The sequence below is a fragment of the Periophthalmus magnuspinnatus genome, chromosome 4 (genome assembly GCF_009829125.3).
Source record: "Periophthalmus magnuspinnatus isolate fPerMag1 chromosome 4, fPerMag1.2.pri, whole genome shotgun sequence".
Classification (NCBI taxonomy): domain Eukaryota; kingdom Metazoa; phylum Chordata; class Actinopteri; order Gobiiformes; family Gobiidae; genus Periophthalmus; species Periophthalmus magnuspinnatus.
Window position 1 is genome coordinate 2,404,254 of NC_047129.1, and position 144,179 is coordinate 2,548,432.

At 40.2% G+C, this 144,179-nt stretch overlaps 5 protein-coding genes across 7 annotated transcripts; 2 read left to right on the forward strand and 3 right to left on the reverse strand.

Moving 5' to 3' along the window:
- Window positions 1-4,196: 4,196 nt before the first annotated feature.
- On the reverse strand, window positions 4,197-26,185 carry LOC117394107 (kynurenine--oxoglutarate transaminase 3-like). Its single transcript, XM_033992134.1, has 15 exons — window positions 26,130-26,185; window positions 25,903-26,047; window positions 22,635-22,784; window positions 22,483-22,569; window positions 22,269-22,391; window positions 20,321-20,441; window positions 11,173-11,249; window positions 10,634-10,723; window positions 9,944-10,130; window positions 9,395-9,465; window positions 9,146-9,232; window positions 8,984-9,051; window positions 5,851-5,991; window positions 5,443-5,512; window positions 4,197-5,102 (listed from the first exon to the last, which is right to left on the reverse strand). The coding sequence occupies exons 1-15, from the start codon at window positions 26,183-26,185 to the stop codon at window positions 4,197-4,199; spliced, it is 2,379 nt and encodes a 792-aa protein (XP_033848025.1).
- Window positions 26,186-29,675: 3,490 nt separating this feature from the next.
- Window positions 29,676-33,978, reverse strand: LOC117369672 (kynurenine--oxoglutarate transaminase 3-like). The gene is made up of 13 exons (XM_055221331.1): window positions 33,930-33,978; window positions 33,810-33,870; window positions 33,583-33,727; window positions 32,722-32,871; window positions 32,565-32,651; window positions 32,353-32,475; window positions 32,051-32,171; window positions 31,698-31,774; window positions 31,395-31,484; window positions 30,647-30,833; window positions 30,115-30,185; window positions 29,842-29,928; window positions 29,676-29,744 (listed from the first exon to the last, which is right to left on the reverse strand). The coding sequence occupies exons 1-13, from the start codon at window positions 33,976-33,978 to the stop codon at window positions 29,682-29,684; spliced, it is 1,311 nt and encodes a 436-aa protein (XP_055077306.1). The 3' UTR covers window positions 29,676-29,681.
- Window positions 33,979-40,068: 6,090 nt separating this feature from the next.
- Window positions 40,069-49,486, reverse strand: LOC117369671 (kynurenine--oxoglutarate transaminase 3-like). Of its 2 annotated transcripts, none has more exons than XM_055221162.1 (14): window positions 49,419-49,472; window positions 48,525-48,615; window positions 45,631-45,692; window positions 45,412-45,556; window positions 44,678-44,827; window positions 44,520-44,606; window positions 44,308-44,430; window positions 44,007-44,127; window positions 43,773-43,849; window positions 43,474-43,563; window positions 42,764-42,950; window positions 42,232-42,302; window positions 41,958-42,044; window positions 40,069-41,860 (listed from the first exon to the last, which is right to left on the reverse strand). In XM_055221162.1, exons 2-14 carry the CDS (start codon window positions 48,612-48,614, stop codon window positions 41,798-41,800), a joined length of 1,353 nt encoding a protein of 450 aa, XP_055077137.1. In that variant the 5' UTR covers window position 48,615; window positions 49,419-49,472; the 3' UTR covers window positions 40,069-41,797. The 2 variants fall into 2 exon arrangements, with proteins under 2 accessions (XP_055077137.1, XP_033820870.2); XM_033964979.2 differs by having other exon boundaries at window positions 40,074-41,860; window positions 49,462-49,486.
- Window positions 49,487-52,645: 3,159 nt separating this feature from the next.
- Window positions 52,646-66,987, forward strand: lrrc8c (leucine rich repeat containing 8 VRAC subunit C). The gene is made up of 3 exons (XM_033965619.2): window positions 52,646-52,789; window positions 57,869-58,011; window positions 63,132-66,987. The coding sequence occupies exons 2-3, from the start codon at window positions 57,874-57,876 to the stop codon at window positions 65,364-65,366; spliced, it is 2,373 nt and encodes a 790-aa protein (XP_033821510.1). The 5' UTR covers window positions 52,646-52,789; window positions 57,869-57,873; the 3' UTR covers window positions 65,367-66,987.
- A 628-nt stretch (window positions 66,988-67,615) lies between these two features.
- lrrc8db (leucine rich repeat containing 8 VRAC subunit Db) lies at window positions 67,616-72,988 on the forward strand. 2 transcript variants are annotated; one of them, XM_033965659.2, is made up of 2 exons: window positions 67,616-68,038; window positions 70,449-72,988. In XM_033965659.2, exon 2 carries the CDS (start codon window positions 70,451-70,453, stop codon window positions 72,986-72,988), a length of 2,538 nt encoding a protein of 845 aa, XP_033821550.1. In that variant the 5' UTR covers window positions 67,616-68,038; window positions 70,449-70,450. The 2 variants fall into 2 exon arrangements, with proteins under 2 accessions (XP_033821550.1, XP_033821551.1); XM_033965660.2 differs by lacking the exon at window positions 67,616-68,038 and adding an exon at window positions 68,319-68,392.
- Window positions 72,989-144,179: the final 71,191 nt, after the last annotated feature.

Here is a 144,179-nt window from a genome sequence, read left to right on the forward strand (position 1 = left end):
AATATTTTATTATGTTATTCAGCTTCCTCAGGTTTTTACAAATTATACTTAAAATACAGATTTTCATTAAAGTTATAGTATGTAACTTTCTGGGGGGGTGGAAAGTCAACAACATAATACCATGGAAATAGAAATTTAAAACCATACTTTGGCACATATACGTTTCATTCCATACTATGGAAGAGCAACATTTCAATGAAAACAAACAGGAGGAGACCCTCCTTCAGGCCAAATAAGAGTCAGGTTTGTGGAGATGCAAGCCCGCTCACAGTAATGACACATTTTTCAGTGCAAACAAAAACATCCATACAAAAAAAAAAAAAAAACACAAAAAAAACAGTACTTTCTTACTTTAAAAATGTTGTAAAAGTATTAGTATAAATTAGTATTAGTATTTGATCTTGAGTTTGCTGTAGTACCATCTGCATAATCTGTATAAACAGCTGTTGTGATAAGTGAATTTCTCCACTGCAAGTTCAGTCGTTTTATTTCTCATGAATATTGAGAATTGATTGAATGGCATACATATTTTGTTCTCTCTTTGAACTTTTTAGACTCAAAACTTCGGACTCAGCTACCGTCTACAAGGTCTTTTAATGCAGAATGTGGTAAATAGCGCCATCTAGAGGCCGTTGTGAAAAACACAGACATATGGTGGGATTTGATGCCAATAACCTAATTCCCCGTGAATACCAGGCTGAGGACATGCAGTCACATTAAAAATAATGAATATTCATTTAAATGCATTGTCGAAATCCTAATCCTTTGTTTATGATGTATTTTACTAAACAATCCTGATAACTGCATTTTTACTGTAATCCTAATCAGATGGAACACAGTTGTCATATTCCCAGGGACTAGTTCTCACACTGTATAAAAGCACTAATGACACAGCCCTTGGCTAAGTTACAGGTCAGATCTGTGGAAAGGTGACCCTAGAATGCATGTCATTGAAGGTATTCTGTTGCAACAACAATACCAATAATTGAATAATTTGTAGCAAAGATTAATGTCATACTGTGGTAGCAGGTGGTTGCACCTCTGCAGTTACATTGTGCACCCTTAAAGAAGGGGTACTATGCAAAATTGAGTAATTTAGTTTTTATGCACAAGTACTAACTGCACTATTTCTCCTGTTTAAAATAATTCAATATCTGATCACATTTGACTTAACCCCAAGACTGTCCACATCTGACACACGTCTTTATTTTTTATTTATTTATTTTATTTTTTTTAGACATGATGCCAAAACATGCTAGTTATAATGCTGTAATGGTTGCCAAGTTCTTACATCAGGTGTACATTGTCTCCCTCAAGTGGTTGAATAATGAAATGTCGACAATGGGAACAATTAAATTTATGTGTCAAAAGAGATATAAAAGATAATAAAACACACCTGAAATAAGAGGACTATTGGTTATTGAATATAAGTTGGAATGACTAATGATCATTTCTGATTTTGACCACAAAGTACAACCATTTTCAGTAATGTTCTCACACAGTCAATACACAAGTCCCTTTTCAGACAGAACACATTTAGTCACACAGGTTTGAAGTGTAAGGTTAAGGTTTTAAATGACTATCCAACCTGTTCTCATGTGCATATATATTTAGGCCACAAGCAAAAACATAAAAAAAACATAAAAACATATACCACAGACCAAGTGGACCACATAAAACACATTTCTGATGTTTTTTTCAGAATACCAATTTTTATACCAAAGATCTGTGTTGTTACATATATGTTACTTTATATATATATATATATATATATATATATATATATATATATATATATATATATATATATATATATATATATATATATATATATATATATATATATATATATATATATATATATATATATATATATAAAGTAACATATATGTAACAACACAGATCTTTGGTATAAAAATTGGTATTCTGAAAAAAACATCAGAAATGTGTTTTATGTGGTCCACTTGGTCTGTGGTATATCCCATATATATATATATATATATATATATATATATATATATATATATATATATGTATATATATATATATATATTATATATATATATTATATATATATATATATATATATATATATATATATATATATATATATATATATATATATATATATATATATATATACGCTCACCTGATGATGATGATTGTTAGGAACACCATACTAATACGGTGTTTAACCCCCTTTCGCCTTCAGAACTGCCTTAATTCTACGTGGCATTGATTCAACAAGGTGCTGATTGATTCTTTAGAAATGTTGGCCCATATTGATAGGAGCATCTTGCAGTTGATGGAGATTTGTGGGATGCACATCCAGGGCACAAAGCTCCCGTTCCACCACATCCCAAAGATGCTCCATCGGGTTGAGATCTGGTGACTGTGGGGGCCACTTTAATACAGTGAACTCATTGTCATGTTCAAGAAACCAATCTGAAATGATTGGAGCTTTATGACATGGTGCATTATCTCCTGGAAGTAGCCATCAGAGGATGGGTACATGGTGGTCATGAAGGGATGGACATGGTCAGAAACAATGTTCAGGTAGCCCGTGGCATTTAAACGATGCCCAATTGGCACTAAGGGACCTAAAGTGTGCCAAGAAAACATCCCCCACACCATTACACCACCACCACCAGCCTGCACAGTGGTAACAAGGCATGATGGATCCATGTTCTCATTCTGTTTACGCCAAATTCTGACTCTACCATTTGAATGTCTCAACAGAAATCGAGACTCATCAGACCAGGCAACATTTTTCCAGTCTTCAACTGTCCAATTTTGGTGAGCTCGTGCAAATTGTAGCCTCTTTTTCCTATTTGTAGTGGAGATGAGTGGTACCCGGTGGGGTCTTCTGCTCTTGTAGCCCATCCGCCTCAAGGTTGTGCGTGTTGTGGCTTCACAAATGCTTCCTCGGTTGTAACGAGTGGTTATTTCAGTCAACGTTGCTCTTCTATCAGCTTGAATCACTCGGCCCATTCTCCTCTGACCTCTAGCATCAACAAGGCATTTTCGCCCACAGGACTGCCGCATACTGGATGTTTTTCCCTTTTTACACCATTCTTTGTAAACCCTAGAAATGGTTGTGCGTGAAAATCCCAGTAACTGAGCAGATTGTGAAATACTCAGACCGGCCCGTCTGGCACCAACAACCATGCCACGCTCAAAATTGCTTAAATCACCTTTTTTTTTTTTTTTTTTTTCCCATTCTGACATTCAGTTTGAAGTTCAGGAGATTGTCTTGACCAGGACCACACCCCTAAATGCAATGAAGTAACTGCCATGTGATTGGTTGATTAGATAATTGCATTAAGGAGAAATATATATATATATATATATATATATATATATATATATATATATATATATATATATATCCCGTAAGAATTCAGACCCATTTTTCCAAATTATGTGGGATATACCACAGACCAAGTGGACCACATAGAACACATTTCTGATGTTTTTTTTCAGAATACCAATTTTTATACCAAAGATCTGTGTTGTTACATATATGTTACTTTGGGCGTTATTGGTAAGCATATTTCTTATTTGAAAATAAATGTCAGTACATCTGACAGTTTTTACTGCTTGGTAACATAATTAACATAAGTAACATTTTATTTGCATTTCCACAACATTTATCAAAACTGTGACTTTGATAGCAAGGTTTAACATAACTTCTTCAGTTTTGCTTTGCGTCTCATGCCAACTACATCAACATAAATAACATTGCCTACTTGGGGGTATTCGAAACAAGCTACCATAGGTACAGAGAACTGAACAACAGACCTAAAAACATAAATTATGCAAAAAAAAAAAAAAAGTTAAATGCTGAAGAGAAATAGAACCCTTGTATCATCAGCACCATGTCTGAAACATTTTCTCAGTTCTTTTGTCTGTTAAGTATCTTTAGCCTTTTAGCCTAAACCATATGGTAAAACTTGAAACAGTTTCATTCCTCAGTGAAGCAGAGACGCACATCACATTTCTCACAGAGAGTGGTGGTTGCATTGATTTTGCAGAGTTTACAGCAGCCACGCTTATCACATTTCACAGGCCAATGTGCAACTTGGTCAGTGCGAACATCATCTGGAACTCCACCACGAACCCTCTTGGGCAGTGGTGGTGGTGGAGATGGGGCACTGAGTGATGGGCAGCCTCTTTGTGCCTGGCAAAGAATGAAGCTAGTGGCAACCTCTGCTTGGAAGCTCTTTTGTTTCAGTGTGGACACCAAGTAGTTTACCGTCACGGCGGTAGATCAACCATGCATTAACCAGACCTAACATGACGGTGTGCCAGAACAAGTAGATGTACCACCTCCGTGACGTCATGTGGTACTTGCACCTTGCAATGCATACATCAAGAAGGTCTACTCCTTCCATGAATGTGTTGTATTCCTTCACATTGTGTGGCCTCCTGACCTCCACAAATGCCTTGTCTGCTTTGCTCCAGCGTCGAGCGTTATCTTGAGGCTCAACTGCACAGTAGGATGAGATCAGGGTAACAGATTTGTTGTCATACCACTTGACAATGACCATCCTTTCTTCTTTTTCCACCCTGGCATCAACAGATCCTCTGCCTCTTTTGGCAAGACTTTTCTCATCTTCAAGCTGACACCCAGCCAAGCGATTGCCACGCAGAGTTCCCACAAAGTAGATCTTTTGTTGAAGAAGGTTGAGCACCAGTGGTGCTGAAGAAAAAAGATTGTCGGCAAATACTTTGCAGTTTTGGTCTGATGGAAGAGTTTCACAAAGCTTGACCACAACATCACCTCCCATACCAAGTAAAGATTTTTTCCCAGTGCCACCTTCATAGATTGCAAAATTACAAAGGATTCCTGAGGAAGAACAGCGGCTCCAAATTTTCAAACCCCAAGGGTGGGGCTTGCCCTTCACATACTGTCTAATTGGGCTGTGTGTCCCTCTGAAGGGCAGAATTTGCTCATCAATAGAGTTGTACTCTTCCGGGGTGATATCCAGGCATTGTTTAGGAAACATATCCAACCATGGCCGGATCTTCCAACACTTATCTTCAGCTTGCCTGTTTGATGCATCAGTGCTGTCAGTGAAATGCAAAGTTGCCAGCAGGTTCTGAAAACGATTACATCACATGTTATCAGCCACCATGGGACACCTTGTGTCATTTTCCCAGTATGCACGATTTCCTGTCAATTGGCAAAGACCCATGCGCAGGTAAAGGCCAATCAATATTTCCAGTTCTTTTAGCGTGGTGTTAACATTGTTGTGATTTGCAGATTTTTGTACACTGTACAAATTTGTTCCTTCAGTAACTCAAGCATTTCTGGTGTTATGAACTTTCTGAAGTACTCCAGAGGACTAAGAAGATCGAGTGGAGGTGTGACATGTTGTCCTTTGAATGTGCACTCAGGGGTTTCAAAAGATTTCTTCCTCCAAGAAAGCTGTTTTTTACCTTGGACAGTTCCTTCTTCAGTTCCTTGTTTTTGTCCATGGAGAGTTTCTTGTGTTTGGCAGCACGGTGGCTGAGTGGCAACACTCATGCCTCACAGCAAGAAGGTTTGGTTCGATCCCCGGGTCGCCCAGGCCTTTCTGTGTGAAGTTTTGCATGTTTCTCCCCGTGTCTGGATGGGTTTCCTCTGGGTACTCCGGTTTCCCCCATCAACCAAAACATGAACGCCCTTCGAGACAACTGTTGTTGTGATTTTGGGCGTTACAAAAATAAAATGAATTGAATTGAAATCAATTGTTTTTCCTAGGACGCATGTATTTTGCTGCCCTAAATTCACATTTGGTTGTGGTACATCATTTGATGTACTTGATTCACTACTGTCTGAATCACCACACTCACTTGACTCGTCACTCTGCCTGTCTTGGCATGGGATTGTAAAGAGGGTCATCAGGGTCTTCATCTGAGCTATCGTCACATCCCTCAAACTCACTATCATCTCCCACAATGGCCTCTAGTGCATCCTGAAGAGTGTAGCGCTTGTTCTTTTGCATACTACAAATTAAATAGAAATAAAAGAATATAGATTATTTAAAGGATAGTCAAATTTGGTCAATATTATGTACAGATTTGCAAAAAGTGTTTTGTAATATAAACCAAATACTTCCACATCATTTTGTGTTTCTATTTGTTTAGTACACTTTTAGTTGACCAGCAGAACATATTTCAACTTAATATAACTGCTAAAGCATGTGTGTGTGTGTGTTGGTCTATTTTTTTCACACATATACCCACTTTGATATTATGGCTTTAAGTGTCTGCCGATACCCGATATCAACCAATACTAGTGGAGAAACTGAAAACAGAAATAAAATAAGACAAAACTGATCCAAATGTGTTATGTAGCTGTTATTTATTGCTCAAGTAACTACAAAACAACTTTGTATAGATAAAAGTTCAAACATTTCTGGGCCAACTAAAACCAGCAAATGGACATTAATTTACACGACCAGTCAAAAGTTTGACACAACCTCTAATTCAATGTTTTAGTTTTCTTTATTTTGACTACTTTCTACATTTTATACACTTACAGAAGACATCAAATCTATGAAAGTAAATATATGACAAAAGTTGAAATAAAAAAAACAAAAACAAAACACTGAATGAGATGGTGTGTCCAAACTTTTGACTGGTAGTGTATATGTCTACCCAAGATATCGTCTGCAGCATTTTTTGAAAACCAATATCCAATCCAACAAAATTTTCAGTATTGGCATCAATATCCAATACCAGTATCAGATTAGTACATCCAGGGATGTGCAAAGATAGAGCCCAGGTGGCGCTCTATTTGCTCCATGAAGCAGATGTGTAAAAATTGTTTTAAGCACTTCACATAAATAGAATTTTGCTGTCTCATATTGGCAATGTTATGAGCAAAACAGCACATGAAATAATACGTCTATCGATTCATTAGTATGCATTTCTCAAAAACTATCAGCTGAATTCTACATAAAAAAGAACATAGCATGTATGTCAAGGTGTGTAGACAAAGGTTTTAGACTGGACTGTGTCTGGAGCTCTATCCACATCCTGGTGTGAGGTTGCAGCTCACACTCAGAGAGCTGAAGAGCATGGGCGGAGCACAGGGAGGGAGCAGAGGACAGGGGCTCTTGTTACAGTCTAATAAACAATTGCATGTTTTCAGTCTTGGAGAGAAGTAGGCTACAACGATGGTCTTATAACCCATTTTTCTGTATCAGACTGAAGATTTAATTTATTTTACCAAAAGTTCCACACCCCTCACATGTTTTTTGTTTTTCTTTTTTTTAATCACTTTTGTAATATACTTATTGGTCCCTCAGCTCATACACCTGCACATGTGGACAAAATTGTTGGTACCCTTCGGTTAATGAAAGAAATACTCACAATGGTCACAGAAATAATTTGAATCTGACAAAAGTAATAATAAATAAAATTCTATGGAATTTAACCAATGAAAGTCAGACATTGCTTTACAATCATGCTTCAACAGAAAATAAACTCATGAAACAGGCCTGGACAAAAAAGATTGTACCCCTAGAAAAGACATTTTAATCCAAGGTGTGTCTATTAATTAGCATCACAGGTGTCTATAATCTTGTAATCAGTCAGTGGGCCTATATATAGGGCTACAGGTCGTCACTGTGCTGTTTGGGACATGGTGTGTACCACACTCAACATGGACCAGAGGACGCAAAGGAAAGAGTTGTCTCAGGAGATTAGAAATAAAATTATAGACAAGCCTGTTAAAGGTAAAGGCTATAAGACCATCTCCAAGCAGCTTGATGTTCCTATGACTACAGTTGCACATATTATTCAGAAATTTAAGATCTATGGGGCTGTAGCTAACCTTCCTGGACGTGGCCGCAGTGTCAGATCATACCATCTGTCGTTGTTGGAGCCAAAGTGGACTTAATGAGAGACGACCAAGGAGGACACCATTGTTGAAAACAAATCATAAAAAAACCCAGATTGGAATTTGCCAAACTATATGTTGACAAGCCACAAAGCTTCTGGGAGAATGTCCTATGGACAGATGAGACAAAAATTGAACTTTTTGCCAAGGTACATCAGGTCTATGTTCAACGATGGAAAAATGAAGCATATCAAGAAAAGAACACTGTCCCTACTGTGAAACATGGAGGAGGCTCTGTTATGTTCTGAGGCTGTTTTGCTGCATCTGGCACAGGGTGTCTTGAATCTGTGCAGGGTATAATGAAATCTCAAGACTATCAAGGGATTCTAGAGAGAAATGTGCTGGCCAGTGTCAGAAAGCTTGGTCTCAGTCACAGGTCATGGGACAAAGACCCAAAACACACAATTAAAAACACCCAAGAATGGCTAAGAGGAAAACATTGGACTATTCTAAAGTGGCCTTCTATGAGCCCTGACCTAAATCCTATTGAGCATCTTTGGAAGGAGCTGAAACATGCCATCTGGAAAAGGCATCCTTCAAACCAGAGACAACTGGAGCAGTTTGCTCATGAAGAGTGGGCCAAAATACCTGCTGAGAGGTGCAGAAGTCTCATTGATGGTTTTAGGAATCGTTTGATTGCAGTGATTGTCTCAGAAGGTTGTGCAACAAAATATTAAGTTAAGGGCACCATCATTTTTCTCCAGGCCTGTTTCATGAGTTTATTTTTTTAAGTAATTCTGTTGAAGCATGGTTGAAAAGCAATGTCTGACTTTCATTGGTTAAATTTCAAAGAACTTTTATTTATTATTACTTTTGTCAGATTCAAGTTGTTTCTGTGACCACTGTGACTTTTTCTTTCATTAATCAACGGGTACCAACAATTTTGTTCATGTGTGCAGAAATCACAGATGAGTTTATTTTAAACAATATGGAAAAGTGATATTTTTTCTTGGTTTAGCACCTGTCCTTGAAAATATATGCATGTTGCTGAGAACATCCCTAATCTTTACCAAACCTCTCCACCTCCATCACACTCAGAATAAAAGTGATGTCTATTTAAAAAGCAGTTTGTGCATTATATTAAGACTTCACAGTTTTGTTTTGTTTGTCTTGTTCAAGTCTTTGAGAATGACTTCTACAGCATCTATAGTGCTGTCGTGCTGCAATTACAAAAAACAAATAAGAGTTTGAAAAACATTTGAAAATGTAGACAAACATTCACTCAATGTGAGACACAAGATGTAGAAGTTGTACCTTGATAAAGCAGAGACGAATGTATTTCTCAAAATCTTTTTTCGATTCATTCCCCACAAATGCAGTTACTGGAAATGCTTCCAGTTTCTAAAAAAAAGACAGTACAGAGCGTTTGTTTTTTTTTTTTAACCAGAATTAGTCATAGTTTTAATTCATCACTATAAACACTAGCATTGTCACAATATGAAATTTCAAACTTGATTTCAATTCCAAGAAAAAGGCCCCAGCCTCCCTGAAGTAAAAACTTACCTTTTCTTTGACCATCCATTTCGTAAATTTGTAGTCGTAAGCTTCATTCTCCATATGAGATAGGTCCACGTCTGCATTTAACCACAACAGAGTACATGGCAGGATGGATACTTCATAGTACTTCCTTACTGATTCTTAAAGATCCTGGCTTATAATGCTTTAAGTGGCAACACATCAAAATTTCATACACATATGTACAACATTTACATGAGTACCTCAGCTTTACCCTGATAATGTGATTAATGGGCGGCACTGGACAATGCATTTTTTTGTTCTAGCACCCAAAACATAATATTAAAATTTGAAAGCTTGCAAAGAACTAATCAGCTATATGGTAACTAATGACATCAAAACCGCTAACTGTATGTAAAATGTGTCTCTGAACTTTATTAACTGCTAAGTTACAAAACATTTCTAATACCTTATTTCATGCATAACTTTCAATATATAATATTTCAGGTTTACTACTATTACTTATCACCAAGATACATTCCTATTTTATAAATTTTGTTCACTGGCCATGGCAATAAAGCTTTGTGCTAAACTCACTGAGAGGAGAGACATCCACAAGCATGAAATACCCTCCTTCTGGCAGGACTGGAGTCAGCCCTGCAGCCTGTAGAATGGACGCCATGCGGTCCCTCTTGTGCTGGAGCTCCTCTGTCAGAGAGCTGAAGTAACAGTCAGGCTGCCCCATCAGAGCACAGTCTCTCAGCAGACCCTGAGCCACAGCCTCCTGAACACAACAGATCAATACAGTGTGAATCAGAGAAACTCAAGATGTATGATTGAAAGCAATGAGGAACTGATGGTACACTATTCATGTTTGGTTGTTGTTGGGACCTACAGTGACTTTGTTTCAAACTCCCACAAGTGAAGGCTATCATTGTGTCCTTAAGCAAGACACTTCACACCACTTTTCCCTAGTGTCTGCGTACACTGGTGTATGAGCAAGTGTGTGTGTGTGAATGGGTGACTGGTTCCTTGATGTAAAGCGCTTTGAGTGAACATTGTTTAGCGATGCAACTAGAAGATGGTTTTGCCAAAAATTACAGCAACTACAAACATTTTATTGAAACTGAAGGTGGCACTTATTTTGTGTTGTTTGTCTAAAATACTTAGTAACTTAACCACTACATGTACTTAGTAGACAGATTGGACACAGATCCAAACTTTAATTCATGTCATTGCCGATGTAGACACAGACATAGATAAAATGTTAAATAGAAGTTGTATTACCTGTAGAGGAGTAGGACAGGTGTACAATGAGTTCTGCATCACAGTCTGCAGGTGCTTGACCAAGTGCTCTGGGCCAATGGACCAACCAATCTACAAGTGCAAATACACTAAATAACACATATATATTTAAAGAGGAGGTATTTTAATTCTACAAGATATTCATTGCCCACACATATGTGTGGGCAATGAATACCCTCAGATCAGTCAGATCACCATGTTACCTTTTATAGTTTTTTTTAATTTTTTTATTGCTATGCTATCACATTACATTCGGTGCACATTCTGCTAATGAAACTACTGCACATCACATCAGGTTTTTGAAGTTGTATTTTCATGCTTTTGTATACTCTGAAAATTGTTATGGGGGAGCACAAATGGGGCCTAGGAGACAGATTACTCGATTACTCAAATACGTATGGATGACATCTAAAACTACTTGTGGAATGTTTTTGATGGTGGAAAGTTATGGCATAGTACAAAGCTCCAAAAAATAGATTTTGCATCATAACCCCTGTTGAAAGACCATTCGGTTTCCTCACCTTCCACCCTGTGATGCAAAACGTTTTCCCAGCACTGCCAAGAGTTACGGTTCTTTCCCACATCCCTGGTAACGTGGCTGTGAAAATATGTTTCATTATTATTGAAAAACAATAATTTAATTCTCCCCTCCCCGAACCGCCACCTTAACGTGGTGGAGGGGTTTGAGCACCCGAATGATCCTGGGAGCTATGTTGTCGGGGGCTTCATGCCCCTGCTAGGGTCACCCATGGCAAACAGGTCCTCGGAGACGGGTCTGACTAAGAGCGGTTCAGAAGCCCATCATGAATAGAGAAACAACGAGGCCAGTTACGTCGCCCGGACTGGCGTTACCGGGGCCCCACCCTGGAGCCAGGCCTGGGGTGGGTGCTCGGCAGCGAGCGCCTGGTGGCCGGGCCTTTCCCCACGGGGCCCGGTCGGGCCCAGCCCGAAGGAACGACGTGGGGCCGTCCTCCCGTGGACCCACCACCTGCGGGAGGAGCCATGAGGGGCGGGTGCGGAGAGATCCGGGCGGCAGTCGAAGGCGGGGACCTCGACGACTGGATCTCCGGACATGGAGACTAGCTCTGGGGACATGGAATGTCACCTCGCTTGGGGGGAAGGAGCCTGAGCTTGTGCGGGAGGTTGAGCTTTACCGGCTAGATATAGTCGGCCTCACCTCCACGCACAGCTTGGGCTCTGGAACCCAACTTCTTGAGAGGGGTTGGACTCTCCATTTCTCTGGCGTTGCCCGCGGGGAGCGGCGGCGAGCTGGTGTGGGCTTGCTCATTGCCCCACAGCTCAGCCGCTGCGTGTTGGGGTTCACTCCGGTGAACGAGAGGGTCGCGTCCCTGCGCCTTCGGGTCGGGGACAGGTCTCTCACTGTTGTGTCGGCCTACGGGCCAAACAGCAGTGCAGAGTACCCGGCCTTCTTGGAGTCCCTGGGAGGGGTACTAGATAGTGCACCAACCGGGGACTCCGTTGTTCTCCTGGGGGACTTCAACGCCCATGTGGGTAATGACAGTGACACTTGGAGGGGCGTGATTGGGAGGAACGGCCTCCCCGATCTGAACCCGAGCGGTGTTTTGTTATTGGACTTCTGTGCTAGTCACAGCTTGTCCATAACGAACACCATGTTCGAGCACAAGGGTGTCCATCGGTGCACGTGGCACCAGGACACTCTAGGTCGGAGGTCGATGATCGACTTTGTTGTCGTGTCATCTGACCTCCGACCGCGTGTCTTGGACACTCGGGTGAAGAGAGGGACTGAGCTGTCAACTGATCACCACCTGGTGGTGAGTTGGATCCGCTGGCGGAGGAGGAAGCCGGACAGACCTGGCAGGCCCAAGCGCATTGTGAGGGTCTGCTGGGAACGTCTGGCGGAGCCCTCTGTCAGAGGGGTCTTCAACTCCCACCTCCGGGAGAGCTTCTCCCTGATCCCGGGGGAGGTTGGAGACATGGACTCCGAGTGGGCCATGTTCTCCACCTCTATTGTCGATGCGGCTGCTCGTAGCTGTGGTCGTAAGGTCTGTGGTGCTTGTCGCGGCAGCAATCCCCGAACCCGGTGGTGGACACCGGAAGTAAGGGATGCCGTCAAGCTGAAGAAGGAGTCCTATCGAGCCTTGTTGGCTCGTGGGACTCCTGAGGCAGCTGATGAGTACCGGCGGGCCAAGCGTGCCGCGGCTCGGGCAGTCACAGAGGCAAAAACTCGGGGTTGGGAGGAGTTCGGGGAGGCCATGGAGGAGGACTATCGGACGGCCTCAAAGAGATTCTGGCAAACCGTCCGACGCCTCAAGAGGGGGAAGCAGTGCTTCACCAACACTGTTTACAGTGCGGGTGGAGAGCTGCTGACTTCGACTGGGGATGTTGTCGGGCGGTGGAAGGAATACTTTGAAGATCTCCTCAATCCCACTGTCACGTCTTCCGAGGAGGAAGCAGAAACTGGGGACCCAGAGGCGGACTCGTCCATCACCCTGGCTGAAGTCACTGAGGTGGTTGGCAAGCTCCTCGGTGGCAAGGCTCCGGGGGTGGATGAGATCCGTCCTGAGTACCTCAAGTCTCTGGATGTTGTGGGGCTGTCTTGGCTGACACGTCTCTGCAACATCGCGTGGCGGTCGGGGACAGTGCCTGTGGAATGGCAGACCAGGGTGGTGGTCCCTCTGTATAAGAAGGGGGACCGGAGGGTGTGTTCCAATTACAGGGGAATCACACTCCTCAGCCTTCCCGGTAAGGTCTATTCCAGGGTACTGGAGAGGAGAATTCGACCGATAGTCGAACCTCGGATTCAGGAGGAGCAGTGTGGTTTTCGTCCTGGTCGTGGAACACTGGACCAGCTCTATACTCTCCATTGGGTCCTCGAGGGCTCATGGGAGTATGCCCAACCAGTCCACATGTGTTTTGTGGATCTGGAGAAGGCATTCAACCGTGTCGCTCGTGGTGTCCTTTGGGGGGTGCTCTGGGAGTATGGGGTCCGGGGCTCTTTGCTAAGGGCTGTCCGGTCCCTGTATGACCGGAGCAGGAGCTGTGTTCGCATTGCCGGCAGTAAGTCAGACCTGTTCCCAGTGCATGTTGGACTCCGCCAGGGCTGCCCTTTGTCACCGGTTCTGTTCATTATATTTATGGACAGAATTTCTAGGCTCATCCAGGGGCCGGAGGGGGCCTGGTTTGGGAACCACAGGATTTCATCTCTGCTGTTTGCAGATGATGTTGTCCTGATGGCTTCTTCGAGCCAGGACCTGGATTATTGAAAAACAACACTGTACGTGTGTGTGTGTGTATATATCCATCCATCCATCCATTTTCTTCCGCTTATCCGGGGCCGGGGCGCGGGGGCAGCAGTCTAAGCAGGGACTCCCAGACTTCCCTCACCTCGGACACGTCCTCCAGCTCCTCCGATGGGATCCCAAGGCGTTCCCAGGCCAGCCGAGAGACATTGTCCCTCCAGCGTGTCCTGGGTCTTCCCCGGGGCCTTCTCCCGGTGGGACATGCCCAGAACACCTCTCTAGGCAGGCGTCCAGGAGGCATCCTGAGCAGATGTCCGAGCCACCTCAACTGGTTCCTCTCAATGTGTAGGAGCAGCAGCTCTACTCCGAGCTCCTCCCGTGTGACCGAGCTCCTCACCCTATCCCTAAGGGTGCGCCCGGCCACCCTGCGGAGGAAACCCATTTCAGCCGCTTGTATCCGCGACCTTGTCCTTTCAGTCATTACCCAGAGTTCGTGACCATAGGTGAGGGTAGGAACGTGGATTGACCGGTAAATCGAGAGCTTCGCCTTTGGGCTCAGCTCCTTCTTTACCACAACGGACCGATACAGCGACCGCATCACTGCAGACGCTGCACCGATCCGCCTGTCAATCTCACGCTCCATCCTTCCCTCACTCGTGAACAAGACCCCGAGATACTTGAACTCCTCCACTTGGGGCAGAGACTCTCCACCCACCCGGAGAGGGCAAACCACCTTTTTCCGGTCGAGAGCCATGGCCTCGGATTTGGAGGAGCTGATTCTCATCCCAGCCACTTCACACTCGGCTGCAAACCGCCCCAGTGCCTGCTCCAGGTCCTGGCTCGAAGAAGCCATCAGGACAACATCATCTGCAAACAGCAGAGATGAAATCCTGTGGTTCCCAAACCAGACCCCCTCTGGCCCCTGGCTGCACCTAGAAATTCTGTCCATAAATATAATGAACAGAACCGGTGACAAAGCGCAGCCCTGGCGGAGTCCAACATGCACTGGGAACAGGTTTGACTTACTGCCAGCAATGCGAACACAGCTCCTGCTCCGGTCATACAGGGACCGGACAGCCCTTAGCAAAGAGCCCCGGACCCCATACTCCCAGAGCACCCCCCAAAGGACACCACGAGGGACATGGTCCCATGAACCCTCCAGGACCCAATGGAGAGTATAGACCTGGTCCAGTGTTCCGCGACCAGGACGAAAACCATACTGCTCCTCCTGAATCCGAGGTTCGACTATCAGTCGGATTCTCCTCTCCAGTACCCTGGAATAGACCTTACCGGGAAGGCTGAGGAATGTGATTCCCCTGTAATTGGAACACACCCTCCGGTCCCCCTTCTTATACAGAAGGACCACCACCCTGGTCTGCCATTCCACAGGTACTGTCCCCGACCGCCACGCGATGTTGCAGAGACGTGTCAGCCAAGCCAGCCCCACATCATCCAGAGACTTGAGGTACCCCCGGAGCCTTGCCACTGAGGAGCTTGCTCAACCACCTCAGTGACTTCAGCCAGGGTGATGGACGAGTCCGCCTCTGCGTCCCCAGTTTCTACTTCCTACTCAGAAGACGTGACAGTGGGATTGAGGAGATCCTCAAAGTATTCCTTCCACCGCCCGACAACATCCCCAGTCGAGGTCAGCAGCTCTCCACCTGCACTGTAAACAGTGTTGGTGAAGCACTGCTTCCCCCTCCTGAGGCATCGGACGGTTTGCCAGAATCTCTTTGGGGCCATTCGATAGTCCTCCTCCATGGCCTCCCCGAACTCCTCCCAACCCCGAGTTTTTGCCTCTGTGACTGCCCGAGCCGCGGCACGCTTGGCCCGCCGGTACTCATCAGCTGCCTCAGGAGTCCCACGAGCCAACAAGGCTCGATAGGACTCCTTCTTCAGCTTGACGGCATCCCTTACTTCCGGTGTCCACCACCGGGTTCGGGGATTGCCGCTGCGACAAGCACCGCAGACCTTACGACCACAACTACAAGCAGCCACATTGATAATAGAGGTGGAGAACATGGCCCACTCAGAGTCCATGTCCCCAGCCTCCCCCGGGATCAGGGAGAAGCTCTCCCGGAGGTAGGAGTTGAAGACCCCTCTGACAGAGGGCTCTGCCAGATGTTCCCAGCAGACCCTCACGATGCGCTTGGGCCTGCCAGGTCTGTCCGGCTTAGTCCTCTGCCAGCGGATCCAACTCACCACCAGGTGGTGATCAGTTGACAGCTCAGCCCCTCTCTTCACTCGAGTGTCCAAGACACGTGGTCGGAGGTCAGATGACACGACAACAAAGTCGATCATCGACCTCCGACCTAGAGTGTCCTGGTGCCACGTGCACCGATGGACACCCTTGTGCTCGAACATGGTGTTTGTTATGGACAAACTGTGACTAGCACAGAAGTCCAATAACAAAACACCACTCGGGTTCAGATCGGGGAGGCCATTCCTCCCAATCACGCCCCTCTAAGTGTCACGTTACCCACATGGGCATTGAAGTCCCCCAGGAGAACAACAGAGTCCCTGGTTGGTACACTGTCTAATACCCCTCCCAGGGACTCCAAGAAGGCCGGGTACTCCGCACTGTTGTTTGGCCCATAAGCCGACACAACAGTGAGAGACCTGTCCCCGACCCAAAGGCGCAGGGACGCAACCCTCTCGTTTACCGGGGTGAACTCCAAAACCTGGCGGCTGAGCTGTGGGGCAATGAGCAAGCCCACAGCCCACAGCTGGTGTTGCCCGCTCCCCGCGGGCAACGCCAGAGAAATGGAAAGTCCAACCCCTCTCAAGAAGTTGGGTTCCAGAGCCCAAGCTATGCGTGGAGGTGAGGCCGACTATATCTAGACGGTAGTGCTCAACCTCCCGCACAAGCTCAGGCTCCTTCCTCCCCAGCGAGGTGACATTCCATGTCCCCAGAGCTAGTCTCCATGTCCGGAGATCCAGTCGTCGAGTTCCCCGCCTTCGACTGCCGTCCAGATCTCTCTGCACCCACCCGTCATGGCTCCTCCCGCAGGTGGTGGGTCCACGGGAGGATGGCCCCACGTCATTCCTTCGGGCTGGGCCTGGCCGGGCCCCGTGGGGAAAGGCCCGGCCACCAGGCGCTCGCTGCCGAGCACCCACCCCAGGCCTGGTTCCAGGGTAGGGCCCCGGTAACGCCAGTCCGGGCGACGTAAACGGCCTTGTTGTTTTTCTCTTTATGATGGGCTTCTGAACCGCTCTTAGTCAGACCCGTCCCCCTGGACCTGTTTGCCATGGGTGACCCTACCAGGGGCATGAAGCCCCCGACAACATAGCTCCCAGGATCATTCGGGTGCTCAAACCCCTCCACCACGTTAAGGTGGCGGTTCGGGGAGGTGTGTATATATATATATATATATATATATATATATATATATATATATATATATATATATATATATATATATATAGCCACTCCTCCAGTTTGGGGGTCACTGCCTCAAGTGCTCTGATGACCACGTTCACCACTGATGCCTTCACGTTCCAGGCCTTCTCCAGCTCTTCTTTGAGCCCCTGGTATTTCTCTAGTTTCTCATGTTCCTTTTTCCTGATGTTCCTATCACTTGGTACTGCAACGTCCACCACAATGACTTTGCTCCGTTGTTTATCCACCACCACAATGTCCGGTTGGTTCGCCATCACCATCCTGTCAGTCTGTATCTGGAAATTCCACAGGATCTTGGCTCGATCATTCTCCACTACCTTTGGAGGTGTTTCCTACCTTGATCTTGGGGTTTCCAGTCCGTACTCTGTGCAGATGTTTCTGTACACTATGCCTGCCACTTGGATATGCCGCTCCATGTATGCTTTCCCTGCCAGCATCTTACATGCTGCAGTTATGTGTTGGATTTTCTCAGGGGCCTCTTTGCACAGCCGACACCATGGGTCTTGTCTGATGTGGTAGATCTGGGCCTCTATCGCTCTGGTGCTCAAGACCTGCTCATGTGCAGCCAGGATGAGTGCCTCTGTGCTGTCCTTTAGTCCAGCTTTCTCAAGCCATTGGTAGGATTTCTTGATATCAGCCACTTCAGTTATGTTTTGGTGGTACATCCTGTGCAGGGGCTTATCCTTCCATGATGGTTCTTCCAGCACCTCTTCCACTGCACTCCACTGTCTGAGACATTCGCTGAGCACGTCATCTGTTGGGGCCTTGTCCTTGATGTACTAATGGATCTTGGATGTTTCATCCTGGACTGTGGCTCTTACACTCACTAGTCCTCGGCCTTCTTCCTTACGGCTCGCGTACAGTCTCAGGGTGCTATATTTGGGATGGAACCCACCATATATGGTCAGGAGCTTTCGGGTCTTAACGTCTGTGGTCTGTATTTCTTCCTTTAGCCAGCTTATGATTCTTGCTGGGTATCTAATTACTGGAAAGGTATAGCTGTTTATTACCTGGGTCTTGTTCTTGTCAGTGAGCTGACTCCTTAGGACTTGCGTTACTCGTCTGAGGTATTTGGCTGTGGCTGCTTTCCTTGTTTCGTCTTCAAGGTTGCCATTTGCTTGTGGGATACCAAGGTACTTGTAACTGTCCTCAATGTCTGCTATTGTCCCTTCTGGGAGGGAGACCCCTTCTGTGTGGATTACCTTCCCTCTCTTTGTCACCATCCGCCTACACTTCTCAAGCCCGAATGACATTCCAATGTCTGTGCTGTAGATCTTGGTGGTGTGGATCAGTGAGTCGATGTCTCACTCATTCTTAGCAACAGCTTGATGTCGTCCATGTAGAGGAGGTGACTGATGGTAGCCTCATTCCTGAGTCGGTATCCATCCCGGGCCACTGTTCGTTCAACCAGGAGCTGGTGTTTGGCTCCCCCGGTATCTTTGCCGATGTCCTTCTGCGCTGTGCTCATGTATTGATCCGTGTGCCCACTTATCTTAGCCGCGATGATGCCTGACATGAGCTTCCATGTTGTGAAGAGACAGGTTATTGGCCGATAGTTGGATGAGGTTGTACCCTTTGAGGGATCTTTCTGGATCAGGATTGTGCGGCCTTCGGTTAGCCATTCAGGGTGAGTTCCATCCATTAGCAGCTGGTTCATTTGTGCTGCCAGATGCTCATGGAGAGCAGTGAGCTTTTTTAGCCAGTAGGTGTGGATTATGTCAGGGCCAGGTGTGGTCCAGTTTTTCATGCCTGAGACTCTTTCCTGGACGTCTGCCACTGTGATGGAGACTGGATTTTGTTCAGGAAGGTTGCTGTGGACTTCTTTCAGAGCCACCAGCGACTGTGCATCTCTGTTATGTGATGCCTCCTTCTCCCATATACCTTTCCAGTACTGCTCAGTTTCCAGCCTTGGTGGGTCTGCTCTGGTGTCTGGGTCTGCTCTACCCTGCCATTGAGCATATACTTTTGCCAGTTTATTAGTCTGGCTTCATTATTTCGTGTGTACCTTTTTAGGCAGCTGGCCAAGGCTTGGAGCCTTTTTTTGGGCAGTTTCCAGTGCTTCATTGCACCCCTCTGGGCCTCTGACAGTTGGCTCACTTTTCTCTGCGCTGCCTTGATTTTAGCCTAGTCATTTCCATGCTGGGCAGTGTTTCTTATGGCTCCCATGGTTGCTCTTAGAGCCAAGCATCTCTACGATCATTGCTGCTGAAGTGTATTTCATCTCATTGGTTTCTGTGATGGCCGAAGGTAGGGATCCCTCTCAGTGCTGCATTCACAGGAGACTTTCAAATGGTACTTCATTTAGTCTCTGTAACTGGCATCAAGGTTGCCTTGTGTTCATTTGAGCCATGATCTTATCTTTCAGGTCAGTCTCTGCCTCGCTCAGCGTGATACTTATTGGGGCTTCATACCCAATCTCTGGTTGGGGAGTTGATGTTAACTCCCATCTGACCTGGCGTCCTGGCTCCTCCTTGCCGTAGCATTTGTGTTGTATCTCGTCAACACAAGTTGTACCTCAAGTTGTGATAGTAGTTGTTGTTTGCGGATGTGGGAATACTGAGTTACAAGTTGCTTAGCCATAAACTTGGCCTGTGGGTTTCGAAGTAACCATTTTTCCCACATCCAGCTCATGTAACCCCTCTGACGCGGGTCACTAGAGTAGTAGCATTCCAAAAGTGCCTTGTTCTCAGCCATTTCTGTCTTGTTCCAATAGCCCATTTCTCATCAAGGTGCTCTAGTTCCCTAACACCTGACGCAAACCGTGTTTGCCGGGCAACGTCCGAGCTAGCATCTCGTGAGTTTCATTTGCACTTGTCATTGTATGAGGTCGTCAGTAGATTAAAGGTTCTTGCTTAAGGACCCACACTGGCTGTTGGCAATTGCTTATTGCGCCTATGTATGTGTGCGTGTGTGTGTATATATATATATATATATATATATATATATATATATATATATATATATATATATATATATATATATATATATATATATATATATATATATATATATATATATACAGCATGTTCTTGATTCACATTGGATTACCAATTTTGATGTGCTGGTGTCCTTTGTAGATGAGCCACTCATAAACCTCATCACTGAAGCACAGTGTGTCATGTTTGATACAGAGGTCAGCGATTATCTGCAGCTCCTCTCTGGTGAACACCTGGAGAAGTGGAGAGGCAGTATACATTAAAGATAATAATAAATAAATTAATGACAAGCACGGATATTTGTTTTAGAATCTGAAATAGGACTTCACCAGACGCTCCCTGTGACTTCCAGTGATAAGCAACCCACAGTTACTTTCAGAGAAGAGGGTGAAAAAACTACTACTTTCAACTTAAATCTGAGTGATACGGTGTCTTTTCCATAACTTTGTAGACAAGAATGCCAAGCCAACGCAACAAGTGACAAAAGACTATGATAATATAGTTAAATCACCCAAAATACAGCTTACAAACAGATTTTTACCACTGACACAGACTGATGTTGATGTTAACATACAAATAGAAAATGGATTTTTGTCACAAAACAAGAGCAATGACGTTGGCAAAAGAGCGGCAGCAGACAGACATCTGTGTCACATGTCAAGGTCAGCGATACGCTGCTGTTAGGGGACGGTGCTATCAGAGATGTGAGCCATAGAGGAATTCCAACTTGCTCTTATCCCAGTGACACTGTTTCTGAGATCACAAAACTCCTGTCAAAAGCTTTGTCAACATACCAAGGAGCTAAACAGCTGATTGTGCATGTGGGTGCAGTTGACACTGAAAATGAACAGACCGAAATCTTGAAAAAATATTTCATTAAATTATTCAAGCATAATAAAGTGGAGGTTAAGACATTCATCAATGGACCTCTTCCTAGCATAGACAGAAGGAAGATGAACAAATTTACCCGGCTGTTTTAGCTGAACACATGGCTGTTCAACGAATGTGTAGCCAGAGGACTGCACTACATTGAGAACTTTGATCTATTCTGGAAACGAGAGGACCTGTTCAAGGGAAATGGCCCACACCAAAGCAGAGGTGGAGTGAGAGTGCTGACTGATAACCTCCTTGACACTCTGAGGCACCGGCCTGGACAGGTTCCTGGCCCAGTGAGAGAAAAAAGGATTGAGAGAAGTATTCCTGCTGCGCCAACCAGAGAGCGAGCCAATGTGTCAACACCACCAGCAGCACCACAACTACCACCACCACCTCCCTCAGGTTTTCTTGTGAATTGCCCGTGAGTCCAGTTTTTCACCAGCGTGACACTTTCAGTCATATGCACTGACTTTGATAGTTTAGTCATTACAGGTGATTCTAATGTACATGTGGATAATGTGTTTGATAGAAACGCTAACGAGCTGAGTTCTGTCCTTGAAACCTTTTGGTCTGACCCAGCATGTCAACGAGCCACAACAGAGGACACACTCTAGACCTGCTCATTACAAAAGGAGTAAATATTTCAAATGTCAATGTGGTGGATGTTGCTCTCTCTGATCATTTCTGTGTCTTCTTTGACCCGTCTGTTATTTTTCTGACATTACTGGAAGCTGTAGGAACAACTATCGTGTCCTGTTTGCAACAGTTGACAGATTAACAAACCCTCCAGCTCCACTGCCGTTAGAACTAATTTCCACACCTAAGTGCAATGATTTTGCAGTATTCTTTAATGACAAGGTTCAGGGCATTAAAAATACCATCAATTCCACGACGCAAGTAACAACCCAGCACCCACCTAGACACTTAGAGCTGACTCACGCACCTGTAACTAACAAAACTGTCCAAGAGATTGTCACCACTCTGAGTTCATCTACATCCTTAGCTGTGCATACGACTGAAAGGTTTTTTATCCTACACTCTTCTGTTTTAAAGTTAATTTTATGATGATTTTTTATGATTATTTATGTTTTGATTTGTGTGATTTTAATGTCCTTATTGTGTAAAACACTTTAAATTAATTTGTGTATGAATTGTGCTATACAAATAAACTTGCCTTGCCTTACCTTTCCAGTAGGATTGTGGGGCGTGTTTACTATAATGGCCTTTGTCTTTGAGTTAAATTTACTAGAAAGCTCCTCAGGATCCAGATACCAGTCAGCACTAGTGATGTTCTTCTTTCCAGGTTTCTAGAGGGGAAAAAAAATATATATAATTTGATCCGTTTTTCATCAACTCAAATCACAGCTAAAACTAGTGGTAAAAAAGTGGAAAACTCACAAGACGCAGTGGTATCATGACAGGCTTAGCACCTGCCATCCTGATCATTGGATCGTAGAGGATAAAGAAAGGTTCTATTATAATTACCTGAACAGAAGATAAAAATTATTTATCTATAATCTATATTTAATTCTTTGCATTCATATTTTTACCTCATCTCCCTCATCCACCAGACCCTGTAGTGCACAGAATAAGGAGCCTTGGCCTCCCACAGAGATCAGGATGTCTTTGAAAGGATCAATAGCTCTCCCACAGACTTTCTCATACACCTTAGAGAGGGCCTTCACCAGAGGAGGATGGCCCTACACAAGTGGGAACAAGGATGATCAGGGATGCAAAGATTTAAGCCAATATCCATCCATCCATCCATTTTCTTCCGCTTATCCGGAGCCGGGTCGCGGGGGCAGCAGTCTAAGCAGGGACTCCCAGACTTCCCTCACCCCGGACACGTCCTCCAGCTCCTCCGGTGGGACCCCAAGGCGTTCCCAGGCCAGCCGAGAGACATAGTCCCTCCAGCGTGTCCTGGGTCTTCCCCGGGGCCTCCTCCCGGTGGGACATGCCCAAAACACCTCCCTAGGGAGGCGTCCAGGAGGCATCCTGAGCAGATGCCCGAGCCACCTCAACTGGTTCCTCTCAACGTGTAGGAGCAGCGGCTCTACTCCGAGCTCCTCCCGTGTGACCGAGCTCCTCACCCTATCCCTAAGGGTGCGCCCGGCCACTCTGCGGAGGAAACCCATTTCAGCCGCTTGTATCCGCGATCTTGTCCTTTCGGTCATTACCCAGAGCTCATGACCATAGGTGAGGGTAGGAACGTAGATTGACCGGTAAATAGAGAGCTTCGCCTTCCGGCTCAGCTCCTTCTTTACCACAACGGACCGATACAGCGACCGCATCACTGCAGACGCTGCACCGATCCGCCTGTCAATCTCCCGCTCCATCCTTCCCTCACTCGTGAACAAGACCCCGAGATACTTGAACTCCTCCACTTGGGGCAGAGACTCACCACCCACCCGGAGAGAGCAAACCACCTTTTTCCGGTCGAGAACCATGGCCTCGGATTTGGAGGAGCTGATTCTCATCCCAGCCGCTTCACACTCGGCTGCAAACCGCCCCAGTGCCTGCTGCAGGTCCTAGCTCGAAGAAGCCATCAGGACAACATCATCCGCAAACAGCAGAGATGAAATCCTGTGGTTCCCAAACCAGGCCCCCTCCGGCCCCTGGCTGCGCCTAGAAATTCTGTCCATAAATATAATGAACAGAACAGGTGACAAAGGGCAGCCCTGGCGGAGTCCAACATGCACCGGGAACAGGTCTGACTTACTGCCGGCAATGCGAACACAGCTCCTGCTCCGGTCATACAGGGACCGGACAGCCCTTAGCAAAGAGCCCCGGACCCCATACTCCCAGAGCACCCCCCCAAAGGACACCACGAGGGACACGGTCGAATGCCTTCTCCAGATCCACAAAACACATGTGGACTGGTTGGGCATACTCCCATGAGCCCTCGAGGACCCGATGGAGAGTATAGAGCTGGTCCAGTGTTCCACGACCAGGACGAAAACCACACTGCTCCTCCTGAATCCGAGGTTCGACTATCGGTCGGATTCTCCTCTCCAGTACCCTGGAATAGACCTTACCGGGAAGGCTGAGGAGTGTGATTCCCCTGTAATTGGAACACACCCTCCGGTCCCCCTTCTTATACAGAGGGACCACCACCCCGGTCTGCCATTCCACAGGTACTGTCCCCGACCGCCACGCGATGTTGCAGAGACGTGTCAGCCAAGACAGCCCCACAACATCCAGAGACTTGAGGTACTCAGGACGGATCTCGTCCACCCCTGGAGCCTTGCCACCGAGGAGCTTGCCAACCACCTCAGTGACTTCAGCCAGGGTGATGGACGAGTCCGCATCTGGGTCCCCAGTTTCTGCTTCCTCCTCGGAAGACGTGACAGTGGGATTGAGGAGATCCTCAAAGTATTCCTTCCACCGCCCGACAACATCCCCAGTCGAGGTCAGCAGCTCTCCACCCGCACTGTATACAGTGTTGGTGAAGCACTGCTTCCCCCTCCTGAGGCGTCGGACGGTTTGCCAGAATCTCTTTGAGGCCGTCCGATAGTCCTTCTCCATGGCCTCCCCGAACTCCTCCCAACCCCGAGTTTTTGCCTCTGTGACTGCCCGAGCCGCGGCACGCTTGGCCCGCCGGTACTCATCAGCTGCCTCAGGAGTCCCACGAGCCAACAAGGCTCGATAGGACTCCTTCTTCAGCTTGACGGCATCCCTTACTTCCGGTGTCCACCACCGGGTTCGGGGATTGCCGCCGCGACAAGCACCACAGACCTTACGACCACAGCTACGAGCAGCCGCATCGACAATAGAGGTGGAGAACATGGCCCACTCGGAGTCCATGTCTCCAACCTCCCCCGGAATCAGGGAGAAGCTCTCCCGGAGGTGGGAGTTGAAGACCCCCCTGACAGAGGGCTCCGCCAGACGTTCCCAGCAGACCCTCACAATGCGCTTGGGTCTGCCAGGTCTGTCCGGCTTCCTCCTCCGCCAGCCAATAAATTTAAATAAATAAATAAATTTAAGCCAATAAATCTGTATAAATCTTGTCACATAAGTGTATCAAAGATTAATCAGAAATAAAGGCACATTATGTAACATTAGTGGGGGGGTTCACCACCTATTTGTCTCTCTGAAGATGTTATTAATTAGCCTTGAATTTTCCACATTTAATGTGTATTGTGTATTGAATAAAAAAAATAAATAATAATAATAATATTACTCCTACTTGTAGCTATAGAGATGGGTAAGCCAAAATGCGATACTGTTGAACACTCCAGGGAAAACCAACATCATCTTAAGAGACAAGCATGTGTTTGACACTCCCTTTACACATACATTTGAGCTAAAAATGGCAACCAAAACATGTATTATTGCAATATTGTGATAAAAATCTCCATCCCCTGCTTCTTTACTATGTTTATGTTCAAACTGGAGTCTGTTGTGGAATTTCTAATAGTAAAAACCTTAAAAATGTAAAATCAACAGAGAAGTTGTCTTGAATCAAAGTCTAAATTGTGCACAATGGTCAAAGAGCTTGTTGTCTCCAATAGTGTCGTCTCACCCTCATCTGACAAATGATCATACCCCGAACAATCATACCCGTTGACCTGGAGACCACTAGATGCACAACAGATACACCCGTGCATAACAACAGATGGTATTAAGAAGGATAGGTCAAAAAGATCCATAAGTAAAGATTTAAGGCAAAGAAAGCCATAACATGTCTCAATTTATATAAAGAAAATAAGATGTTATAATCCATAGATGTCTATTGGTAACACAACAGTATACAGATTTCAATTAAAGTGGCAGTGTTTATAAAAAAAAAATAAAAAACTAAATCATGATGTTTCTTACAAATCCTCTGGTGTACTGGTTGAGTTGGTCCACAGTCGATGCTTTGGCCAGAGCCTCTTTGACATAGTGAGGAGGAGGCATGTCTGGAAATCCTGGTCCCAAGTTCACTATAGAGGGGTCTGCTGTCAGTGAAGAAAAGGACACCCTGAAATAATGCACAGTGGATCAGACAGGAGCAAAGGGTTGTGAATTTATACAATCTACATAAAATGGTATAAACTACTTACCCAATACTTTTGTCCAATCCCTCGATTCTTTTAGCATTTGTGTGTCTTATTGCCATTTTTTTACTGCAACATATAATGATTAAATTGCTGCAACAGTAGGTAACTACACTAGTTCACTGCTCCTGACTAAAATCCTATTGAGATCTGGGTTCTCTGGGCGCTGCATGGCAGGCTACCAGTTATTGCTGGGTTTCGAATGACATCACAACATTCTATTGGCCAATAAAATTTAGTACTGATTGGGTGGGAGGGGGGTAAAAGTGAAATTGTTGAAATGCAGATCACTGATAATGCAATGTAATCAATAGGGAAAACTGGCACCCGCTCCCAAACTACTCAATACTCAATTAGGTCAAACTGTTATTTATTTATTTATTATTTCTAACCATCACTGTAAAACTACTAGTTGCAGAAAGAAGAATAACTCGACTGATTAAAATTAAATATATAAGTATTAAGCAGTGGTAGTAGTATTAAGGACTCACCTGTGAAGAAGGATACCTTCTGCAGAATGTGGTTTGGAATAAGCTGAATATTTAACTTCAAGGTTTGTCCCACCACTCCCACTCCCTTGTATAAATGTTAAGACTTGAGTTTTATATTTACTTTGAACATCCTAATCTTGCTTAGTAAGTTATATCAATAGAACAAAGGTGGTCCCTGAACTGCTACCTTAACATAGTGGAGGAGTTTGAGCACCCGAATGATCCTGGGAGCTATGTTGTCGGAGGCTCCATGTCCCTGGTAGGGTCACCCATGGCAAACAGGTCCTGGGGGACGGATAAGACTAAGAGCGGTTCAGAAGCCCTTTATGATGAGTGTAACAGCAAGGTTCACTGACCATGGCAACAAAGTGCTAAACTCACTGAGAGGAGAGCTCCTCTGTCAGAGAGCTGAAGTAACAGTCAGGCTGCCCCATCAGAGCACAGTCTCTCAGCAGACCCTGAGCCACAGCCTCCTGAACACAACAGATCAATACAGTGCGAATCAGTGAAACTCAAGAGGTATGATTGAAAGCAATGAGGAACTGATGGTACACTGTTCATGTTTGGTTGTTGTTGGGACCTACAGTGACTTTGTTCCAAACTCCCACAAGTGAATGCTGTTATTGTGTCCTTAAGCAAGACACTTCACACCACTTTTCCCTAGTGTCTGCGTACACTGGTGTATGAGCGCGCACGTGTGTGGGGGTGTGTGTGTGTGTGTGTGAATGGCTGACTGGTTCCTTGATGTAAAGCACTTTTAGTGAACATTGTTTAGCGATGCAACTAGAAGATGGTTTTGTCAAAAACTACAGCAACTACAAACATTTTATTGAAACTGAAGGGTGCACTTATTTTGTGTTGTCTGTCTAAAGTACTTTGTAACTTAACCACTACATGTACTTAGTAGGCAGATTAGACACAGATCCAAACTTTATTTCATGTCATTGCCGATGTAGACACAGACAGAAGGATTTTGTAGTACCGTAATAGATAAAATGTTAAATAGAAGTTGTATTACCTGTAGAGGAGTAGGACAGGTGTACAATGAGTTCTGCATCACAGTCTGCAGGTGTTTGACCAAGTGCTCCGGGCCAATGGACCAACCAAGCTACAAGTGCAAATACACTAAATAACATGTACAGTACATGAAGAAAAATATATTTAAACAGGGGTATTTTACTTCTCGGGTATTCATTGTTCAAACATTATACAGTTAGATCACCATGTTACCTTTATTGTTTTGAAAAGGCTATATTTGCCATATTAACATGTTTAAAATAGTTTCTCAATGTAGTGCAATCCTCAGGGCGCACATGCGTTGAACAGCCATGTGTTCAGATGAAACATCAAACGTTGATCATGGGATCCTCTTACAGAGTCTAGAGGACTGGGTGAGCACCTCTGGTACGGCACTAAACTGGTTCAAGTCCTATCTAGAAGACAGGGAGTACTTTGTTGAAATTGGAAAATGTGTTTCAGACAAAATGTCCCTGACCTGTGGGGTGCCCCAGGGGTCAGTCCTGGGACCCCTGTTGTTCAATCTCTACATGCTGCTGTTAGGCCACGTAATACACAGCAATAATGTGTCCTACCACAACTATGCAGATGACACTCAGATCTATGTCTCACTGGTAGCAGGTGAATATGAACTAGTGGATTCACTCTGCCACTGCATCCAACAGATCAGTGTGCAGGTGCAAAACAACTTTCTCCAGTTAAACGTAGACAAGACTGAAGTCAGTTTTTGGCCCACAGAAACATAGAGAAAGTGTTAACAGTGACTTCCACTCTCTATAAAACTATCAAATCAGGCTAGAAATCAAGGTGTAATAATGAACTCAGACTTAAATTTTTAACAATCAACAACATCTGCAGCTTTTTACCATCTAAAAACATTGCAATAATCAAAGGTATAATGTCAAAACCAGACTTGGAGAGACTTATCCATGTATTTGTTTCCAGTAGGCTAGACTACTGTAATGGCCTGCTCACTGGCCTCTCCAAACGAGCATTAAGACAGCTGCAGTGCATCCAGAACACTGCTGCTCGGGTCCTGACTAGAACTAGGAAGTACGAGCACATGCGTCGTGTGCTCAGGTCTCTGCACTGGCTCCTGTGGCTCAAAGAATAGACTTTAAAGCAGCTCTGCTCGTGAACAAGTCTCTCCATGGCTTAGCACCAAAGTACAACTCCCACGTGTTAGAGCCATAAGAACCCTCTCGAACTCTGAGGTCTTCAGGGACCAGCCTCCAGATGGTGCCCAGTGTCAAGACTTATGTTTAAATCCAGACCTAAAACAGTTCTGGTTAGCTCTGTGTATGACTGAAAGGTTTTTATTCTGCACTCTTCTCTTTTAAAGGTAATTTTATGATTATTTGTGATTATTTATGTTTTGTTGTATTGTGATTTTAATGTCTTTTTTATTCTGTAAAGCACTTTGAATTACTTTGTGTACGAACTGTACTATACAAATAAACTTGCCTTGCGGACCTCAAATGGCTATCGAACATGTTCTCGCATGTATATTTTGGCCTCAAGCAGAAAAAAATCAAGTCAACAGATTAAATAAGACAATATTTTTAATAATCTTGACAATTAAACAGCAAATAGAAAATGGTCAATACTTTGAAAACCTCGAAATATATTCATATATTTGATGTCTTCCATATGTGTCTAAAATACAGAAAGAAGTAAAAAATGAACAAAAAAAACGTTGAATGAGTGTGTGTGTCTAAATGTTTGAATAGTAGTGTTTAAACATTTTGGACACACCCTCTTACTTCAGATTTTTAAAAATACTTTCTACATTTTATATATGTACAGAGGACATTGAATATAAGAATATATATTATATTTAAATCAAAATAAAAAACACAAAAAATTGAATGAACTTTTGACTCCAGCAAATTCAATATTGGCGTCAATATCCAATACCAGTATCGGCTCATTACATCCCTAGTCTTTACCAAACCTCTCCACTTCCATCATGCTCAGAATAAAAGTTATGTCTAGTTTGTGCATTATATTAAGTCTTCACAGCTTGTGTCAAGTTTAGAAGAGTTTGTCTTCATGAGTGTGTTTTGTTCCAGTTTTTGAGAATGACTTCTGCAGCATCTATAGTGCTGTCTTTCTGCAATCACAAAAAACAAATAAAAAGAGTTTGAAAATCATCTGAAAATGTAGACAAAAATGCACTCAATGCGAGACACAAGATGTAGAAGTTGTACCTTGATAAAGCAGAGACGAATGTATTTCTCAAAATCTTTTTTTGATTCGTTCCCCACAAATGCTGTTACTGGTATTGCTGCCAGTTTCTAAAAAAAGACAGTACAGAGCGTTTGGGTTTATAACTAAAAGAGTGGAAAATCTGGCATATAACTTCAGCATTAGTCATAGTTTTAATTCATCACTATAAACACTAGGGTTGTCACAATACGAGAATTTCAAACTTGATTTCAATTCCAAGAAAAAGGCCCCAGCCTCCCTGAAGTAAAACTTACCTTTTCTTTGATCATCCATTTCACAAATTTGTAGTCGTAAGCTTCATTCTCCATATGAGATAGGTCCACGTCTGCATTTAACCACAACAGAGTACATGGCAGGATGGATACTTCATAGTACTTCCTTACTGATTCCTAAAGATTCTTAAAGTATAGCTTCTAATGATTTAAGTGGCAACACATAAAAATTTCATACACATATATACACAATGTACATTTTGAGTACCTTGGTTTTGCCCTGATAATATGATTAACAGTGCTGAACAATGGATTTTTTGTTATGGAGCTCAATGGTGACCGCCCAACCCCTGATTCTGGAATTTATTTTCCCCATACACTTAAAAACATAATATTAAAACTTTGAAATTATAGGTCTTGTGGTCATTAGTTACCACATACCTGGTTAGTCCTGAGCAAGCTTTCAGTTTTTGACCTTTGCTTGTCTTCTATTGCACCATTATCACTAAGATACATTCCTATTTTGTAAATTTTGTTCACTGGCCATGGCAATAAAGCTTTGTGCTAAACTCACTGAGAGGAGAGACATCCACAAGCATGAAGTACCCGCCTTCTGGCAGGACTGGAGTCAGCCCTGCAGCCTGTAGAATGGACGCCATGCGGTCCCTCTTGTGCTGGAGCTCCTCTGCCAGAGAGCTGAAGTAACAGTCAGGCTGCCCCATCAGAGCACAGTCTCTCAGCAGACCCTGAGCCACAGCCTCCTGAACACAACAGATCAATACAGTGTGAATCAGAGAAACTCAAGATGTATTATTGAAAGCAATGAGGAACTGATGGTACACTATTCATGTTTGGTTGTTGTTGGGACCTACAGTGACTTTGTTTCAAACTCCCACAAGTGAATGCTGTCATTGTGTCCTTAAGCAAGACACTTCACACCACTTTTCCCTAGTGTCTGCGTACACTGGTGTATGAGCGAGTGTGTGTGTGTGTGCGTGTGGGAGTGTGTGTGCGTGTGTGTGTGTGTGAATGGCTGACTGGTTCCTTGATGTAAAGCGCTTTGAGTGAACATTGTTTAGCGATGCAACTAGAAGATGGTTTTGTCAAAAACTACAGCAACTACAAACATTTTATTGAAACTGAAGGTGGCACTTATTTTGTGTTGTTTGTCAAAAATACTTTGTAACTTAACCACTACATGTACTTAGTAGGCAGATTAGACACAGATCCAAACTTTATTTCATGTCATTGCCGATGTAGACACAGACAGAAGGATTTTGTAGTACCGTAATAGATAAAATGTTAAATAGAAGTTGTATTACCTGTAGAGGAGTAGGACAGGTGTACAATGAGTTCTGCATCACAGTCTGCAGGTGTTTGACCAAGTGCTCCGGGCCAATGGACCAACCAATCTACAAGTGCAAATACAATACACCAAATAAGAAGTACAGTACATGAAGAAATATATTAATATTTTTGTGAGGGAGCACAATTGGGGCAAGGGGGACATTACTCAAACATGGATGACACCTAAAACCACTTTAGGAATGTTTGGCAAGGTAGAAAGCTCAAAAAAGTAGATTTTGCATCATAACCCCTCTTTAAAGACGATTCAGTTTCCTCACCTTCCACCCTGTGACGCTAAACGTTTTCCCAGCACTGCCAACAGTTATGGTTCTTTCCCACATCCCTGGTAATGTGGCTGTGAAAATATGTTTTATTATTATTGAAAAAAAAAACACTGTATATATGTGTGTTTAAATATTAAAACACATATATACAGCGTTTTATATATATACACACACACACATATATATACATACATATATATACATATACACACACACATTATATATATATATATATATATATATACATACATATATATACATATACACACACACATTATATATATATATATATATATATATATATATATATATATATATATATATATATATATATATATATATATTACCAATTTTGATGTGCTGGTGTCCTTTGTAGATGAGCCACTCATAAACCTCATCACTGAAGCACAGTGTGTCATGTTTGATACAGAGGTCAGCGATTATCTGCAGCTCCTCTCTGGTGAACACCTGGAGAAGTGGAGAGGCAGTACACAGTAAAGAGGATAATGACATGGTAAAAGAATAATGGCATTATTCATTATCTCTCAATATGGTTAATTGTCAATATTTGTGATAATATGAATGGAAAAAAAAAACATTTTATTTATTCTAGCAATACATGATTGACTTCATAAGATTTGCACTGTACCTTCCCAGTGGGATTGTGGGGCGTGTTTATTATAATGGCCTTTGTCTTTGAGTTAAATTTACTAGAAAGCTCCTCAGGATCCAGATACCAGTCGGCACTAGTGTTGCTCTTCTTTCCAGGTTTCTAGAAGAAAAAAAATCTAATCAAATTCATCCATTTTTCATCAACTCAAATCACAGCTAAAACTGGTGGTAAAAAAGTGGAAAACTCACAAGACGCAGTGGTATCAGGACAGGCTTAGCACCTGCCATCCTGACCATTGGCTCGTAGCAGTCAAAGAAAGGTTCTATTATAATGACCTGACCAGAAGATAAAAATTATGAATCTATAATAAAAAAGATATTTAATGAATTGCATTCATATTTTTACCTCATCGCCCTCATCCACCAGACCCTGTATCGTACAGAATAAGGAGCCCTGGCCTCCAACAGTGACCAGGATGTCTTTGAAAGGATCTATAGCTCTCCCACAGACTCTCTCATACACCTTAGAGAGGGCCTTCACCAGAGGAGGATGGCCCTACACAAGTGGGAACAAGGATAATCAGGGATACAAATATTTAAAACAAATCATCACTTAAGATACATCTGAATATTTTAAAGATTGCATTTAATAACATTACAGGGGGGTGAGGTAGAAGTACACGAGCCAGATGGGAAAGTACCCATTTGCAGGTGTAGCAAATGGGTATTTTCCAAATAAGTGTGTCAAAGATCAATCAGAAATAAAGGTGCACTATGTAACTTTCCTGGTGGAAGGTTTACTACCTACTTGTCTCTCAGAGGATGTTATTGATTAGCCTTGATTTTTTTTAATTAAATGTGAGAATCTGAAATCTTCATTTAAAACCTTACTCCTTCTTGCAGCTCTAGAGTTAGGTAGCACAAATGCCATTCTGAGGAACATTCCAGGCAAATCAACATCATCTTAATGGAGACAAGCACTTGGTGGAACCCCCATTTTTTCTGTGAAAAATTACACAGACATTTTGTATCTTTCACAAAGTTAAAAGCGTCACCCAAAATATGTATTATTGGAAAAATGTGACAAAAATCTCCATCCCCTGCTTCTTTACTATGTTTATGTTCAAACTGGAGTCCAAACTAATATGAAGAAAATAAGATGTTATAATCCATAGGTGTCTATTGGTAACACAACATTATACAGATTTCAATTAAAGTTGCAGTGTTTATAAAAAAAAATGTCAAATTAAATCATGATGTTTTTTACAAATCCTCTGGTGTACTGGTTGAGTTGGTCCACAGTCGATGCTTTGGCCAGAGCCTCTTTGACATAGTGAGGAGGAGGCATGTCTGAAAATCCCTGTCCCAAGTTCACTATAGAGGGGTCTGCTGCCAGTGAAGAAAAGGACACCCTGAAATAATGCACAGTGGATCAGACAGAACCAAAGGGTTGTGAATTTATACAATCTACATTAAATGGTATAAACTACTTACCACACATTTTTTTCCAGTCCCTCAATTCTTTTAGTATTTGTGTGCCTTATTGCCATTTTTGCTGTAACACATAATCACATTAAATTGCTACAACAGTAGGTAACTACACTAGTTACCTACTGCTCCTGACTAAGATCCTTATAAGATCTGGGTTCTCTGGGCGCTGCATTGCAGATGGGCACCCACTTCTACTGACCAAAGACCCAGTGGTATTAAAGGATTGGTCTAATTCAGAGAACAATATCCTAAGAGGTTAACAGTTATTGTTGGGATTCAGAAGACATCACATTTTATAGGCCAATAACACTTAGTGCAGATGGGGTGGGGCTAAAATTGATATTGTTAAAATGCAGATTTTCACTGATAATGCAACTTAATCAATAGGGAAAACTGGCACCAGCTCCTAAATTGAGAACAGTATGACACACAATCTGAAAACCACCGATACTATGTTGCTGTTGACCTAAAAGCATGTTAACAATTTCCTACATCCAGCTTAACTTTGATCAGTGAAAGTAATTAAAAGTTGTCAGTTAGTCTTTAAGTCAAAATCTAGTTTGATGTTTTAAAACATAAAAAAATAAAAATAAAATAAAAACTGTAAAACTAGTACTTCCACAAAGAAGAAACATATATATGTAAGTATTAAGCAGTGGTAGTAGTAGTAAGGACTCACCTGTGAAGAAAGAAGCTTTCTGCAGAATGTGGTTTGAAATAAGATGGATGTTTAATCTCAAGATTTGTCTCACCACACCCACTCCCTTGTACAAATGTTAAGACCTGACCTTTATATTTACTTTAACCATCTGACCATCCTGATCCTGCTTGGTAAGTAGCACAAAGGTCTAACCTAAACGAAGATGATGTTACAAACGTGATGCTATACAAAGATTGTGCTTCATCTTAATAAACTCATGTGTGAATGTCCCTGTGGAATGGAAAATGTCCTTATGCCATTTATTATTTTACATCATAGTTATTACCCCTTACACTGTATGACCTCTCAATACAAAATACTATTGCAATTACATGCATTTTAGAACATATTCCTATGAGTTTAAACGTCACAGATATGTTGTTCATTGCAGCCATTTGATTTGTTTAGCAATTTTTGATCCAATTATGAATTTGTGATTACTCTTGCATTCCTTGGTGGGATAAAAAAAAAAAAAAAAATCCAAGAGGTAAACTTGATTCAGCTTTGCATGCATTGACTAGTGTCATTTAGTCAGCTCTTAGCAGCATGCAATTAACCAATTACCAAGGAAGTATTCAATTTGAACTACACAATATATCACAATTGAAGCAAAATCGTTTTTTGCTTAGGTGCAAATATGAAATAGTAAAGACTACAATTATTTAACAAGGTAATAGAATGGCCACTGTAAACAACAAAATATTACTTTTTAGACCTTTGCATATATTCTAGCATGCATGGAATGGTTTAATTAGTTTATCACTCCAGAATCCTACATTTTAAACATCACAAATTTAATTGCAATACTTGTCAGAAAGTATTGATGTTCCCCTGGTGGAGCATTGTGCTTAGCCAAGTCTGCTAACAATCACTAACGACAGCTAACTCCACATACTATAGCTAGCTTCTAGAAATCATTGTGTATTGTCCACTTTACTATTCTTGTGCACTTGGATAATCAAGCAAAAAATGATGAGGAGGAGGCAGGACTTCCTCCTACTATAAGAGCACTTCAGTCTTTCATCTCTTCTCACTCCGAGAAGCCTATACCCACAGTCGGTAAGTGGCTAACTGGTAACTTAAACTGTTCACAGGGGGGTAATCACTCTGCCGCTGAACACTTACCTATTGCCGCTTTGCTATTTTGGAGCTAGCAGCTCTTCCCCCAAACAACTGCTGTCTTACTAGCTACTTCTTTTAACATGGAGCTAATACTACGGGTAAATTCTCTTGACCGTGGAGAAGGATGCGCTTCTGCAAGGCTTGCAAGGACAGTGCGAAAATTGCTGGGGCAATCACATTATCTTCGCATCAAGCCTCGGGCTGCAACACGATGTCACACTGTGCCCGCTTTTCGTTGAAGACCCGCTGTCTCATACACACCCACCAAGTAGACCCGCACGAGGGAAATCCCTGGGGACACATCCCTGTTGAACCCTCTTTGAGCAACCAGCACGACCAAGTGGACTCCATTGTTCTACTCAGGGACTTGAACATCCACTTGGGCAATGACACCTGGAAGGGGTGATCGGGAAAATCAGCCTCCTCATTCTGAACCCGAACGGTGTTTTCTTATTAGACTTCTGTGTTAGTCACAGTTTCTCCATAACAAACACCATGTGCAAGCACAAGGGTGTCAATGCATGTGGCAACAGGATATCCTAGGATATCCTGCAGATTACCTTAACGGAGCTCGGCCTTTGCACAGACAGCTGTTTCTTTCAAAGCCATGAAAGAATGGAACAAACTGCCACAAAGTCTGAAACTTTCCTCTGACATGAAAAACTTTTGATTTAATGTTAAGAAATTATTATTAGAGAATCAGCAGTGTCAGCATTAAGAATGGTAATTGGTATGATATAGTTTTAGTGACATTTTATTGTAAAATTAATAATTTTTATTGTGTCATTTGTAGTGTGTGAATGTGTATTGATTATATTGCTTACATTTTATATTGTATTTCTCACCTGCTCAGGGACTACTGATAGAAACTAGCTTCAGCTATAATCTGGTGTAAAGCATCTTTTATGTTTTTGCACATTGCCCCTGTCAAATAAACTAATAAAGAAAGAAAGGATGGAGGTTAATGATAGATTGTTCTCGTGTCATCTTTGACAGTGTGTCTTGGACAGTTGGGTGAAGAGAGGGGCAGAGCTGTCAACTGATCACCACCCGGTGGTGAGTTGAATCCTCTGGCAGTGGAGGAAGCCGGACAGACCTGGAAGATCCAAGTGTATCTGTTGGGAATGTCTGGTGGAGCAACTCACACCTTCCTCCTAGAGCCTGGAGAAGGCTGGGGACATGACGTCCGAGTGGGCCATGTTCTCTGCCTCTATTGTCGACACGGCCACTCGTAGCTGTTATCGTAAGGTCTGTGTTGCTGGTCATGGCAGCAACTTCCAAACTCTGCAGTGAAGGAAGGAAGCAATGCCGTCAGGCTGAAAGAGTCCTATCGAGCCTTGTTGGCTTGTGGGACTCTTGATGCAGTTGCACTAATGTGGACAGAGGCAAAAACTTGGGGTTGGGAGGAGTTTGGGGAGTCCATGGGGGAGGACTATCGGCCGGTCTCAAAGAAATTAAGGCAAACTCAGGATTCACCAACATAGGTTACAGTGCCGGTAGAGGGCTGTTGACCTTGACTGGGGATGTCGCTGGATGGTGGAAGGAGTACTTTGAGGATCTTCTCAATCCTACCATCACGTCTTCTGAGCAAGCAGAGTCTGAGGACTTGGAGGTGGACTCCATCCCCCAGGCTTAAGTCACTGCGGTAGTTCGCAAGCTCCTCGGTGGCAAGGCTTCGGAGGTGGATGACATCCATTCTGACATGCCGCAGAACACGCTATACTTTCTATTGTGTGACCGAGGGTTCAAGGAAATTTGTCTAACTTGTCCATATGTGCTTTGTGGATCTAGAGAAGGTATTTGACCATCACTCATGGAGGGTGCTCCGTAAGTATGGGGTCCGGGGCCCTTTGCTAAGGGCTGTGGTGCTGAGTTGTTTGCATTGCCAGCAGTAGTTCAGACCTGTTTCCAGTGCATGCTAGTCTCTGCCACGGCTGCACTTTGTCAGTGGTTCTATCCATTGTCTTAATGGACAGAATTTCTAGGCTCTCGATTTATGCGCCATTTTACTTTCCTGCCCTCACCAATGGTCATGAGCTTTGGGCAATAACTAAAAGGAGAAGGATACTGTACAAGATACATGGATACATGTCGAAATGAGCATCCTCCGCAGGGTGGCTGGCTGCTCCCTTAGAGATAACATTAAGAGCTGTTGCTCCTCCATGTTGAGAGGAGCAAGCTGAGGTGGCTCGGGCATCTGTTTAGGATGCCTCTTGGAGGCCTCCCGGGGGAGGTGTTCTGGGCTTGTCCCAGCAGAGATAGGACCCAGGGAAGACCCAGGACATGCATGAGTCTCAGATGGCCTGGAGGAGCTGGAGGAAGTGTCTTGGGTGAGGGAAATTTGGGAGTAGCTGCCTAAACTGCTGCCCCAGATAAGAGGAAGAAAATGGATGGAAACTGAAGTGTCCTCAGTTTTTACAACTTATACTTAAGCAATATATTTTATATTAAGTGACAGTACAATGCCACCTGGATTTAACTAAGCAAATTGAGATAAGCCTCCTCCAGTTGGTCAGGTCTAGGTTCAGCAACAGCATGTGGTCAAAGAATAAGGTCAGCTGACAACCTGAATATACTGAATGACCAGGTTATTCCATCAATGTATTTTTTCTTCCCTGATGGCACGGGCATATTCCAAGATGACAATGCCGGGATTCATCGGGCTCAAATTGTGAGAGTGGTTCAGGAGCATGAGACATCATTTTCACACATGGATTGGCTACCAGAGTCCAGACTTTAACCCCATTGAGAATCGTTGGGATGTGCTGAAGAAGGCTTTGTGCAGCGGTCAGACTCTACCATCATTAATGCAAGATCTTGGTGAAAAATTAATGCACTGGATAGAAATAAATCTTTTGACATTGCAGAAGCTTATCGAAACAATGCCACAGCGAATGTGTGCCGTAATCAAAGCTAAAGACGGAACAACCAAATATTAGAGTGTGTGACCTTTTTGTTTTGGCCAGGCAGTGTACGTTCCTTTATAAGGGTGGAATGTGAACTGCATAAAGTTAAAATTAGACTTTGGAACAGATACATGTTATGTCATACTATGGAAGATTATAGCCACATGAACATTTCAATGGAAACGTGCACGAGTCAGGTTTGTGGATATGCAAGCCCACTCACAGTAAACAGTGAATGCTGCTGACTATTTCTCTTTGGAAGGTGGAATCCTTTGCTCCCAGCAAGCCATTTCCTTTGAAAAGATCCTCTCCTTTCCAAAACAGATCAAAGTTCTCAATGTAGTGCAATCCTCAGGGCGCACATGCGTTGAACAGCCATGTGTTCAGATGAAACATCAAACGTCGATCATGGGATCCTCTTACAGAGACTAGAGGACTGGGTGGGCATCTCTGGTTTCAGACAAAATGTCCCTGACCTGTGGGGTGCCCCAGGGGTCAATCCTGGGACCCCTGTTGTTCAATCTCTACATGCTGCCGTTAGGCCACTTAATACACAGCAATAATGTGTCCTACCACAACTATGCAGATGACACTCAGATCTATGTCTCACTGGTAGCAGGTGAATATGAACTAGTGGATTTACTCTACCACTGCATCCAACAGATCAGTGTGTGGATGCAAAACAACTTTCTCCAGTTAAACCTAGACAAGACTGAAGTCAGTTTTTGGCCCACAGAAACATAGAGAAAGTGTTAACAGTGACTTCCACTCTCTATAAAACTATCAAATCAGGCTAGAAATCAAGGTGTAATAATTGACTAAGACTTAAACTTTTAACAGCCACATCAAATCAACAACATCTGCAGCTTTTTACCATCTAAAAACATTGCAATAATCAAAGGTATAATGTCAAAACCAGACTTGAAGAGACTTATCCATGTATTTGTTTCCAGTAGGCTAGACTACTGTAATGGCCTGCTCACTGGCCTCTCCAAACGAGCATTAAGACAGCTGCAGTGCATCCAGAACACTGTTGCTCGGGTCCTGACTAGAACTAGGAAGTACGAGCACATGTGTCCTGTGCTCAGGTCTCTGCACTGGGTCCTGTGGCTCAAAGAATAGACTTTAAAGCAGCTCTGCTCGTGAACAAGTCTCTCCATGGCTTAGCACCAAAGTACAACTCCCACATGTTAGAGCCATATGAACCCTCTCGAACTCTAAGGTCTTCAGGGACCAGCCTCCAGATGGTGCCCAGAGTCAAGACTTATGTTTAAATCCAGACCTAAAACAGTTCTGGTTAGCTCTGTGTATGACTGAAAGGTTTTTATTCTGCACTCTTTTCTTTTAAAAGGTAATTTTATGATTATTTATGTTTTTTTTATGTCTTTCTTATTCTGTAAAGCACTTTGAATTACTTTGTGTACGAACTGTACTATACAAATAAACTTGCCTTGCGGACCTCAATGGCTATCGAACATGTTCTCACATGCATGTATATTTTGGTCTCAAGCAGAAAAAAATCAAGTAAACAGATTAAATAAGACAATATTTTTTAATAATCTTGACAATTAAACAGCAAATAGAAAATGGTCAATACTTTGAAAACCTCTAAATATCTTCATACATTTGATGTCTTCCATATGTGCCTAAAATACAGAAAGAAGTAAAAATGAACAAAACAAAAAAAACGTTGAATGAGTGTGTGTGTCTAGTATGTTTGAATAGTAGTGTTTAAACATTTTGGACACACCCTCTTACTTCAGATTTTTTAAAATACTTTCTACATTTTATATACACTCACCAGAAGGATTATTAGGAACACCATACTAATACGGTGTTTAACCCCCTTTCGCCTTCAGAACTGCCTTAATTCTACGTGGCATTGATTCAACAAGGTGCTGATTCATTCTTTAGAAATGTTGGCCCATATTGATAGGAGCATCTTGCAGTTGATGGAGATTTGTGGGATGCACATCCAGGGCACGAAGCTCCCGTTCCACCACATCCCAAAGATGCTCTATTGGGTTAAGATCTGGTGACTGTGGGGGCCATTGTAGTACAGTGAACTCATTGTCATGTTCAAGAAACCAATCTGAAATGATTCAAGCTTTATGACATGGTGCATTATCCTGCTGGAAGTAGCCATCAGAGGATGGGTACATGGTGGTCATGAAGGGATGGACATGGTCAGAAACAATGTTCAGGTAGCCTGTGGCATTTAAATGATGCCCAATTGGCACTAAGGGACCTAAAGTGTGCCAAGAAAACATCCCCCACACCATTACACCACCACCACCAGCCTGCACAGTGGTAACAAGGCATGATGGATCCATGTTCTCATTCTGTTTACACCAAATTCTGACTCTACCATTTGAATGTCTCAACAGAAATCGAGACTCATCAGACCAGGTAACATTTTTCCAGTCTTCAACTGTCCAATTTTGGTGAGCTCGTACAAATTGTAGCCTCTTTTTCCTATCTGTAGTGGAGATGAGTGGTACCCAGTGGGGTCTTCTGCTGTTGTAGCCTCAAGGTTGTGCGTGTTGTGGCTTCACAAATGCTTTGCTGCATTCCTCGGTTGTAACGAGAGGTTATTTCAGTCAACATTGCTCCTCTATCAGCTTGAATCACTCGGCCCATTCTCCCCTGACCTCTAGCATCAACAAGGCATTTTCGCCCACAGGACTGCCGCATACTGGATGTTTTTCCCTTTTCACACCATTCTTTGTAAACCCTAGAAATGGTTGTGCGCGAAAATCCCAGTAACTGAGTAGATTGTGAAATACTCAGACCGGCCCGTCTGGCACCAACAACCATGCCACGCTCAAAATTGCTTAAATTACCTTTCTTTCCCATTCTGACATTCAGTTTGGAGTTCAGGAGATTGTCTTGACAAGGACCACACCCCTAAATGCACTGAAGCAACTGCCATGTGATTGGTTGATTACATAATTGCATTAAGGAGAAAATGAACAGGTGTTCCTAATAATCGTTTAGGTGAGTGTATGTACAGAGGGCATTGAATATAAGAATATATATTATATTTAAATCAAAATAAAACAAAACACAAAAAATTGAATGAACTTTTGACTCCAGCAAATTATTCAATATTGGCATCAATATCCAATACCAGTATCGGCTCATTACATCCCTAGTCTTTACCAAACCTCTCCACTTCCATCACGCTCAGAATAAAAGTTATGTCTAGTTTGTGCATTATATTAAGTCTTCACAGCTTGTGTCAAGTTTAGAAGAGTTTGTCTTCAGGAGTGTGTTTTGTTCCAGTTTTTGAGAATGACTTCTGCAGCATCTATAGTGCTGTCGTGCTGCAATCACAAAAAACAAATAAAAAGAGTTTGAAAATCATCTGAAAATGTAGACAATAATGCACTCAATGCGAGGCACAAGATGTAGAAGTTGTACCTTAATAAAGCAGAGACGAATGTATTTCTCAAAATCTTTTTTCGATTCGTTCCCCACAAATGCTGTTACTGGTATTGCTGCCAGTTTCTAAAAAAAGACAGTACAGAGCGTTTGGGTTTATAACTAAAAGAGTGGAAAATCTGGCATATAACTTCAGCATTAGTCATAGTTTTAATTCATCACTATAAACACTAGGGTTGTCACAATATGAGAATTTCAAACTCGATTTCAATTCCAAGAAAAAGGCCCCAGCCTCCCTGAAGTAAAAACTTACCTTTTCTTTGATCATCCATTTCACAAATTTGTAGTCGTAAGCTTCATTCTCCATATGAGATAGGTCCACGTCTGCATTTAACCACAACAGAGTACATGGCAGGATGGATACTTCATAGTACTTCCTTACTGATTCCTAAAGATTCTTAAAGTATAGCTTCTAATGATTTAAGTGGCAACACATAAAAATTTCATACACATATATACACAATGTACATTTTGAGTACCTTGGTTTTGCCCTGATAATATGATTAACAGTGCTGAACAATGGATTTTTTGTTATGGAGCTCAATGGTGACCGCCCAACCCCTGATTCTGGAATTTATTTTCCCCATACACTTAAAAACATAATATTAAAACTTTGAAATTATAGGTCTTGTGGTCATTAGTTACCACATACCTGGTTAGTCCTGAGCAAGCTTTCAGTTTTTGACCTTTGCTTGTCTTCTATTGCACCATTATCACTAAGATACATTCCTATTTTGTAAATTCTGTTCACTGGCCATGGCAATAAAGCTTTGTGCTAAACTCACTGAGAGGAGAGACATCCACAAGCATGAAGTACCCGCCTTCTGGCAGGACTGGAGTCAGCCCTGCAGCCTGTAGAATGGACGCCATGCGGTCCCTCTTGTGCTGGAGCTCCTCTGCCAGAGAGCTGAAGTAACAGTCAGGCTGCCCCATCAGAGCACAGTCTCTCAGCAGACCCTGAGCCACAGCCTCCTGAACACAACAGATCAATACAGTGTGAATCAGAGAAACTCAAGATGTATTATTGAAAGCAATGAGGAACTGATGGTACACTGTTCATGTTTGGTTGTTGTTGGGACCTACAGTGACTTTGTTCCAAACTCCCACAAGTGAATGCTGTCATTGTGTCCTTAAGCAAGACACTTCACACCACTTTTCCCTAGTGTCTGCGTACACTGGTGTATGAGCGAGTGTGTGTGTGAATGGGTGACTGGTTCCTTGATGTAAAGCGCTTTGAGTGAACATAGTTTAGCGATGCAACTAGAAGATGGTTTTGCCAAAAATTACAGCAACTACAAACATTTTATTGAAACTGAAGGTGGCAATTATTTTGTGTTGTCTGTCTAAAATACTTTGTAACTGAACCACTACCTGTACTTAGTAGACAGATTAGACACAGATCCAAACTTTATTTCATGTCATTGCCGATGTAGACACAGACAGAAGGATTTTGTAGTACCGTAATAGATAAAATGTTAAATAGAAGTTGTATTACCTGTAGAGGAGTAGGACAGGTGTACAATGAGTTCTGCATCACAGTCTGCAGGTGTTTGACCAAGTGCTCCGGGCCAATGGACCAACCAAGCTACAAGTGCAAATACACTAAATAACAAGTACAGTACATAAAGAAATATATTTATATTTTTGTGGGGGAGCACAATTGGGGCAAGGGGGACATTACTCAAACATGGATGACACCTAAAACCACTTTAGGAATGTTTTGGCAAGGTAGAAAGCTCAAAAAAGTAGATTTTGCATCATAACCCCTCTTTAAAGACGATTCAGTTTCCTCACCTTCCACCCTGTGACGCTAAACGTTTTCCCAGCACTGCCAACAGTTATGGTTCTTTCCCACATCCCTGGTAATGTGGCTGTGAAAATATATTTTACTATTATTGAAAAACAACACTGTATGTATATGTGTGTTTAAATATTAAAACACATATATACAGAGTTTATACATATATATATATATATATATATATATATATATATACACACACACACACACACATACATATATATTACCAATTTTGATGTGCTGGTGTCCTTTGTAGATGAGCCACTCATAAACCTCATCACTGAAGCACAGTGTGTCATGTTTGATACAGAGGTCAGCGATTATCTGCAGCTCCTCTCTGGTGAACACCTGGAGAAGTGGAGAGGCAGTACACAGTAAAGAGGATAATGACATGGTAAAAGAATAATGGCATTATTCATTATCTCTCAATATGGTTAATTGTCAATATTTGTGATAATATGAATGGAAAAAATATCATTTTCTTTATTATGGCAATACATGATTGACTTCCTATGATTTGCACTGTACCTTCCCAGTGGGATTGTTGGGCGTGTTTATTATAATGGCCTTTGTCTTTGAGTTAAATTTACTAGAAAGCTCCTCAGGATCCAGATACCAGTCAGCACTAGTGTTGCTCTTCTTTCCAGGTTTCTAGAGGAAAAAAATAAAATAAAATTCATCCATTTTTCATCAACTCAAATCACAGCTAAAACTGGTGGTAAAAAAAGTGGAAAACTCACAAGACGCAGTGGTATCAGGACAGGCTTAGCACCTGCCATCCTGATCATTGGCTCATAGCAGTCAAAGAAAGGTTCTATTATAATGACCTGACCAGAAGATAAAAATTATGAATCTATAATTAAAAAATATATTTAATGAATTGCATTCATATTTTTACCTCATCTCCCTCATCCACCAGACCCTGTATCGTACAGAATAAGGAACCGTAGCCCCCCACAGTGACCAGGATGTCTTTGAAAGGATCTATAGCTCTCCCACAGACTTTCCCATACAACTTAGAGAGGGCCTTCACCAGAGGAGGATGGCCCTACACAAGTGGGAACAAGGATGATCAGGGATGCAAAGATTTAAACCAATAAATCTGTATAGAGGTAGATGTGCATAAAACAGGAGTAGCAAATGGCTACTTGCTAAAGAAGTGTGTCCAATATCAATCAAAAATACAATGCACAATGTAACTTTTCTAATCTCTCTGAAGATGTTATTGGTTAGCCTTGAATCTAAAAAAAAAAATACAATAAAATAAAATAGAATTCTTACTCCTACTTGTAGCAAAAGACAGATAAGCCAAATGCCATACTGTGGAAGGAACATCACAGTCAAACCAACTCATCAACTTAATGGAGACAAGCACATGGTATACACTACCTTTTTCCTGTACCATACATTTGATACCATTCACAATCAAAATATGAATTGTTGCAATATTACGATAAAAATCTCCATCCCCTGCTTCTTTACTATGTTCATGTTCAAACTGGAGTGAAAATGAATACAAAGAATGCATAGATGTCTAGGTAACACAACAGTATAACCATTTCAATTAAAGTTTCTGTGTGTATAAAAATAAATAAATAAAATAATTAAAAATTAAATCATGATGTTTCCTACAAATCCTCTGGTGTACTGGTTGAGTCGGTCCTCAGTGGATGCTTTGGCCAGAGCCTCTTTGACATAGGAAGGAGGGGGCAGGTCTGGAAGTCCCTGTCCCAAGTTCACTATAGAGGGGTCTGCTGCCACTGAAGAAAAAGCCACCCTGAAACAGTGTGCAGTGGATCAGATGGGAGCAAAGGGTTGTGAATTGAATACAATCTACATAAAATGGCTTACCACACATTTTTGTCCAGTCCCTCAATTCTTTTAGCATTTGTGTGTCTTATTGCCATTTTTTGCTGTAACACATAATCATATTAAATTGCTTCAACAGTAGGTAACTACACTAGTTCACTGCTCCTGACTAAGATCCTATTAAGACTTGGGTTCTCTGGGCGCTGCATTGCAGATGGGCACCCACTTCTATTGACCAAAGACCCAGTGGTATTCAAGGATTGGCCTAATGCAGAGATTCAGAAGAAATCAAAACATTCTATAGGCCAATAACACTTAGTACAGATGGGGTGGGGCTAAAAGTGATACTGTGAAAACGCAGATTTTCACTGATAATGCAACGTAATCAATCGGGAAAACTGGCACCAGCTCCCAAATTGAGAGGAGTATGACATCATCACAATCTACAATCTGAAAACCACCAACACTGTGTTACACATTGCTGTTGGCCTAAAAGCATGTTAACACTTTTCTACGTACAGCTCAGCTTTTAGCAGTGAAAGTGAAAGTCATTCAATCGCTTATGCATTCATGTTGCTACTGAGAAAACATTAAAATTCTTTGTTTTTAATACCTGATCCTCTGTATGGAATTACTTAACTCTATTCATTTTCACTGACTTCTGCATATTAAACTCAATATTTTATCAAACACGTGATTTAAAAAAAAAAAAAAAAAGTTTTCTTTCCAAACATCACTGTAACACTAAAAGCAATAAAAAAGTATATAAGTATTAAGCATTAAGAAGTCCAGGAGATTTGAGGAATTTTAACAGCTCAAAACTCCTTGACTGTTTAAAAATAGTTAAAAACTGGTTGGCTAGCAACTAACTCATGTTCAGAGACTCCAAAACCAAATTAATCCTTTTTGGTCCTCCATCTTTTAGCCATCTTGACTTAGTGCTTTGTAATTTTAAAGACCAAGTTAATAATGTACTCCAGTCCTGCTTTTATCAACTGAAATAAATGTATAAGATTAAACAGTTTTTAACTTACGCTTATCCTATCTTGAGAAAGTTATGTATGCTTTTATTTATTTACCTTTGGACTATTGTAATGCATTATATACTGGCCTCAACAAGTCTCTACAACACAGACATCAACTAGTCCAAAACACTGCTGCCAGGCTTTTGACTGGTACAAGGGAGGTATGAGGGCATCACACCAGTCCTGACTTCTCTTCACTGGCTACCCATTACGTTTCGTATTGATTTTAAGATTTTATGTTTAACTTTTATATTTTTAAATGTGAAATGGGCACATAGCTATCTGAGTGACCTCCTACACACGTGGACAAAATTGTTGGTACCCGTCTGTTAATGAAAGAAAAACTCACAATGGTCACAGAAATAACTTGAATCTGACAAAAGTAATAATAAATAAAAATTCTATGAAATTTAACCAATGAAAGTCAGACATTGCTGATTTAGGCCAGGGCTCATAGAAGGCCACTTTAGAATAGTCCAATGTTTTCCTCTTAGCCATTCTTGGGTGTTTTTAGCTGTGTGTTTTGGGTCATTGTCCTGTTGCTAGACCCATGACCTGCAACTGAGACCAAGCTTTCTGACACTGGCCAGCACATTTCTCTCTAGAATCCCTTGATAGTCTTGAGATTTCATTATACCCTGCACAGATTCAAGACACCCTGTGTCAGATGCAGCAAAGCAGCCCCAGAACATAACAGAGCCTCCTCCATGTTTCACAGTAGGGACAGTGTTCTTTTCTTGATATGCTTCATTTTTCCATCGTTGAACATAGACCTGATGTACCTTGGCAAAAAGTTCAATTTTTGTCTCATCTGGCCATAGGACATTCTCCCAGAAGCTTTGTGGCTTGTCAACATGTAGTTTAGCAAATTCCAATCTGTTTTTTTATGATTTGTTTTCGACAATGGTGTCCTCTTGATCGTCTCCCATTAAGTCCACTTTGGCTCAAACAATGACATATGGTGCGACACTGATGTTCCTTGAGATAGAAGTTCACCTTTAATCTCTTTAGGAGTTTTTCTGGGCTCTTTTGTTACCATTCGTATTATCCATCTCTTTGATTTGTCATCAATTTTCCTCCTGCGGCCACGTCCAGGGAGGTTAGCTACAGTCCCAGTGATCTTAAATTTCTGAATAATATGTGCAACTGTAGTCACAGGAACATCAAACTGCTTGGAGATGGTCTTATAGCCTTTACCTTTAACATGCTTCTCTATAATTTTCTTTCTAATCTCCTGAGATTCCTCTGGTCCATGTTGAGTGTGGTACACACCATGTCCCAAACAGCACAGTGACGACCTGTAGCCCTATATATAGGCCCACTGACTGATTACAAGATTATAGACACCTGTGATGCTCATTAATAGACACACCTTGGATTAAAATGTCCCTTTGGTCACATTATGTTCAGTCTTTTCTAGGGGTACAATCATTTTTGTCCAGGCCTGTTTCATGAGTTTATTTTTTAAGTAATTCTGTTGAAGCATGGTTGAAAAGCAATGTCTGACTTTCATTGTTTAAATTTCATAGAATTTGTATTTATTATTACTTTTGTCAGATTCAAGTTATTTCTGTGACCATTGTGAGTGTTTCTTTCATTAACAAAAGGGTACCATCAATTTTGTCCACGTGTGTACACCCATACATCCCACTGCGAGTCCTGAGGTCCAGCAGAGAATCTCTGCTTAGAGTTACACCAGGTCAAGAACCACCACCAATCATTCATGCATACACCACTTTCATAATAGGTCATGAGGGTGAAGTGTCTTGCCTAAGGACACGAGAGAACTTGGTCCGAGCCGGAATTAATCCTCCGACTTTTGGGTTGGGGGACCACAGCTCTAACCACTGAGCCCCTGCTGCCCTTTTGGGGCAAATAAACAAATAAAATGTATTATTATTAAAAACTTACCTGTGAAGAACAAAGCCTCCTGCTGAATGTGGTTTGGACTAAGCTGGACATAAATTTGGTGAGGTTCAGGGCTTGGCTCACCACTCCCATCCTGTACAAATGTTAAGAACTGAGTTTTTTAAAAATATATCTGACATCATTATCCTGCCATGACAATAGCACAAATAATAGTACCAAGGTGGTGACTGTCCCTCTGGATTGTAAAATACCCTCAGGCTGTTTCATTATTTTACAATATAGTTACAATCCTTCACACTGTGACACTTTGACTACATCATTTTGCTGTTAGAAGAGAACATCTCCAGTTATTAGTTCATTGCATCCATTTGATTTGATCAGCAATACTTAATCCAATTATGAATTTGTGATTACTCTTACATTCCTTGATAGAATACAAAACGTGATTCATCTTGGCATGAGTAGACTAGTGTCACTTATTCAGCACTCCAGAGCACACAATTAACAACGTCATTTAGTAGAACTGCACAATACATCACAATCGAATTCAAATCGTTTTTTTGCTTAGGTGCAAATATGAAATGGTAAAGACTACAATTATTTAACAAGGTAATAGAATAGCCACTGTAAACAACAAAATATTACTTTTTAGACCTCTGCATATATTCTAGCATGCATGGAATGTCAAGTTTATCGCTCCAGAATCCTACTTTTTAAACATCGCAAATCTAATCGCAATACTTGTACCTGCGTGCACTGGTGACCCCTTGGAGCAGCACAGTTGTTAGCCACGTCGGCTAACAACCACTAACGAGCTAACTCCACATGTATTACATTACATTACTGCTACTACGGCTAATCTATGGGCTAGCCTCTCAGTATTATTAGAGTATTGTCCGCCATACTATCGAAACATGATTAAAAATGACATCGTACCATGCACTGTTAAACTATCAGAGGGCGACCCGGAGGAACTTACTTGAAATAACCAAAAAGCAACGGTCCTGTGGAGTTTTGGTTGGTCTGACGTTCCCGTGTAGGAGGCGTGCGCGACGTCAACCAATGAGAGGGCGCGCTGCGTTCGCTGTCATTGGATTAAATACACTGCTTTGTTCGTTGTGCGCTTTTATTTTAACAAAATTTTAATGTAGCCTATTACTGTCAATTTTACTGTCAAAAAAGTAGGGTATGCAAATTACAAGCTTATAGTGTATCGTAATTTTGAATGAACGATTTTTATAAATTTTTTCGAAGAAGAAGAAAAAAAAACGTTTAGGAATTTACATTTGACACAAGCTACACATGAATATAGCATCTTTCATTCAATCTGCTGCACTGAAATAAATAGGTTAGTAATAGGACCAGGGGTGGAAAATAAGTAATTATATATACTCATGTTACTGTAATTGAGATTTTTTGAGTACTTGTACCTGTAAGTAAATATAATTCTGGCCATGTAATTGTAATTAGTTACATCTGCAGTCATTAGTAGTAGTTACTTTGTATTGTACAAATCCCAGTTATCCCAATCCAGCCCTGTCTCTCCTCCTTTCTATACCCACAAACTGCAACAGCACTGCATAGCTTGCTCTGAAAAAAAATTGTGGTTTTAAATGACTAAAATGCGGTTTAAAAAGACTCAATTACATTTTTTCACTTCTTGATTAACCAAGTTTTCTATAAAAAAAATATGATCTAAAATGTTACTAAAATTGCATTAAACAGTAAGTAGTAACTTTAATTTTATCAGCGATACTTGCATTTATAATTGAGGACATTATTAGTCAAGTAACCAGCCTACTTTAACTTACTTTACAAAACTTTTCAGTACCCTTTCCAGCACTGCCAGGACTACAATTTAATATAGGCTAAAAAGTGTAGGGTTGATTGTGTAACTACAGAAATAAAGAAATGTCCTTTATAAACAAATAAAGAAATGCATTTTATAAACAATTTTCTATATAAACAAAAAGAAAACAAATGCCCTTAACTGACATCATTCACATGACTTTTATGACCATTACAGACCATTAGTGTAAAGCTTGAGCCTATGGTTAACAGGCACATTTGGACAAGTCACATTTATTTAATCATCAATCAGCCTTACATTTTAAAAATAATTGACTCAGGAACAGATTGTAGGCTTTTAGGCACTAAAATAACTTGTGTATTAGCTAAAAGCTGATGTACGTTCATGTTAAAATGTTTTACCTTGTGCCACTGCCATATTCCAGATCAAACAATGACTATTGATCCACAGGATATATACAGCAGAGGTTCAGAAGATTAATCTTTAATCTTTATCATAAATACAATATAAGTATTCTGTTATTTTATGTTATTAGATAGTAGATACACAGTTAAAATAGGAACCTGATTTTGTTGGTTCAGACATAAGGGGATAGGCAAAAACATTATATGTGAATCAAGTAAGGCTTTGGGAAATACTACTCAAAGCATTTTCAATGAGAGTATGCCGTCCACCAGAAAGTATGCAGAGCACCAAACAAACGTGACATTGTTGACTGACAGTGACATGAACCTACAGCGCCCTCCAGGGGACGTAGTGAGTTTTTTTAAAAAGAGAATTTTAAAAATATATTATTTCCAAGGGAATGCAATATTTTTGCTAGAGAAAGCAACTTCGAGACAGCTGTTGTTGTGATTTTGGGTGTTACAAAAATAAATGAATTGAATTGAACTATAAATGCAATGTGTCCAAATGTCCCCACTTTCCCCTCCTTAAAGCACTAGCCTATTTATCTATTTTATGAGATAGTATAACTTTATCATTCTTATAGCGCGCTACAATAACATATGGTGTCTGGGTGTTGGTACAGTAACCAGCCACATTCCCTTCTGTTTCCTAACAGCTCGCTCCTTGGCATGCTGGGCACATGATCCCCGTGGTATCCCTGTACCCTGCCCTCCACAGAACCAAGCTAAACATACAGTATGTGAAACCCAAGCTGCTCCAACCCCACGCATCAGAAACGCACTGCTTTTGTGCTCAAGCATGTATCCCAACAGCCTTTGGTGCCACAAGGAAAGAAGCCATGGTACCATGTCGCTGCGTGTGGCATAGTTGGAAACATACCTGTGTGCCTAAACACTCCATAGGGCATACTTTTCTCTAGTCTAATGTAAAACCAACATGCTTCTGACATGTGGGGTTGGAGCATCTTGGGTTCAGCATGTGTTCAGCTGAGGAGGGTTATACAGGGAGCATGTGCACAGAACACCGGAACGCACCACGCCAAGTAGCAAGCCAGCCACGGTTCCCACAAGAGAAGCTCAATTTTCCACACAGCATTATTTCTGTTTTGATTTGTTGTATTGTGATGTTAATGTTTTTCTTATTCTATAAAGCCCTTTGAATTGCCTTGTGTATGAATTGTGCTACACAAATAAACTTGCCTTGCCTATTTGCGTTCCCTCACAAAAAATATTGCATTTCCCTATATTGCAGTTACCAGATGTTGTGCATAATTTAAAGTTCAATCCTTCCAAATGATCTGATGTTTATAAATCGGATGTCATATCCTGATATCATATCCTGTTTCTCTTCTGGAGAAACAGGATATGATCACTGCTTAGTACTTCTTGAGTAAAATGATTTGGAAGTGGGTGTTGCTTAAGTACATCTTTTGGCATCTCTGTCAAATTCTGCATTTTATGACATAAAGAACTGAGAAATGTATGCCCACAATAGTCAACTGGAACACATTAAAATACAGCCTTTCCTTACTGTTATATTTGTAGCTGTTGCTGTTGTGAGCCTCTGGGATTTTTTGTCTTTTTACAACTGTATGAGATGATGCCTTAATTTATTCAAATAAGAATAGGCCTTTCTGGCACTGAAGCGGTAAGGGCCCCCTAAAGGCTAAGGCCCCCTAAAGGCTAGGGCCGGCCCTGTACTCTAAACAGTAATGTAATAAGTTATGACACAGAGGCCCTATTTATCATTAAAGCTATAAGAGCAATAGGGCCCCCTAACAGCCCCACAGAGCTACCATCGGCCCTGTACATTGGCATTAGGCTAGAATCTGCTCACCCACATGGAGCAGTAGCTTGGTCTCTCCCTCTACCCTTCATAAACAACATTACTCAGCCTCCTGCTTCATCCCAAACACAAGGCACGCCCCCGTGACGTAAGGTCCGACGTGCCTGTACAGTGTGTGGCAGAGGCTCCGTGGAAGAGGAGCGGAGCGCGTGGAAAATGTACCCGGGAATCAGCGCCTGAAAGCCCACACCGTGAGACTGACGGTCCATCGATTCTCTCTGGATCTGGCACATCTCAAAACAAGGTAAAATGAATCAAGCACGACGTTGCTATATTTATTTAAAAATGGATCGGGTTTTGTGTCCAGCTAATTTAGATTGTCCGACTTCTTGGAGTCTTGTGCCCACCTGGTTTGACCCATCCACGCTGGCCCAAATGTCTGTATCTTAGATGTTGAAGAAGAGGGTCCACTTTCATTTATCTTTAGTTCTTTTATGAGGGAAACTCTACCTCTTAGTGAATGATGTGGCGGTGTAAAGTTGCAACAAAAATACTTGCTTTGATTTAGCCTACTTTCCGTTGCCAACATTGTGAGCGCGTATTTTTTTCTTTCCTGCACTGCGGTCTGTTCTTTTCCACTTAGTGCTTTCAGAGGGCTGAGACAGGACTTTTGTCTCCTAAAGGCTGGGTGTGTTCCAAACAATTCTGTTTTTGGAAATCAGGGATTCAGACAAATTTCCTGTCAGGAAGAGCCAAGGATACGACCCGGCTCCTCCATGGCTGACTCATCCAGAGGAAACGCTGGACCTGGGTAATAGTCTTTGAGCAGTCTGCGTGTCTATGGGAAAGACGCACTGTGGTGTTCATGCTCAAACGATTCCAGATATATGGGTTAGATTGTGTCAAGCCATAAAAAAATTACGCTATAACATAGCCTACGGCAAGTCCTTGAATCAACTGGTGGTAAATATTCTTGGATCACCCACAACATTAAGGTAAATAAGAAATAAGGGGATAACATGTATTAGCCTATGTCACATCGGCCATGTCGATTACATTCAAGATGAAATAATATATTTTTTATTGTCTGAAGTAACAAAAAAATAAATAAATAAAATTTATATGTATATAATCAGTAATTGTAAATAGAGTAAATTTAATGGAGTGCAGATACACGAATAAGTAAAAACTTTCATATAAACGCAGCAACAAGAAACAAGGGTAAGAGTGTAACCAAGATGTTATTTAGCTGCCTGTTATGTCCATAGGAAAGACACTTCACCCAATGTGCCTAGTATGTATTTCGTGTGTGCGTGAACAGTTGGTTGTGATTTGGAGGAGCCAATGCCACAAATTGGCAGCCTCACTGTCTACCCCAGGGCAGCTGAGGCTATTATGGCTACCATTGTAGTTTACCACATATGGAGTGAATGAATCATGCACTGTAAAGCACTATGAGTGTATTGAAAGGTGCTATATAAAAACAATATGTTATAATTCTGGGTCACAATTATGACAGGGGTGATGGAGTAGAGCACGTACAGGCTATAGCTGATTACATGACATTTTGAAAATAGTCACTCACAAATTTGTGATTTTCAACATTAAATGGTAGTACTTTATTTCATATTACTATTCACTGAAATAATAAGAGGTCAGACATGGGCTAATTAACTAAGTATTTTGACAAGAGATCATACATGCATTCATCATGCATTGAATCTGAAGGCTGAATGGTAAAACACAGTTAGGCTTAACAAAAACATGAATCATTTTGTAAATCACATTGACAGTGTCCTCAGAATCAGTGCTGTACACACAACACTGTACTTTTGTCTGGTGGCATCTCTGTTAGCCTGTATGAATCTACACTGTGTGATATTTTATCTGCCCCATAAAACAGCCTTAATGTGATCTCCAAGCATTAGCAAACTGCTCCGTAAACATCAGTAAATGGCCTCTTCCTGTCACTGATGTGGAACAAATGTGAAGGTATAATTAGAGCCATGATTGCACCAAATATTTTCACTAAAAGCTCTGTGCAATAAGGGTAAAGTCATTAATAATGGAGTACATCCTGTAGTATTACATTCACTTTAATACACTGGGCTAAGTGTTTATGGGGAAACAAGAATGACATGTGTCCAGTTTAGTGGCTCCTAAATCTTGCTCTAAAAGCATGACTAAAACTGATTTTAACAATGACTAAACAGCAGCCATTATTTTAGCTGTTATTATTCCGATTAGTCGACGAGTCAAAGGTTTATTTATTTGAACATTGAAACTTTTATCACACAAATAAATGTTGAAATATGGGGACAGAAGACTTCTAAATAGAGAATATTTACATCTACAAGACTACACCTGCATGGGAGTTCATACCAAAAGCATTTTTTATACAGAAATGTATTAGGAAATTGCATTTATAAATAAATTTTTTTATTAAACTCACTCCTTTCTGCTGTTGTTATAAATCTTTAGAAACTAGATAAAATGATTAGTCGACTAATACAATTTTTGCTTAAATAAGACTTAAGAGACTGATTTATTACTGTCTGTCTTTGTTACAAAAATAACTTTTCATATGTGTTTTATAGTCTGTACCATCCAAATCACAATTATGATTTTCATGTGCCATAACACTACAATTATTTTCTTATAGTTGACTAGTCTAGACTAGTATTAGTTGATTGCAGCCCTACTAAACAGCAAAAGACTTAACCTTAACTCAACCAGGTCAGGACAAGTTATACATCACTAAACCTGAAGATGGATTGAGGAAAAAAAAAAAAATCACAATTTTTTACCTCATATTAACAAATCCTGATTTTCAATTTGACTTTTATTTTGCAAACAAATACCAATGCTTTTCAATATATATATTTTTTGCCTTAAACAATACAGACTTTTAATTATTGCCATTTGTGGCGCAAACCACATGCTTTTACTGAGACCTCTAGATCAGAGGTGGGCAAATGTTTTGACACACGGGCCACAATGGGTTCTAAAATTTGACGGAGGGGCCAGGCCAGGAAATATATATTTATATATTACATTAAAGATTTGGCCTGTAACATGTAGCAGAGCATGAATATGCAACGCTCATTGTACAAACTGTTTTCCAAATGCATTAATTACATTCATAATTTATTACATTTCAGTCAAATAAAGACAGCAGAAAAACTTTGAAAACGTTTGACCTTACCTATTTTAATATAATTTGGTCAGGTTCGGTGGGCCGGATTAATAAGCCCAAAGGGCCGTGTGCGGCCCCCGGGCCGTAGTTTGCCCATGTCTGCTCTAGATTGTAAAGGCCCCACCATATCATTGACGATTACCTGAAACTCAATCTCAGTTTAAATTTGATTAATTGCACAGCAGACCCAATTTGAAGAATATTACAACTAAAACATATTATTAAAGGTGCTATACCCAATTTTTACTGTCTTAAAAATGTGAAATGAGTTCATTTTAAATGGTTTGGCCCAAAGTTATTTCTTACCTTATGCATTCTGAGCATCCTAAATATTCACCACAATGAGTTTATGAGCACTTTTCACAACTTTTAGGGACCAGAGCAAAGTTTTGCTATGGCGGTAAAGATACATGGCCTCTAATTAGGAATAGACTTGGACTTAAACAAGTTCAGGAATGAAACAACACAACTTGAGAAATGCTGTTCACAAACAAATTCCACAGTGCTAAATGAGAGTGCCAAGAGTAACAGGACACTAGAGTGAATAAGCAGCTGGCACAAGGAGACAACAGAGAGGGCAAACACAAAGCTTAGTCATCAGACAGTAGTGAAAATGCTACAATAGTCAAAGCAATAAGAGTTTAGGTTTATAAGGGCAATTCAGTGTGGTCATTAAGACTCTGAAGTTTCTAAGAAAACCAGCCCCATGTTCCAACACAACCTATTTAGTTATCTTCTTGTGGTAAACAAAGTACGGGTCTTAGTGTCCAGTTGTGGTGACATTTGGAGGACTTTTTACCATTCAAATTAGGGATGAACAATTTCGTAAAAAAAATATTTAATTGTGATCTTTCTGACAAGCACTGCAATTGTGATTAAATTTGTGATTTATATTTTAGAAATAGGATTCTGTTCAAATTTCACATTATAAACATGTCCAGGAGAATTGACAAAAAGACTAAAATATGAACTAACAAATTAACACAAAAATCACATTTCAGAACATGTTTGTACAGATCTAAGCTGCAGAATAACCATGTGTCTTGTCGTGGAAATAAGACTCCTTTTGCAGGCTCTGGTGAATGTTGAAGCATAGACAAGAGTTTATTTCTTGCAAGAAATAGGTCCGACAGCATCTCCCCCTTATGTCAGACCCCGAATGCTGGAAAGCACCCAGTTTATATAGGTTGAGATGACCAGAGGACATACATTTCAAAGTAAGCATGTGACACTCCCATTGAGGGGTGGTCAGTCCAGCTCCTGTAGAACTTTAGGAGCCGGTTCCCCTCAGGAGGTAACATTTGGAGTAGAGACAATATAAGGTGTGAAGTAGCATGTGGAGTAGAAACAATACTAGATGTGGAACACTTCAGGGGAGAGAGTGTGGTACTTCTGCTGAGGTGTGGTCAGACTGGCTCCTGGACATATTCATGAGCTGGGTCCCCTCAGGGGGTCAATAGGGAGGGATTGAAGGCCGACTGTATGGTCTGGTTGCATCTACTTTCACTTGCATTACAACACATCTTAACAAGTCTAGCCACCAAGAGGGAACAAAAGGGTTGACATGAAAGGTTTTTCTAACACTGTCTTTGATGACCAAACCAAATTAGTTTTAGTTACGAGACCATGTGATTTCTAAAAGGTAAAATAATGACACAATATTTAAATTTCCATTACATGTCTATTCAAATAGAAATTTTGATTCAATTACAATTAATTATGCATCCCTAATTCAAAAATATAATATTTTGCTTTTAATTGTTAATTGCTATCTTGTATGCTATGCTATGAGGACTGTTTGAAATCCCATTAGGCATGGGGAGATAATGAAAAAAAAAAAAATCTAACAATTTTGTTTTCATCAAGATTCACGTTCACTTTATATTTTTCTGTCACCGTTAAGAGGTAAATAAAGTCATCTGCTTTTGCTGAAAGTTCACACTTCACTGTGATTAGTTAAACCGACCTGCCACTCACTCAGAGTATAGCAAAGGCTGACCAATTAGAGAAGTGGGTGGGAAAAAATATCTGTGTTTGAGCAATTTTTGTCACCATATCCCTCAGCCCTAATAGCCATCCAAAAGATCAGAATTCAAACTTAAAATATCCTAACTCGACTCCATTTGAGTGGCTGTTTTCGTTTGATTGTGTGTGTCATTGACTGCAGTCGTGTGTGTCTATGTGCAGCCATCATGATTCCTGTGATGGAGTTTCGGCAGTTCTCAGAGCAGCAGCCGGCGTTCCGGGTCCTGAAGCCGTGGTGGGACGTGTTCACAGACTACCTGTCAGTCATCATGCTCATGATCGGGGTGTTCGGCTGTACCCTGCAGGTGACAATATCAAGCTTTCTAACACAGAGCAAAATGTGACATTCAATATATTTTCAGGATATTTAGATGCTATATAAGCTAAGTTCAATTAAATAAATAAATAAAAAAAAAAAAATTATATATTTTTTTATATAACAATATCTGACAGCACAGTAGCTTACAAATTATAATATAACAATAGTTCTTAGTAACAATGAGCAAATAAGGTGAGGAGATATATATATATATGTTAAGCAGCAGCAGATGAAATGCATTTGACATTTTGTGCAGCAGCTGTAAAAGGGTAAACAATTATGTCAGCTGCACTCTCCATTCCCCCCTTGTGCATCCACAAGCAAGTAAAAATAACTTGTGCAAATACTTTCATTTAGCATGCACTATAGAGATGTTTGAACAGAGCATGAACATGAACATGGAATTGTTCAGTGCATCACAGCTTTAGTCAAGTGATAGATTTTGTGCGTAGATTTAAAGAGAGGTTGTACACTTCTATGGGGTATTAACTGCTAACGCATAATGTATTAGAGAGACTGAGAGAGAGACGGAGAGAGAGAGAAAGACAGAGACAGACAGAGAGAGGGAGACAGAGAGAGGGAGACAGAGAGAGAAAGACAGAGAGACACAGAGAGAGGGAGACAGAGAGAGAGAAAGAAAGACAGAGAGAAAAAGAGGCTGAGAGAGACAGAGTGAGAGAGACAGAGAAGGATAGAGAGAGAGAGAACGAGACAGAAAGAGACAGAAAGAGAGACAGAGAGAGGCACAGTGAGAGAGAGGGAGACACAGCGAGAGAGAGACAGAGAGAAAGAGAGATAGAGAAGGAAAGAGAGAGGCAGGAGAGATGGACAGAGAGAAAGAGAGAGACACACAGAGTTAGAGACAGAGAGAGAGAGACACACACACAGAGAAAGAGAGAGAGAGAAGGACAGAGAGAGAGGCTTATGGGCTGGGTCTTGGACAGGATTGTACTGCTAACTGTATGGAGGGTTTGCACACAGTGATAATCGAACAACATTATAAACATGGTACAAAGCTCCAAAAAAAAATTTATTTTCTTTTTTTTTTATAATACCCCCTCTTTATTGGGTGAGCTTAAAAATAGATATAGAAATCTATTGTATTATGATGAAATGCTGGAGAAATAAAATCAAAGCAGGTTTGGTAGCGATACTTAAAATAGTAACTGAAGATACAATTTCTATTAATTTACAAATATAGTGTTAGCCATATCATGATAACAAGTAAACATTTGTAACTGACATCCCTTTATATCTGTGTTAGAAATAAATGAAGTCATTAAATAGTTGTTGCATAAAATAGTTTTAAACATCCAGCTTCTAGTTAGTCCCTTCTCATACATCAAAACAGGGTTAAGGACAGCAGTTGTAAGTGTAGTGAGTGTCTTTGATCACGTTTTGATATCTATAATGAATCTAATTTGTCAAAAACAACTTAACTTAAATACTGCATGCTTGTTAAACTTTTAGTAAGTAAACAAGCATTACTAAACACAGAAATTACATAGGCTGTACATACGCAAACTAGTTAATGAACCACACCACTTTTTTAACTACTTGGCTCTAAAAATAAGGCAATTTGAGTCGCTGGAGTTTAACTACAGTTTCAGTATATATAGATATAACAGCTATGCCCTTACGCACTGGAACTGCTCCGAGCCACAAATTCTCTGCTTTTACAACCTCGGGTCTGTGCGAGGTAAAAAGAGAAGCATTCAGAGGGGAGTGCTCCAACGGAAACTATGACCCACCCGCCAGGGACAGCCCTCAGTAAACACCAGCCTCCAAACTCTGGCTTGTTGGTCTGTACTGACGAACACGGCTGTCATTTGGCTGCTGAAGCATAAATACAGGAAGAAAGCAGCATCATGCAAATGTAATCAAAGTAATGCGATTGAATAAGCTGGGATGTTGATGATTTAATGTATGTAGAGTACTTGGTTGGGTTGGTTTATTCATTATTAATTTCAGTTGGATTTTGCCTTGTTAGTCATAGTTTGACCATTTTTGGATATGGAAAAGTCTTAAGTCTTATAGTTCAGTAGTTTTGATGTAGTTTAGTGTGGATTGGTCCCTCTTTAGTCCTGGTTTTAATCTGGATCAGTCGTCCTTGTGTAGGATGTTTATTTATTTTTTTATTTATTTTTTTATCAAATATTGTATATTGTAATCAGTGGCATTGGTGATATTGGAGGACTTCTCCAGATATCGTATCGGTCCAATATTAAAAATGTATCCAATATTTGTTCTGTAGTGCCCTAGTCTATTTGACACACTGGGACAAACTGGGACATGGACAGACTCTTTTGGAGCAGACTAAATTTGTGAAAATATGAATTTATGTCCCAGAAAAAAATGCTGCCAGCCAACAGCAAGACAAGTATCAGTATCAGCTCACAAGCTCAATATCGGCCCATCTATAGTTTTCATCTATGAAATATGGCAAATATGGGTATTAGAGTTAGCAATAATTAGCTGTAACTAAGAAATGGGAGAATGAAAAACTCATAGAAGTTAGTCTCCAAACTCATAGTTGCTGAGTAATACTGACAAATAGGGCAGTGATTTGGCGGGAGTAGCATTAATGCAATTAGAAAGCTTAATAATTAAGTGCTAATGTAATGCGTTGAAATGCATTTGTTTTCTGGGAGTCTTATTGATGTGTAAAGCACTTAGGTTCTGTTCTGGTTTAGTCATTATGAAATTGCCTGGTTTCCACTAGATATTGCATAGATTCAGACCTGGTATAGTCATAATTTTCCGCCACATTATTCACAGCTTTGACCTTTGTGGATATGGAAAAGTCTAGTCTAGAGACAGAATAAAGAGGTTTGGTGGGGTTCACTGCGGATTTCTCTCTGTTTACTCATGGTTTTAATGTGGATATGTTCAGCTCTGGTGAAGTCATAATTTGGGATAGTTTTTATGTGTCAAGGATGGCACATGAAAAGTAATTAAATCAGCACTATTCCTTAAAGATGGGCTATTATGCAAAATCAATTTTTTGGAGCTCTCTACCATGTTGTAATGCTCCCTCATCAAAAACATACTTGAAGAGGTTTAGATGTCATCCATGCATGTTGGAGTAATTTAGTGATCTCTGAGGGCACTATTCAAAACCTCCTTATGGGTAACTGTAAGATTTGTCCAATTCTCAGCCCACAAGCCTACATCACCCATGCTCCCACATGGCAATTTTCTATGAATATATAAAAGCATGATACAAAACAATGCACTACAGCTTTACAAACCCTTTTCTAAATGTACATTATCATGAAAAACCTGAGATGCAACAAATAACACTAAAGTAGTCAGTTAGTGTCTATAATGAGTCAAAGGAGTTACTTACAAAAATAAGTAAGTAACTCAGCATATATTGACCCCCCCCAAAACTAATATTCCATTTATCATTAAGTAACAAGGGCCGTGTCTCAACAATGGTATAAAAAAAATATATATTGATGATGTGAAAAGATGTTGAGGCTGGGTAGAGAGTGTAGATGGTGAGATCTTCAGACTGAAAGATGAACAAGAGACACAGGATAGGAGGGAGGGGTTGTGAGAGCGGAGACAGACGGTGTTGTATGAATAAGGCTTCTGGGTAACTAGAGAGGAGCAGAAGGAGGTGGAGGTTGAATGATGAGCCATTGGTGTATAATGTATAATGTATTGCTACTGAGAAAATAAACTATAAATTATATAAACTAAGATTTCAACTTCCTGGATCCTGTAGCAACCACCATCAAAGCCCACATGCTTCTATTATTTTCTATTGCTGTACTCAGACCGATTTTCTAAACAAATTAGGACTGAAGTGCTGACTAATCACAGCAAATATTTCATAGTAGCAGCTTTATGAAAAGATGCTTTTACTGAATATAAGGAGCAAATGGTTGCACTTTAGGAATGCCATAAAAGCTACAGTAAGTACCCATTTCCTGTGCTCTGCATCTGTCATTATTGATTGTCTTACTGGCCTGTATTAGAGCTGTTACATGGGCTTCTTCTGATGGGACTCAGAAACCATTTATGAGTTTTTGTTTTGCTTACTTGAATACTCAGTTTGAATATAGCCCACTGTTTAGTCTGGCCCAGTCTTGGATAAGTACTTATTTAATCCTGGTTGATATCTGCTTGTGCTTTGTCTGCACTTGACCTGACCTGACCTGACTGCACTTGATCAGTGACCTGATTTAGCATCATCTTGATAGCAAATCTAAAGCTGCTTTATGTCACTTTTTTATTCTGCTTTTCCAGATGGAAATGTTATTATTTTACCTGAAATGTTCCACAATATATGCCATTAAAGTAATTTATCTTAAATCTACTCAGTTGCATATTTTTTAACCCACTAATTACACATTTTGACTTTATTTTGGTTAATCTTGCAGCCCTAGGTGGCGGCCCTCTACCAGAAAAGTTACATAGTACACCTTTAATTTTAACGTTTTAATATCAGATCCACAAAAAAAATAAACAAATTTTTTGCACTTGTGTATAGTATACACTGCCTGGCCAAAAAAAAATGTTGCTACCTGGATTTAACTAAGCAAATAGGTACAAGCCTCCTGCAGTTGGTCAGGTCTAGGTTCAGCAACAGTTTGTGCTCAAAGAATGAGGTCAGCTGACACCTGAATATACTGAATGAGGTGATTCCATCAATGTATTTTTTCTTCCCTGATGGCACGGGCATATTCCAAGATGACAATGCCAGGATTCATTGGGCTCAAATTGTGAAAGAGTGGTTCAGGAGCATGAGACATCATTTTCACACATGGATTGTCCACCACAGAGTCCAGACCTTAACCCTATTGAGAATCATTGGGATGTGCTGGAGAAGGCTTTGTGCAGCAGTCAGACTCTACCATCATCAATGCAACATCTTGGTGAAAAATAAATGCAACACTGGATGGAAATAAATCTGACACTGCAGAAGCAAAATCAAAACAATGCCACAGCGACTGTGTGCTGTAATCAAAGCTAAAGGAGGTCCAACCAGATATTAGTGTGTGACGTTTTTGTTTTGTGTTTTTGTTTTTTTGGCCAGGCAGTGTTTTACCAACCTAATTTGTACCTAAATCTATCTTGTTTTGTGTATCATTTCAGGTCATGCAGGACAAAATCATCTGCCTTCCTCGGAGAGTCACTTCAGAAAACACAAGTGAGATCGAGGTGTTACATTTTGAGTCTAATGTTTCTACTGTGCTGAGAGAAATGAAAGGCCTGAAAACCAATCTGGACCTCCAACAATACAGCTTCATCAATCAAATGTGTTATGAAAAGGCTCTCCACTGGTACGCCAAATATTTCCCATATTTGGTCATCATCCACACTGTCATTTTTATGGTGTGTAGTAATTTCTGGTTCAAATTTCCTGGATCAAGCTCCAAAATAGAGCATTTTATCTCCATGCTCGGAAAGTGTTTTGATTCACCGTGGACGACCCGAGCTTTGTCCGAGGTGTCCGGAGAAAACCCTGAAGATAACGAGAACCAAAAGAGCTGCATTACCAAATCTAATATTGCCATGTCTCCAGGAGAGGGCAGCCTGGAGAAGACCCAATCTCTTCGGTCGATACCTGAAAAGATTGTAGTCGACAAGGCATCGGCTAGCGTACTGGACAAAAAGGAGGGCGAACAAGCCAAAGCACTGTTTGAGAAAGTAAAAAAATTCCGACTGCATGTTGAAGAAGGAGATATTCTCTACCTCATGTATGTGAGACAAACTGTTTTCAAAGTGATCAAATTTTTACTAATCATCGCGTACAACAGCACTCTTGTGAATAAAGTGCAAAATAGAGTTCGTTGTGAGGTTGAGATACAAGACATGACTGGCTACAAGCAGTTTCAGTGCAATCATACAATGGCACACTTATTTTCAAAGCTATCCTATTGCTATCTGTGCCTTGTTGCTGTCTACGGATTAACAAGCCTCTACACATCTTATTGGTTGTTTTATCGATCTCTGAAAGAATACTCATTTGAATACGTACGCCAGGAAACAGGAATCAGTGACATTCCGGACGTTAAAAATGACTTTGCTTTTATGCTGCACATGATCGACCAGTATGACCCGCTATATTCGAAAAGATTTGCAGTGTTTCTGTCAGAAGTGAGCGAAAACAAATTGAAACAGTTGAACTTGAACCATGAATGGACCACGGAGAAGTTGCGGCAGCGGCTTCAGACCAACCCGAATAACAGGTTAGAACTTCAGCTTTTCATGCTACCTGGTCTACCTGACACCGTTTTCGAGTTGACGGAGTTGCAGTCGCTCAAACTGGAAATCATCAACAACGTCACGATATCCGCGTCAGTCTCGCAACTGGAAGATCTTCAGGAGCTGTCTCTTTACCAATGCTCTTTAAAGATGCACACGACAGCTGTCTCTTTCCTCAAAGACAACCTCAAAGTGTTGCGCGTCAAGTTCGACGACAACAGAGAGTTTCCGAACTGGATGTATTGTCTGCGCAACTTGGAGGAACTTTACCTTAACGGACCTTTGAGCACAGATGCATCAAAAAATATCGTCTTGGAATCTTTGCGAGAAATGAAATGTCTGAAAATCCTCTCCATAAAAAGTAACTTGACCAAAATACCCCAATCAATCGTAGATGTTTCAAGCCATTTGTTAAGGCTCTACTTGCACAATGATGGTACCAAGTTGGTCATGCTCAATAACTTGAAGAAAATGACAAACCTGACAGAGCTGGAAATTGTGCGATGTGATTTAGAAAGAATTCCACATGCAATATTCAGCCTTACGAACCTGCAAGAAATAGATCTGAAAGAAAACAACCTTCGCTCCATTGAAGAAATCATCAGTTTTCAGCATCTACGCAAGCTAACTTGCCTTAAACTTTGGTATAACAGCATCATGTATATTCCAGAGCATATCAAGAAGCTAAGTAGCCTTGAACGCCTCAACTTCAGCCATAATAAGATTGAGATTTTGCCTTCACACTTGTTCCTATGCAACAAGCTTCGCTGCCTGGATTTATCCAACAACGATATCCGATTCATCCCTCCAGAAGTCGGCGTGCTACAGAGTCTACAGTACTTCTCAGTCACGTGTAACAAAATTGAAAATCTGCCTGACGAACTATTTTTTTGCAAGAAACTCAAAACGTTAAAGTTAGGGAAAAACTCACTATCAATATTATCACCAAAGATTTCGTACCTATCAGCACTGGCCTACCTGGATTTAAAAGGGAACCATTTTGAGGTGTTGCCACAGGACCTGGGGTACTGCCGGGCTTTGAAACGCAGTGGACTCATTGTGGAAGAGACTCTTTTTGAAACTTTGCCCTCAGATGTTAGAGACCAAATGAAGGCGGAGTGAAGCGCCTAATTGTAGTTTTAGTGTAGCCATAGTGCCTGCTGCCTTCAATGCCTCCTCAGTATTCGTTTTACTGCATAGACACTACTGCTCTTTCTAATTAAAATATAGTGTTATTTTAGTATAAAGTATTACTAATTGGTTTAGTCAGTTTTTTATTTATTTGTTAATTATGAAATGTAAAGTCAGAAATAACAGTTGTACAATGCCCTACAATATATTGACATCCCAGATAGATATGAGCAAATTATGAACTTGTGAAACTTAAAAAAAAAAAAAAAAAGGTTTTATAATTTAAAAATAACTTAAAAAATAGAAATGTGATATTTTTATAAACAAAATGCTGTATGTCCATTCGTACTTCACATGCGTTCACATTTTTTATTATTATTAATTTTTTCAGTACAGAGGATACAGAAAAAAAGGATGCGTTATGTGTGTCTATATAGGTTTCACAATGTTGAAAATCTAGCATTGTTGCCATAGCATTTAACAATTCAAAACAAAGATCCTCAAATATCACCTATCAGCAGTAAGCCAAAACCCATGAGTATTGTTCTATTCTTCTAGGGCTGTAGTCAACAGAAATCTATGGTTGATTAATGACATGTGGACATGACATGTGCCGATCGAGTAGTTGACTAAAACGCGGTGTGGAATTAGCTCTCAAAACTATGTATTTCTATACAAAATAATCTATTTATGCAGAAAGGTTACTTGGACACAATGCATTTCAATAAAGACATTAAACATCAGAGAATCATAAGGTTAATCCGCCATTTTACTAAATACCAAAAAATTCAAAATATTCAGCTAACTCACTCACTAACTTCTCTCTGCTGCTGTCGCATGTAAATCCTTATTATCTAAATAAAATGATTAGTTGACTTATACGCATTTTAGTCAACTAAGACACCATCGATCAATTGCCAAAAGACTAAAGTCCTACAGTTATGCAAGGATGATTTGAGAGTTCCAAAAATCTTCTTTTTTTTTTGTTTGAAATAGTTCAGCAAAATTATTTGAGGGCACTGTAAAACTAATTTCAGTATCTTATCAAAGTTCAAAATGTACTGTAAATGCACAGTAATAAGAGAGTTGTTACAATGTGTTTAATAGGCTATATCCAACTGTACTTCTGCTCTCCTCCAGTGTGTGGGGCTGCTGCTCAATATGACTAGTCCTTTCCACAACCCTGCAAAAACACTTCCATGAATGCACTAGAGCTAGAGCTGTGTTTTTCTGTCCTGCTAAACACTTGCATTGTTGTTTCAATACATTTGACTTAAGACTGTTACTCTAAATGGAAAAAAAGGTGATTGCACTGCTAGACGTATGCCTTAGCTACTATATCCAAAGAAGCTGTTTAAACTGCACTAGACTTGAAGCAATGTATTACATTTCCTAATGTGTACCCTATTATTGTGCATTATGTTTTTCTGTTGTTTTTTTTTATTATTATTATTATCGTCATTAACTAGACATTGAATATATATTAATGCCACCTGATTAAACATGACTCATTATGTCAAGTTTTTTTTTTTTTTTTTATTATTATCGTCATTAACTAGACATTGAATATATATTAATGCCACCTGATTAAACATGACTCATTATGTCAAGGTTTTATCTCCACAGTCATTGTTTATCTTTATGATGCATTTAGTTTAGATTCTTTATTTCTGTTTCTCTGATTAGAAATTACTTATACAATGGTGCCATAAAGATATTTAGGCCTTTTGCTTATTTCATCACAATCAAGATGCCTTTAAAGATACGCCTAATTAACGTATTAACTGGCCTACTTGACTTACCTGAAAGAAAAACTTAATATATAATACGGTTTACATTACCCGTACTAACTACACTTACAATTTTATTTAAATTATGTTTAGGAGAAATGCTTGTAGTAAGTAGGTGAATACAGTGTTGTTTCCCATACGTTTTGTGTAATATGTGGCAGTCCTTATTTGAATAGCTGGGCCTATGTTTTTTCATACTGTTGTCAGTGTTGGAGTAAAGAATAATGTCCTATATTTCATCTTTAACAGCAGTTACGTTTGGTTCAAAAGGCAAAAAGACCAACTTGCAGTACAAATTAATTGTTCAGCTTGTGTTTAGATGTGGGAGAAAATTAGAGCAGTATTAGGGGCCACCATAGTCTTATTGCTTCTGTTGTAGAAGCAATAATAGTAGTAGTTGCTGTAGTGATGGTAGTCATTACAGTAAGTACCAGTGTTGTAAATGTGAATACTAGGCTATCCCTTTAACGACTGTGCACAGGATGTAGGCTGCTGTCTCATCCGTTTCTTCTCAGACGTTGCACATTACAGAGCACTTTATGGGTGACATTTGGGCTTATTCCCTGCCAAAGGCCTATATAAAGCAGAAATGAGAAAGTGACACGCTTTGTTCCTGTTCGTTCGTGTGTTGCGTTGGGCTGAGCGTAGCTTCGGCGCTGGCAGCTGTCTGTGTCGCTAGTCACAAGGAGGACCCGACCATCTGAGGCAGTGATGGGGGTAGTGGATGCACGCTAAGCCGCTTTACATCCTGCTCATACGGCCCGTTGGGAGGTCTAATGAGAAACCATAAACACACTCCGAGACTCAAACATGTCAAATAATCGAGGGATTCTGCGGTAGCAACATTGTCCACACCGGACGGACATCCCGAAGGTACGTTACCCTGGGTATTGAGCACTTATTACATCTATTTTACGCAGCTGTTCACTGTAAAAACCGAAAAGTGTTGGGTCAGGTTAGCTTTGTAGCACAGGAGCCATAACAAAGGAATTACAAAACAGGTGCCAATGAACCACGATGGGACAGGGGCTCCCTCTGTACGGGGCGGTCCTGCTCCAGAGCGCGTCGCTGGCTCACCTTCTTCCTCAGCGCGGATGGATGCGCCGGGCTGCCAAAGCCGGTCTCAGCCTGTTATGTAGTCTTTTTGAAATAGTGTAGACTCATTGTAAACAGTGACCTTCTTCTATAAAAGAACACTGCAGCATCCTTACATAGCACAAACGTGAGGTAAAGTGACGTTTTCTTCAAATGTTGTTCTGATTTATAGAAATCGGAGAGGAGAGGCTTCATCTGCCACACTAGGCTGTAGGTGCACTTTGTTTACAGTCCACAGGCGATGGTCTCACTTGGCCTGTATGGTAAAATGGATTTTGTGTACAAAATACTGTCTGTACGACTAGAATGATGTGAAATGATACTATATATTGTGTAGGTATGTAGACATGAAAGCTTTATGCAGTCTGAAACACAGTTTGTGCGTTGCAGTACTGGCTGGACATGTGTGCTCACTGAACCAATGTGCATTAGTTCAAGGACAGTGTATTCTTCACTGTAGCCTGTTCTCTTTACATACATGTGTAGACCTATATGCCTAACTGGTCATCTAGGCCTTGCTATACACTTAAATTACATAATATCTTAAAATTTGACCTATTGGAAGGTGAAATTATTAATCAATATTAAAGATTATGCTTGCATTTATTTTGTAGAATGTACAAACTAAAGCTATACTGCAGTACAAAATGTACCGTGTTATGAGCTACTCGGAGAGATGAAAGAAAAAATACATTTAAAAGTTCTGAGTAAAAATACTTGTGTAATCATCAATAAATTGATAAGTACCAAATCTATTCTGACTCTGCACTCGGGGTTTGGAAATAGGTCATGGACGTTATAGTTAGTGCATAACGTTTCACACGGCCATCATTGAGTCCATCCTCACCTCCTCCATCACTGTGTGGTTCGCTGGGGCCACTGCCAGGGACAGACAGAGACTGCAGCACATTGTGCGCTCTGCTGAGAAGGTGATTGGCTGCAGCCTTCCATCTCTACAGGACCTGTACGTCTCCAGGATTCGGGGGCGAGCAGGCCATATAGCAGGCCATATAGCAGGCCATATAGCAGCTGACACCTCTCACCCTGGACACGGACTATTTGAGCCACTTCCCTCTGGCAGGAGGCTACGGTCCATTGGGACCAGAACCTCTCGTCATAAGAACAGTTTCTTCCCCTCTGCAACACTTTATAATATTTGCACAAAACTGGACACTTTATAACACCGGCCACTTTAATAAGTCATTCAATTCAATTCATTTATTTTTGTAATGCCCAAAATCACAACAACAGTTGTCTCGAAGGGCGTTCATGTTTTGGTTGATGGGGGAAACCGGAGTACCCGGAGGAAACCCATCCAGACACAGGGAGAAACATGCAAAACTCCACACAGAAAGGCCTGGGCGACCAAACCCTCTTGCTGTGAGGCATGAGTGTTGCCACTCAGCCACCATGCTGCCTACACACAAAAATGTTTGCACTATTGTTCTGATGCTGCTGTTGTATATATTTTCTACCTTTAAGTATTTTATTTGATTTTTAAGCATATCTTTTTTTTACTTCGTGCATGCCCTTAGTTGTATTTGTATTTGTGTTTTATGTTTTATGTTGCACTTTATCTCCAAAATAAGTTCCTAGTTTGTGAACTGTGTTCACAAACGATGGCAATAAAAGGATTCTGATTCTGATAACAATGTTATTATCCAGCCACAATGGAGACACAACCTAGTATAGCCTACTCTTTGTGCTGGCCCCAAGACTGGATAAGTACTGGGAGTTACCAAATAATAGGGATTCAATTTTAAAACATGTTCTGAATCAATATGCAAATATAGGAACACAGAAAGGGACATGCTTGGCATCTATATACTTAGGGACTACATTCCCTTTGTAGCAAAAACTGGCACATTTACCAAAAAAAAGTGTGTGTACTGTCCCTGTTGTGTTCAAATAATGAATACATAAATAAAGGATTTGCTTTTGGTGACACAGATAACAGATAAAAATAAAAAATGTAGATTTTTTTGCTAGTTTTTTTTTTTTTTTTTGCATGTTTAATGTTACACATGACATGATAAGAATCACTCTATATTATTGTAACATTTTTATCATATTCCAATATTTATCAATAATGTATTAATGGTATCAATAACTGCTACAACAAAACAGTGTGAATCTTTCTGAACAACTGTGTTTTTGTTTGACTGCTTATTTTTAATTTTTTCTGCAGGAATGTTTACCCTCACAGAAGTCGCCTCTCTGAATGACATCCAGCCAACGTATCGCATCCTCAAACCATGGTGGGACGTTTTCATGGACTATCTGGGCATCGTCATGCTCATGTTAGCCATCTTCTCCGGCACCATGCAGATCACCAAGGACCAGGTGGTTTGTCTTCCGGTTCTAGAACCAAACCCAGAGGAGTCCGGAGGGGTTATAAGACCTGAGCCCACTGAAAGCAACAATGGATTTTGGAACCGAGAGAACGCGATGGGTGAACAGGCTGCCCCCCTCATTGCTAGAAGACTTCCAAGAGCCATAGATCACCAAGAATATGTAGGGCAGCCTAATCCAACTGGCGTACGAACCAAGTTGGATTTTCAGCAATATGTTTTCGTCAACCAGATGTGTTACCATGTCGCGCTTCCATGGTATTCTAAGTATTTCCCTTACCTCGCCCTCATTCACACTATAATTTTAATGGTTAGCAGCAACTTCTGGTTCAAATACCCCAAAACAAGTTCCAAAGTTGAGCATTTTGTCTCTATTCTTGGCAAATGTTTTGAATCACCATGGACTACAAAAGCACTATCTGAAACAGCTTGTGAGGATTCAGAGGAAAACAAGCAAAGGTTGGCGGGCGCGTCAACTCTACTTAAACATTTATCTACTAGCAGTGAAGAGGGGAGTCCAAACCAATCTGCCCCAGTGCTAACCAAATCTGGTGTCACGTTTTCGGTAGAAAAGCTAGTTAGTGAAATCCCATCGATGACCATTTTGGACAAGAAGGACGGTGAGCAAGCAAAAGCATTGTTTGAAAAGGTACGCAAGTTTCGCGCACATGTTGAGGACAGTGATTTGATTTACAGATTATATGCCATTCAAACAGTCATCAAAACTGTTAAATTTATTCTCATTCTATGTTACACCATGACTTTTGTTGCATCTATTGACTTTGATCACATATGCGAGCCTGAAATCAAACACCTCACTGGATACGCAAAGTTCCAATGCACACATAACATGGCGTTCATGTTGAAGAAGCTACTTGTTAGCTACATAGCCATAATATGTGTTTACGGTGTCATCTGCATATATACACTTTTCTGGCTATTCCGTCGACCACTTAAAGAGTATTCATTTGAAAAAGTACGGGAAGAAAGCAGTTTTAGTGATATCCCCGATGTTAAGAATGACTTTGCATTTCTCCTTCACATGGTTGACCAATATGACCAGTTGTATTCAAAACGTTTCGGGGTGTTCCTGTCTGAAGTGAGTGAAAATAAACTTAGAGAGATCAGTTTAAACAATGAATGGACTTTTGAGAAATTGAGGCAACATGTTACTCGCAATCCTCAAGACAAGCTAGAACTCCATCTCTTCATGCTATCTGGAGTGCCAGACGCTGTTTTCGATCTGACTGATTTGGAGATACTAAAACTAGAACTTATCCCGGAAGCAAGGATAACTGCAAAGATTTCACAAATGATCAACTTACAAGAGTTGCATTTCTACCATTGTCCAGCGAAAGTTGAGCAAACAGCTTTCATTTTCCTCCGCGATCACCTCCGTTGCCTTCATGTCAAATTTACAGATGTTGCAGAGATCCCAAGCTGGTTGTACATGCTGAAGAATTTAAGAGAACTGTACTTAGTTGGAAATTTGAATTCGGAAAACAACAAATTGATCGGACTTGAATCTTTGCGTGACCTAAGGCATTTGAAAGTACTGCATCTTAAAAGCAATCTGACAAAAATCCCAACCAACATCACAGATCTGTCTCCACATCTGCTCAAGTTGGTTGTCCACAATGATGGCACGAAATTACTCGTTCTGAACAGTTTGAAGAAAATGATGAATCTTGCTGAACTGGAGCTACACAATTGCGAACTAGAGCGTATCCCTCATGCCATTTTTAGCCTGACCAACCTGCAAGAACTCGATCTGAAATCCAACAACATTCGCACCATTGAAGAAATCATCAGTTTTCAACACCTCAAAAGACTCACTTGTCTCAAACTATGGCACAACAAAATTATTACCATCCCCATTTCCATTAGCCATGTGAAAAACCTGGAATTGCTTTATCTCTCACATAACAAACTCGAATCCATCCCTGCTTCCTTATTCAGCCTTCTCAAACTCCGCTACCTTGATCTCAGCCACAACACCATATCCTCAATACCATTAGAAGTTGGCTTTCTGCAAAATCTTCAACACTTCGCCATTACCGCCAACAAAGTGGAAGTAATTCCCAAGCAACTGTTCAAGTGCGCCAAATTACGGACGTTATGCCTTGGGAACAATTGCATTTCCTTCATTCCAGAGAAAATTGGTCAGCTAACGCAACTCACACACCTGGAGTTAAAAGGAAACTGTTTGGACCGTCTTCCGGCTCAGCTCAGACAGTGTAGTCTCCTTAGAAAAAGCTGTTTCATTGTAGAAGACCACCTTTTTGATTCACTCCCAATAGAGGTGAAGGAGAGCGTCAACCAGGAGTCCAGTGTGGCTATGGTCAATGGGTGCAAGTGTTTCAGTGACAGTCGATAGAAAAAAAATATTTATTATGTGTTCTATTATCTTGCCATGTTTAAACTTTTTAGTTATCTTTTTACCTTTTATGCATTTACTGGAATAATTATATAAAAGACACGATTGAAAGAATGCACAATACTAAGTAATACAGTTAAGGTATCCTGTAGAAGGAATGCATTGGGTAGGCCTATATATAACATAAAGCATAGGTTTGGCCATGTTAATTAAAGGTGCACTATGTAACTTTTCTGGTGGGGAGTCTGTCACCTGCTTGTATCCATGAGATATTATTGTTTTGCCCAGAATGTTTCACAGTATGGCATTAAACTTTATCCTGCATTTATAAGATATAAGATTGTCTAGATGCAATGGAATTCCCATTAAGATAAACAAGTCACCAGAGCACCTTTAAAATAAAATAAAAATAAATAAAATAAAATAAAAAATTGTCACATACTATATTAAGGAGGAGAAATACTGCAGGTTATGGTTCATTTTAGACCATACCAAAAATGACCTATTGTAAAATGTAATTGTTTTTTATGTCTTCACTGCCCTCTTCTGGTGCTATCCTGTACTGCACCATGGCACTAAAACGTGAACTTTAATTTAGTTCAAAACATCAATTAAATAAAAAGCTATTAAAGATGTAATAAAGACTCACAAACACAAACTATATTGATAAATTTCAATTTGCTGAGCTGTTTTGGGTCTAAACCTTTTAAAAATGTAATGTTATTATTTTTCTGACCAAAATACTGCACAATATATTTGCATAGCAGTGTATGTATACCCTATTATAACAATATGATAATAAGAAAGCAACTGCAAGTGTATTCCAGTATATGCCATGCACTATTTATGAAAGATGTGAATTTTTTGTGTTTTTATTTAAATTTTCTACTTTCACTTTGTGTGTTTACATTCAGGCTACGCGACTTAAATTATTATTTTTGTTATGCATTATATTATGTATTGTCTGCAACTTTGTGTATTTGCTTTTGGCAATGATTTTTAATGTTCTTTTTAATTATGAATTACTTTTTTCCCCCAACAATCTACATGCAATGAACTGTGGACTCGTGTCCATTTGGCTGTTTTAATATGACCTAGATTATTTTCAAATGCAGATTTTTGAACCACATGTTCTTGAAGTAGGTGAGTTTTTATTATTATTATTATTATTAGTATTATTATTTAATTATGTGATGAGTATAATCCTCACTATCCTTGCTTGTTTCTAAATATACACTATATTGCAAGTAGTCACGAAAGTATTTTCACTTACTATGAGATGTATTATTAGAGGCCTGTGCCCCACTGTTACAATGTCTGATATATGCCTATATGAGAATGCAATGGGAGTGATCTTGAAAAATACACTTAACTTTTGAATACTGTTCATTTGTCTCGCTTGGTCTCCGCAATCACATAAACATTCAGTATTTAAAAGTCCTATACTGTATTACAACAAACTCTTGGGAGCTTTAAGCCATGTTATTTTGCTATCACCTCCTCAAAAAATATATCTAGACTTGTGTTTTGTTTCATTCACACATGTTTGAGTAATCCTTTAATATTAGTCCGTCTACATCTCTGAAGCTCAAAATGCTCTGTTCCACCTTGTGATGTCATGAAGTGGTAGTTCTCAAGATAACAGCTACCTTTCATTTGTTCAGTAGAGATTGTAAATTCCAGAGCTGAAATTATCCAACTGCTTCTAGTGAAGGTGTGTGGAGTTTAAAAACACAGTGGAATTCAGTGCAGTATTTGTGTGTTAACCTCCCAGGACCTGGTGTCCTCATATGTGCTCAAGGCAAGTTTATTTGTACAGCACAATTCGTACACAAAGTAATTCAAAGTGCTTTGCAGAATAAGAAAGACATTAAAATCACACAAATCAAAACATAAATAATCACACATAATCATCATAAAATTAACATTAAAACAGAAGAGTGCAGAATAAAAACCTTTCAGTCATGCACAACTAAACAGAACTGTTTTGAGCCTAGATTTAAACATTGTCAAAGTAGAGGCCTGTCTCACATCTTCATGAGATTGTTCCAGGTTTTAGCTGCATAAAACTTAAATGCTGATTCTCCATGTTTAGTCCTGACTCTGGGCACCAGCAGGAGGCTGGTCCCTGAAGTCCTCAAAGTGCGAGATGGTTCATGTGGTTCTAACATGTGGGAGATGTATTTTGGTGCTAGGCCATGGAGAGACTTGTTCACAAGCAGAGCTGCTTTAAAGTCTATTCTCTGAGCCACAGGAGCCAGTGCAGGGACCTGAGCACAGGACACATGAGCTCGTACTTCCCAGTTCTAGTCAGGACCCGAGCAGCAGTGTTCTGGATGTACTGCAGCTGTGTTAAGGCTTGTTTGGAGAGGCCAGTGAGCAGGCCGTTACAGTAGTCTAACCTACTGGAGACAAATGCATGGATAAGTCTTGCCAAATCTGGTTTTGACAGTATACCTTTTGATTTTTGCAATGTTTTTTAGGTGGTAACAAGCTGCAGATGTTATTGATTTGATGTGGCTGTTAAAGTTCAAGTCTGAGTCTATTATTACCCCTGGATTTCTAGCCTGATTTGAAGGTTTTAGAGAGAGATACTGGAGGTGACTGCTGACACTTCCTCTGTTTCTGTGGGCCAAAGATGATGACTTCAGTGTTGTCTGCGTTTAGCTGGAGAAAGTTGTTTTGCCTCCACACACTGATCTGTTGGATGCAGTGGCAGAGTGAATCCACTTGTTCATATTCATCTGCTGCCATTGAGACACAGTTTTCAAAGCTCTTGGGAATGTTCCATATTGAACCGATATGTTAACTATGCAAGTGAGTGGTGACAGCAAACTGTTGAGCACAGACATTAGAAGTTTAGTGGGTAACACATCGAGGCAGCATGTAGGTGAACTCTGGTGACAATCTCTTGGCCAGTTTTGTCAGTTACAGATACAAAGTGAGTCAGCTCAGAGTGTCTAGGTGGATGCTGGGTTGTTATTTGCTTTGTCGAATTGATGACATTTTTAATGCCCTGAACCTTGTCATTAAAGAATACCACAAACTCATTGCACTTAGATTTGGAAATGAGTTCTAACAGCAGCGAAGCTGGAGGGTTTGTTAATCTGTTTACTGTTGCAAACAGGATACAAGAGTTGTTACTGCAACTTCCAATAATGTCTGAAAAATTCCTCTCCCTTGTTCTACATAAACTGTGGTTGTACATGTGCATCTTTTTTCTGTAAATCTCATAATGAACCTGGACCTTTGACTTGCGCCATTCCCGCTCGGCCCTCCAGCACTTCCTTTTCTGTGCCCTGACCGAGTCATCATTCCTCCATGGCACTTTCTGCTTCTCTTTAACCATTTTAACCTTCATTGGGGCAATGGTGTCCAGAACATTCAAAACACTCGAAATCACAGAGTTCAACAAATCACAAGACATTTTGGGATATATATATATATATATATATATATATATATATATATAAATAAACATTTTTTTGTAAAGGTATATGATTTCCTGCACCTCTTATCAGCACTTCAAATGTGCCACATTGTTCATTGTTCCAAGACGCATAATTGTTTCTCACTTTGTTTTTACCCAGGACAAATGTTGCTGTGTTCATGCACTTAATAAATAGTTTTTGCAAATCATGAATGTTCTCATATGTGGACATCATTTTTCTCAAAAACTACATAACGTAAAAAGATAATTCTTTGTTTTTACACTTATCAGGTCCCAACCAGCCCAAATAACAAAAAGAAATGAATAAAGCCATGCAAGAGCTTGGTCTCAGGAGGTTAAACATGTGTGAATGAAACAAAACACTACTACAGAGATAAGAAAATAGCACAACATGGACCTTTTAAACTTTAAAGGGTCCATGTTGTGCTATTTTCTTACTTTCAAGTTTAAAGTGATGTTGCTAGTAAAAACTTACGTAGTGCTGCCCTCTTGTGGAAGTATCAGGGAAACGCAAAAACTGTAAGAGGCTGCATAGCCATAAACCAGAAAAAAACTTATCTGACCATATCACATATTTGCTCATTAACCAAAAACATATATAAGGGTTAGGAACATTTACTTAATTGAATTAAAGTTTATTTATATAGTACAATTAAAAACAACTACAGCTTCACCTAGTGCTTCACATTAAAGTCAACAAAAAACAACATAACATGATACATAGAAAAAGAACAATAAAACACCAAGATGTCCTGTCTAGCTAGTAGCCTAGTCAGTAGATCCAAAAAGTACCCTTGAAAACGAGGTGAAAAGACAATGTCGTTATATAGTTATAATATTGTGAATTCAGAAAATGAATAGAGTAACAATATGGAATCGAGTAGTGTTGTATTTTGGCTTTGACTTCTTTACTACTGCAACTACTACTAAAACAATAATTACAATACAATAATTAAAACACTGAGGAAAAAAAACAAAAAACACTAGGCATACTGTTATAAGTCATTGTAATGAATTAACTTTAAATAATGAAAGTCAGACAGCAAAACGAACAACGTAGAAATTAATGTAAATCAATATTTTTAAAAATCAATTTGTACATTGTAGAATCAAGTGTTAGAGTTCAAATTAAAGTTAAGATTACTTCAATTAAGAACATTTTACTTCATTTAGTAGTTTTGTCAGTAAAATTATCCACCAACAGATTTAGATTTATTTTATCAATTCCATCAGTGTATTTTCAGTCCTACATTTAAAACAAAAGTGTGCCATTGGCTATATCTGGACCGAGTTGTATTCTAAAAAGGGTATCACGTGACTCCTCCTCCTCACACCCCGCCCCCTCTCTGGGTGCCCACGGGTGAGAGGCCTTGTCACTTATTAAGGAGCAGTGCGCTGGTGACAGTTGTCCTGATGCAGCGTGTCATCGGCGTTGGCCTTGTGCGTACACAGAGTTAGAATGGTGTGAGGACAGGGCTCTTATGCTTTCATATATGCTAAATGTATCTGAGGCTGAGACCAGACTCCCTGGCAATGTCAACACAACTGGCTTTTTATTTTGTACTAATGCTGTATATACAAGGGATGTTTATGGACAAGTAGAGTTGGTAAAAATACATTAAATGTCCTTTTACCTTTAGTTCAGTACAGAGGCAATTCCAGGGCTGAAATGATTCAAATGATTCTAGTGAAGGTGTATGGAGTAACACAGCGGGGCCAAATGACATCACAAGGTGGAACAGAGTGTTTTCTTTTTTGAGAGAAGAACTCTAAATATGCAGGGTTTGTGTGTTATGTGTAAATGAAACAAAACACAACTCCAGGTCTGCTTGTGATGAGGAAACAACATTAGAGCAGATCAGAGAAAACAGTGTAATATGGGCCCTTTAAAAAAAAAAAAAAAAAAGAAAGAAAAAAAACATAAAAAACATGCATTTTTACTCACTTTACTCCACAAAATTAAAAAAAAAAAAAAAAAAAAAGAACATTTTAAAACCAAAATGATGAAGCTTACTGCAGCAGTTACAGAGAGTAGGGTGACATTTCAATCTAAAGTGAATTGGAGCCAGAGTCGATGGAGCCAGAAGATGGAGCCATGATTACTTCCTATTTGGAACGTGGCAGCTAGCACATTAGCGATGTCCATATATATATATATATACATAATATATAGTATGATTCCTCCTGAAAATAGGTGACAATGCAATGTATTTATATTATTTTAAAAGACTCCAACTCCATCTGCTGGCATGCTGAGGACTTAATGAATCCTAATTAGCAGCTCACTGGTTAATGTTAAGGTACTGTGTCATGTGTAATGCCCCAGTAGGGAAAATTTGTCCTTTGTCTCTGTGGCATTGAGGCATGGGTCAAATGCAACCTGTCACAGTGCCCAGATCTTGAGCTAGGCTTGGTCAGGACGTCCTTAGCTGAGGGATTTTAGCTATAGAAGTTGGACACAGACTAAATAGCAGCCTTAATCAAATGTTTGTGAATGAAACAAAACACAGCTCCGGGTATTTTTTTTTTAAGTTAGACACAATAGTATACAGCTTCAAGCATAACATACCATTTCTAAGTAGGATTTTTGAGACTTTTTGGATGTTATCTGTACATCTCTTATTCTGTCTGCAATAGGAGACAGACAGTTTCTCCCTTGACTCTCTTCTTTCTCTCTCTGTCTCTCTCTCTGTCTTCTCTGCCTGCTCCTGTTTCTGCTTTGGTTTGCGGGCCCCCAGTGCTCCGGGTTCACCGCCACTGAACCGGCTCTGAATCTCCATCACTCCCCCTCCTCTTCCTCTTCCTCTTCTTCCTCTTCCTCACCCCTTGTTTGGCTCCTCAACATTAGGGCCCAGTGTCTACCTCTCACACCGCAGCCCTCCTCCGAGATTCAAATCCTTTTAGCTTCTTCCTCAGGTAAAATTGCCAAGGACCTTGTGAGCCCTGGGTTCCCCTGGAGGTAAAATCTATAATGGAGTTTTGATTTGAGCCAGAACAGCCTTGAAAATGGACTTGTTTAAGTAGGGAGCGGGCTGGCAGAAGGTCAGCGGTGGTCCGGGTGGAGACAACATGCCACAGCGGTGTTAGAAAAAGGCAGAACAAAGGAACAGTTTTACTCCAAAGACGGCGACCTGCAGAAAGGCTGTAAATAAAAAATCAAAGTGGAGCACAAGAGCTGCAGAATTGCTCACAATGACATACAAGCACTTTATTGGAGCGGAGGTTATTCATGAGGGCAGATGAACATGACAGAACACTACATTATAAAACATGTACGAATGGATTCACAATGTGCTCTGTGGAATTTCTGAAAACTTAGAAAAAAGCTGAATAATTGAAATATTGTGGCTAGAGGTGAGTAAATAGTGAAAAACAATGTGGATGTTGCTTTGAAGATATGTACACGTATAATATCAAATATATTGTTATATATTTATATATAATATAAATTATATATATATATATATATATATATATATATATATATATATATATATATATATATATATATATATATATATATATATATATATATAAAATCTAAATTTAAGTTGAACACTTCCAAATAAGGGTACGATACATATACCTCAACAAATAGATTAAAACACACTTCAGTAGAATTGATTTGTTTTTGTCTATAGAGTACTCCACTTTGTGGAGTTAGAAAGTCACTTGACTTGAATCACATAGAAAGAGGATAGATCAATTTTAAGATATATTGTGGCTAATTATAGGCAAAGAATAAGAATAACATTTCCATGGAGACGAGGAGGAGGTCTTCCCTCAGCCAAATAAGAGTCAGGTTTGTGGAAATGCAAGCTCACTCATGATAAGAATAAAAAAAAAAGAAGAAAAGAAAAGTGTAATAAACAAACAAACAAGAAAGAAATATGTTTTATTTTTGTTTACTTTGTGGCCTAAAAGTTACAAACTGTGGATTTAAAGAAATTCAAAAAATTTTAATCTTAGTTGTAACAAAACAAAAGAATTGATAAGTAAAGTACACATATTTTTAAAAGAACTATGTAACCTATGATAATGCCAGGACAACACATATCAATGTTGATTTGTATAACATTGCACAATTTCTTTAGAGTAATTTTCTTACTGATACGTTTTATAGAACAGGCATCCTTACTCATTTCATGAAAGTACATGCTGTTAATTATTGGATCCTCTGAAATTCCTCTGAAAATTTTTTCGTTTTTTCCACTAGAGGGCGACAGATCCTTAGTTTTGAAATGTTGGTTTATACAATCTAAGATGAGACTGTGAGGTTTCAATGTTTCTTAAAAAAAAAGAGAGAAAAAAAAGTATTATTATTTTATTAGTTTTATTTTTAATCCAAGATGCAAAATGAAATGCATAAGGATCAAAACATATACATTTTTAACATATGATTCCAGAAGGCTGTTTGCAATGACACTATTTAGTCATATTTTGTTAAATTATTAGATAAAGCAGAATAATTCAGGCTTAATTGCATTTATATTTGACCAGAGCAGAGCCGATAGTCTGCTGAGCGACATTCTCAGATATGCTTCATTACCACTTTATCGATGTAGCCCCTGCTGACCAATCTATAATTCATGAACCGCTCCAAAAGTTTGTCAATTTATGCTCAAAACAGAAATCTTAGTCTATAATCTTAGCTAACAACCCTTTTACTGCGCTTAGCCCCCCCATTTTCCAATCCAAACAGTTTAAAAACAACCAATCCCATTTTTCATCGACTTTGGTGGGTTTTGGAGGGCAGTGACGCAATTGGTCATTACCTCGCCCTAGACGTAATTCGGCCTGACAGTTCGGATTCCAGCTCTGACAGCCAAGAACTTGTTGAGTTTTCTCTAAATACTCGCCATTGCAATGAGTTAAACATCCCCTGGAGGCAGCGATGAGCTCTCCTTTTGAACAGGCCCCAGGGACGGCGGGCTGGGACTGCAGAAGAAAGCGGAGGTCTTACGGAGAGGCTGTTTGGGTTGATCTAATGCTACAATGTGTAATTTCTCCCACCAGTGAAAAGGAGAGAGGGAGAACAGGCTTCATTGTTCAACTTGTACCGAATAATAGCGGCAGATGTGAGCTGTGCATGGTTTGTGTTGTGGTTTGAGAGAGTGAAGCTGTCCTATTAGGCCAGTAAAATTCATAACAAATTTTAAAATGTGATATATTGCTCCAGAAAATGTAATTATAAATGATAATGACACTACTTTACGCATCAGTGAACCCTTTCTGTAAATGTAAATCGTAAATGGTCACACTTTTATACAGTGCTTTTCCATCTTCTAAGCACTCGAAGCACTTTACATCAAAGAACCACTCACCCATTCACACACACATTCACACACAAGTGTACGCAGACTGCTGTCTTGCCAAAGGGCATAAAGACAATATTAATTTGTGGGAACTGGAATCGCACCGCCAACCTGTGGGTCAATGGATCTGACCGCTCAACCAGTGATGTTTATGTTAAGAACGGGATTCAAACTGCCAACATCAGTGGACAAAAAAGACTTATTTGACCCTCTACTGCTTAAATCAATTGTACAAATAATAATAAAATAATTATACTACTACTACTACTACTACTACTAATAATAATAATAACAACAAATATACTAATCGAGATCAACTTATGCTACCTATTATATGTTTGATTTGAGAAAATTAAACAAACTGTTTTTATTATAACTAATATTTGTATCATGTTAACAATGAGTGATACAAGCTAGAGGCTATTGCAACAAAGGTTAGTGTTTAACATTAGAGAGACTTTATCCATTACAAATTCTAAATACACTAACCACTAAACCGGTTTGTTCATCCCCATACAGTGAGACAAAGAGGTAAAAAAGTCAGTTGCAGTATCAAAGAGTTGTGACTATAGACTGTATAAAGACGTGGGCTGAGAGAGTGTGATGTCACGGCTCCAGTCAAATGACGCTCATCGAGGCTAGCGGTTACAGTGGTTATAGGGGCCAATTTGGAGCTGAGTTCTATAGTTCTGAGTTTGAATTCCGACTGCGAGTATCGTAGCAACCAAAAAGCCAATCCGGAGTGAGGCGGTTGAAGATAACGTCCCTTCCCACCTGCACCACTGGACAGGAGGTGGACCCTTAGCAAACTTGTTGCTAACGCTAGCGGGAGTGACCTCGGGGAAAGAAGGCTCCTGATTTACCTGTTCATATCTGTTCATGTTCATATCTTAAATTATGGACAAAATAGCAAACTGTACAAAATACCAGGATCATGTTGAGTGGGTTAATACAAACATTTTAAAACCAAAATGATGAGTGACAGCAGCAGTTACAGAGAGAGGGGTGACAGTTTTTCAATATAAAGTGAATTGGAGCCGATGAACCCGAAAGCGCACACCATGCTCACTTTTTTGGGACACGGTGGCTAGCAGGTTAGTCCATTTATATATACAGTCTATGGTTGCAACAAGTGTTTATTTAATTTATTTTTTTAAGTGAATTGAATGGCTTTTAGTTGGTTTTTTTCAGATACTAGAATGTGATGAAGTCCCAGATTCCTATTGATTACATTGTACTTTGCTGTGAAATATTCAATAGGTAAATGCAAGTTACAGTCATTAATAGTTATTTCTATTAATGACTACACCCTGCTGTATACCAACAAATATCAGCATTTTAACAGTAGTAATTTTAGCCGCCCTCATCTGTATTAAACAATATTGGTGTATAGTTTGTTGTGATGTCATCTGTAACCCTGTGATAGTTTAAATGTATGATGAGCACATATTTGAAGCATAATGCTGACTACTTTCTACTATTGACAGAATAGACAGAGGTGTAAGTGTATGTCTGAGCACTCTTTATGTGCAGCAGAGTGGTTCTTTTAGCTGTGTGCTGATCTGTGATGTCACACCCACAGTAGACCCAGAGGCACCAAGAGAACACATCGCTTTAGCATCACCTTCTCCTGCTCCAGGCCTCTCTGTCTGGGAAGAGAGCAGAGCGTTTAGAAATCTGTCTGTGAAAACGGTAAAATACTTGGATTTAAAAGGATTTGTGACGACATAATTGTTGTGAGCACAAACATGCGGCGAACACTTGTGCATGCTTAATATGGCTGTGGTGAAAAGTACAACTAAATGGGGAGAACTGAGCTGCTTCCCGAACATGATATCAACACATTTATATTTGCACATTTAAACACCAAAGGGAGGCTCACTGCACTCATATTTAAGTTATCTGATGGGGTCAGTGTTCTTCAGTACAGCATTCAAATGTGATTATCTTGCATTTATTCAAATTACAGGTGGTTTAATGAAATATCTTGAAAAACAAGGTTTCTGGGCTTGCCTCTTCACACATCTGACCCATAACTTACCTGGTGGGGTCACCTGCTAGTTTTCATAGAGATAGATAAGCTTTGAATGCATTACTGTAGACCATTCAGCGATAACATCTCCATGGAGACATGTGTTAGACTCCCCACTATAAATGTTATGCACCTTCATAATCCATTTATCGTGAAATATAATTCTTAAGCATGCAGTAGAACCTTAGTGCAGAAGCAATGTTTGTGGGAGAGACATACATCCAAAATTGTTGCATAATTAATTTTCAGTTCATTAACAAATTCAAATAAGTGCATCACAGAAGATATATATATATATATATATATATATATATATATATATATATATATATATATATATATATATATATATATATATATATATATATATATATATATATATATATATATATATATATATATATATATATATATATATAAATTGTGAGTAATAAAAATCTGTGGTTAAATTTTTATACAAAATCATCTTTTTGGAGCTTTCTACCATGTTATAACATTGTTCCCTCATCAAAAGCATGTCTGAAGTGGTTTTATATGTCATTCATGCATGTTGGAATACTCAGGCCCTATTTGAACTCTCCGTATACACTTAGCAGTAAAAGTCTGCACAAGGCTCAGCCTACAAGCCTACATGACCCATGCTCATGCACGGCAATTTTTCATAAATATACAAAAGCATGATACAAAATAATAAACTGTGACTTCACAAATCTGACACAATTTGCACTAGTTTCATTTGCAAAATGCTCACTCATTGTGCTATAATAACCCTCCGAAGGGGCAGCGACCAAGCGTGAGGAGCAAAGTGAGGGGGGACTTTTAATACCATGTTTCAGCAAATATAGCATTTTCATAAAAGGCAACATAAAAGGCATAAAAGGTAATGTGTTAATCGATACCCCTTCTTCAACAAAATATTGTCAATCATATGGCAACCATTTCCATTTATACTTTTTTTCTGGAGGTCAAATCTTTTCATGAGATTTGCAGGGTTTGATTTTGGTGTCTCAAATCATTATATTCAACATAACTAACCAGAAAACTAGTACTGTACATTCTCCCCTTGATACTAAAGCACTCCTGATCTCCTAAGGCCCCTGCACTTTGTGACGGATAAGCCAGGCACGTGCTGCACTCATCTTTGTCAAAAAAAGAGAAAAGAACGAATGAACAAAAAAGAAAAAAAAAATGACGCCTGGGACCACGGAAAGGTGCTGCTGGTGAAAACAAGAGGTGAGTGGAACAAGCTGAGGAGGAGAGCTGGGTCCCGGGGCGCCCTGCCAGTGATGACCACAATGTCCATCAGCCCAGGTCCCATGGGTGCCGGGAGAAACAGCCGCGCAGGCAGAACACGAAGCCCGAACGCCCAGGGAAAGAGCTTTTTCTCCCGCCAGACGCCCGTGATGGATTGGGCTGGCCACTGAGCACAATGCATTTGTAGCAAACAGCAAGAGAGAGAGAAGGGGGTAGAGGATATAAGAAAAAAAGAAGACAAAAAAAACAGGTCTGTCAGAAAAACACTTCCACTTTACTCCTCGAACGCTCTGCAATATTTAGGAGTTTGATATTTATTTCATTATTGGGCGCATCCGATGTGAGGATGGATGGGAGCGCACAACAAAGATACACTTAAAGCTACACTTCCACAGTATCTTCCTCGGTTAGAACTACCAGTCTGAAGAACAGCACAGGAGCTATTTCTGGTCCTGTTTTATTCACGAAATGCTGTAAAAATTGAACAATGGAACAATTCAAACCCACAAACTAGTAGTAGTGTCCTATTTGCTTTGCCAATATTTAACTTTGTATCTCTGCGTATAAAAATAAACATAGAGATTGACACTATGTAACACTGAAGGAATCAGATTTTAAATTTCATAAACATTACATATCTGTGTCCCAAGATGCGAGATGTTCAGGTAAAAGATAACTTTTACTGACAACAATTGTAATGCTGATTTATTCTTAATTATAAAAATATTGGACATGATGGCCATGTTGTTTATGGTTTTTTTATGTTTAATTTTTTTTTTTTAGTGCTGAAGATGATTATCCAATTAGAAAGCCGAATGAGCCTCACATGAGCCTCCATTTTGGGTTGCCAGCTTCAATACTGATATTCAGTTGGTTTAAACCTAAACTGACTCTCTCACTACATAAACCCCAGCACCTGCAACCAATCAAGACTCAGTGCTAGTGCAGCCTCTGCACCTCAGGGAGTGAATTCTGGAGGTTCTGAACTTTCACATGAGGCACAGTCTGTCCATATGCTGAGAATGACGTAAACTTCTATGTGGCCTCTATCTACAGGTTAAGGCACTGGCAACCCAGGCTTAGTTGTAATTGCAATTTTTTATTTTAATTTTATTTATTTATTTTTTTTTACAGTAAGAGAACAGGCTACACTTGTCCCTCGCTACATCGCGGTTCACCTATCGCGGTCTCGCTGTTTCGCAGATTTTTTAGTGCCATTTTGTATTCTTTTTTTTTTTTTTGCATTTTGTTCTGCGTCCTGATTGCCTAAGGGACTGTAGACAATTCTCCACCAGACTCCTCCGTGCCATGTCTCCTGTACAGTACAGAATGTGTTCAGACAAATTTACATAAATGTTGGAACAAAACTACAGCGGAGCGGCGCCGGGATGAAGAGGCAGGTTATATGAACTATGAAATACACGTGAGTCAGTTTAATTAATTAAACAAGATAGAAATGTGAGAAAATGTTAATGCCTGTGTATAAAGTGTATATAAAGTGTGTGCTGAGGGGTTTTACAGCCTTAAAACATATATAATAATTGTAAAAATAAAGCTGACTACTTCGCAGATTTTGCCTATTGCAAGATAAGCGACCGCTGTATACCATACCTGCATAGTACTTTGGATATAACATTGTAAACAAGTAGCATGGCTAGTGCTAGCTTCAGAGCTTTAGAATTACACCACTGTCAATAACACATTTCAGCACAATTAAAACAACAATTTATATAACCTGTAAAAATGATGACTCACATTGCCTGCACCAATTTGACTATATGGATATGACAGGTAGGGCATCTGGCATAAAAACAATGCAGTCCTTGTTCAACTGATTATTATTAACCTCAGCAAAGCGGACCACTAGTCTCATGTGGCTTAGTGTTAGAGTGCACACTCACAAACCCTTAGAATAGTGGTTCAATCCCTGCTCCGACTAGCACGTACTGTTGTGTCATTGGGCCCAACACTTCTCCCACCTTATCTATGCCTGGGTATTGTAATGTGTGAATATTTTCTTTTTCTTGGTTATATTGTCTATCCTGTAGTGAACTGACCTAGTTTTAGATGTTCATTTCAATAGCTATGACGAATTACTCCCTTGACAACGCGCTGCTAGCTAAATGAACTAGCCTCAAAACCTTAGAAATAATCGGTGCACTTTCCCTTTAAGATAGCAGACCCTTGGTGGATATAGTGCAACCGCAGTGACACTTTTAAAGGGGAAAACTGTGAGGATTAGCTCTGATTAAACACTCACGATGAGGGTCTTGGGAAGCTAGTATCCACGATGGCTATCCCAGATTTTCTGCTGCACCTGCCGACCTCTGCTAGCTAACAATATCGATCTCCGCATTCTCAAATCCTCCCCCATTTCCTTTGAAGGCCGAAACCCTGCCTGATTTGTGCCAACCACTAGCTTACTTAGGGATTTCTCTATCTAGGTTGTATTAATTAACGTTAGCTTTTCTTAAATTAGCCCTCTGAGGAGCCTTAACTCAAATTCCTGTATTTATGGAAGTAATAGGTTGGGAAAAAAATGCTAAACTGCAATAATTATGCAGTCCAACATCGAGCTTGGAGAATAAACTGCAAGAAAGCTGATGAAATATAGATGTGCGTTGGGTGTGAACATGGTTAAATATTTACAATCCAGTGTTAGTCCACAACCGCAGTAAAGACTCTCGTCAACTGCAATAATTGCTCTTGCAGTTAAACTTTGCGGTTCATTTATAGATTTGGTGTTATACAAGTTAGCCATGTTTTTCCCCCCCTTCAAAGTGGAGCCTTATAATAAATATTTCAGAAATGCTAGCTAGCGTATATATATAAGCTATATGCAGGTGTGATGGTACAGTTGCTTGTACGGCTTACAATAAGATACCACGTAACATGTATATCTCCGTACTGATATCAAATTCATGTGTTTTCAATATACACTGTGTAACAAAATGGACTAAGGGAGTGCGACGTCACCCATAGCGCTTCAGTCAAATGAAGCTCATCGAGGCTAGCAGTTATAGCAGCCAATTTGGAGCCAAGTTTCATATTTGGAATTCTGACCGTGAATATCATAGCAACCAAAGAGCCAATCCAGAACAAGGCTGTTGAAAGTAACACAACCGTGTCAATCAAACCTCTTGCTAGCGCTAGCGGAGAGACCCCTGGAAAAGAAGGTGCCCTATTTATCTGTTGTTAATGTTCATATCTTGATTTGCAATAGTGGAATAAGAATAACAGGATCATGTAGAGCGGATTAATATGGATATTTTAAAACCAAAATGAAAAGTCTGACAGCAGCAGTTATGGAGAGAGGGGCAACAGTTTCTCAATAGAAAGTGAATTGGAGCCAAAAGCATGCCCATACTCAATTCCTATTTGGAACGCGGGAGCTAGCAGGTTAGCTATGTCCATTTATGTATACAGTCAATGGTTTTCAAGGACTTTAGTGATATAGCATTTTTTTTTACGAGTTAATATGGGTGATTCCACAGTAAATAATAACAATAACATCATACTAAGCCCAGCTCATTGGTGTCTTGGCACTATCTTGCAATACTGTATTCCAGAATAAATAAAATCAATAACAAATAAAATAAAATATTGTCTCCATGAAGATGTTATTGCTCTACCTGGAATGTTCCACAGTATGGCATAAGTTACACATCCATTCCCATGGAGACCTTCAGGCCCAGTTGCAGCTCAGATCTGCGGAGAGGCAGGCATTCACAGTAAAAATGCATACTTTGACTAAACAATATAGATAAGTTTACTACTGTGGAACATTGTTAGCAATGCAACACGATCTCCATGGAGACAAGCAGGTGGCAGATTCTCCATCAGAAAAGTTACCGGGTGTACCTTTAGTTATCATTGGTACACTGGAATAATATGAATGTGCTTCCTCTGGCTTCATATGAGTAGATAACGGACCTTTTTTATGACTTATTTATATATTTGTTCATGTTTATTTATCTCTTAGGTCTGAGTAACCGTGCTTTACCCTCAGTCTGCCCTTTTAATGTAATGCAATCAGACAGGTAGTGGCATATTAAGCAGTGGTCCAGCATTAGGGGCCGCGGAGTGGGCCCCTAGAGGCAGCGATCTTATATCCGGAGTCTGGGTTTTCCAGTGCTAAAGAGGCTATTCCAACCCAGAGGCCCCTGAATTATTAACGCCACTGTATGTTTCCCAAAGACTCGACTTAACCACTTCTTAGCCAGATAGAGAGAGGAGGGGCCGGTCGCTCCTGCTAAAATGGCCTAAGCACGCTTTTACTGCCTCTGAAAGCTTATTTTGATGAAAAGGATACTCCTCGCTTAAAAGTGAACCTCAGCTATTCACAAGGTTGTTGAATACTTTCCGTCCAGTTTGCCTTATAAATTTATCATCAGTAAAGTACACCGCTAGTCTCATGCCTCGGCGCAGGATCCCATGGCTAAGTGGTGAAGAACGGAGATCAAAAATAGCCAGGAAAAACGCACAAGAAGAAGCGGAGGAAGCGGTTTATCGCCGGTGGAGTGCGCCCTGGTTTTAAGACATTAAAAGTCCCAAATTGGCCGTATCGATGGTTCTCTTGATTCGGAGATAATGTACAGAGGCCTGGCTTGTTAACAGCGTGTATGTTAATGACTTGTATTAGAAGTGATCAATCGAACTCCGAGTGCTGCGGTTTCCCATGGCTTTGAACTCAGCGGCATTGATTAGGGAGAATAGCAAAGAATTAAACTATTGGTAGTCCTAAATGGAGCTCAGATGCAGGAGAGGTATTCGCTCGCAAAGAACTAATCTGCATGTACGAGAATACTGTATGAGGTAGCTGTATTCAAGGACGTAGTACTTCAAAATAAATAAGGGTGCATTTTATAATGAGTTATTCCGTGCGATATTGATTTGAAAAAAATAAATAAGTAAATGTATATAGCATGAAATCTGTGGCACTGATCAGTGGCAATCAGGTAAATCTTTTTCTCTCACACCAGATTTGTAAAGATAGTAATTTGTGTGTCTTTAGTTAAACCAGATCAAGTTAGGATGCATGCGCTTTGTCAAATAAGAAAGGATGCATTTGAGTCTGGGAAATCACAGATTTTCAGTTCTTAACACATTCTTCGATGACTTATTTAAAGATGCACTATGTAACGTTTTGGGCGTATCCGCCAGCTGGTGTCTGTGGAGATGGTATTGTTTTCCCTGGACTGTTCCACAGTATAGCATTAAACTTGTTTGTCTTGTATGTTATCTTGCAAACTTCTTTTCATTGTTAAAAAAACAAAACAACCTTATACTGCAGTTAGAGTTATGAAACTTTCCAGATAATCTTGTTTTTCTTAAATCAAATTTTAAAATGGCACCTTTAGCTATAACCTCACCTCTCAGGCCTACGCTGGTACCCTTCAGAACTCCCTCCAAAAGTCATTGTGCACGGAGTTATCCAAAACGTTTCTGAGTATAAATACCTTGGCATTACACTGGATCGTACACTAACTTTTAAAAAACCTTTAAAACAAATGTGCCATAGCCTGAAATATCATATAAAAACCTTCAAAAGTATAAGAAACTCATTAACCCTGGAAGCATCACATACATTTTTCAACGCCATGATTATGTCCCGGTTCCATTACTGTATACTCTACTGGTCACAAGCAAACAAATCAACGCAAACCCCTAGAATCCCTCCACAAACAAGCATTAAAAATATTAGACAGAAAACCTCGACACCACCACCACTGCCATATCCTACAGAAATATAAACTGTTGAACTTGGACAATTTACAAAAGCAAGCATCCCTCCGGCTGGTCCACAAAATACTAAATAATTCTGCCCCTACACCGCTCAGACACTTTGTCCAGTGCGCATCCACCGTCTCCTCCAGAACCACACGAGCTTCCACCACCGGACAATGTAACATCCCAAAACAGAAAACTGCTTTTGCACAAACAGCCTTCTCCTACAACGCAATAAAACAATGGAACAACCTCCCACCTGAAATAAGAACTATCACAAACCATACTACATTCTCCTCTGAACTAAAAAAAAATGGCTTTGGGACAACTACACTTGCCAGCACTGAGTTTTTTATTGTGTTTTAAATGTAATATGTAAAGTGTGTAATGTATTTTAAGCATGGTAATGTGTGTGCATTAGAGTGTCTGAACTGAATGAATGACTGAGATGTGCGAATGTGCATATAAACTGTAAGTTCTTATCTGTTTTTTATTATTATTGTGACTACTGTATTTTTTCTCTGTAAACCAGGGACTGCAGATGGAAATTAGCTACTTAGCTATAATCTGGTGCAGAACATCTCTGTTTTATGCTTAATGTCTCTGTACATGGTTCCTTAAATAAAGACTAAACTAAACTAAACTAAACCTGCTCCATTGACTTCCAATGTAAAGTAACTTTTTTCAGCCTGCTCTAATAAAGACATATGATCGGATAATAATAATCAAATACCTCCTCAACCTAAGCATCTGGGTAAAAAATTGAATAATTTGACATTTTTGATGAGGTGGTCCCTCTGGACCCCCAGGGGCCCCTATGGTCTTTTATATGGAAGTTACTGTGAAGCGTTCTTATTCTATTACAGCCCCCTGTGTAACAGAGAAATTCATGATGAGTCAGGGGAGTGGGGTGAATGTGTTTGAAACATATTTGTGTGTCTAAGCATGACAATTGGCATGTTGAAAAAATTGTCACAAGAATTCATAACAAGGAAAGACATTTTGACCTGAAATACTGCTTTGCCAAACAGTTTTTGAAAAGGGAGTGATAGGGGCCACAGATATGGTATAACTTTCACTTTGATCTCTTTTTAGGTCTTAGGTCTCGAACACTGAGGATCAGGGGTCTATGAACTATGGACTGGGGACCACATGTGGCCACATGTATGTTTTGGACCTTGAATTTGAATTTTCTCTTTCTGTACTATTATTTTAAATACAGATTTCATGATAACCAATGATAACCAGTTATAACCTCAAAGTTTAATAATTTTGTATGAAGTAGATTTATACCTAAAGGTGTGATGTCAGAATTGTCCACAGTCAAACCTATTCCATGTGGCTTTCTTTGTATTGACTTGAGCCAAAACAAGCCTCGATCTGCTCCTGTCATCTCATAACTTTAAATCCAGCGAGTCCCCCATGCTCTTTTTTGTTTATAGTTCATTTATATTCAAATCAAACCCCTATTTTTCACTTTTTTTCTTGAACCGGAATGGGGGCCTTAGACATCACCTGTCCCCAAAATATAAATCCATCTTCAGACCCAAAGCAAACAAAGGAAACAAAGAGAATAGAAAACTGAAAACAATATCTGTTTAGAGTTTCAGTGTAGTTAGCTCCTCCCTTCAGACAGATAAGGCAGTGTCCACCAGTAATCTGACCAGAACTGAAGGGGGGTCCAATACAGTGTCCATTACACAGTATGAAAACACAATTATATTACAAACTCACATTAGGTGGGCTAAAGTGTACCACTGTAAACACAAACACAATTACTAAACTTTTTAGCAGCTTTTGCTTCCAACCAAACGTTCTACCATAGCATTCAACAGACCATAGCAGCATAAGCACAGCCTGCCTCCCGCCTCCTCTTTACCTATGTGGCTTCACCTGTTCAGTTTGAAAGGTATAAACTTGAAATCCTGAACAAACATGGCTGACCTCATCATTAGCCATTTCGCTTGCCTTGGTCTGGCCTCTTTTCAGGGCCCTCTGCTTAACCATGCACTCCCAGGTGGAATATTGCCTGCGTATTACCTACCAAACAGATGTCTCTACTGAATTAGTTACCACTGCATCCTCTCTGAATACACAATCACCAAAACAAATACCACACAATTTGGTATGGAGGTTTACCAGTCCGTGGCTAGGGATAATACCCATGGAAACTCAATGAAAACAGAGGATAAAAGGCGTTTATATCTTTGTTCTGGGCATAAAATTGGATAATAGACATAAGAGGTCGATGTTTTATTGATTGGTGGTCTCAAGGATATCACAGGTAAATAAATGATACAGCCTTGAATTAAAAGTTGTTTTGACACCAGTGCTGAGGTGAAGAGAGGCTGTCTGCAAGGAATTGGCAATAAGATTACATTCAGATAACATTCAGAGATGGTGGTAAATTGAGACTATGAGTAAATATTTGGGAGTAAACCAATCTAAGTCTTGGAAAATAATGCAATTATAGTCCCAAAATAGTCCCATGTTTATGTTTGCTTTGAGAGTATTAAAATGTAAAATGTTGTTTGTATTTTAAGTTAGCAGCTTGCAATTATGGCAAAAATAATCATCTAATCATTGATGCAGGAATAATAGCTCAAAATTCAACTTGCTTATGAGGGTATTATGCAAAATTGACTTTTTTGAGCTGTCTACCATGTTATAATGTTGTTCCTTCATCAAAAACTTGCCTGAAGAGGTTTTAGATGTCATCCCTGCATGTTTCAGTAATTTTGCAATCTCTCTCCCGGTTAGAACCATGCTTCCGGTTAGCTATAAGATTCAAAAGCCTATGTCATCCATGCTCCCCCATTGAAAATTCTCTATAATAAACGCCAAATATACTCTTGTGAGCCTTAAGTCATGCTATAATGTTGTTACCTTTTGTTTCATCCACACATGTTTGAGTAATCTTTTTTATTATTCTATATCTCCAATACTCAAAATGCTCTGTTCCACCTTGTGATGTCATGTTTTCAAGTGAACAGCTCCTTTTACCTTTTGTTTTCTAGAGATTGGCAATTCCAGGCCTGAAATCATCCAAATAATTCTAGTGAAGATGTATGGAGTTTAAAAACACAGTGGAGCACTTTTTGTATTACAGCGTGACATCACAAGGTGGAACAGCGTGTTTTCCGTTTGAAAGAACTTAGCCTAAACATGCAGGATTTGTGTGTTAAACGTGTGAATGAAAAAAATGCAACTCTGGGTACATTTGTGACGAGGAAAAAACATTATAACATAGACCAGAAAATACCATAATATGGGCCCTTTAATGAAAAACATGTTATGAATCAAGTCTTTTTTCATGCTTTATCATAAGGTGTAGTTATCATAAAGCATGACCTTCATATTTTTATGACTATGCAGAAAGCTTGAACTCTATTACATCACTTCCTGTCCTATAAAGAAACCTCTCCTCTGACCGCATGCCCAGAGCTGCTCGTTATTGACAGAGCAGTGGCTGACAAAGCAGGCTAATTAAAGCAATAGCGCAGTGCCGGTTTCATTGATAAAGATTGGAGTGGATGGTCTCAGCGCCGTGTGTCAGCCCGCGTCCCCAGGATCCTCGTGCTGCTTTCATCTCCCCCGCTCTCACATGAAATATTTATCCAAGACCTCCAGAAATATTTATTGTAAAATCTTAGGCAGAAGTGGTAGCACTGAAAAATTTATGGCTGCATTCGCCTCCAACAGCTGTGGACCCCGTAATTAATTTGATAGCTCACATTACACAATAAATTCATTTATACAATATTAATCTGTCCTCTCCCTCAACCAGGCCTGCTGTAGACTGCTTTGGTTTGTGTTGCTTTATGTTAATGACGAAGCTGTTATGATAATGCCATTGTGTTAACATATTAGAAGCCACATAATAGTCATAACTAGAATAGACTCAACGCAGCTATGTGCCATGAGAATGTTTAGAACCTACCCAGAGTGCTCATAAATATATCAAAAAAGTGTGTTTTTAGTGGCAGTAATATTAAAACACATTATTACTTTTGTAAACATTGCTCACATTAGCACAATCATCACATCAGGATTGGAACTAAACTAGAGACTAAACCAGAACTAAACCTGGACAAGACCAGGAATAAACCAGCATTAGAACAGGACCACATATCTACATCCTAAATACCACTTTTCATACAGTCAGTGACTCTTTGTGGTGAGCTACATCTTTAGCCACAGCTGCCCTAGGACAGACTGATGTCCTATTATCAAATCAATTGCTGTTTAAACTGAATGATTACTTTAGTTTTAGTTAAAGGACCTGTATTATGCAAAATTTGAGTTGTGTTTTGTTTCATTCACACATGTTTGAGTAACCCTTTTTATTAGTCTGTTTACATCTCCAAAGCTCAAAATGCTCTGTTCCACCTTGTGATTCTAGTGATTGTGCATGGAGTTTAAAAACACAGTGGAGCACTTCCTGTATTACCATATGACATCACAAGGTAGTTTTTCCTATTTGAGAGAATAAATAGGCCTAAACATGCAGGGTTTGTATGTTGAACAGTCTTTTATCAAATAGATTTAGTAAGCTCAAAGATAAACAAACCTAGACTTGTAGCACCATAAATCTATGGCACGTGGCTCAATGCCTAGCGCTCTCGCCTAACAGCAAGAGGGTTCTGGGTTCCTAGGCCTCTCCGTTCTTTCCTCCATCCACCCAAAACATGCACAATCATAGACTGTATAAAGCAGTGGACTAGGGGAGTGTGACGTCACCCATTGCATTCCACTCCAATCAGATGAAAAACGTAGGATGCTGTAGAGCAGATTACCGGTAATAGCCCATGCTCACTTCCTATTTGTAATTAGGGTAGTGGGTTAGCTATGTTCATACAGTCTTGACCAAGCCTAGCTCAATATCTGGAGATGAGTCCTCAGACGCTGTGCTGCACAATGAAAACTATACTATGCCTTTTATATGAATAACTAAACAGTCTCAATTTTTTTTTTTAATCAATCACTCTATCAATAATTATATACAACTAAAGAACAGAAAAAAGTCAGTATAAAAGAAGAGACTCCATTTGACAGATTTAGATAATGACCATCTTGTCTACATTCCTGTCCACTGAGATGTCCGAGTTGACTGTGCATTCCATATTTCAAACACGAAGCTTGACACACATCTGTGAGGCTACTGCTATAATGGTGACTGCTGACTATCAACTCCCTTTGCTTGCACGTATAAATATGCCATCTCCCGTAATTTACCGCTTACATTCTGCGTATACAAAAAAATCACAACTGCTCAATTATCTTCAGTGACAACACATGACTTTGAATGTGGTGATTTGCAGTTGCCAGAATGATCCAAATCTTGCTCTTTCTGTCTGTAATTCACCATTTGTTTACGAATCGGGTGTTTTTTCCCCCCATAGACACAAAGGAGACACATATGGTTTGTCATTTACTATAGGCATTTGTATGAGAAGCAGCCAATCTGTAGGCAGCCCTGACAGCTCGTAGCAGTGCCGCGTGACAGGTGTCTTCTTCGCCGTGTAATCACTGGCAGAGGACTCATGCTGGGCCAAACACACAACAACAGCGCCTATAATGACTGAGAATGCGCAGCGTCGGAGCGCACTTAAAACGGGGGGAGAGAGAGAGTTGGAGAAGGCATCTGACGCACTTTTGAGTCACATTTTTTATGTCAAAGGCAGTAAAAGAATCCGTGCAACCTCCGACCAGCCTCACAGAATGCTCATTACCGATTCATGTCTCCAGGAGGAACATAACAAAGAGTGTTTAGAGTTTAGAATAAGAGGGAAATGTGTTCGCTTTGCCAAAACAGAAAACACACATTTCTAAGGAGTATATTTGTGTAATGGAAAAGCAGGTGATCAGATACTAGACTGAGTAACAAGTTAAAGCTAAAACGGTTAAGATGACAATTTTATTTATTCTATATGAAAAGTAAAGAGTAAATGTATTATATACCATTCATTGTATTGGAGTATTTACAACATTCACATTACTATTCCTATTACTCCTGCTAGTACTACTGAGGTTAAGTACCAGCAGGAGTAATAGTAATAGTAATGCTCCCTACTTTTGACATTTGGCATTTGACCCATCCTTCAATGCCACTGGGGTAATCTGTCTGGAGCAAAGGCTGCCACAGTGCAGGGGTCAATTTCCAGATCTTGGGCTAGGCTTGGTAATTACCTTAAGATTGGCATATTGTGCATGCTTTTTAGGTTGATTGGTGAAAGTGGAATACCTGTAGAAAGCCATCCAGGCAAGGAGACACAAGGTAAACTCGGTACAGAAAGGCCCCCAAAAAAACTGAACACAGGCGCTTCTTGTTGTGAGGCAGTAGAGCAAGCAAATCAGCCACTGTGCTGCCATATCTGCCGCTTCTACAACTGCTTCTAGTACAATTACTGACACATTATATAACAGGGCCACAATGGGTTCTAAAATTTGACAGAGGGGCCAGGCCAGGATATATATATGTATATATGACATTAGAGATTTGGCCTGTAACATGTAGCAAAGCATAAATATGCAAGGCTCAATGTACAAATTGATGCATTAATTAAATTAATAATAAATTCATTATATTTCAGTTAAATAAACACAGCGGAAAAACTTTGAATAAGGTTTACCCTTACCTATTTTAATATCATTTGGTCACGTTCGGTGGGCTGGATTAATAAGCCTAAAGGGCCGTATGTGGTCCCCAGGCCGTAGTTTGCCCATGTCTGTTATATAATAATATATTATTATTACCACGTCTCACTTTTTTTTTGTTATTTTACCTTTTGTATTTCTGATTATTGTAGAAATTGGAGAACCCACAATGAACCACTACATTTTCATTCTCCTTTAGAACTTAAAATAATGGCTGTCTTCATACAGTACAAAACTTGTTCCTAGAGATGCACTTGCAGCAGAGGGAATTATTATTGAAAAACCTAGATACAGCTGGGTTAGGAACCTTTCTCGACGTGCTAATAGAAGCATGCAGGTGTAATGAATGCAATTTTATGTCAGAAATGTTTAGAATCAGTCTGGTGTTGATTTATGGACTTAAAAACAAAGTGGGAGATCTTTGGACTTTGACCTGTGATGCAACAATCCAGGGCAATTCAAAATTGAATCTTTTTGAGTGCTTACAGGGAGCAGATTAAATATGAATGAATACAAGCTAAATACTCGAGGTATATTTTTGATGAGGGAACAATGTTATAACATGCTCGAAAAGTCAATTTTGCAGAATATGTGTCTTTGAAATCATTTTTACTTAACATTATAGAGCCACCATATAATAATAATACTCTTGGTATTCCAAATTAAGTTATATTCTCGCCTTGTCTGTTGAAGGTTGAAGGTACAGCGAGGGCAGATGAAAGCATAATGTGCCTTAATTAGCCGTGGACCCTGGTATTTAGTCTAGTTGCCCACGGAGACTTGGTTTGGGTCCAGTCCTGCAGCAGATGTGATCCTGGGGGGAGTGGGGCGGGGTTAATGGCTGTAGCGCAGAATCATGTTAAACACTGTGGAAGTCCGGCGTTCGCCCTGCCCAGAGGCCCAGAGGTCAGGCGGGACAGCGGGCCCAGAGCTAGCCTTCATTAGCCTCACTAATCACAGGGCGCTCTACAGGGGAGGGAGGAGCCGAGTGGGACCTGGACTGTTCTTATGCCTTCTGCCTGTAAGAGCGGCTATTACCTTCAAAAGTAGTCTGGAACTGTTTTGAATAATATTTTAAATGCAAGGATAACACAAAGACAAACTGAGAGCAAGGGTCAACAGTTAATAAAAAGTTAGACACTTAAAACTAACAGATAATATACCTACATCGATTGGTTAGCAATTCAATACAACACCACTCCATCCAGTAATCTCACTGATTTATGGTTCTGACATGAATAAACTGATTCAGTTCATTTTTGAGATGTGGATAGGTTGCATAAAACAGATGATGTCATACCAAGATGTATACATACAATATAATTTAAACAACACAATTGTAACTCTATTTTCTTTCACTGTTATAAATGTATTCTTGTGCAATACCAGTGTGAATGTGTTAGTATGTCCTTTGGAAAGGTTATTGGCAGAGAACGAGTCCCAGATATCCTCCAGTCGGCCTTAGGGCAGTGGTGGCTGCTGATGCAAGTGCAAATAAATGCAATGCAAATCAAACTTATATGTACTCTATAGAATCATGCTGCGTTTGAATGTGCCTCATTTTAGAACAATGCGGCATATATTGAAGGTGTGAATGGTCACGAGCGCATATTGCCATTGCTGTTCACCCCTTGTCTCCTACATCTCTATCCTGTTTGGACACATGTCAGCTCTCTGTCCGCACATCCCTGAACACGGCTTCCTTTTGTGCCCTGAGAAAGCTCTGTTACCGCTGCTTTGCGCTGTTATCGATGGAGAGGTGGCCCGTGACATTGCCTTTGGCCTCTCTCTCGCCTGGTGTTGTTATGTGTAAGACAGCTCTAGTGGCTAACTGCACTCGGAGCTACAGCGGCTGCCTGCTGGGCTAGGTGTCAGGACGATGATTGCTTCGTGACCTTGGTCGTCTCTCCATTACATCCATAATGAAAGTGTGGCTTCTCTGCAGCTGCCTCTAAATGGTAAAAGGTGTGTGCCCGTATATGTCTTCGCCTTTGATTCGCCGTACTTGTTGGCATTTGATCCTTAGCGCGTTTCCTCTTTCAGTGACCGGGCACCCAAGGGAGCGTGGCACCGTGGCTCTGTACTTGGGTGCGCCAGTGGTTGTCTCATCTGGAGCTCTTTGATAGGGCTTAGTAACAGTGGAGGAGGGACATTTGACAAAAGAAAGCCGTCACCCCAAATGCCAAGAAGTAACCTTAGCACAATTCAAAGGGAGTAAAAATGTTAGCAAGGTCTGTGCGGGTCAAAGATTTAAGGAGAGAAATATCAGTGCAGTTATAGGCTGGATGTTGCCATTACCTTCTACTACTCACAAACTCTCAAAGACAACCTTGTTTATCCTTCCATACTATGCTAAATGTACCTTTTGATGCGTTAAATAACCAATAAAACATCTATTTGTTAGTGTTATTTCGCCAAAATATTGTATGCTGTTATAATTTTTGACACCTGTTCTAGTTATATTGGTTCTAGTTGCTAAAGCTAACAAACTTAAACTTTTTTGAGCTTTCTTAGATAAATAATGTCTCTTCCTGTTAAAGTCCATGAAAAGCCATAGAAAAAGATTTGAACCAATATGGTGATGATGGCACCACTATCCATATGATTGTAGGATTATTATTATTAGTAGTAGTAGTGGTAGTAGTAGTAGTAGTAGTAGTAGTAGTAATAATAATAATAATAATAATAGTAATCAAAATAATCATAATAAACAATGCATTAGTCTTATATAATGCTGTTCCAAATGTTCAAAGTTGCTTTAAAATTTTTGTGCGTCATTCATTCAATCCACATAGCCACAGTTGCCCTGTGCCATCGGCCCCTCCAACCACCACCAACACTCACACACGCCACATGAATACTAGGCAAAAGTGCCTTGCTTAAGGATTCATCAACAGTTTTTGTCCCTAGTGCCCCGCTGTGGCAACTGGTATTCCCAGTTGTCTCCCATCCAAAAAACTAACCAGGCCCAGCTCTGCTTAGCTTCTGAAATCTGACGAGATCAGGCTTTGGCAAGGAGATTTATTATTTATTTATTTGGGGGAATGCTTTTTTTTTTTTTTTTTTTTTTTTTTTACAATGTTGCCTAAATGGCATCCACGTAGACAACCATAAATAACATCCATCTTGACATCAATGAAGTCAACTAAAACAAAAAACATGTATCCAATATGCAGCATTACTGTCACGTCAAATTATTTTCAATGAAAGTAAAAGAGAGAAGGCAAAACTGAAATAATCAACTTTAGATTTGCGGTGCATATCTACCATAATGTAACTAAAATCATCCTTAATCATGGGCAAGAAACCTTTTTCCATGAATGTAGCAGAAGTAACACCTGTCAAATGTGCACTGTCAGTATCCTACTTATGATATACTGATTCCTTCTGCTTTCCAACACACTTGAACTTAGCTGTCTATAGTCGAGCATTATAGTCATCAAACTACAGCAGGTTATGGCTGTGACCTGATCATTCATATTTTAAAGCATTTCAAATCTGACTAACGTTGGTGAAAGGTGAGCTGACAGTTCTGCTGCTTCAGCTTACACAGGCAGTGACTTCAGCGATGCACGTCCTCAGGAACTTCACTCTCAAACGCCATTTTACTTTTTTTCAGCGCAAGTTTAGTTTAGAGCAGATTTTCTTATAGGGCAGAAACTAAAATTTAACAGTGCATAGACAGCAGAAAAATGATACCAATGCCAATATCTTCTTGTGTATATTGAGAAATATAGGGGAAAATATTGAATTGTTTTCACTGGACAAAGTTTGTTCGAGTTAATACATTTCGCCACTCACATAGCTTTGTCAGTTCTGATGCAGCTCTGGTACACTATACTGAGGATTATTAAATTGTATGGTGTATGGCACAATTAAAATACTTAAATACAATACAGTGACAGTGATGACTGGAATATGGCCTAATAATAATAATTAATTAATAATTTTGAAGTGTAAATATGGAGCTCATCAGTCAAAGGTGGCTGAGGTTGCAAAAATAAATTACCAATTAATTTTCCCCAAAGACTCTTACAGAAATTCTAATATGTATAAAATAGTTTAAAGGCAGTGGATATGATGACTAAAAACACATAAATAACTTAATTCACTCAATTAATATTTTTCAGTACCTTAGTAGTTTATAAAGTTTCAGAAATAGATCATATATAAAATGACAGGTCTATGTCAGCGCTGTCCAAACATTTTTCACTGAGAGCCACATCTTTACATCGTTTTGAAAGAGTTGCCATGTTTTTAATTTGAGGTCTTTATCACACTGCTGTGATGTCATTGAGTGGCAGAATTAATTTAATCGGTTCTAAAAATGACTTCCTATTTGGGTCAATTCAGCAGAAAGCCAGAGAACCAATACAAATTGTTCTGAGATGAATAAATGAATACCCCAAAAGGAACCAATGATTCTCCATTTGCTACATGAAAATTACAGAATATTCTGATTACATTTTAAATTAATTTCTTCAAAGCTATTCTTTCCCTTACAAAAACACTAGCAGCTTACAGAAGCTCGGTGTAATTGGTCTGCAGGTCAGTATCGTCAGCTGTCATCCCTCTGTCTCTGCGCGCCCCCTAAAAGTGAAGAGTGTCTTTTACAGCAAACCCAGACAGTGCTATGTGCCTCTCAGAGCTCCCATCCCATAACTCCACCTCACATCGGGGCCTGTCTGAACGCCCCATTGATCAGCCCCTTGTTCAGCACTAACCGCTATCCCTCATCCCAAAATGTCACCCAACCATCAAGATCAAATCCCTCTCCGCCTGCGCTCGCCTCCTCTGATACCCCAACCGAGAGACAGGGGAGCAATGCAAGACGCCCAGCAGCGGAGATACTCAAAAACTGCCTCTGCGTCTTTGCCAACCATTACTGGCTTTTCTTTTCCCGTGACAGGCTATTTGATGTGTCACCTTCTGATCTCCGGGGGTCGGGAGGGGTGCGGGTCCCGGCTCTCGGAAAAGTCGCGGAGAAAACGAGCACTTTGCATTCAATTGTTCCCCCGTTTGCTACTTCTTCTGAGGAGACAAACAGATCTCCAGTGCGCCCTCGCCTCCTTTTTCATCGCCGTTGTCAAGTTAATTTACAGCGTGGTCTTCCCGGATGCGGCCTGCCATGTGCGATATTGATTATTTTCTCTCGCGGATGTCGTTGGGAGGGTTGATGGAACAATGACTGGGTAAGGGAGGGGGAGAGAAGGGAGAGGGTTGGGTTTCGGAGAGACTATCCCAAAGGAGGACCATGTACAGCTCGGTACACGCCACTTTACACTTGTACTCACTATTGGGGGCGTACAGGAGAATTCAATTTACACTGCTTTTAGACAAATGTAAACACAGCTCCGGTGCAATTCTCAGATGGGTGTTGAGGTGAGTCGACACATGGCTCTGATTCCACTGAAGAATGTGTCAATAAGGTATAAACATACATTAGAAAGTAAATTTGGGAAACAATAGCTGTGAAAACACTTTTAGGCTGTTATGATAAAATGTGATTATCAAATTTTGGAAAAAAACAAACAAAAAAAACCCCTAAAAACTACAGGCATGCAAAAAAACAAAAAAACAAAACAAAAACTATTTGCAAAATAGCATTTGTAAAAGTAATGCTAATGCACTTCCTCATTCACCCAGGAGTGATCCAGGGGTGTCCATATGACTACCTTTAAAACTGTAGGGAATAATAAATAGGTATCACATCCTAATTTCTGAAAATAAATACTATGAAATGTGTTAAGTTTTTGTTGCAGTTTGTTCAACAGCCCTTAAATGTGAAAGTAAAGCACTCAAAATATTCACACTATCGGCTTAATCCAAATTCCCCATGTATCTGCATTTTACTTGTTGCAGTGAAATAATCTCATAATCTTTAGATTGTTATAATGGCTAACCAGGACCATATATATAATTTTTTCCTTACGAGGCAGCAGTGGTTCAGTGGTTAAAGCGCTCATAAATCTGGAGTTGGTCATTGGAACACTCTGTCCCCCCAGTCCAAAATGTCCCCACAGTGGAGTGTTTTAAGTCTCATTTTAAGACCCATTTTATTCTCTGGCTTTTAACACAGCATGAGTTATGTGGTCCTCTGTGTTTTTATTTAATTTTAATCTATCTTAGTTTTATTATTTTGTTTGTGTTTACGAAATGTGCTGTACAAATATAGTGGATTGGATTCAAATCCCGCTCTTGACATAGACATGATTGGTTGAGCGGTCAGATCCACTGACCCACAGGTTGACGGTGTGATTTAAGCTCCCACAAATGAGCGCTGTCTTTGTGTCCAAGGGCAACTTTGAGTGCCTTGATGGTGGAAAAGTGCTATATAAGAATCTAACTATTTATGAATGTTTTTGTCCTCCTTTGGGTTAACCATTCTTTAGAACTAACTATCTTCTATACATGGATCAGTCTCATTTTAGACCATGCTTAACCCTAATTTAGGCCTGATAAATTCTGGGTTTAGATCTGGTGGTACTCTAAAAGCTAAATTAGATGGTAAATTGATGTAAAATGTTTGAGAAACTTTCAAAACTTAAGGCTAGTGTACCCATCGCACAGCTCCTAAACGGATCAATTAAGGTGTAAAAGTTGTCTCACGACCTCAAGCAGCAATGACTTACATAATTTTGTTGTGTTTTGGTAACAGTAAAAAGTTCAAATTCTTCCATGAGACTTCTGCCTACACTCATCCATTTTTAATACCAGCACTGACTGTTTATGCGCTCATTTCCATTCCTGATTAATTACGTCGCGTTGGCTTGATTGTGTCTGTAGGCTACGCTCTGCAGTGTGTTTACAACAGTTGGCGGGATCCATTTTCTACTGTGTCATCAGAAGAAAATCAAACAGAGGGATTGTTGCTTTTGATGTGAACAGATTAAACCATCAAAGATTTTAATTGTTTCTAAAACGCTTTCAGATCTTTAGTATTCCCTTTGCAGAGAGCATCTTCCATCTGGCTCCCAGTCGCTGTAGCATGAAAGGCAGAGGAGCACACATAAACAAAACAATGGACTAATCAGGCTTTAGAGCGGCCAATCAAAGCCCTGCTCTAGGTTTCTATTTTCTGAGATATAGTTACACATGGCATTACACATCAAAGATAAAACTTTTCACGAATTTAGGTTTTTGAAAAGTCAATGAATGAACTTGGTGAACCTTGACCAATGTCTGCAACCAGTGGTGAGTCAAAACACTGCAAAGTGAAAATGAATGAAAATGAAAACCCTTTCTGAGTGCATACCTAGATACTGTATATGATGTTTTTTGGATCAATACTTCCTTTTTGGACAACTGCACAGAAAGAACCAAAGCTCCAGGTAGTCTTGAGCCAAGTCTTGGTCAAGATCTATGAACTGTGTTAAACTCTTGTTGCTGCTGCTGCTGCTGGGAGGATGGGTCAAATGCAGTAGACAGATCTCTCTATGGGAAACTCAATGATCAACAGTTAATTATTTTTGTTGCTTATGAACTTATTTTTGCATGACTGTAAAAAATACCGTGAAAAAGTACTGGACGAAAACTGAAATAATTGAGTTTGTTTGCCCAGAAGTGTTCCATTAAAAATAAACGCTGACTTCATGTTCTTTATAATTCCTTCATTCAAAATAATAATAAAAAAAAAAACAATTAAATTAAAAGCCAGATCTTCTCAGATCTCGAAAGCTATACAGACCTGGGCCTGCTTAGTACTTGGAAGGGAGACTGCTGTGAATATCAAATGCCACAGTGGGGCAGCAGAGGCAAAAAACTGTTGTTGTGCCCTTGGGGAAGACACTTCACCCACATTGCCTTGTGGGTGGTCCGAGGGGCTGTTGGTGCTGACCGGCACCCTCACTTCCGTCAGTCTACCCCACAGCAGCTGTGGTTACAATAGTAGCTTGCCGCCACTGAGTATGGAGTGAATGAATAATGCATAAAATTGTAAAGTAACTTTGAGCATTTGGAAAAGTGCTATCTTATTGTTAATACTATGATATATCACAGCACTTTATTTCCTGGCAAACACATAAAACTATTTTAATTACCATGAGCACAGACTGCCTCATTTAAATTCTCCTTTACTTTTGCCTGTCCTCCCCCTATAACTGTCAGATTGACCATTATCCACAGTGAACTTCTCCGAGTGGCATAACTTGGCTCTGGCAGTGTTTCTAGCCTCACAGCAGGCCCTGCCCTCAGCCTCAACCTCTGCCTTTTATCTGGTCTTTGTTGGCTTTGCGGACGCATTTTGACACATCCCCTCCCCTCCTCTCCTCGCACAAAGATGGAGATTTTGCCTTCTAGTAACAAGCCTCCTCTACCTCCTCACTCCACCTCTCCACCTCCTCTCCTCTGTCCTCCCCTTGTTCCCTCACTCTGTGCTTATCAAACATCAAAAGGGCCCATCATATACCCCAGCGATTTAAATCTTTTAACAGGGAATAACAGCCGCGGTACATGCAGACCCCTCGCGTCCCACCATCTTGTCACCACCGTCTTGGGGAGAGAACGGCAGCCCTCTCCCCAGGACGGTGTAGTGCGAGCGGGGTGGAGGGTGGAGGCGAAGGGGGGTGCGGGTGATGATGGGTGGAGGGAGGGGGTCCACTGTGATCACGGGCCAGGCCGAATTCTGTTTGAAATGTTGAATGGGTTAATTTTCGTCAGGCGCTATAGGGGAGGTCCCAGGTGCCACAGTGCGCCAAGGGTCATCATTATAGAAGACTGGCTGCCTTCAAAAAACACAACATAAAAACCAGGCATTGCGTCTTGTGGCAATGTTTTCTCTTTTATTCTTTTATTACGGCTTTGGAACATTCAAACATTAATAAAGCTTCTGTCCCCATGACCTCTTTCTTACTTACTGCAACAAGCGGCAAAAGTTACATTCTCATACCACATGCAGCATCTGTATTGCATCTCCAAGTATTCCAAATAACTATATTAGACCGTGGGTTATTTATTATTTCATATTTGAGTCATTATCATGGATTGAGATAGAAAGTATTATGGAGACACATAATGACAATAACTTGTGCATGAATATGGATCAATAAAAATTTAATGGAACTGTAGAATAGCATGTAAAAAATAATACACTATGCAAAGTCTCAAGTTGTGTAGACTGTAGCAAATACAAGCAAACATAGTGGCTGATTAATGATAAAACCAGTTTCAAATTTTGCTTGTGATCTACCAGTGACTCTGTAAGCATCTAGTTAGTGTCCAAAAAAATTGCTTCATACATTGAATGCATTATTTAATAAAGTATTAATGAACAACTTATCCATTACAACAAATCTTTAAGCAATCAAGCGCAGGTAACACTTTATATTAACTACAAATTGTTTTTAAGATGGTTTAATAAAAACATTGTAAAAATCAAAGACTTATCCATGTGTTTGTCTCCAGTAGGATAGACTACTGCAAACAAACAGCTGCCAAACGAGTGTTAAGACAGCTGCAGTGCATCCAGAACACTACTGCTCGGTTCCTGAATAGAACCAGGAGGTACGAGCACATAAATCCTGTGCTCAGGTCTAGAACCAGAAAGTATTTCACACATACGTCCTGTACTCAGGTCTCTGCACTGGCTCCTGTGGCTCAGAGAATAGTTTTTAATACAGCTCTGCATGTGAACAAGTACAAGTACAAGTACATCTCTGACATGTTAGTGCCACATGAACCATCTCACACTATGAGGACTTCAGGGGCCGGCCTCCTGCTGGTCCCAGAGTCAGGACTAAACATGGGGAATCAGCATTTAGTTTTATGCAGCTAAAACCTGGAACAGTCTTCCTGAAGATGTGAGACAGGCCTCTATTTTGACAATGTTTAAATCCAGGCTCAAAAGAGTTCTGTTTAGTTGTGCATGACTGAAAGGGTTTTATTCTGCACTATATTTTAGTGTTAATTTTATGATGATTATTTGTTTTGATTTGTTTGTACTGTGATTTTAATGCCATTCTTATTCTGTAAAGGAATTTACTACTGCTATTACTTTGTGTAAGAATTGTGCTATACAAATAAACTTGTCTAAAGTGCAAACAAATACTTCTACCATTACAAACAAATAGTTGAATTTGTTCATTATTAATTAAGTCATGCTTAATTAATAATGTAGAACAATCTTGTGCCCCAGTCTTTCTACTATTGCTCAAAAGACACATTAGAAGACCCATCATATATCTTTAAACCTCCTTAACATTATCCCAAAGATGTGTAAAACATTGCAAATTGACCTGAAGTCTGGGATTGAAATGCTTAGTTTGAAAATTGGCCGATTCCCAGTCCAGCCACATAAGCCTTTTCTTTTTCCACTTCCTTACTTCTTCAGCGATTTCCGTATCCCTCCCGTTTTCTGGGCGCTGTATAAACAAATAAAAAGTGTGACTGTAAATGCGGCGTCGACCTCGCTGTGGAGACGAGGGGGTGTCTGAAAGGGGGCTCGGATCTGATTTCAAATTCAGACGGATGGCGTGATCAAAGACGGCTCAATATCTCCGTGCTGTTCAAAGGGACGCGAATAAAACAAATGTGATGTGACCCAGTGTAGAGGAGCTCTCATTAGGAGCTAAAGCAGATAACGACAGGTAAGAACCCCCCCTCCCTCACCCGTACGGGCCAATCTTTGCTTTGCCGAGTGTTCCGGCGTAGTTCCTGCATCCTGTTTGATATTGATTAGGGAGGGAATAGCTGGGAAAAAGGTGCCTCTGTCCCTTTTGTCAAAACGCCTCTTGAGTTTTCACTGTTGTTGAGTAGCGCTCGGTTAAGCTAGGAGTTTGGGTTCCTTAACAAACAGTCGCACGCAAGCTAAACGTATGCCTTTTGGGGTCCGTGGGGTATAAACCACGATTTTCGCTTTGGTGTTGTAAGAGAATATTACATTCACCTCGCCACTGAACGCCATAAGGAAGTAAGCTAATTTGTGCATTTATGATAGAAGAAACTACATCAATCTAATGAACCACTCCAGAGAGAAAAAGTCTCCATTGTGGTGCTGTTTGAAAGTAATCCATGTTGTTGATCTTCTAAGGCAGAGGAGTCAAGCGTGGGGCCCTCGGGTGAAGCGGGGCCCTTGGCAAATTTGTATTAGCGGAGTAAATACGTATCAATTGGTACACACAAGCACAATTTTTCTTCAAGGAAATGCATGTGTATTACGGCATTAAGAGTCACAGTCAAGTGCAGGGTTAACATGCAGAAAAGTAAAAAAGAGGACTTATTTTTTGTAAGGTACGGCATGACCAGGAATTTAACAAAAAAGCTGTTTCTAGAGCATGTGTGAGTTAATCAGGCAGCCATTGTTTAAGAGCTAGAAACCATATGTAGTCATAAAATAATGCTGGAAGTTCAAACGTAACTCTAATTATTTCATAGTTGTTGCGTCAGTGGGCAAGACGCTTAAGCTTCCTTTTTCCCAGTGTCAGAGCACTTAAGTAATTGAGTGTAAATGGGTCCTTGAAGCAAAGTAAGTAAGCGATTGCCATTTGAGTCAATTACTGCATTTACGTCAATCATGCTTCCGTTAGCCTGATATTTTCATTATTTTACTTGTCAGAAACGGGTAAAAAACGTGATCTGTCAGTTGTAGCCTTAGAGAGTTTGCAAAGAAAGTTTTATAATGTTTATTTTTTAGACACATTTAAATATTGTTCCTGTCTACCAAAAAATGTAAACATTATGAGTTGGCCTTGATGTTTCTCTATGAATACTGTTTGCTCTGATTTATTAGCAGTTCACAAACATTTGGCACATATGTAATGTATGAAATGCAAACATAATGTGAAGCCTCTGTGCAGATTGTGTTTTGATGCAAATTAAGATAACGTAAGACATGAGGAAATTCCCGTGTTGCAATGCACAGTTCAAAAACAGCAAGAGAATAGGAAAAGGCACTCAAAAATCAAGACATATACAGCACCTAAAATTCAGTTTTGACTCAAATTGGGGAATCATACTATTATTGGAGGTTGAAATATGTGAAATACATTTATTGTTTTTCTTGCTTTTTCAAATTCTACTTCCATACCATCACCCGTAGGCATGGCAGACACACTTCAGAGTTCTCAGCACCTTTGGCTCCATTAACCTTGCTGTGTAAATACTGTATATCTTCACTATAATAAACTTTCAGTGTAAACATGTTCTAAGTTCACCACCACTATCCCTAAGTTATGGCCTGTTATTTAGCCTGAGACATGGATCATATTTGGACTTTCGTCTCTGCCTGTGTTTGGGGGTCTTGACCTTCACCGCGTGCACATCTCCAAATGAGCCAGCCCAGTTTTGTAGTCTTTTTGAGCTTGGAGGATCCATGAAATATTCAAGATTACTGCTTCCCTGAGACCTGGCTGGTGGCTGTGGCTTTGTTAGACTCTGGTCCGGTGTCCAGTCTATCCCCGCAACCACCATCTCTTCTGGGGGAGAGTCCAGGCGCGGACACCCCCTCTCCGAAACATAATGTGCCATTTTCTGCACATACGAACTGTCGACCGATTCCTCCCACCTCATTTCGCGATCGCACCATATCGGCTCCATGGCTATTTCCAGCAGGTGAGGGTGTGGGATATAGCTCAGCGCAGACTTTGTCAATTCATGACCAATGGCGAGGTCTTGAATTATACACTAAGTCGAGCAGGAGAGCAGGTTTGTTTTATTCACAACCTTGTGGATTCAAACACATTGCACAGACTGGGGAATTGAGGCAGATACTCTCATACAAGTCCAAGACACGGAGAGAGAACAGGTAGGAATAAACTATGTATAAAAGCACTGGTAAGCTGCAGCCTCAGGCAAAGCTACACGGGCTACCATGTTACCCTCCCGAAAGCCACAATCAATTTCTGGCTTCACCGTATCCAAATGTTTATTTTTGCCAGCCTGCGATGTAATGACAAGTCGTTCGGAGATGCAACGGTACCCTTAGCTCTGTGCAGGTATTACAGACTTCTGCTCAGATTTACCTTGGCGTACTAGCTTCAGACCTGATCAAATCTAAACAGCAATGCTTAGAGGAGCGTTCACTCTTTTGTCCTTGTTTATCACCAAACACGAAGTACAAGGGATTTTTCTTTTTTCAAAAACCTATTTCTGAAATGAGCCCACGCATAACATTTTAACATTCCCGCGATTGTAGAGCAATTTCGGCGATTCCGAATCACTCCACCTCGCAAATCCGCCGTGGCAGGTGTAACAGCTTGGACATATTACCGCTCTATCCCTCCTCGATGGAAGCGTGGCCCGTTGCATCCCCCCAAAATTACCATCTGATTTAAATTCAAAACACTGACTATGTTCAAGCATCGTCTATATAATCCCGCTATCATTTCTCTGTGCGGCAGTCACTAAAAATGGGCGAATCCTTAAAAATCAAAAAGGTTGCATGTATGGCCATCTCTCTTCTGACATGGTCCTTAATCCGGCCTGACGAAGGGATTGTCTGTTTCTGTTAGAGACCAAATCCCTGCGGTAGAAACACTCACTACATCCATAAGTATACCATTAACCTTAGCCGTCCGGACAGCGGAACACGGTTAAATCAATGAGAGGCGTACAGTTTGTGCTTTGTGCCTGGACTATATGGTAATAATATAAGGTGATATACAAACCAGAGATGCGATTTCAGATATCTTACTTCAGCGTGTGTTTCAGACATCACTTATAAATATAGGCATGTTGAAGCATTATAATGGGCCTACTGTAGTAATTTTATATTGAAAAATTTCACTTTCAACTCAACCATATACAGAACCTGTCAGTCATTTAGTTACAGAAGTAAAGCAGGAATGGGGACAGGGACAGTAGCTCAGTTGAGTGTTTATCTACTGAGTTCAGATCCACTGACCCACAGGTTGGCGGTCTGATTCCAGCTCTCACAAATGTCGTTGTGTCATATAATCCACCTTGCCCCCAGAGTCTGCGCATGCTGGTTTGGTCATTTTATACACATTATTATATATACAATTTCTCTTGCAGTATAGATAATATTCTTAATGACTTATTTAAGGGGTTAGGAGTTGTTACTGAGCCTGAATCATTCTTAATAAATGATTTGTTCATCCTGAATGACTCAACAGCAGCATCACTGTGGGGGATGCAAGAATCAAAGTTCCAACCGGGCTAATTTGCACATGACTTGCTCAACCTGCTCAGCTACTCCTGTTCAAAATGTTCTATTTCACTTTCACTCTAAAAATATGGTAGTTCATTTTACACAATTTCTTGACTTAAATCGCTGTGCTTGATTTTTACTGTCTTCAAAACATGCAAAATCAGATCTAGTTTATTTAAAATGTTTGCAATGCTCCAGTTATTCTTCACTTTCCTAATACATTCCTAGCATACTAATTATTCACCGTGATGAGTTTGTGGGCACGTTTCACACTTTCAGAGGTCAGTTTTGCCACCATGCTACTGCTAACAACAACTAGTATGCTAACAGTGCACTTCTTCATTCCCAAACATCAAAAAAATAGCACTATCCAAAAAAGCTGATTACCTTATTTACAGTATATTGATGTTTTGAACACATTAAAGTAGTTTTACACCATTATCTAGACAAATCAAAGAAAACCACAGTAGGGAAATTACATCTAATCATAGGCATAGTCTGTTCTGTTTAAACCTATTGTGTTATTATAAGTGTAGCTTTGCGTTGCTCCTTATGGGTTTGTGTGATATGGCCCCCTGCTGAACAGAGGGGGTCCCAGGCAGCGAGGGGGGAGGAGGTGGGATTAGGGGGAGGGGGGTAGGATGTTCACCTGCTCAGAGCGGCGTTCACCTGGGGGGCTCCAGAGAAGAGAGGAGCACTTTTACAAACAATGCTGCGCACAGCGTCTAGACGTATGCATAAATCAACAACAGCATAAAGGGAACAAAACTTAGATCTAGGTAGGATTCTCTAATGGTTAGTACCCTATGGAGGAATTCTTTGTGCTTGGAGCGATAGCGACACATTTTAATTGAGAATTTCATCTCATAATCCTTATTGGGGTGCAGTAGTGGAAGTGGCTGTACCGATCTGTATTTTTTATTTTTTTTCTGAAGTATAATTTCTCTTGCAGTATAGATGATATTGTAAAAGCATGACTGTGTGCTGTCTGCATCTAATTACAAAGAATATTTATTATCTATAAACCGGAAAACTAACATGCTATCGTTGTTAGCAGCACCATCATGGCACAAGTCCATTCTGGCATCTGAAAGTTACTACTGAGGAATAACTGAGTTGTTACAGTTTTAAATTAATTTATTTTGTTTTTCATGGGTTTAGATCTGATACAGCACCTTTAATCACAACTTGGGACCTGAGGTTAGGTTCAGTAGATGTGGTAGAATAAAGGATAATATTGAAATTGTAGCGGAGATAGGCACAAAAATTTATGTTGATTATTTTTGTAAAAGATATTAAAGGTCATATATTACACAAAATTTATTCTTGTGAGCTTTAAGCCATGTTACCTCATCAAAAACAGACCTGGAGTTGTGTTTTGTTTCATTCACACGTTTAAGTAATCCTGCATTATTAGTCTGTCGTCATTTCCAAAGATCAAAATGCTCTTTTCCACTTTGTGATGTCAGGCAGTGGTAGTTAACAGTTACTTTTCTGTAGAGATGGGCAATCCCAGGGCTGAAATCATCCAGATAATTATAGTGAAGGTGTATGGAGTTTAAAAACACAGTGGAGCACTTCTTGTGTTACCACATGACATCACAAGGTGGAACAGATTGCTTTTAGTTTTTAGAGAAGAACCCAGCCTAAATATGCAGCATTTGTGTGTGAAACATGTGTGAATGAAACACAAGTCCAGGAATATTTGTAATCAAGAAACAACATTATAACATCGATCTGAAAGCGTAAGATTGGGCCTTTTAAGATTTGCAGGAAGCTTTGAGTCTTAGTAGCAGCCAGCTAGTTGCATAGTTGACCATTGTGTATCCTAAAAAATGAGCATTTTTTATACTATTTAAGCATTCAAACATATGCATGTCAATATGCATTTTTCTAGTTAATGTTTTTTGTGAATCACCACTAGTACAATCCACACTGAAGACACTGTAACTTCCACTGTGTCCAAATACTGTGCCGTAGTTTTTGTAGCAAAGTTTTGTATATAATTTTATCATCCCTATTTTTCTCTCAATTTTGCATCTTAGTTTTATTCTTTTAACATTCTTAAACAATTTAAGATATATATTTTCAACAGCTGTTTATCTTGAGTGCGTATTGTTATTCTTCTGCTTTTCCCATATACTTTGTGTTGCAGCACTCAAACTTCGCCTTTTTGAGATGAATGAAGGCTATCTTGTTATCTTAAAACATTTAATTGACTTGACTATAATTCTGCAGTCAAAGCACAGCACACTGCTTACTGCAACAAGCAAGACACAGAATATGATGTTTTGTAATGTGTTTAACTAATTATATAAACAAAATGCTTAAAATCTATTCAAGAAGATAATTTAAATAACCACGCACTTATTGAGACCAATCAGCTCAGCTCTGCTCCTGTTCATTCCTGGAGGGTGAATGAAAACCCCAGATTTTCCCGTGACGTCCCTTTCACTTGCACTAGGGGGCAGTGTTTGACCAAAAAACCTCCTTATAGACAGCGCCAGTGCTCTGAAAGACCCACGTGAACGCTGCACAAATTAATGAAAATTTAAAGTCAAATTGATGTGATCCCGTTTGAAAGCCAGATCCTCCGAGCACACATCAGCAGCAGCAGCGTTCAGCCGTTCAAACGTGGACAGAATTCAACAGCTTCTAAATAATAATAACGACGCAATTAAGCTCGCGACGCAGGCTTCAGAGAGATCCAATATGGCACTGAAGTCTGTTAGCAGCATAAGTGAAGAGATAGTTAGAATATGAGACAGCTAGTTTTATTTCTCACATTTAAGATCGTTTGTAATCCAGGAATACACAGAACCACAACAGCTGTTTGCGGTGAAATGGAAGCTGTAAATATATGAATCAATACACATTTATCTTAGAGTGGCCTAATATTTTTATTTATAATTAAAAGGGTATTTTTCATAGTTAAAATCCATTGGTGTCACTTAAAACGTGTGGGTACAACGTTTTCAAATCAAATCAAATAAATTATACAATGTTTTTCAGTCTTTTTTTTCATATTTTGTTGGGTTTGAGTGCGTTTTGTAATTAGTAATATTGAAGTGTTGTGTGTGATATAAGGATTTTTTAATTGTATTTTGTTCCACGCATTATACTTGTTTAATTAATTTACTTTTTTCTCTTTTTTTGCATAGTTTTAGAGTTTGGTATATTTTTATTTGTATATAAATTAAAAAAATATGTACTTCAGATATCAAAAATAATAGCCTATGTAATTTTTGCATATGAGCTGGCACACCGTTATAACGGACAATAATAAGACACCATTGCATGCATCATTCCCCATGTATATTTCCCTATACCCACCATGTTCATGTATTTTTGTATTGGTAGTCAGACACAGATACAGATGCAAAATCCAACTTGTTGTTAGCAAGTTATTTTTATGCAGTAAAACATTGCCCTGGCTGCAAATTGGATATCTACTTACCTGTGCACTGTTGGGTTATTATGTTTGTTGACATAGATTCAGTTGCAAATGGAACTAATTGAAATTTTGCACACAAATAATTAAATAAACACCTTGACCAGTATATGTGATGTAATTCAATGCGTAATTACAAACCTTTTACTTTTCTTAAAGCTACCATTCACAACTAATACACAATTTACTATACCTATGTTAATCTATGTTTTCACTTTTTGCTCTCCTTTGAAGTACCTGCTCTTTAAACAACTTCTTGGCCCAAAAAAAAAAAAAAGAAAAAAAAAAAAGGATGAATTATGCACTAACATGTTCAGGATTAAAGAAAAACACCCACATTTCATAACTAATATATACAGTCTACTATATCCATGTTAACCTATGTAAAAATAAATAAATAAATAAAAAAACACCCTTGAAGTGCATGCCCTCAAAACAATTAATTTACAAAACAGAAAAAAAGTAAACATTAATAAACCTCAGAAATTGATGAATTACACACTTGTATCCTGCATCATAATCTGGGTTTATTCCTCCCCCAAAGACTACATAAAAACCCACACCATTGCCAGTTTTCGGTGTCGCCATGACCACGGGTCTGACTCCTCGCGCTCGGGTCAATTAGGAGCGTCTGCTGATTGTTTGTTAATTAAATAGGGGCTAGTTTAAGCACAGAGGTAGCATGGCGGCAGTGACGAGCCAGCAGCTGTCTCCATGTTCTCGGCTCTTCATTAAAAATCCCTCTCTTTCCCTCTCTTTCTCTCTCTTTCCCTCTCTCCTGGGCTTGTCCACCTGCCTTGATCACATTCACATCAATAATGCATCGCTGAGTGCCGTAATACACGCGTTACATTGGCTCCTGCTCCCCTCAGCCATTGACGCGCGCATGGAAAATGTAATCTTTTCTCCTTCCATAAAAGACAGGAGCAGATGTTTTGATTCAAGAGATTTGGGGTTATGTGACAGGGACGCTCAATATGAATGTAGTGTGTGTAATGCAATGTGATAAATGGTAATAATTTGTCTGGTATTAAGAATCACAATTGAATCAGAATTGTAATTTTCAAATCTGAAATCCAAATGTCTTTTTTAGGTAATATAATGTAAAGTGCAATATTTCCCTGTGTCTCTATGGGGCCTAGTAAAAAAATCTCTATACATGTACAAGTATTCAGTTTAAAGGTTTTTCTACCATCTGCTTGTTTCCTCTGAGATGTTGTTGTGTGTTTTTCAAGGTATCTTTGAGCAGTTAAATACATACGTTCAATGCCATACTGTGGAACATTCCAAGCAAAGCAATAATATCTCCAGAGAACAGCAGGTAGTGGACACCTCACTAGAAAAAAAATATGTAAAATAAAAATACACAATGCATATACTTATCTTAGTAAACTAGACAGTTATTTTTGTTTAGTTCTTTCTTCACTTTACTTTTGTGTCAGTGTAAATGATGTTTGGAGGACAAAAAAGGCTAAGAAATGACTGACTACTGCACTCTAATATGATATAATTAGTAGTAATGGTATAATATTAGTAGAAGAAGTAGAGGTTTCATACCACTTAGTTCCGTGTTGGTACTTGCTAATCTGTATTTAGGTATCAAAGGGGATTTTTGAGTTGTGTGAGTAAATATATTGTTTAAAATGTCAAGAGTAACTTTAATAGTAGAGGGTCCACTACCTTTTTGTTTCCGTGGAGATGCTATCCTTTTGCCTAGAATGTTCCACAGTGTAGCTCCTCTGAGACAAGCAGGTTTTGCCACCAAGCCAAGTTACATTTTAGATCTGTGGAGAGGAGACTACACTCATATAAAAATACAAGCTTTCAAAAATATTTTTATAGCAATAAAATAGATTAGTTTAATGACAGCATTCCAGACAAATCACCATGGAAATCAGTAGGCGGCAGAAAAATTACACAGTACACCTTTAATGGAAAACAATCTATTTTACCACCACTTGTTTACCTGAAAATATTGTTAAAGTCTACTGAACGACATGTCCACCTGCCTTGATCAGGTTCACATCAACATCGCATGACCGGGTACCGTAATACAAGCGTTATACTGGCTCCCACTCCCCTCAGCCTCTTCCCTATTGGAAAATGTAATCTTTTTCTTCTTTATCCCATCTCCTGCTCATTCCTGACACAAAATGGCTTTACCCTATCTCTTTTGGGTTCAGTACACTTTGAAAACAATGCAGTCCCGGCTAGAAACGAGATGAAAGTTGTCCATTTGGCGGCGCGTAGACTGGAGATTTCATCGCGGTTTCCCAATGTGTGTGCCGTGTGTCTGGGATATTGAAGAACAAGTGTTTGTGTTCCTGAAACGCAGGAGTGAGAGCCGCCGACAGTTTCTTCAAGGTGACCATGAATTTTAATGTCACTGGAAGACGGAGTGTTTGGGAAGCTCGCAATAGTCTATTATTGAGCTTCCGGGATTGGAATAAAATGGAGGAGATTTGCATAGATTTCATACACCTGTAATTAATCGGAATTGTGGTGCGTCGTCGTCTTTGGAACAGCGGGGGAGACAGAATTTGGAGATTCATAACGGAGAATAAAAAGAGTGGTCTATCCAAATAGTCAATAGGAGGAAATGAAGGAGGACCGCCAGCAGCTTGGGTAAATGTAACTTATACAATGCGTTTGACAAGAGCGAAGAGATGTGAGTGACTGGTAAGAATTGTGCGTCATTTGTCCAATATGTTCAAGTGTATGAATAAGCAGTAGCCTATAGCAAATGAAGTAGTCGTATTTAAACATTTGTAGGAGAATTTAGTGTATGGTTTGGAGAGCATGGGGATTGTGACACATTTTGATCACTTTCAAATACCGGCTTCATGTATTCACCTTATTCAGGAAGTTGCCATGGGCGCCTCCATATCTGTGGACCTATTTCCGGTTGTATGATTTTGCTTACAGCTGCTGATCTCAACAGCCAGACTACAAAGCTGTTTTCAAGCCTCCCAGAGAAATGTGCATTGTGTACTTGTTGGTCCGTATGAACACTGAACACACAAATCAACCTCCTTCTTTTCATCATATATTTTACTGGCTTTATTGACATTTACCTAATTCTCCATTTAAATGAATGGGGCTCCATCTTAACATCAGAAGTGGATTAGCAGCAGTTGGAAATAAAAGTGAGCAGAGTGGAAGTTTGTGAACAATATTGATTTGACTTTGGGTCATACAGAGCTCACCATTGACTTCTTAGTCTATGTCAGTAAAATAGACATCAGTGCCAAAGAGCTATTGTTATATTTAAACAGTTATGGCAATACCGTGTTCCTTCGTTTATTGCGGGGGTCATGTTGAAAAATAACCCGCAAATAGGCAAAATCTGTGAAGTAGAAAGCTTTATTTTTTACATTTATTATTATATATATTTTAAGGCTGTAAACCCCTCACCACACACTTTATACACTTTTCTCACACAGGCATTAACATTTTCTCACATTTCTCTCTTGTTTAAAAACTCTCAAAGTTCAAATCTTTGCAGATTTTAAAAAATAAGCACAGTAATATAGAACAAAACTATACTGTACTGTGAATAAAAATGACAGCTTTTAGAAATAATCTAAGAAATAAAATTTTAATGATCAACCTACGAGGTTGGACACATAAGAAATGATTAATAGTGACTCAGGTGTATTTCACAGTTCCTCTGACCGCTCCTCTTCGTCCTGGTGTTTCTCTGCTGTAATGTCTCGTAATGTTCTTTTTCCTGCAGTCACTGATCCACAAAGCTAAAGCAGACTCCATCCTTCCAATGGTCTTTTTACAGTTACAACCCTTTTTGCTCCTTGTTAAAACTTATTGCTGCTGTCATCCTTATGTTATTTTCCTCCTTCTTTATGTGACAAACTGAAGATCCATTTATTCCGTAATGGCGCCCCCTACAGCCACGTAACTTCTACCTTCCCTCAGCATGTCCAGAAGTCCAACTTTTTCTGTGATGGTTAGCATCTTCCTCGGCCTTTTGGGGGCGGGCACAGGTGTCTTTGTCGGTGCAGAACATTTCATCGACATTGTGAGTTTTGTCCGGGAGAAAACTTGCAAACATACAGCACTTCAGAGTCACACTGCAATGCAACATTTATGTCAATTTATCTAAACACATTCTGTACTGTACAGAAGACATGGCACGTCCCTGAACCAATCAGCTCAGGGACGTGCGCTTTCATACACGAAAAAAAGCATGCAAAAATTGCACTAAATAAAAATTCGAGAAACAGTGAGACCAAAAATGGTGAACCGTGATATAGCGAGGGACAACTGTATATAATAATAATAAAAACAATGTTATTAATGCAATACAAATTTGTATTTTTCCTCATAGTACAAAAAGAAATTAGATAAAAATGTACTGAATGTGCCTCTTAGTTACAACACTTAAATATCAACTGTTTTAAAGCTGGTATTGTGCATGAACAAACGTACTTGCAGAACTGCAAAAAGCATTCAAATTAAAATATTATGGATCAACAATAAATGTAAATTTTTATCCATTTTAAATACTTTTGAGTGTTCAGGAAAGTGTCATATTTGAATAGTATTATCATTGACTGCTGTGCCAGTGCTGCCACTTTATTGGTCAGAACCTGCTGTGGTCAGGCAGAAATTGGTTGAGTGGTCAGATCCACTGACCCACAGGTTTGCGGTGAGTTTCCAGCTCCCACAGACGAATGCTGTTGTTGTGTCCTTGGGCAAGACACTTAACCCACCTCACCCTCAGTGTCTGCATACACAGGTTTATGAATGTGTGTGTGAATGAGTGAGTGGTCCCTTGATGTAAAGCGCGTTGAGCCTTGAAGGTGGAAAAGCGCTATATAAACATGTGATCATTTACTATATTATAACGGAAGTCCTGATCCAGCTTTTTCAGTTCTGATACTGATTTCAATACAATAGCTTCTGCTGACACCTGACGTCTACCAATAATAGTGCAGAGATAGCATGTAAAAGTTTTGTTAAATCAAAGTATATTTCCAAATGGGATATCTACTGAACCGATATTTGTAAGCCGATATCCGATCCAGCTTATTTTTCAGTATCGGAGCCAATACCCGTTACCAGTATCAGATTGCTGCAACCTTAATATTTATTATGGATTTAAAATATTATCTGGTAATCTTGTCAAAACTCACATAGCTTCCTATATCTTGAAGTTTAGCATGACTTTAGCGTGGGGACCTGTTTGGCATCTCTCCTCGTTATATTCGCCTAAACCTGCGAGGAATAGGAACACGAGATTATCTTAAATCCCAAACACCTGCAATTAATCTAAATGTGTTTCGACTTGCATCAAACAGCGGGCGCGCGGTGTTAAAATGCATTGCATAATTGTCTTTGTATAGGCCAACTCTATCCAAACAGTCAATATGCGGAATCAGGTCACATTGCTGGCTGCTTGGGTAAATACGACTTATTATGTTCTAATGTCCTAAGCCCGAGCTCCAGTTTCCATTTGGTTGCAAACATGAAGCCTATCCAAGCGTTCAGGGTAATTAATGTTACCATGCACGCCCAAGATATTAGGATGTTAACAGTGTGGGAGCCATGTGATTGTGAATACACAGTGAGGGCTTTATTACATGGGCCCAGAAGGGGGTGACATGCTTCCTAATTGGGGACATAGGAGTTCCCGCTGCTGCTTCTTATCCCGCCTTCAGATCACTCCTCTTTTTCTTTTAATTTATTCACTTTCTCTTCTCCCCCCTTCCTCCCTTTTTATCGCCAGGATCTGTGCTCATTAGCAGTCGGCTAAGTCATGACCACCCCCCTCCTTCTAACCAGTCGCTTGCATTTCGAGTGGTGGGGAGTAGTGAGAGAAAGACAAGAAGATGAAGAGACGGATAGAAAGAGGGAGGAAGGGAGTTGGTGAGATGGGAGAGAGATGGGAGAAAGAAGAGAGGGAGTGGGGTAGAGAAAGAGGTGGGTGGAGAGAGTAGTACGTGAAGACAGATAGAGAGACACAGAGGGAATGAGAGAGAGAAAGGGTTGAGGAGATGGGGAGAGAGGGAGGTAGAGGAGAGAAAATGAGACCGAAAGAGCAAAAAAAGATAGAAGTTAGGGAGAGAAAGAAAAGGAGGGTAAAGAGAGAGAAAATCAAGGAGAAAAGTAGTGAGGAGAAATTGAGACGGTGTTTACAGGGAAACAAAGAAGTGACAGAAAGAGGGAGAAGGGACGGAGAAAGAGGGGAGAGAGATGGGGGACAGTGGAGAGAGAGGTAGAAGGAAGGGAGAGAAAGAGAATGCGGGGGAAGAGATGGAGAGGAGAGATGGAAGGGGGTATTTAAAGAGAGATGAGGAGAGTGGAGAGAGAAAAGTAGAGAATGGAGAGGGATGGGTGGGAAGAAAGCAAGGGTAAAAACGGGGAGAAAAAGCGAAGAGAGAGACAGAGAGGAAGAGGACATGTATTGAGAGAGAGAACTCAGTGAAGACAAAAAGATGATAGCAAGAGACGAAGAGGAGAGATAGAGAGAGATCGCAGTATCACTATTGCTACTGCAACTACCGCTGTGTTGACGCTACCCCTCCCGACATCTGGGTCTGCGTTTTTCCCATGAGCCCCGGCATGTCATTAACAGGATTAATCTTGGCCCTAATTTCCTACTGATGGCTGTTTTAATGTATGTGAACCAGCACGGTCTCCTGACTCATTACCCACAATTTGCCCCATACACACATAACCAGACGCTCTTACAGCCCAACAACATTTATTTTTGCTAATATGATTTTCTTCTCTCTTTTTTCACTCTTTACTAATGCTAGAGCACACAGTTTAGTTGTGGCTCAGTGCATTCCCAATCAGAGAGCAGTGAGCGTGAATATACAGACGATAGCTGCAGATGCTAATGTGGAGAATCTCATTTAGCAGAAGATCAGAGGTAGATGGTTAAAGCTGTAGGCCCCACTCAGGAGGGATGTTATCTGATTACATGTAGTTAAATTATAAAGGTGGGATGACGGTAGGAGAGATAGCAACTTTTGTGTGAGTGTGACCCATGGGAGAATTTGTATCTCTGTAATGGTGATTCTAAATGAGTTAAACAATAGGCTGAGTAAAAAAAAAATCAGCAAAAAAATATCTGGTCTATGGTTAAGTTTGCAGAGCCATACTTCCAGCAGCAGAACTTTGGTCGATAGTATATTCTGTTCTATTTTCTTCAAAAGTTCACACAAAGTCAGAATTTTAGTGTCACTGCAATGCAATGTAATGACAACTAGCATGCCGACAGTGCACTGGCATTACATCCTGGTTCGTTGGAGATAGAATGTAATGAGATGCAGACAGCACATTTGCTTTTACAATAGTTTGCAACTTAATGGGGTTAAACAAATTTACCTTTCATGCATGTAAAAATTAGCCCCTTTAACAGAAATGTAACTACAGACTGAAACCACATCATAATACATCGGTTACATAAGGTTAATTTACGTGAAGCTTGTATGGGAGGTGTTCAAAACCAACTACACCACAAATAGATATCATATTTAGTCCAGATATTTCTGTAATAGATATTAATCCTTAATCCGACTCTGTACAGCACCTCACACACCAATGTTGTCGCTGTTTTCCCGAATCACACAGGGGGCGTCCAACCTGAAACATCCGACTTGAAGCATGTATTTTTCTGCAGAGGTCAAAGTTCAACTGTGACAGAAGCCGCTGAGACTCCTCCCGGGCACAGATCAGGCAGACTCTGTGGGCAGGTTTCACAGGACAGGCCCCGAGGTGCCCCAGGGCCTGAATACATCACTGTGTCCCAACCATAGACACCGCAGCACCACCATTCCACCCACCTACCCACATTGGTATACTGCTAAATGTTTCAGGAGGCCAAGCACTATGCCACTACACCATAAAGCCTCATTTAGTATTAAAAGTGAATATCATAGTTATGCTAAAGCTAATCATAAACTCAGACTGCTGCTAATTAATGTACACCAGGAATGCAACGATATGGTTTAGTCACAATTTGATTTATCTCAATACATGGGTTAAAATGATATTGATAATTTATATGATTTGGAAGATTTATGCCACCAAAGAACAATAACAAAATATTTCAAATGATAAATTGTCAGTAAACAATTAACAAACAACATTTAATTACTTTACAACACATGTGTGTACATGTGTCAAACTCAAGGCCCGCGAGCCAAATGTGGCCCTCCACCTCATTTTATGTGGCCCTCGACAGGGTAAATTAAAAGGTATGATGGTCTTAAAATCTCAATTTATCAGGAGATACATAGTTAAACAGCCATATTTTTACATCTAAGCAAATGCATATGCAATATTTGTAACATGAATAAGTAATACATACAGAAACAGTTAATTAACAAGTTATAAAATTTCAGGGGGGTTTGAATGGTCAGAAATGAGGAATCATATACCTGTTAGGATTGGTTGTTTGCTGTAGTATACTTAAATTAAAAATATCAAGGCTAAGGGTTTAAAATTTAAGAGGAATAAACAGTAGAGCGTAACAGAGTAAAAGTAGTAAAAGAGTAAAAATTTCAGGTATCTGTACTTAGTAAGTATGTTTTTATTGTCTGAGACCTGTTGAAAAGGCTGAGGGTTTATTTTTAACACGTTCGTAGTTTGATCAAACAAAAATATACCAATAAAAACAGCTAAAAAATGCAGATTTAATTCTTTCTATTGAACAAAATTCAGCACAAATCATTATCAAAACCGCTACACTTGATGCTTCATAAGACCTCAAAGTGTGCACGAAATACTTTTAATTTTAACTCTTTAAGTACCTTTTTAAATGGGTACTTTAATGCTTTTACTTAAGTTGATTTTTTCATGTGATACTTGTGAGTATTTTTTTTTTTTGTCTGGTATCTGTGCTTTTCCTTGAGTAACAAAATTGAGTACTTCTTCTACAACTGAGAATATTATATTTAATAGAGTGGGAATCTGCCACACGCTCATATCAGAATAATCCACAATATTACTTTACATTTATCTATATTACAGTGATTCAATTTACTGTAAGCAGCAGGGCCGGCCCAGCCTATATGCAGACTAATATGTAAATATGTTACTAAACTAATAGACTAAAAGTTAATGAAGTTAAGTTTATCTAAAGTACGGGACAATGCATGAAGAGCCCAGAGGAAGATCGACTTGGGGAAAGAGGGACTTTTCAGAGAGGATTTATATGTCACAACTTTACATCATTGGACTTTACATCACTGGATAAAACAGTGAGGCTGGACCATTATAATTATGCATACAAGACATATATCAGAGCGACAAAAAGACAGCAGGTGAGTCTGTTTATTACAGTGGCCGTTTTTGGTTGTAGCTGATTCTTTTGTGATCTAAACTGTGAGATGATGTGAGTGTAGCTAAAGCAGGTCACTGCTCCTGTGTCAGATTAACCACAATGTTTAAAGCAGAAACCTCTCTTTGTTACATCTGGTGGGTGAATGAACAACTTGTGAACGACTCCTGAATTTGTTGTGAATGCTCATATAGGGATGCACCGATACCACATTTTGCAAAACGAGTACATTATTTTTTACTGACGTTTGATTATAGTAAATCTACTTCATTTCATAGGATTTTTGTAGTATCTTATCTTATCTACTGAAATTATTGTAGTTAGCATCTGGCTTTAATATTTATCACTTTCTCTTTGCAGGGTGTGCTCCATGCTAACTGCTAACGCACTAATTGCTAACGAGTCAATGTTAGCATAATGGTGACTGTTGTGTTACTTTTACCCCGGCCACACTTTGCCTAATATGGACATGCTATACCTCTGTCATTTATAATAAGTTACCATGCATGCACAAGCAAATCATCACCAGTGCCACTTAGCAACGTTAGCACTGCCCCCGAGAGCAAGTTCAGCTTAGGACCCCCTAAAGGCTAGGGCCGGCCCTGGTAAGCAGGCTCATAGGCCTCAGCATTCTTGTCTGTAACTGGCATGGCTGATCTAATCTATGCAATGAAAACACAAGTCAATAGTCATTTGGGTCATTCAATACAAATTGTGTTTAGATGAATGAGCGACAGAGGTTAATCACAAAACTGACTTATTAACGATGCACCCATGTCAATAGTGTAGAGAGGCAGAGGATAGATGTAATTAAAAGTATAGCACTAACAAAGTGAAAAAATACAGCTCAGGAGGTCAGATGAGGTAATGTTTTATGGAATTCTGTATAGGTAATAATCAGTACTGAAGGTATTTGTTATGTGGAAGAGCTGACATACTTCATTTATTTAACATGTGTGGTAACTTGACTAAGACTGATATGTGTTACTGATGTATGTATTAATCTGGTATGGCTCTGACTGAGTGACGTGATCGGGAAAAGACGCGTACTTCAAGTGCATTGGTCAAAACTGTGGAACAAGCCAAACAACAAAAGATTCTACATTGCTATTAAAATAGGCTGAAGTATGTCATCTGCATCACCATGTTTGTTTTGGTTTGTTTGTTGCTTGGGCCTTTGGCTTTCCTTTGGCTTTTCTGAAGAACAATGCTGCTCTGCGATTGCAGTTTCCAAACCACTGGTGGCTTGGGCAATTCTTGTGAAATGCAAATATAGCAAGAATTCATCTTGCTGGCTGTGCATGTGTGTTACATGAGTTGCGAAAAGTTTTTACAAAAGAAAAGCTGAATAATTTGATAATTACTGCCAATGTGAGGTCACCAATAAAAGTTATATATGTGACATTTGCTCAAAAGTAAAAATGATTACTTAAAGAGGATGTATGCTAAATCGACATTTTTGAGCGATGCTCCCTCTTCAAAAACATGCCTGAAGAAGTTTTATATGCCATCCTTGCATGTTTGAGAAATACTGCAATCTCTCCTGGGCCCTGTTCGAACCCTCATTACAGTTAGCAGTGCGATCCTGTACATGGCTTAGCCCACAAGCCTACGTGATACAGTAATGATGATAGAAAAACTACACTGGACCACAAGTTCACAAACGTGTTGTAATGGGCAGTAGTTTCATTAGAAGAATGCATGCCAATTGTAATGTAAAAGCACTCTGAAGGGGGAGTGACGCGGAAACCAAATCGAGTGGGGACTTGAAACTTATTAAACATGCTAATATGTTATTTTTAGTCAATATATGATTTTCAGAACAATAAAAGGTAACATGATGACCTAAATATGTCATGTGTTAGCAATTAATACCCCATAGAAGTTTCCTACCTGTAACCTATATCCTGTATTTTGTATTAGGAAATCAGTGTTATAGTTGAATCCAGTAAAAGTACCTTAATTACATGTTCACTTCATTTTCATAGCACTGATACAAATGTAATCAACATAGAAAACAGCAATATATAAATACTAGTTGTACAACATATTACCAAGTTTACAGATAGCCCCTCTCCAGACCCCAGCCTTAGTGTGTACACATAAGATTCCTGTGAGAACCTTTGTAGCAGATGAAGCGCACCTGTCCACCGCTCTGCAACTCACCTCAATATCTCCCACGGCAGCTAATCTGTGTCGGAATATTAATTAAAAGTCCTCTAAATGCCAGCATGCTAATTGCTTTGCACCTGCATACGAGAAGCAGATTTTATGATGAATATTACTGACGGCGGCTCACCTCGAAAAACTGCTCTTCTACAAGTGGTGGAGGAGTGCAGGGTAAATATTGATGGTGGGACTAAACTCCGGCTGTACGCTAGCGACTTGGAGGAGTAAGCTAATTAAGGCGGCGCGCTAAGGGCTAACTCGGCGGGTGTCATTTGAGATATTAAAGCACTCTGTCCTACCTCCGTCTGTTTGTTGTGCTTCTCCGCGGCTATGGCTAATCCCTTTTAATATAGCCGCAAATATGCAAATGGACATTTCAATATAGCGCCCTTCCACTCTTAATTCAGCTAAAGTCAAGAGCGGGACCTTGTCAGTCAAACCCCGCCCCCTTCATAACAACACTAATGTTTTCCCATTATCCGCAGTCCAACTAATTAAAGGGGAAGTTTGTGTGGTCCCGGCGGAGAGAAGGCCAGCGCTCTGTGAAGAGTCTCCAGACTGGCCTCGGACAACCCCAACCACAAGAGCTTTTGATGAGTTTGGTGCTCCAATAAGCATCGAAATGCCGCCTTTTATTATCATTTTGTCAAGGTTATACCCGGGAGGCAGATGGTAGGTTGGATTGGGGAGTGATTTTTCCTTGCATGTGTATTTATGGGAAAGTTGTGAGCCAATAATGCATGGATAGATAATTGGAGATAAATCAGACCTATGGAATCAAGGGTAACTGACTACAAATGGCAAAACATGGTCATGTAAGTAGAGGAAGTAGTAGCAATAGTAGTAGCAGTAGAGCAGTTGCAGTAGTAGTAGTCGAAGCAGCCTGATCGTAGTAGCCTAAGTAGCTTGTAGCAAACTGATGATACTACAAGCTAAAAGTCTAGCATTGGTTGATAAACTGCAAAAAAGGAAAAAAAAAAAAAAAAAAAAAGAAAAAAAAAGAGTCTTTAGCCTGACCAATACAAATATGTAAAAAAAATGTTCTGCATCCCTAAAATGATAGAAACATTCATTGAAGAAGGCCACACTACTCACATGACTAAAGTTCTTAAAATGAAGTTTTAAGGACTTAAGTCGTGTGAATATTTGTCAGCTTTAGCTTTAGCATGTGTTACTAACAGTGCATTTGCAAGACTAGCTTCATCCTGACAGATGTTACACTGACTGTCTACACCAACTACTCATCCAAGAGCTCTTACAATCCTGCAGACCTGAAATAGTTCAACGTGATGTTGGCTAGGTTAGGTGAAGCTCTTCAGTTGTATGGCTAAGGTCTTGTAATTTCACTTCATAAATGTTTTGTCTTTAATTGTAAAACAAAACATCAGAATGCACTTTCATGTTTTCATGTCAATGCTTTGCCTGGAATGCTCCTGAAATGAAACATATGACATTTAACTGATCTACATTGCATTATATTAATTTCATGTGTTTTAATGCAACAAAATAAAGACATAATCATACTGTGAGCTGGCTCACCTCTCCACAAATCTGACCTGCAGCTTGGTCTGGGCACGTCAGTGCTTGTCTCCATGGAGACAGATGAGTTTAATGAGGAACATTGTGGAACAATCCAGCCAAAGCAATAACTTTATGATCATCCATCATAAAAAGCTACAGAGTGCAACTGTATGGAAGTATGGATTATCATACTAACTTTATTGATTCACATTAGCACAACAATTTAGCAGACCTTTACACCAGATGCCCTTCCTGTCACAACCAACCTCACACATGTTATTGAAACAGAGCTTGCCCATGGACAAAATGTTTATATACACGGAGGAAAGATTTGAACTTAGAAAATATAAGTTGGATGGTATTAGTTCTGAGCCAAAAGTTATCCAAGTCCACAACGACCATCTTGGATCTTTTATAGCCTGTTCATCGACACCCGCCTCTCGTCTCTAAACAGCGCTGGAATACGGTGCTATTTGTGCACAGGGTTCCAAAGGCCAAGTAGCCCACAATGAGATAGCGGAATTTATATCCCCGCCACGCAACTCATACATTATACATGAGAGTGTAGCAGCATCTACATGTCACTAGTGGCTCCATGATGATAGCATAAAGCAGAGCTAAAGTGGTTTAAGGGCCCGCTCGGCTGTGGAAGTCCGTGGATAAAGAGGGCTAAAGGAACCAAGGGACTGGCCTCCTCTAGTACAGCACTGTAGAGCCTTAGGGAGCAGTGCAGTGGAGAACGGGCACTCAGCTGCTTAACCCCGGACTAAAAGCAGCCTGAGAACAGAGTTAGTGCCAGTGGATGGAGGAGTTTCACATTCACTCAGGAACAGAGGAGGTGGACCAAAAATGGCTAAACCTCCAGCGTCAGAGCTCACACACTTGAAGCTGAGAGTGGAGTTGGCCAGAGGGGGAAAAACACTGTACCAGGTCTGCTTAGAGGAGCCTAAACAAGTATGGTGGACACATAGAGGTAAATGCACAATCTGAACATGCAGCATCTACTTGTGCGATGTCTTTCTTGTAATGAAAATTGTCAAAGAGTAAAGTAAAAGTAATAGAATACCTCTTTAAATAGGCTGAACTTGAGTTAGGCTTGTGTGTATACATGTACGTATGTATAAAGAGGCAAAGGGCACATATTATTAGCCATTAAACATGATCTTGAGTACCTTTGCTTTGCTGTTTCATGTTTTAGAACGTAACAATAAAGCTTATATATACAAAATACACAGTAAGTTGCATCAGTCTCCTCCTACCTCATCTGGGAACCATGAAAAAAAAAAAAGAAAAAAAAGCTGGCTATTTTTAGAAATACTCAGAGTATGTCTGGCAATGATTTATAGACTTAGAAACAGTATAAGAAACCTACAGATTTAGTTAAAAGCCCCAAAACATTTACATTAACACAAAAAATATCATATTAAAAGAATCTACTTATATTAATGATGAGGAAAACACTTGTATTACTTACTTGTATTTTTCTCTGGCCCCACTTAAAATACCTTACCTTAAATACCATAAAACACTACACCACCAATTGGCTCCATTGGTTTCTTTTCCAAACAGCAAACTACACTAATTCCATTGTTTGACTCTAATCTCCCTATAGCCCAGTGTATCTCCTGGTGTAAAACCTCGCTGTCAGTCTTTGTTGGATTAGGTGTAAAAAGGCAGCATTACGCACCTGTTTTGGCTGCCAGGGAGCACGGGTGCTGCTGGTGAACAGGCCCTGTGGCTGCTTGACAGATGCAGGAGGTGTTGGCTCTGTGGAGTGCGGCACGGGGCCACGACCTGTTGTTAATGGTAGTCAGATGCATCTCTATAGGCGCAAATGAGGTGAAAATGAGGGTGCCATGGAAGCGGCTGAGACCACTCCATCCGGCTGTTTGTGCTGTGAGCGGATCCCAGACACGTGCCACTGATCTGGAATGAGACGCATAAGATGTGTTTTGTGTTTTTTTTTTTTATTTTTTTTTTTTAAGAATATGATTGGCAGCAAAAGTGTAATTGCACTATTGAGTCACTAAAGATGAAAGCCTCGTTCACACCGTCGAGTGAAAAATGAAGTGTCTGAGATTTCCATTTTCAAAGTCAGAGTTCTGTGACCTCCTTAAATCAACTTTTTTTGCTACTAAATTGTGTATATGGTGTTTAATAACATTATCGACTGTTTCTAGTAACATTTTGGCACATTTGCAGCTTTCTAGTAAAAAATGTCTAAATCGAAGTTTGTGCTGCCTTCAGTGACCTCTGCAATTTCAAGTCATTGGTGACATCACACATGACTGCTTTGATTACAGCCAGGTGTTTTTTTTTATTACAAAAACCTGGCTGCAGTTAGAAGCGTGGATACCTGTTAGACTAATCACACTGTCCAGACCATGCCATTCATCCCCTCACAGGTACTTCCCAGTTTAGCAGCTCTATTTGATGTGTGAGCCATATAGCATGAAGTTTCCATGTTTCTTTCCCTGGTGAGACAGTCCCTCCTACTTTTTATGGAACATTTTGGGACATTTCAGTCTCAACACTTGTCTCTCAAATATGGAATGCATCTCCTTTTAGAATGAAAAAAACAACAACTTTTACCACAGATGGCTAGTCTTTACTCATTGATTCTGCAGTCTGTGTCTCTCACATTTTCCTTAGTTGGCCAGGCAAGGTATTTCTATGTATAATTTGCATGTTCCATCCGTGTTTTCTGCTTTCTCTAATTTCTTTAACCAGAACAGCACACTAAATCTAATATATAATGATAAAACACTACACTTAATTTACTAACATTCATATTTCTGAAAGATCATTTCAGCTTAATTTCTCTAACTTGCCTCCATTGCTGTGTGTATGTCTAGCAGAGAGCTGAACTCACTGCTGCCGCCACCTCGGTACGTCTCAGTGTCTGTAAAGTGCTCCTTCAGCTCCTCCATAATTGATTGACAGTTAAAAGCTGGTGGCTTCATTAAGATCATAGGGGTGCTGGGGGTAATGCTGCGAAAGGGGGGTAAATTCACGGCAGTTACAGGCACAGATGGGACGGTAAGGTATCGCAGGAGCCGACAGGAGCAGACAGGAACGTGCAGGCGAATGGTGCTAAGGATCTGTGTATGTGCTGGAGGGGAGCTCGCAGCTATAGCACAGAGCTCCTCACGAACCACATAAACGTCACACTTACCGCTGTTAGAAGAACAATGATCCTGTCTGTGAGAAAGTACGCTAGCTTAGCAGAGTTTAGTCACTGTTTACTCCGCTCTGGTGTTGGTAAATGCGTGCTCGCAGTAAAGTGCATTTTGTTTTGTATACTTGTGTGAGAGATGTTGATAGTGCCATGTACCAGTAACTTGTTGTTTTGCAGTCTTGACATTGCATTTGCTGCCTGTCCTACATCTTCTCGTTGGACACTCAGAAAATGATGTACGTTAATAAAATGTAACAAAATAAGTACATGCATCCACCTCTGGTAAAAATCCAATAGCGTCTGGAGACTTTTATAGGTAGGCAAGCAGACTTAGGGTTGACATCAATATTTAATGGCACTTTTTATACAAACTACATTGCAGATTAGTATATTTATTTTTACTGTCACAATCACGCCACTGTCACAATCACCTGTGGTCCTTGGACAGCGCTATCCATTTTTTTGTCCCCCCATTAGACAATTTGGACAACTTGTTTAGAACTGCAGTGGAAATGATGTAGTCCGCTTAGATTAGACCTCGAATAGTTCTGTTATGTACTTAATTTATATTTGGTCCTACTTGGAAAGTCAAATCTTTCTTTAGCGGTACTTGATGTGAAAAGAGAGAGCCACTGACTTACACCAATAATAATTTTGCAATATCCGTTCTTTGTGAAAAACAGTGTCACATGACTGCTGTTTCAAATACACTAAAGTCTAACAACACAATTGACATTGCATGACTCTGAACTAAGGGTCCACCATGTTCCACAGCTTTTTAATATGATGAATCCCAGACTGCCCAGACCCCCCGCCCACCCCTTTATTTCATTGGAGTTTACGTTGGGTGGAAGTGTGGCGAGCGTCTGGCACTGTGGAGCAGGTAATGGGTCTCTCAGCACAGGGAATAAGAAATAAGAGAGCGCTTCATTAAAAAAGCTGCTATCTAGGCCACTTGAACTAACTGCATAAAGATCACTGAATTATTCACTGTAATTGGTGCACCTAGCTCCAGAAATTGGATCAAATGGATGAAGGCCAGGTTAAAAACAGTGCCGGAGCCTCAGAAGTCTTCCAACACGGAGTTTGGAACATGAAAAACACTGTCCGAAATCACCAGAGAGCAGATTTGTGCAAATGTTGAACTGTATTTTTGGACGACCCTCAGCTTTTGTCAGTATAACATGCACTGTACATGGTGTTGTCTTACTTTGATATCCCCTGGAAAGTACATTGCACTATGCAGGCGTAATCCAAATCACAATAATTAGTCTATAGTAATGCATGTAATGCAATAAATAAATAAATAAATAAATGGGCAAGTCAAATTTATCAGTAAATTACATGTGCTCTATGTAACTTTTCTAGTGGTTCAACTGTTTGTCTCCATGAAGATGTTATTGCCTGGAATGTTCCATTGTATGACATTGAAGTTATCCTCCTCTAAGAAGAGGCAGTTACCACTACAGACCAAGTTACAGGTCACATCTATAGAGAGGCAAGCCCGCTCAGAGTAAGAATGCATGTTTTTCAATATATTTCTCAGCAATTAATACATTGATGATTGAATAAGTACACAATAAGATTAATGCAACAACACTGTGGAATATTCCAGGCAAAGCAATAACATCTTCATGGAGACCAGCAGATGGTGGAATTCCTGCCAGAAAAGTTACATTGTCAACCTTATAAGACATAACTTAACATTGAATCTACTGTGATCAAGATTGCTATGGAAAATGGAAAATGGTTACATTTGTATAGCGCTTTTCCACCTTTCTGGGCACTCAAAGCACTTTACATCAAGGAACCACCCATCATTCACACACACATTCATACACTAGTGTATGCACACAGGGAGTATGGTGGGTTAAGTATTATACTCAAAGGGTAATGATGGTATTCATCTGTAGGAGCTGGAATCGCACCAGCCTGTGGGTCGGTGGATCTGACCACTCTACCACTGATGTTTATGTTGAGAGTGGGATTTGAACTGCTAACAGATGCTCTATCAACTGAGTTACTGTCCTATCTGTATTTGTGTATACTATTGTAGGATTTACACATTAAAGCATACCACATCACCGCAGTGCAATAGGTTCAAGTCTCCAGGTCCTATATTGATAGTAACTTAACTTCTCCTGTGTTCGGACTCTAGTCTCATGCAAACTCTCAGGCCATTCTAGAACACTAGTACATATGGTAAACAATTTAACAAAGCCAGTTTATTTCTGGTAATAATATAACAATGAGCAGCACTTGCACTCTCTCTTGTTCTAAAGACTTCTCTCTCTTACAGTAGGTTCATATAATTAAAGCAGGGCGAGGACGTCTCATTCCCTGGAGGTGGACCGGGTTAAATTGAGTTGAAAATGAGATTTTAGCATCTGCTGCTGTAATGGCGGGGAGCTGAACCCGGGTCTGCGCTGTGTTAATGGAGTGAGAGCACGGGAGAGTTTGGTGTTACTCTGTGAATAGGGCTGAGCAGGTGGAGCAGGCTATGGAGCAGGAACAGACATGAAGTCAATTAGAGAGGCGAGAGAGAGGCGCGAGGAGTGGAACTGGTCACGCGACCACAGTCACATGACCAACAGAGACTCCGATCAATATCAGGTATTAATGTGTGACCAGCTGGGACGCTGTAAGGATGAGGGGTGGGACGAGACAGAACTCCCACAAGATGAGATTGGATTCACGTCAACGAGATGAGATTTGGAAATAATCAGTAATAAATAAACTGTGCCAACCAGTCACAATTTTGACTTAACATTTTTTAAATACATTTTATGAAGTATTTTTGTTGTCATTCTACCACTACTTTTTGGGACTATGGCTTCACAATGAGGGGTAACTCATTAGCATTTAACCATTTTTTGTCAAATCCAAATGTAAACATGTAAAAAAAAATCTCATGAGATAATTTCCCTCATGTGTGCACAATTTTGTGTCAGTTTTGTCTTGCTAGATCTTGTGGCACAAGATCTTGTTCTATCAGTTAGCGTTACTTGAATGTGATTAATGTTGGTAGTTAGAACTTTTCATACGTATTAATAAACTAGATCTATAACAAAAAAAAATTTTTTTTTTTTTTGTTTTTAATGCCCAGCTAGCAAAACGGTTGCTCTCGAGGTTGTGTAGGATCACCAGGTGAAATACAAGCACTGGGAGGACATGCAAACCTATCATAAATGCTCCAGTATGTTATAATTGTCTTTAGGGTTGTTTACTCATCTGCTAATAGTTAAGTTGCCTTTTAGTCTGCACCATGTCATGTACATCTCCAATGCAAAACTTAAATGTATATTCTCATTTAAATATGGCATGAAATAATTATTAGGAGATCAGAGTCAGTGTTCTTAATGGTCCATAATCCATAATGCTCATCAGTGTCTGGCTGTGACACATGTGCCTCTGTGTCTCTATGGGCAGAGGGAGGGGAGAGAGGGGGCCTTTCAATTAAAGCCTGTTGTCTTTACTGCTCTAAAGATGCTATTAAGCTAATTGGTCTAAGATGAGAGAGTCAGCCATGGCGGTGTACAGGCCAGGTCCTCTCTCTATCCCCAGTGGAGCGGGCAGAGCATGTTAATATATTGTAATGAGAGGTGCTCCTCACATTAGGCTGGGCCCCTGTGATAATGGGGGGCTGGATCAGGGCCAGGGGCCACCTCCCTGCTGTAATCTAACCTTTGGGTTAAATCAGCTTTTGTTAAAGAGAGAAGAGGAGGAGGAGGAGGAGGAGGAGGAGGAGGAAAACAGCCTTTTAACTGACCAGTAACAGCATAGCAACCTAGTGTCATTGTTACAACAACAACAACAACAACAACAACAAGGTGTCAATCCTGAGCTAAACATAAAATATCAGATCATTACAATATAACAGAAAAAAGAGTCTGATGGTGAATTGAAATTAAAGGAAAATGTGGCCCATTGACTCAACATTAACTATTACATGTTATCAATAACAAATATACATATCCCATGCCTGCAGCATGGGTTGCTTGGATACTGTAGTCAAGGCAGGGGGTGAGGGAAAGGACAATTGAAAACGACAGTTGACAATGGGTTTTGCCCATGTACCCATCGTTGGCAATAGGCTCTATGCTCTGTAGGGGCTCAGGTCTAAAAAGGAGACTGTCGCTTTGCAATATTTACATTATATTTTTCATGGACGTAGAAATGCAAGTATAATTTTTCTGTAAATAAGATCTAATCAAATATTTACACAGAACAATGTATGAACAATTCACATATAGACACCTACCCATTTATTTACTAGTGTAAATAAAGCAAGTAGGGTGAAGTGTCTTGCCCAAGGACACAACTGTACTCTGAGTGGAAGTGCTCTTATCACAAAGCCCAACCCTGTTGAGCTTCCTAGAGCCAACAAGATCAGGTTTTCTCAAGATGGTATGATTGAATGCAATTTGAACCATGAACTTCATGGTTAGAGGACAAACAAATGGACAGTTGATTGCGCGAAATCATAGAATTGCAATGGTCCAATCACACATGCAATGGTCATGCATGGTATAATATAATGCTATGAGAATTCTAAAACATATTTCTGCCAAAAACATGAATTGTTTTCTTCCCACAGCCTAATAAAAGATGGCTGTCAAAAATGTGAGTGGTTTGTGGTCGTCATCTATATTTGTGAAGATTTGTGAAGTTTAGCCAGGGCTCACCCCTCCTCTGTCAGCATGTGTGGTGCTCTCTCTTTACCCCCTGTGTCCCATGTATAAACGACAATCCCAGCTCCAACTCCCACATCGCCTCCGAATCCCTGCTCTTAAACTCACCATAATACACTATAAACAACACGCAAACAGTGCGCAGTTTAAATTTTAAATACCTCCTCCATCTTGCTCCTCTTCTCTTTGCGCTCTTGTCTTGTCTGCTGTGTAACCGTTGCCTGCTCCTCTCCTGTCTGTCTCCTAATAGAAATTGTGATAGAAATATCACAAAGAGATTTTAATCACAGGGGTGTTGCTCATGTGAAGCACAAAAGGCACTGTCACCCCCTTCGGATCGTACGCCAGCGCGCCTTAAGACACCAACCATCTCCGGCTCTGCCAATGTAGCGCTTGGCAAGCTCGCAGAAAACAACAAACAGAATAAGGGAGCATGGAAAAGAAGATGGAGTGAAGATTTCCGCGAGTCAGATGCGGAGCGTTGAAAGGGCCCGGGGAGGGAACAGAGACGGAGAAGGTAAACACAGCCATTAGGTGGAACTGAGGCGCGCATGATACACCAATGCTCCCAATACTGTACCACTCAGGCAGGCTTTGTTTAGAACTGTTGTTGTCTTATACGGGTGTTTGGATGGGACACATTTTAAAATACTTGAGATATGAGTAAACTGTTAAAACAAGCCAGGAAAGTGGTTGTTAAATGTTCAATCTTGTTATTTATGACTCCATTTTTATTTATTTAGTGATTAGGCTTCTATCCAAGTACTGTTGCCTGTCCAAGCACAGTCCGTGCTCAACAACATAACTGCCAACATAACCGTGGAGTAAGCCACACATCGCTTACTCCAGTCACAGTAATGTGGTAGTCGTGGTAGGAAGGGCATCTGGCTTCCTTTTTAAAACAATATAAATTGGCTAATTTCTGTGATGGGTTACAGCCCATATCAATCTTTTTTCCATCAAAGTTTTATTTACAGGAACAGGATAATAATAGTATGGCTGGCCTTTGCGACCTTTATTTGAATTTTCAATATACACTTTTTTTTTTAGGAATTTTGACCATTGAAAAGTTATAATAGTTATAGTAGCTATTTGAAACTACATCGTCAACCTTTCACTCTGAAAACCCATGGATATCAAGGTTTGCAAGTTCATGTTAAAAATATAAATTAAAGGTCCTATATTATACAAAACTGACTCTTGTGAGCTTTAAACCATGTTATAATGTTGTTACCTTGTCAAAAACATACCTGGAGTTGTGTTTTGTTTCATTCACACATGTTTGAGTAACATTATTATTTAGTCTACATCTCCAGAACTTAAAAATCATATGTTCCACCTTGTGATGTCATGAAGTGGGAACTTTCAAATTAACAGGCAACATAAAATTGTGTTCTTTTAGGTTCTAGTTTGTTGTCCAGGGGAAATTCTAGTTGAAATCACTCCTCTATTTTCCCAGCATCTTTGGCCAGGGTTAGCAATCAAACATCAGACCCCGAACTATCTTCAAAAAGCCATTCCCCATGTTTTAAATGACTCAAAAACACCCCGACATCACACAGTTTACATTGCTCCAGACTGATATGTTAGATTATGTATCTTCAAAATTCTGCCATCATCAGGCACACATTTGAAAACTTCTGATTTTAGCTTTCCACTTGCAAAACACATATCAATCATGTATCAAATGATCTCCGGCGAACTTAGATCTAACCTCAAAGGCAAAATTCACCCCCGTATCAGTATCTCTTAGATGGTTAAAAAGAGGTGCGTTCCTACTCCAAATCCATAACGATGCGATTGGTCCACAAAGTCTTCAAAATGTAATGCTAATATCCCTGTCTGTAAAGTTCCTGCCAAGAAATCTACTTTTGTCTGTAATCAATAAATAAGTGGACAAATAAAACTTCAGGGAGTGGATAAAAAATAAAACCGGACTTGTGTAGAGGAGTGAAGGCAGTCGTGCTCAATTAGACCCTAATAACCAATGTTCTTTCTAAAGTGCGTAATTTGAAGTTCCCCGATGGCTTCACATGGATCCCTTTCTCACTCATCTCCACATAAAAGCCGCAGCCAGTTCAGAAATTGTTGTCCCAAAGTAAGTTCTTCTAAAAAGACCTTCAAATCATTAAGTTTTCAAAGCCCAGCCGATTGAAAGCCAATGGGAAAGTCCTTTGCACTTTTATCCGCGATGTTAAAGACAGAGGATCTTGCGCCCGGGCCTTTTCAGATAAGTGAATATATTTAATTTTTGAAAAGAATCATAGAGTTGGCGTCTTTGGTCCTCGCGCCTACTGGGACCAGAGGCATGGAGAAGGAGTCAAAGTAGTTTTTTTTATTTTTTATATTTTTTTAAAAGGAGGACGAGGCCTTGAGACCTCACCAGTCCTCTAAGTTGATTTATTTATCAGGTTCTCCCGAGTGATGGCTGCTGTGATGGATACCCAGGGGTGGTTGGTCGGTCCTGGGATAGCGGAGCCTTCGTCCCTACCCCCCGCATCCCTCCTCATCCTCGCCTTCATCCCTCCTGTGTTCCCTCGTCGTGCCATCAGAGCCTGACACTGCTCTTTCATCGTCTGAGGGGCAAAGCTCGGGCCGAGGAATAATAATTAGGAGAGAGGCAGCATGAAAGCCCGTTACGAGTGACCGTTAGCCGTTAGCGGTTAGCTGAGATATGATGTTTTGTGTGTGGAGTTAGAGTACAGGCAGGTTAGCGTGGCCCCTTGTGGGCTCGGTGCTGGGTGGAACCAGAGTGGGACCATATGCTGCATCTGTCGGTTCAGTCCTGAGAGAGAGAACTGTCACGGAGCCAAAGATCTGATCCAAGAGCTCATCTGCACAGCGGTAAACAAAAGATTTAGTTTAGGGCAGTAATTTCACATTTGTGTGCAACAGTGTAGTTATGTATATGAAAAAGAAAAAGTTATTGGAAAAAAGATAAGCAAGTTACTGTGAGATTTGCATAAATTGCAATAGCAGAATTATTTAAATGTGTTCACTTGGTACTTGATGAGGTGACAACATGGATTACATAAAAAAGGGGGACTTTTCTGGTGGATGTCAGCCACTAACTTCTCTCCATGGAGGTGTTATTGCTTTGCTTGAAATGTTCCACAGTACTGGAACAAAACTGGTCTCACCAGTCACAGTTACATGTCAGATCTGTGAAGAGAGAATCCTACACACAGTAGAATGAAGGTACTTCAAAAAAGTAACATAATGCGCTTTTAACAACTAAAATGATTACCATTCCTTTTGCATTCTGGATTTGACAGCATTGATATATCTATCTATCTATCTAGCTATAGATCTATATATCTATATATCTATATCTATCTATCTATCTATCTATATATATATAATATATATATAATATATATTATATATATATATATTTAATATATATTATATATATATATATATATATATATATAATATACAATATATATATTTAATATATATACAATATATATATTTAATATATATATATTATATATATATATATATATATATATATATATATATATATATATATATATATATATATATATATATATATATATATATATATATATATATATATATATATATATATATATATATATATATATATATATATATATATATATATATATATATATATATATATTAGTCCATGATTAAGGAACATTCATCAATGAGTGCTTTCTTCTTAGTAAATGTTTAACATAAGTTAGTTTATTTGTAAAGTAAACATTTGTTAATGAGCATGGAGATCTTAGTAAATGGTCACACTTTTGTATACTACTTTTCCATCTTCGAGGCGCTCAAAGAGCTTTACATCAAGGAACCACTCACCCATACTCATAAACCTGGGGCAAGGTGGGTTAAGTGTCTTGCCCAAGGACACAACAACAGCACTTATCTATGGGGGCTGGAATCACACTGCCAACTTGTGGGTCAGTGGATCCAACTGCTTAACCAGTGATGCTTATGTCAAGAGTGGGTTTTGAACCATCAACCTTCAGCTCAAGGGACAAACACAACTGAGCTACTGTCACTGATCAACTGAGCTTTATTAGTGACTGTCTAGAAGCAGCCAACTGTAAACTAAACCGCTATGTAAGCGTCATTCATTTTACTAATAAATTGCAACAATTTGACCTCCTATGTTACATCTCAATCATCTCACCCCGACCCAAAATGGCTGCAGTTGAGACCAGAGAACACTTGTTTGTTGTTGTTTGCTTTTCGTCACAACATGTTACCGGCGCTGAGAGGAGCATCTGGCTTTGTGCATAGCTGAAGACTGCACATTTATTATACATGATCTGCTGTACTTGTGCCAAAGAGCCGCCTGTACGTACTTCAATCATCCCTTACAACCGCCCTGGCTGCTAAAATATCACTGTTTACCTTTCCCACTGCTCTGTATCGTCATTTACTCTGTATGGGAAACATTGTAATTGCTACTTGAGCTTGTTTTGCTGCACTTTGGGGCAGACTGTGTTAAATATTGAGTTTTCCAATTAGGGAGATTCTTGGAGAAAACAGATGGATGGCTGGGTGGTGTTAGAAGCAACACCTGAATTCTGTCAATAATTACACTGAGCCCAGGCTGAGAGCAGCATCAAGCGAATGCGCGTAATAAGCACCTCTCTGCAGGTGCTAAGACCGCTAAGAGCTAACATTATTTCATTTAACATGGTGCACAAGGAGACATATCTCATTGAGTCTAATGGGCCACATGGAGGAGAGGGAAGTGGGGAGATTGTTCATGTTTCTGAGGATTTGTTTACTTTTGAAGGAGAAATGGATGCACGCACATTGTGGGACAGATTTTTTGAGATAAGAGGGCTGCACTGGCAGAGTAGTTAGCTGCCTCACAGAGTGAAAGGTTGAGAGTTTGGTCCTCAATGCTGTCAACTAAAGTAGGTGACCAAACATCCTCTTTTTTCCAGACATGTCCTCCTTTTGGGACTCAAAAAGACGTGCGGGAGGAATTTCTATATCACCCCAAAATGGGAATTTGAGTCCCTATCAGTCTACAGTTTTGTGTAGACCGAGTGCTCCTTTTGATCAGAAAATGCACCTAGATATGTTAAGTGTATTGCGAAGGCATGAACACTGTTGTGAAGAGAATGTATGTCATAACGTAGCGTAGCAAACTCGTAACAGCAGTGTACACACCCTACACGGGAATGGTCTCTCTGCGTGTTCTTATCATCATAAATATAAGACAAAATATATCTAGGCCTACTGACAAAGGTTTAAAGTCTGTAGTGTTTGTCTAATCCACTAGCCCACTGTTTGGCAGTGCAACTCCACCTACTGTGACTGAAGAAATACCATATTTCCTATACACTATATGCCCAAGGGGTTTGACAGCAGCACGCATATGAAGCTCAGTCAATTCCTTTTTTGCTTTTGTCTTTACCTGCTCTTCACCACCATTTTAGAGTACAGTATAGCCTATTGTCTTACCATTGATCTTTGCTGTCCCAAGTATTGCCAGTTTCATTGACTTTTACAGGGAAATCCTGAGATTGTTAAGAATCACGCGCCATAATTTTAGCTTGTTAAGATATTTCTGTATTGTGGCGTTTACGTTTCAACCAACCTGCATAAATAGTCAACAGGCAGTTTCACTCTAGCCTCTGCATCTACCCACTCACTCTCTTCACTAACGCTATTCATGATAAATCCCACTTGAATTCAGGTGTGGAAGATACCTAACCACACAAGGCAAGCGAAGGAGGAAACTGAGATGAATAAAGATGCTAAAAAATTGCCCGGACTTTCTCTCTCTGTGCTGGAGGAAGGCTGAGTGGTGTTACCTGGACGTCAGCCATCTTGGTGCAGAGCTGGTGTGTGAGGGCGCAGGTCATCGAGGTCCCACTCTCCATCTGTTTCATGGCTCTTATCATAACAGCGGCCTGGCCCTCGATTCAAACACAACTGAGGAGAGCAGAGAAAATCAAAGCCCATGCTACGCTAGCCTGCAAGAGGAAGAGCGGAGGGAAACCTGTGTGAAATACTGGTCTGAGAACACAAAGAGAATAATACATACAGGCAACTGGGTCTGCTGTGTGCACAAAGACAGAAAACACCCAAACTCGTAAATATTACTGTATAGACTCACTGCTCAACAACTGGGTACAATGGTTTAATGGTAGCAAGTCAAGTTAAGTAAAAATTAAGTATTAGTAAAATATTGCCAGCACATTTCAATTTATCTACAGACATAAATATTCAAAATTAGCATTTTAAGTGGGGTTATTATATTTTAAATATAATATAAATAATATAAAAATATAAAAATAATATAATATAAAAAATTAAAAGCTAAAAAAGGGGACACTTGACAGCACTATTGTTGTCTTAATTGCAGTTTAGCAAAAGGTTGATGTCGTGTCTGCCGCTTTTCTTGTGGTTTCACACACAACGTGGAGGCTCGTCCAGGGCAGTAACACTACACTAGTCAATTGTCACCTAAACATATATACTATGGGTCAGTGAGACTTTCCAACAGGCTTATATACGGACAGAGTCATAGACTATTTCTCGATATTTTTATCTATGCTTTCTGAGTTTCTGAAGACAACACTTTTCCGGTGTATTTAGCTTGTGGATAGATTTTGTAGATATGCTTGAATGATGCAAGCAATGGATAGATATGGAGAACAGATAGGTAGTCAGCAATTTGAACCAGAGCACTTTCTTAATACATGTAGAAGAAACTATAAATGCAAAACACAGTCAATTCAAACCATTTTATACATGAGAATAGAAATAGCTGGAGCCTTATAGCTTATATGGAAGAAAACTGTACAATTTGTTCCTCGATGGTGACAGTCTCTATGCCATTGACAGGGCATTATTATATCTGTTAACACACATTTCAGTATATAACCCAGTTTAAATGTACAGTGCATATGGCATGTGGCTGTTTTGGACACGGTGCAGAAGACTCCTCCTAAATCACATTGGACAGAACAGAAGTCGCACACCAGTGGAGTTATATGCAGGTATTTATAGAGGAAGTCAGCCTCTCTACTGCGCGCCCACTCACAATACAAATCACAAAAACCCAGTGCTGCAGGTAATGCATTTCACTATTGGCTTATACAGTCCGCAAAATATGTCAGATTGTCTCCGAGCATAAAGCCACACACCTCCCTGCCTCCAAGTGTCATCATCCATCAAACCAGGGCAAGTGTGTATGCTAGCTCCCCACACGATCTGCACTTGTTGTTCTCACAGGAAAGTTTCGCTCCTCTGAGTTGTAAAGTGATAATTGGGTAATGAGTAAATAAGGGCTTGAATTGGAGTTGCCCCCCCGCGCCTCTTTGTTTTGGCTGTTGTAGGCGGAAAAGGCAATTGGTAATATGTAAGGAGCGAACATTGTTGCTAGTGAGGGTGAACTTGTCACGGGAGCAGGAAAAGCTATTTGGGGGCCATCTTGTTGTCTGGCTGAACTGCAGGGGGAAAAGCAGTGACAGGAAGGAAGCGGGGCTGGAGGTGAGTGAAGTGCTAGGGCCCTATGTGTATCCCAGCTTTAATTAGCCCAATGCCATGACTGCTTTCCGGGGGCAGATGCCACTTACAGCGAGCGTGCTACAGTGCATGTGTGTATGTAGTATGTGTGCGGTTGTCACTGTCACTTGGGCTTGTTTGGTGGGTGCCCCCCTCTACCCCCCTCGCTTGAGCCTGGCACGCCTGGCCTCCTGTGTCAGGGTTTTGAGGTGCCACAGGATGCAGTGTAATTACCCTCTCCTCACCGGGAGAATTGACAGAGAAAGAATGGACAGAGAAAATATGACGTCACCAAGAATTCCTCGCCAGTATCCATGCCATGGTTTGCCTGAGATCCAGAGTACACACTACTCCAATACTTTAGGAAGATGTGAGTCTGGTCACCGGTTATGTCCTCCAGTTCAAATGGGCATGATTGACAGGGGGATCACAGAGGACAGGAAAAATCTTGAAGATTTCAGAATCAGTGAGTGAAGCATTAAAGTCTGAGATGTGATATTGTTCAAAATGATGGATGACTAATGAGCTGTGGTTGCACTGTTGAGTTTGAACCTAGCTCGAGCCACAGCACAGGCTTGGTGGCCAGACTGATATCCCTCTGTATATATTGCCAGACAATGCTGTGGTTATGTTGATGTGTCATAAGTAACTTAAAGTGGAACCAAATACAATTTTCAATGTCAAATGTGCTGGCTGCCTCCAGTGACCAATGCAGTTTCAGCCAACAATGTGATGCTGTACACTGTACTCTCCTAATTAAAGCCAGGCATTTCTGATTACACCTGGCTGCAGGGGCGGAGTTTGGACTGTGGATAC

Excerpts from the sequence above, each read along its gene's own strand:
- LOC117394107 (XM_033992134.1), bottom strand. The coding sequence starts at position 26,185 with ATGGCAATAAGACACACAAATGCTAAAAGAATCGAGGGATTGGACAAA. Across the intron at positions 9,052-9,145 it reads TTCGTCTCTGCTTTATCAAG|CACGACAGCACTATAGATGC; the intron begins GTACAACTTCTA and ends TTGTAATTGCAG. Across the intron at positions 5,103-5,442 it reads TGAAGAAGGAACTGTCCAAG|AACCTGCTGGCAACTTTGCA; the intron begins GTAAAAAACAGC and ends AATCGTTTTCAG.
- LOC117369672 (XM_055221331.1), bottom strand. The coding sequence starts at position 33,978 with ATGCAGCGCCCAGAGAACCCAGATCTTATAAGGATCTTAGTCAGGAGC. Across the intron at positions 32,872-33,582 it reads ACCAGTACACCAGAGGATTT|GGCCATCCTCCTCTGGTGAA; the intron begins GTAAAAAACATC and ends CCACTTGTGTAG. Across the intron at positions 32,476-32,564 it reads TCCTGATACCACTGCGTCTT|AAACCTGGAAAGAAGAGCAA; the intron begins GTGAGTTTTCCA and ends TTTTTCTTCTAG.
- LOC117369671 (XM_055221162.1), bottom strand. The coding sequence starts at position 48,614 with ATGGGAGTGGTGAGCCAAGCCCTGAACCTCACCAAATTTATGTCCAGC. Across the intron at positions 44,607-44,677 it reads TGGTGGATGAGGGAGATGAG|GTCATTATAATAGAACCTTT; the intron begins GTAAAAATATGA and ends TCTTCTGGTCAG. Across the intron at positions 42,045-42,231 it reads AATGGATGATCAAAGAAAAG|AAACTGGCAGCAATACCAGT; the intron begins GTAAGTTTTTAC and ends GTCTTTTTTTAG.
- lrrc8c (XM_033965619.2), top strand. The coding sequence starts at position 57,874 with ATGATTCCTGTGATGGAGTTTCGGCAGTTCTCAGAGCAGCAGCCGGCG. Across the intron at positions 58,012-63,131 it reads TGTTCGGCTGTACCCTGCAG|GTCATGCAGGACAAAATCAT; the intron begins GTGACAATATCA and ends GTATCATTTCAG.
- lrrc8db (XM_033965659.2), top strand. The coding sequence starts at position 70,451 with ATGTTTACCCTCACAGAAGTCGCCTCTCTGAATGACATCCAGCCAACG.